Source organism: Coregonus clupeaformis, chromosome 20 (genome assembly GCF_020615455.1).
Source record: "Coregonus clupeaformis isolate EN_2021a chromosome 20, ASM2061545v1, whole genome shotgun sequence".
NCBI classification, from domain to species: Eukaryota; Metazoa; Chordata; class Actinopteri; order Salmoniformes; family Salmonidae; genus Coregonus; species Coregonus clupeaformis.
The window spans coordinates 29,969,976-30,114,154 of NC_059211.1; the positions used below are offsets into that span (position 1 = coordinate 29,969,976).

At 42.7% G+C, this 144,179-nt stretch overlaps 5 protein-coding genes and 1 pseudogene across 15 annotated transcripts; 4 read left to right on the top strand and 2 right to left on the bottom strand.

Annotated features, from left to right (window-relative positions):
• The first annotated feature begins 532 nt into the window (after positions 1-532).
• On the top strand, positions 533-21,844 carry LOC121532798 (protein shisa-like-2A). The gene is made up of 3 exons (XM_041838590.2): positions 533-1,057; positions 11,482-11,618; positions 21,564-21,844. The coding sequence occupies exons 1-3, from the start codon at positions 876-878 to the stop codon at positions 21,755-21,757; spliced, it is 513 nt and encodes a 170-aa protein (XP_041694524.1). The 5' UTR covers positions 533-875; the 3' UTR covers positions 21,758-21,844.
• Positions 21,845-41,740: 19,896 nt separating this feature from the next.
• Positions 41,741-45,759, bottom strand: gpx7 (glutathione peroxidase 7). Its single transcript, XM_041840149.2, has 3 exons — positions 45,542-45,759; positions 43,402-43,663; positions 41,741-42,127 (listed from the first exon to the last, which is right to left on the bottom strand). The coding sequence occupies exons 1-3, from the start codon at positions 45,668-45,670 to the stop codon at positions 41,964-41,966; spliced, it is 555 nt and encodes a 184-aa protein (XP_041696083.1). The 5' UTR covers positions 45,671-45,759; the 3' UTR covers positions 41,741-41,963.
• A 5,300-nt stretch (positions 45,760-51,059) lies between these two features.
• tut4 (terminal uridylyl transferase 4) lies at positions 51,060-76,469 on the top strand. 10 transcript variants are annotated; one of them, XM_041840154.2, is made up of 30 exons: positions 51,359-51,470; positions 52,017-52,043; positions 52,210-52,709; positions 52,920-53,092; positions 54,895-55,023; positions 55,333-55,510; positions 56,477-56,565; positions 57,903-57,954; positions 58,330-58,399; positions 58,672-58,798; positions 59,137-59,256; positions 59,446-59,634; positions 60,002-60,176; positions 61,287-61,849; positions 62,006-62,156; positions 62,351-62,437; positions 62,557-62,660; positions 62,781-62,838; positions 62,971-63,074; positions 63,267-63,470; positions 63,629-63,706; positions 63,884-64,061; positions 64,146-64,193; positions 64,407-64,489; positions 64,699-64,835; positions 65,123-65,277; positions 66,408-66,505; positions 66,684-67,293; positions 67,642-67,818; positions 75,896-76,469. In XM_041840154.2, the coding sequence occupies exons 3-30, from the start codon at positions 52,298-52,300 to the stop codon at positions 75,982-75,984; spliced, it is 4,638 nt and encodes a 1,545-aa protein (XP_041696088.2). In that variant the 5' UTR covers positions 51,359-51,470; positions 52,017-52,043; positions 52,210-52,297; the 3' UTR covers positions 75,985-76,469. The 10 variants fall into 10 exon arrangements, with proteins under 10 accessions (XP_041696086.2, XP_041696089.2, XP_041696088.2 ...); XM_041840152.2 differs by lacking the exons at positions 51,359-51,470; positions 52,017-52,043 and adding an exon at positions 51,060-51,190; XM_041840155.2 differs by lacking the exons at positions 51,359-51,470; positions 52,017-52,043 and adding an exon at positions 51,255-51,352.
• A 4,393-nt stretch (positions 76,470-80,862) lies between these two features.
• Positions 80,863-97,831, top strand: LOC121532956 (annotated as a pseudogene).
• Positions 97,832-102,332: 4,501 nt separating this feature from the next.
• LOC121533857 lies at positions 102,333-104,716 on the top strand. 2 transcript variants are annotated; one of them, XM_041840161.1, is made up of 5 exons: positions 102,333-102,421; positions 102,603-102,769; positions 102,914-103,167; positions 103,326-103,493; positions 104,462-104,716. In XM_041840161.1, exons 2-5 carry the CDS (start codon positions 102,608-102,610, stop codon positions 104,589-104,591), a joined length of 714 nt encoding a protein of 237 aa, XP_041696095.1. In that variant the 5' UTR covers positions 102,333-102,421; positions 102,603-102,607; the 3' UTR covers positions 104,592-104,716. The 2 variants fall into 2 exon arrangements, with proteins under 2 accessions (XP_041696095.1, XP_041696096.1); XM_041840162.1 differs by having other exon boundaries at positions 102,603-102,739.
• A 1,187-nt stretch (positions 104,717-105,903) lies between these two features.
• LOC121532957 (uncharacterized protein C1orf87) lies at positions 105,904-110,378 on the bottom strand. Its single transcript, XM_041838735.1, has 3 exons — positions 110,162-110,378; positions 109,380-109,511; positions 105,904-106,206 (listed from the first exon to the last, which is right to left on the bottom strand). The coding sequence occupies exons 1-3, from the start codon at positions 110,264-110,266 to the stop codon at positions 105,904-105,906; spliced, it is 540 nt and encodes a 179-aa protein (XP_041694669.1). The 5' UTR covers positions 110,267-110,378.
• Between the last annotated feature and the right edge of the window lie 33,801 nt (positions 110,379-144,179).

Here is a 144,179-nt window from a genome sequence, read left to right on the forward strand (position 1 = left end):
TAACAACATGACCTGCACCAAAGTCAAATTAGCATATAACGTCAGGCCAACGAGACAGTGTACATGTTCTATAATTCTCCGGTAGAATGTAAAGCTTTTATTTCATCACACTCACAAACCTAAGCTAAATCTTTGGTTGTGTAGTACACTACCATACTCACTCTGTTTAGCACATGGCCTCACATGTGAATTCTTAAAGAGATGGGTGAGGCTAAGGCTTAAGAGGGGGTTTTGTGCTTGATACTGTAGGCCTATCCTACTATCAGAGAAACACAGGAGCACCATTCAACATCCCACTAATCACACACCAAAGAAATCCATGGTAATATATGCTTTAAGTAGCAAAAAGCAATTAAAGTGTTTCTATTTCCAATAGATTGTAACCATTAACAAGCCAACTAGTGGGCGAAACTGACAATAAACTCACGCATCCTGGTGAACGGGACGTGGATGCAAATGAAGCCAATTCTGAACAGACGCACACGAGCGCGCGCACACACACAGACACACACAGAGAGAGAGGTATAGCGTTTTCTTTGGAGATTGCGTTGAAGTGGGGGGAGAGAGAGAGAGAGAGAGAGAGAGAGAGAGAGAGAGGTATAGCGTTTTCTTTGGAGATTGCGTTGAAGTGGGGGGAGAGAGAGAGAGAGAGAGAGAGAGAGAGAGAGAGAGAGAGAGAGAGAGAGAGAGAGAGAGAGAGAGAGAGAGAGAGAGAGAGGTGGGCTCAGTAATGGGGACTTACTTAAATACCTTGCAAGTTAACCAGCAAGACACAGAGCACTCAGCTGTTTGGATTGACAATAATATAGATGGATTGAAACTTCAACTGATCTAACAAATTGTCTGGTTGGCGTGTTCGCGTGTTTGAGGTCAGCATGAGCGCGGACTGCACGAGCTACTACAACGCAGAGAAAGTGCTCGTAAACGAGTTCACGTGCCCTAAACCGGACAGCGATGCACGAGCGCTTTTCTGTTGCGGCTTCAATGACATGAAATACTGTTGTGATGACCCCAACAGTTTTTTCCCATATGAGTATGGATACATGTGGTGGTTGAGGTAAGAAGAAGAATGTAACTATGCTAATGTATAGGGAATGCACATGACACTTTGCACTGCACTCTTTATTTTATACAGTGAATCCCTCTCTAGCAACTCCCAAATGTTATAGGTGTAGTGGTGTATTGGTGTATTGATGAAAATGTGTATTGGTGTATTGGTGAAAAGCAACTACAATCCTAGAAGCCATGCATCAATGTCTCCATCATGATCAACACATCACAGGAAGGTGCTTGTTGTATTATGTGAACCTATAAGTGAAAATGAATGCTGTCATGTCACAACATTAACATATTCATATAAAACAAATCTAATGATGATGCAGCCAGTGGATTTGAGAATGAGAACACACTCATTTACAGCGACCTGTGCAGTATTGCAGTTGAGGAGAGGTGAAGACTTCAATAAGTAAATTAGTAGGAGCTGTGGATAATTAGGTGCTCTTCATATTATGAGGAACCAGATCTGAGTGTCTACAAAAATGCATTGAAATATCAGAGAATAGCCTACCGGAGTCAAAGTGCTAAACTTGAAGGGAATTTCGTGTATGGGTCTTTCTTTATTGAATTTCAACTTTATGTCACAAATAGGTCTGCAAAATGCATTGACATATGAAATTGGTGTTCCAGTGACAGTAACGTTCCATAAACACTTTCCATTAACACTTAATTTGACTTTTAGCCAGTGATACAAAAGCTATTTATTTTAATTTTAATTTAATTTTATTTAACCTTTATTTAACCAGGTAAGCCAGTTGAGAACAAGTTCTCATTTACAACTGCGACTTGGCCAATATAAAGCAGTGCGATTAAAAACAACAACACAGAGTTACAGTGAGGGAAAAAAGTATTTGATCCCCTACTGATTTTGTAAGTTTGCCCACTGACAAAGACATGATCAGTCTATAATTTTAATGGTATGTTTATTTGAACAGTGAGAGACAGAATAACAACAACAAAATCCAGAAAAACGCATGTCAAAAATCTTATACATTAATTTGCATTTTAATGAGGGAAATAAGTATTTGACCCCTCTGCAAAACATGACTTAGTACTTGGTGGCAAAACCCTTGTTGGCAATCACAGAGGTCAGACGTTTCTTGTAGTTGGCCACCAGGTTTGCACACATCTCAGGAGGGATTTTGTCCCACTCCTCTTTGCAGATCTTCTCTAAGTCATTAAGGTTTCGAGGCTGACGTTTGGCAACTCGAACCTTCAGCTCCCTCCACAGATTTTCTATGGGATTAACGTCTGGAGACTGGCTAGGCCACTCCAGGACCTTAATATGCTTCTTCTTGAACCACTCCTTTGTTGCCTTAGCCGTGTGTTTTGGGTCATTGTCATGCTGGAATACCCATCCACAACCCATTTTCAATGCCCTGGCTGAGGGAAAGAGGTTCTCACCCAAGATTTGACGGTACATGGCCCCGTCCATCGTCCCTTTGATGCGGTGAAGTTGTCCTGTCACCTTAGCAGAAAAACACCCCCAAAGCATAATGTTTCCACCTCCATGTTTGACGGTGGGGATTGTGTTCTTGGGGTCATAGGCAGCATTCCTCCTCCTCCAAACACGGCGAGTTGAGTTGATGCCAAAGACCTCGATTTTGGTCTCATCTGACCACAACACTTTCACCCAGTTCTCCTCTGAATCATTCAGATGTTCATTGGCAAACTTCAGACGGGCCTGTATATGTGCTTTCTTGAGCAGGTGGACCTTGCCGGCGCTGCAGGATTTCAGTTCTTCACGGCATAATGTGTTACCAATTGTTTTCTTGGTGACTATGGTCCCAGCTGCCTTGAGATCATTGACAAGATCCTCCCGTGTAGTTCTGGGCTGATTCCTCACCGTTCTCATGATCATTGCAACTCCACGAGGTGAGATCTTGCATGGAGCCCCAGGCTGAGGGAGATTGACAGTTATTTTGTGTTTCTTCCATTTGCGAATAATCGCACCAACTGTTGTCATCTTCTCACCAAGCTGCTTGGTGATGGTCTTGTAGCCCATTCCAGCCTTGTGTAGGTCTACAATCTTGTCCCTGACATCCTAGGAGAGCTCTTTAGTCTTGGCCATGAGGGAGAGTTTGGAATCTGATTGATTGATTGCTTCTGTGGACAGGTGTCTTTTATACAGGTAACAAGCTGAGATTAGGAGCACTCCCTTTAAGAGTGTGCTCCTAATCTCAGCTCGTTACCTGTATAAAAGACATCTGGGAGCCAGAAATCTTTCTGATTGAGAGGGGGTCAAATACTTATTTCCCTCATTAAAATGGAAATCAATTTATAACATTTTTGACATGCGTTTTTCTGGATTTTTTGGTTGTTATTCTGTCTCTCACTGTTCAAATAAACCTACCATTAAAATTATAGACTGATCATTTCTTTGTCAGTGGGCAAACATACAAAATCAGCAGGGGATCAAATACTTTTTTCCCTCACTGTACATATGGGGTTAAACAAAACGTAAAGTCAAAAAATACAACAGAAAATATATATACAGTGTGTGCAAATGTAGCAAGTTATGGAGGTAAGGCAATAAATAGGCTATAGTGCAAAATAATTACAATTAGTATTAACACTGGAATGATAAATATGCAAGAGATTATGTGCAAATAGAGATACTGGGGTGCAAATGAGCAAAATAAATAACAAGATAGGGATGAGGTAGTTGGGTGGGCTAATTTCAGATGGGCTGTGTACAGGTGCAGTGATCGGTAAGGTGCTCTGACAACTGATGCTTAAAGTTAGTGAGGGAGATAAGAGTCTCCAGCTTCAGAGATTTTTGCAATTCGTTCCAGTCATTGGCAGCAGAGAACTGGAAGGAATGGCGGCCAAAGGAGGTGTTGGCTTTGGGGATGACCAGTGAGATATACCTGCTGGAGCGCATACTACGGGTGGGTGTTGCTATGGTGACCAATGAGCTAAGATAAGGCTGGGATTTGCCTAGCAGTGATTTATAGATGGCCTGGAGCCAGTGGGTTTGACGACGAACATGTAATGAGGACCAGCCAACAAGAGCGTACAGGTCACAGTGGTGGGTAGTGTATGGGGCTTTGGAGACAAAACGGATGGCACTGTGATAGACTACATCCAATTTGCTGAGTAGAGTGTTGGAGGCTATTTTGTAAATGACATCGCCAAAGTCAAGGATCGGTAGGATAGTTAGTTTTACGAGGGCATGTTTGGCAGCATGAGTGAAGGAGGCTTTGTTGCGAAATAGGAAGCCGATTCTGGATTTAACTTTGGATTGGAGATTCTTAATGTGAGTCTGGAAGGAGAGTTTACAGTCTAACCAGACACCTAGGTATTTGTAGTTGTCCACACACTCTAGGTCAGACCCGTCGAGAGTAGTGATTCTAGTCGGGTGGGCGGGTGCCAGCAGCGTTCGATTGAAGAGCATGCATTTAGTTTTACTAGTGTTTAAAAGCAGTTGGAGGCTACTGAAGGAGTGTTGTATGGCATTGAAGCTCGTTTGGAGGTTTGTTAACACAGTGTCCAATGAAGGGCCAGATGTATACAAAATGGTGTCGTCTGCGTAGAGGTGGATCTGAGAGTCACCAGCAGCAAGAGCGACATCATTGATATACACAGAGAAAAGAGTCGGCCCAAGAATTGAACCCTGTGGCACCCCATAGAGACTGCCATAGGTCCAGACAACAGGCCCTCCGATTTGACACATTGAACTCTATCTGAGAAGTAGTTGGTGAACCAGGCGAGGCAGTCATTTGAGAAACCAAGGCTATTTAGTCTGCCAATTAGAATGCAGTGGTTGACAGAGTCGAAAGCCTTGGCCAGGTCGATGAAGACGGCTGCACAGTACTGTCTATTATCGATCGCGGTTATAATATCGTTTAGGACCTTGAGCGTGGCTGAAGTGCACCTATGACCAGCTCGGAAACCGGATTGCATAGCGAAGAAGGTACGGTGGGATTCGAAATGGTCGGTGATCTGTTTGTTAACTTGGCTTTCAAAAACTTTCGAAAGGCAGGGCAGGATGGATATAGGTCTGTAACAGTTTGGATCTAGAGTGTCACCCCCTTTGAAGAGGGGGATGACCGCGGCAGCTTTCCAATCTCTGGGGATCTCAGACGTTACGAAAGAGAGGTTGAACAGGCTAGTAATAGGGGTTGCGACAATTTCGGTGGCTAGTTTTAGAAAGAAAGGGTCCAGATTGTCTAGCCCAGCTGATTTGTAGGGGACCAGATTGTGCAGCTCTTTCAGAACATCAGCTGTCTGAATTTGTGTGAAGGAGAAGCGGGAGGGGGGGGGGCATGGGCAAGTTGCAGCGGAGGGTGCAGAGCTGGTGGCCGGGGTAGTGGTAGCCAGGTGGAACGCATGGCCAGCTGTAGAAAAATGCTTGTTGAAATTCTCGATTATTGTAGATTTATCGATGGTGATAGTGTTTCCTAGCCTCAGTGCAGTGGGCAGCTGGGAGGAAGTGCTCTTATTCTCCATGGACTTTACAGTGTCCCAAAACTTTTTGGAGTTAGTGCTACAGGATGCACATTTCTGTTTGAAAAAGTTAGCCTTTGCTTTCCTAACTGCTTGTGTATATTGGTTCCTAACTTCCCTGAAAAGTTGCATATCGCGGGGGCTATTTGATGCATAACGCCACAGGATGTTTTTGTGCTGGTCAAGGGCAGTCAAGTCTGAGGAGAACCAGGGGCTATATCTGTTCTTAGTTCTGTATTTTTTGAATGGGGCATTATTTAAGATTGAGAGGGAATTACTTTTAAAGAATAACCAGGCATCCTCTACTGACGGAATGAGATCTATATCCATCCAGGATACCTGGGCCAGGTCAATTAGGAAGTCCTGCTCGCTAAAGTGTTTTAGGGAGCGTTTGACAGTGATGAGGGGTGGTCGTTTGACCGCGGACCCGTTACGGACGCAGGCAATAAGGCAGTGATCGCTGAGATCCTGGTTGAAGACAGCGGAGGTGTATTTAGAGGGTAAGTTAGTCAGGATGATATCTATGAGGGTACCCATGTTTATGGATTTAGGGTTGTACCTGGTAGGTTCGTTGATAATTTGTGTGAGATTGAGGGCATCTAGTTTGGATTGTAGGATGGCCGGGGTGTTAAGCATATCCCAATTTAGGTCACCAAGCAGTACGAACTCTGAGGATAAATGGGGGGCAATCAATTCACATATGGTGTCCAGGGCACAGCTGGGGGCTGAGGGGGGTCTGTAGCAAGCGGCAACAGTGAGAGACTTATTTCTGGAAAGGTGGATTTTTAGAAGTAGAAGCTCAAACTGTTTGGGCACAGACCTGGATAGTATGATAGAGCTCTGCAGGCTATCTCTACAGTAAATTGCAACTCCACCCCCTTTGGCAGTTCTATCTAGACGGAAAATGTTATAGCTGGGGATGGACATTTCAGAATTTTTGGTGGCCTTCCTAAGCCAGGATTCAGACACTGCTAGAACATCAGGGTTGGCGGAGTGTGCTAACGCAGTGAATAGCTCAAACTTAGGAAGGGGACTTCTGATATTAACATGCAAGAAACCAAGGCTTTTACGGTTACAGAAGTCAACAAATGATAGCACCTGGGGAGTAGGAGTGATACTGGGGGCTGCAGGGCCTGGGTTAGTCTCTACATCACCAGAGGAACAGAGGAGGACTAGAATAAGGATACGGCTAAAGGCTTTAAGAACTGGTCTTCTAGTGCGTTGGGTACAGAGAATAAAGGGGGCACATTTCCGGGCGTTGTAGAAAAGATTCAGGGCATTATGTACAGACAAGGATATGGAAGGATAAGAGTACAGTGGAGGTAAACCTAAGCGTTGGGTAACAATGAAAGAGATAGCATCACTGGAGGCACCGATTGAGTCGGTCTCCACGTGTATGGGGGGTGGGACAAAGGAGCTATCTAAGGCAGGTTTAGCTGGGCTGGGGGATCTACAGTGAAATAGTACAATAAGAAATAACCGAAACAGCAATAAGCAAACCATATTGACATGGGAGAGAGGCATAAAGCAATCACAGTTGTAATTTGAGAGAGCTAAGACAACAGCTGGTAATGGCGACACAGTTTGGGCTGAGGCTAAACATAAACAGGATGCGGTACCGTAAAAAGGAACAGTCCAGCAGGCATCAGCTGTATAGCTGAGTTATCATAAGGTCCGGTGAACAGCAATAGGATAGTTCGGAGGTAGTTCGGGGGCTGCTAAAGCACTAGCGAGCAAGAGGCCACGGCTAGCGTGTGCTAGCGGGCCGGGGCTAGCAGATGGAATCTTCGTGGTCGACGTCGTAACGGGAAGCCTGTTGTAACCACATCAGACGATTTCGTCGGCAGACCAGTCGTGTTGGATCGGCGGGGCTCCGTGTCAACACTAGGTGGTCCCGTCCGGTTGACAGAGAGGTAGATAGCCGGGAGATGGGCCTGGCTCAAAGCTAGCTCAGGCTGATTAGCCAAACCACAACGGCAATTTTGTTGCAGCTAGCTGGTAGCGATGAATCCGGTGTTAAAGGTCCAGTGATTCAGTGATTCCGGCAGAAAAACCGAGTCATTCAGAAGCTGTCAGAAACTGTACTACTGTACAGTACAGTCGTGGTCAAAAGTTTTGAGAATGACACAAATACTAATTTTCACAAAGTCTGCTGCCTCAGTTTTGATGATGGCAATTTGCCATGAAAATGAACTTAATCCAAAAAAACATTTCCACTGCATTTCAGCCCTGCCACAAAAGGACCAGCTGCATCATGTCAGTGATTCTCTCGTTAACACAGGTGAGAGTGTTGACGAGGACAAGGCTGGAGATCACTCTGTCATGCTGATTGGGTTAGAATAACAGGCTGACAGCTTTAAAAGGAGGGTGGTGCTTGAAATCATTGTTCTTCCTCTGTTAACCATGGTTACCTGCAAGGAAACACGTGCCATCATCATTGCTTTGCACAAAAAGGGCTTCACAGGCAAGGATATTGCTGCTAGTAAGATTGCACCTAAATCAACCATCAAGAACTTCAAGGAAAGAGGTTCAATTGTTGTGAAGAAGGCATCAGGGTGCCCAAGAAAGTCCAGCAAGCACCATGACCGTCTCCTAAAGTTGATTCAGCTGTGGGATCGGGGCACCACCAGTGCAGAGCTTGCTCAGGAATGGCAGCAGGCAGGTGTGAGTGCATCTGCACGCACAGTGAGGTGAAGACTTTTGGAGGATGGCCTGGTGTCAAGAAGGGCAGCAAAGCCACTTCTCTCCAGGAAAAACATCAGGGACAGACTGATATTCTGCAAAAGGTACAGGGATTGGACTGCTGAGGACTGGGGTAAAGTCATTTTCTCTGATGAATCCCCTTTCCGATTGTTTGGGGCATCCGGAAAACACCTTGTCCGGAGAAGACAAGGTGAGCGCTATCATCAGTCCTGTGTCATGCCAACAGTAAAGCATCCTGAGACCATTCATGTGTGGGGTTGCTTCTCAGCCAAGGGAGGGGGCTCACTCACAATTTTGCCTAAGAACACAGCCATGAATAAAGAATGGTACCAACACATCCTCCGAGAGCAACTTCTCCCAATCATCCAAGAACTGTTTGGTGACGACCAATGCCTTTTCCAGGATGATGGAGCACCTTGCCATAAGGGGAACAAAACATCGACATTTTGGGTCCATGGCCAGGAAACTCCACAGACCTTAATCCCATTGAGAACTTGTGGTCGATCCTCAAGAGGCGGGTGGACAAACAAAAACTCAAAAATTCTGACAAACTCCAAGAATTGATTATGCAACAATGGGATGCCATCAGTCAGGATGTGGCCCAGAAGTTAATTGACAGCATGCCAGGGCGGATTACAGAGGTCTTGATTTAACAGTCTAAAAATGAATGTAGCAACTGCGGATTGCCCCTTTAATGCATTATTCAGTTATTCAGTTATACAGGCCTTTTAACATTTCCATGGAGTCAGTCCTTCAAACCACCCAACGTTATGGGAGGGGGTTCCGTTTTCTCCTTTCAAATACAGTAGTACTGTGTAGTGTTTGTGATATTGTGCAGTAGCTGTCTTACAATCTCTTTCATTCACACGGTAACAAAATGCCTGGCTATCCTGTAGTGTTTGTGATATTGTATAGTTGTAGCTCAATCGGTTTAATAAAAAGGATACGAGGCTCCCAGCGAGGCTCCCTGTGAGCTGCTTTAAGACAACCACCAATGTGGAAGGTTCCTGTCAACAGCATATCCTCTCTAGTTCTATAAATAGATAACAAGGGCAACCTGTGGAGAAAAAAAGTCATTTTGAAAGTGCTTCCTGTGGACCTGTGGAGAAAGAGAGTCATCTTGAAAGGGATTCCTGTGGGCCTGTGGTGAAAGAAAGTAATCTTGAAAGGGCTTTCTGTGGACATAATCGATACAACATTATCACCACCAAGCTATGAGGATCCCACAGTGAATGACTGATCATAGAGAGATCATATGAATAGAAGTGAAAGAAGTCATTACAGAACTGAACATAAAGGTTTATGATTTTAATCCCATGGCAGAGAGCAAAGAGTGACGCAGGTGTTCATAAGTGTTCCTTTGGTGCCTTTTTTAAGAACAGGAAGTTGAAAATTATACATTAGGCTTAAGTTAGACTTTAGTATGGGTTTGTATGTGTGTGTGTGTGTGTGTGTGTGTGTGTGTGTGTGTGTGTGTGTGTGTGTGTGTGTGTGTGTGTGTGTGCCAAACACATCACATAGATCTCAAAATAATCTGTCGCTGATCCTAATACATTTTCGTAAAGCTGCTCTGTGTCGCCTTCAGACTCATTCATCAGTATTCTAAAGTTGTGGCACTGGAATCTTGTGGCAACAGTGATCTGTCTTCATAAACCACTATAGGCTCTTCAGAATGCATATTAAATGCATTTGTAATTGATTGATAATATTCGCCCTGACTAGGCACTGATAAAGGCTAACTATTCCCTCCACTCTCTTGTGCTTCAAGTTTTAGGTGAGACTTGATTGATTTAACAGTCAATTGGTTTGATTGAAGTAGTTTTCTTAGGTGCTTTGCCTTTTGGGTAAAAAGACTAAGAAATCTCTCATTCTGATTGGGAATGAAAACACCAGATAGTTTGGTATAATTTCAAATACAAATGAAAATACTTTGAGGCTGTCACGACTTCCTCCGAGGCTGCCTCCTCTCCTTGTTCGGGCAGGCTTCGGAGTTCGTCACCGGCCTTCTAGCCACTGCCGCTCCTCATCTCATCATTCCATTTGTTTTGTCTTGTTTATTACACACACCTGGTTCATATCCCCTCATCAGTACCTGTATAAGTATTCCCTCTGCCCCCTTGTCTTTGTGTGTGATTGTTTATTGTGGAGGATAGCGAAGCTCGGTGGAGCGCTGTGTATTTTGTATCGCCGGGTTATTTCCCCGTGTGCCTTGTATTTTCCAGTGCGCCTGTTTTGCGCACTGGAGTGTTTTTAACGCATTACTGCGTAACTCTGTGTTTCAGAATGTAGTGTCTAAAGGTCTATTGATTTAGCTGACATTTGCAAATGGTGTAATAGATGAACTTTACTCTGCTTTGCTGAAGCATTTGGAAAAACATTGCTACATAGGCTTCTTGGAATAGAGGACATTTGGAGATATGTGGGAAAGCCGGGGATTGGTCTGTCAAAAACCACCCATCTTATGTTACATAGGATAAATACCATGTTTTGAACAAAGGACGGGGAGAAACAACATATTAACAGATTGGGACGTTGTTCTCCAGATATCTGCAGATGTCTGTAAATTGACGCTGGAATACTTTGAAATAATAAACCTTTATAATCAAAGTACAGTGTAAGCGGACTTCTTATCATCACAGCATAATTAGCAACATATTTTGAGACACCACACAGAATAAATCCTGTTATTCTGTGATTTACCCTCCTGTGCCTGACTCCTTCTAAATCACCTCATCACAGAGGCAGTGATTGTAGATATCATAAAATAGTTTTTTCATCAAAGGACTTCTCTTCTCATTTCAGTGGAATGCTTGTGTCAGCAATGCATACAGTGGAAGAATTTCATTTGAATTTGATGATCTGTTCATTTCCTGAAGTTGAACATTGTCTAAGCGGGAATTATGTTTTGCCTTTGATCACACTCAACAGTTAGTCTCTCAGCTACTGCTGCACAACTTCTAAAACGTATGATAACATTTTCAAACATCAATAGAAATGTTTATATCTTTGAAAGTGAATAGAAGAACTTAAATCTCTTCTATTCTTCCTCTCCTATTCTCTCTTTCATTCGTCTGCTGTACTTTATATTCCCCTTTCTCTTTAATTCATTCCATGAAATTCTCCCTCTCTCTTTCTCTCTCTCTCTCTCCCTCTGTCTCTGTTTTTCTCTTTCTCTCTCCCTCCCTCCCTCTGTCTCTCTCTCTCTCTCTCTGTCTGTCTGTCTCTCTTCTTTCTCTCTCTCTCTGTCTCTCTTTCTGTCTCTCTCTCTGACAGTCTGGGAGCGCTGGTTGGCCTGTCCATAGCAGCTGTGGTCCTGCTAGCCTTCATCATCACGATCTGTGTCCTGTGCTATCTGTTCATCGCAACCAAACCCAGAGGCCTGGACAACGGCCTGCCCCTCAGAGCACCAGGTATGTCACCAACAGTGTGACCCGCTATTACAAGGCAAGGGTCGTATTCACTAGGCACCAAACAGAAGAAAACTGACTAAAACAGGGAGGGACTACCTGGACTTAATAAGAACAGCTTGTTTTTGTTTTCTGTTAAAAAACGTTTTGCTACGTTGTGCCCCAATGAATACCACTCATGCCATAATCGCTCAATGCCACAGGAGCCTATAGAAACCGCCATATTATCATATGTTGAGTTGAAGGATGATGACAATAAAACATCATTTTATTTGAAGTGCGTTTATCCCACCCTCAAGGTGTTGCAATGCTACAGTACATGATGGAAACAGAAGATATGAACAGAAGTGAAGCTCACCTCTATGGAAATAATTTTAATTTTAAATGCCAGAAGGGCTTGGGGCATTTGTCTTCTGTGGTTCCAGTAGCACTCAGATTCAGATCGGAATGACTTCTGGTGTATAGGATGGAGTAAGATGCCCATTCCTTAGTAGGAACAAATAACATTGAAAAGGGGGGCTGATTATGAATGCTCTAGCAAAGGGCTCCTACAGATACCAAGGCTGTACTTACAGTTTTTCTCAATTGCTAAAACACTAAACCCTATTGTCTGAACCAAATGCTCAGTTGCCTGAACCCACTGATTGAATCAATCACTCTTTTGGCAAAACCATAAGCACTTTTCACCTGTTTAGACATAACTTGCCAACACATTTTCATTGTGATGCACCCGTGCTGCATAATGGTGAGCACAGGTGACAAAAGTCAAACACAATTAGAGCACAGGTGTCACCACTTGAACACAACAACTCAAAATTGATCACACTTGTGGCTAATGATGTGAGGGAACATATACAGTAAGCCAGTTCAGAGAGCACTGGTTTGTGAGGCCCTACAATGGATAGAAATCTGAGAGGAAGAGTTCGTGTGAGAGGAGGTCGAGGTGGTCGAGTTGGTTAGCGAAGACAAAGAACAGTAATATCTGATGAAATCAGAGCTACTGTGATTGACCATGTTCTTGTCCATGGTATGAGCATGAGGGAGGCTGGACAAAGGGTACAACCAAACATCAGTAGATTCACTGTGTCCACCATAATCCGAAGATTTAGAGAAGAGAACAGGTAATTACCTTTTTTGACATTATAGTACAGTATGTAAATGTTGACAGCAATTACTGTATGACATACTATATACTGTACCACAGTATACTGTAAGTAAATATATGTTTCAGTACATCACTGTACCAATGTACTGTAGTATTGTAATGGAGGGTTGGTCTAACTGTTTGTAGGCCTAGTATTCCATGTATATTTTTTTGTAACTCCATGTTCTCTTTTTGTAGAATTGAAAGACTGCCACATGGGGGTGGGAGGACAGGTATGTTCTCCCCACACCAAGAGACCCTAATTGTTGATATGGTCCGTGAGAACAATGCCATTAAACTGAGCGAAATTCAGCAGAAGATCATTGAGGACCATTTACATTTTGAGGGTATCAACAGTGTCAGCCTCTCTACTGTTGATCGTGTCCTCAAGCGCAACAGACTGCGCATGAAACAGCTATACAGAGTGCCCTTTGATCGCAACTCAGACAGAGTCAAAGAGCAAAGATTCCAGTATGTACAGGTTGGCATATATCCAGACACATTCAATGTTGATTACTCTAAGTAGTGATTTACTGTAGTGGCCTAAATCACTTTTTCCGTATCACTTACAAAACTATCTATTTCTACAGAGGGTTTTTCAACTGGATGCAATGGAAAGACCCCATCAATACATCTACATGGATGAAGCTGGGTTTAATCTCACCAAAAGGAGAAGGAGAGGCCGAATGTGATTGGCCATCGGGCCATTGTTGGTGTTCCTGGGCAGCGTGGTGGCAATGTCACATTATGTGCTGCCATCAGCAATCATGGGGTTGTCCACCATCATGCCAACCTGGGGCCCTACAACACTCACCAGCTCCTCATTTTCCTCAATCACATGTGAGATGCTTTGTTAGGGGCAGCAGGATGAGCATCCCATCTATGTTGTTGTTTGGGACAATGTGAGTTTTCACAGAGCCCTCCAGGTTAGAGAGAGTGGTACAATATGAACCAAGGTTTTATCAATCTTTGCCTTCCACCGTACTCCCCTTTCCTAAACCCCATTGAGGAATTATTCTCCTCATGGCGGTGGAAGGTATATGAACGCCAACCTTACACCAGGGTAAATCTCCTGCAAGCCATGGGACTTGCCTGTGGTGACATAGGTGTGGAGGCATGCCAAGCCTGGATACGGCATGCCAGGGGTTTTTCCCCCGTTGCCTGGCCAGGCAAAATGTGGCCTGTGATGTGGATGAAGTCCTGTGGCCTGACCCAGTACGGAGACATGATGCTGTGGCTGAGTAATGCACTTATTTGTATATTTTTGTACTTTATTTTTACATGGGCTTACTGTACACAAGTGGCAAACGCATATGATTTCTGTTTGTTTTTACAAGTGCTAAATGCACAGGTTTTTTTGTTTTGCAACATGCATTTAGCCTACAGTGAACAATAAACATGTATTTCTCCAGCTTCATGTCCTGAGCATTGTGTTTTCTATTTTTCTACGTAGTGTTTAGTGACTGTTCAGTAGTGTTTTTAATTTTGATTGACTCAGGGCACGATTTGACAACATAGTTCAGTTTTGAGCACAGATTGAACTGTTTTGAGGTGAAAGTTTGGTTTTGCAAGAAGAGTCTGAGGTTTTGTGAATGTAGCTTGAAAATTGGGTTTTGTGTTCACAGTTAAGAGAAAAGGAGAGCAGCTTTCAAGAAATGTGTCTTAGCAATCGAGAAAAACTGTAATATAGGTAGCCTTCTGACAATAAAAGTGCAGAGAGAGAGAGAGAGAGAGAGAGAGAGAGAGAGAGAGAGAGAGAGAGAGAGAGAGAGAGAGAGAGAGAGAGAGAGAGAGAGAGAGAGAGAGAGAGAGAGAGAGAGAGAGAGAGAGAGAGAGAGAGAGAGAGAGAGAGAGAGAGAGTGTGTGTCCTGTGAGTGTGCATAGAGATACAAAAGAAATACAAGGGTAAACTTAGATAGTCCGTGTAGCCATTTTGTTAGCTATTTAGCAATCTTATGGCTTGGAGATTGAATCTGTTCAGGAGACTGTTGGTGTCAGACTTGATGCACCGGTACCGCTTGCCGGGCGGAAGCAGAGAGAACAGTCTATGGCTTGGCTGTCTGGAGTCTTTAAAAAGTTTCCGGCCCATCCTTTCACACCGCCTGATATAGAGGTCCTGGATGGCAGGGAGCTCGGCCCCAGTGATGTCCTTGGCTGTCCGCACCACCCTCTGTAGCACTATGCGATCGGGGTGGTGCTGTTGCCATACCAAGCAGTGATGCAGCCAGTCAAAATGCTCTCAATGGTGCAGCTGTATAACTTTTTGAGGATTTAAGGGGCCATGCCAATCCTTTTCAACCTCCTGAGGGGGAAGAGGCGCTGTCACGCCTTCTTAACGACTGTGTGTGTGGACCATTTTAAGTCCTTAGTGATTTGGACACAGAGGAACTTGAAGCTCTCGACCCGCTCCACTGCAACCCCATCAATGTGAATGGGGGCGTGCTCACCCCCCTGTTTTCTTTAGTCCACGATCAGCTCTTTGGTCTTACTGACGTTGAGGGAGAGGTTGTTGTCATGGCACCACACTGCCAGGTCACTGACCTCCTCCCTATAGTCTGTCTCATTATCGCCGGGGATCAGGCCTACCACCGTCGTGTCGTCAGCAAACTTAATGATGGTGTTGGAGTCGTGCGTGGCCAAAAGTTGTGGGTGAACAGAGAGTAGAGGAGGTGACTAAGCACACACCCCTGTGGGGCCCCCGTGTAGAGGGTCCGCATTGCGGAGGTGATGTTGCCTATCCTCACCACCTGGGGTCGGCCCATCAGGAAGTCCAGGGTCCATTTGCAGAGGGAGGTGTTCAGTCCCAGGGTCCTAAACTAGGTGACAAGCTTGGAGGGGACAATGGTGTTGAACGCTGTGCTGTAGTCAATGAACAGCATTTTCACATAGGTATTCCTGTTATCTAGGTGGGTGAGGGCAGTGTGGAGTGCAATTGAGATTGCGTCGTCTCTGGATCTGTTGGGGTGGTATGCAAATTGGAGTGGGTCTAGGGTGTCTGGGATGATGGAGTTGATGTGTGATATAACCAGCCTTTCAAAGCACTTCATGATTACAGATGTGAGTGCTACAGGGCGGTAGTCATTGTGGCATGAAGCCTTAGAGTTCTTGGGAACAGGAACGATGTTGGTCAGCTTAAGACATGTTGGGATTACAGACTGGGACAAGGAGAGGTTGAAAATGACCGTGAACATGCCTGCCAGCTGTTCTGCTCATGCTCTGAGAACGCACCCTGGAATGCTATCCGGCCCCACAGCCTTTTGAGTGTTGACCTGATTAAAGATCTTACTAAAGTCGGCCTTGGAGAACGAGATCACCCAGTCCTCTGGGTCGATGGTGGCCCTCACACACGGCACGGTGTTGTTATTGTCGAAGCGTGCATAAAATGCATTGAGTTCGTCTGGTAAAGAGGCATCGTTGGGCAGATCACGGTTGGGTCTTTCTTTATAATCTGTAATGGACTGTAGCCGCTGTCACATGCGGCGGGTGTCGGAACCTGTGTAATATGATTCCACCTTATTCCTATATTGTCCTTTTGCTCGTTTGATGACTCTGTGGAGGTCGTAGTGGGACTTCTTGTACATGTTCCTGTCCTCAGCCGTTGCCTCAGGGTTGTCTGCGAAACCCCTGTGTGCGGTAGCCCTGTCCTTTAGTTTGGCAACAATCTCTGTGTTAATCCAGGGCTTTTGATTGGGCAAGCAGCAAACCTTCACTGTTGGGACAACATCGCTGATGCATTTCTTAATGAAGCCGATGACAGAGATGGTTAGCTCGTCGATATTATCGGCAGAGTCTCTGAACATATTCCAGTCAGTGCTAGCAAAGCAGGCCTGTAGCATACTTTCTGATTCTGATGACCAATTCTCAATGGAGCAAGTCACGGGTACTTCCTGTTTGAGCTTCTGCTTGTAAACTGGAAACAGGAGTACAGAGTCATTATCTAATTTGCCAAATGGGGGACGTGGGAGTAGGGCTGTGGCGGTCATGAAATTCTGTCAGCCGGTGATTGTCAAGCAAATAACTGCCGGTCTCACGGTAATTTACCGTTAATTAGCATAAACACGTTTAGCATCACCTGGCTGCCATGCATAGCCTACAAGCCACTGATGCAGACCTTTGGAACATCTACATTTAAAAAAGTATAATAAATCCATTTAATAGAGCCTACACCATCACAATAAATCCATTATTTATTTTAGACAGGTCTAAAGAAACATGATATGAAGAAAATGTAGTCTATTTCAGAAGAACAGAATAGCATACTCTGAGTTGTCCTTATGTTAGGCCCTGATATGGCTATGGCATATGGCTGTGGGCTACACTGGTTAATTTAGCAGACAAGATTTGCTTAGAATTCCGTGGCATTGTTTTTTTTATTATTTTATAGTATGAAGAATACAACTGAACATAAACATTAATAAAATAGAAAGGATATTTACTCCAAACGATTTAAAAGGATGTGCGCACATGCGGCTATTCTGTGTTGAGCGGTAAACAAAGAAACTGGTCCTCTTATATGCTTAATTTAGAGTTATTTATGCAACTTTAGTTGTGATACAAACGTTGGGCTGTATGTTTTGATTTTTAATACATTCCAAGGCTGCATGATGGCACTCTAATGATGATTTGAAAAAAGTTGCAAGCTGCAAACACTTCATCAGTCTCTCATTCACAATTTGACAAGCACTTGATAATATTCTCACCAGGCCTCGAATTTCCCAGTGGCATCCCCCTTTCGTGGCCGTAATGCCCCCTAAAAGATCCATGCCTTTTGCAGCCAAAGTGGCCGTTGTGCCCTTGGCCTGAATATAATAGGCTAATTATAATTCCCTTCTCCTGGCTGCCGGCTGCCGTGCTCCGAAGCACCTCTCACTCACATGGCTTGCTCAGATGTAGCAAATGCCCGTCACATGAATGGGTCCTTCTCACAGGTAGTTCAGCTAAGAAGTAGGCTACAAGTGAGTGAAGATAGACACATCAGGGAAGCAACTGCGCGCGTCCCTCTTATCAAATTCCGAGGCGCATATTGAAGATGTTAGAACTGTCCACATTTAGCCTATTTTTCGTCAGCCAACAAGATGAGTAGGCCTAACGAACAGCAAAAGCACTAGCCTATGTCAATCTACTATCCCCCATAGTACAAAAGTTGACCTATTCTATTGGTCAACTTGTCCTTCTGTGCAATAAATAAATATTCCAAACATACTCTGGGACAGTTGTGGGATGCAATAGATTCCAAATTAATACAATCACTCGCATCAAAAAACGTTGATAGTTTAGCTTAAAATGTTGATGAACTATTATGCTATTTTTTCACATTATAAGCGCAGCAATGTGCACACGGCAGTAGGCTATAAGCGCAAATGTTCCAAAGTGCAATAAATTAGCGGGAAAACACTGTTCTCGAAAGTGACTGCAAATGCGATTATGCATGTAATGCTTTATTATAAAGGTGCATTTTTATGGTGAAAATTATCTTCCCCAAACTTGAAATGCCAGTATACCAGTTCGGCTCTACACCGGTTATAAAGCAGATTAATGTGCTTAATTTTAAGAAGTTATATGGCCACTTTAGTTATGATACAAACCTTATCAAAACATATAGGCTTATGGGCTAGGATACATGAAGTGTGCGGCTATGATTTGAAAAAGGCGCAAAAAAAAGGTATGAGCTGTTTCTTGCCTTAATGCACTAGCTGGGCATCATTCACAAGTGATAATATATCATTCACAAGTGATAGGCTAATATTGTCACCCTTCAGACTATTCTTAATTTAATATTGTCTTTACATATACTAAATAATAGATATGTGTGACATTAGTTTTGATTTAGAATGGACCATATTATGCACCTGTCTCGGAACAGGGGCATGGGAAAAAAATACATGTAATCTCTGCACTAAAATAGCAAATGGAGGACGCTTTTCCCATGGTTCATTTTCATGCCAGCCAGGTAGGCTATACTCCTGTTGTAAAGCGAAGCAACGTGCTTAATATTAGGAAAGTTGATAAATAAATATAGTAGGCCTAGCCTATACAAAGCTGATGGGATCCTCCTCTTTTTAAAAGAGGCCATCAAAACTCTGCTTTCTCACGCAATTGCATAGCCTATAGAAATGTTGCGCAACATGAGCTTATGGGCTCTCATGAAGTGTTTGATTTAGATTTGGATTTATTTGCATTTCAAGCAGTAAAATTTGATTTAAAAAACAGATAGAAATACACCTTATGGAACAGCGGTGACTGTGAAGCAACACAAACATAGGCACACACAATAAAATAGCAGTATACACACACTTACACATTGATTTTGTGTTGTAGATATGTGGTAGTGGAGTAGGGGCCTGAGGGCACACACTTAGTGTGTTGTGAAATATGTTGTGAATGTATTGTAATGTTTTAAAAATTGCATAACTGCCTTAATTTTGCTGGACCCCAAGAAGATTAGCTGCTGCCTTGACAAAATACAAATACAAATGTCAGAGTGATTAGAGTGACAATAGAGTGCTGAGTACCAGGCAGTTAGCAAGTTTGGTAGGCTATTAATGACCATTTGCAGCATCAGAGCTTGGAGAAGCATAATTACCATGACTAAACGGTCACACGGTATATTTTACTGCTGTCATGACTCGTAACTGCCGGTGTGGCAGTAATACGGTCACCATAACAGTGCTACACGGGAGGGCCTGTATGCTTGCTTGTGGGTAGAGTAACAGTGGTCTAGGACTTTATCGCCTCTAGTGGCGAAGAAGACATGTTGATGGAAGTTGGGCATCGCGTGTCTTAATGACGTGGAATTAAAATCACCGGCAACAAGGAAATCAGCCTCCGGGTGCAAGTCTACCTTCTTGTTTATAGCCTCATACAGTTCGTTAAGTGCCAGCTTGCTATATTTATTGTCCTGAGGTGAAATGTGTACAACAGTCACAATAACAGCTGAAAACTCCCTCGAGAAGTAGAAGGGTCGGTATTTGACCATCAGGTGAACAATGGGTCGAGACTTCCACTGCGCTCGAGTAAGCACACCATTTGTTGTTGATGAAGAGGCAAACCTCTCCCCCTCTTGATTTCCCTGTCTCCACTGTCCTTTCCGCTCGGTTAATAGAAGATCCATTGAGTTGGATAACCATGGAGGAAGCCTGCAGGAAGCCAGAAAGCGTCCGTTAATAGATAAATTCACAGTTAATTTCTTCTCACACCGGCTGAGATAATTATCTGTGTTTGTGTTTGCGTTTGTGTGCGCTTGCGCATGCGTGTGTGCGTGGTTGCCTCCACATGAGAGAACCCACTACCTTCCTTCACCCAACATTCTGCCTGAGTTACTTAATGAGTCTAAAGCCCATGGTACACGGGCAAGGATCCTTCTAATCCTTCTCTTTTTCGAAAAATATTTTCTATGGCCTTGAACATGTCTTGGGAAAAGTATTCAAATGCTGACTTTTCACATTTTGTAGCCTTGGAGCTTTCAATTTGCGCAGCACATTCAAAACATGACCCTGTATAAAGCGTACATTCTCATTTGTTTTTATTTCTCATGTGTTTGTATTTTATCTTATTTTCTTACCTTTGATATACTGCATTGTTGGGAAAGAGCTTGCTAGTAAGCATTTCACTGTACTGTTTACACCTGCTGTATCCTGTTCACGTGACAAATAAACTCTGATTTTGATATTTTTTATATGCATGAACTGAACTGGGTGAATACTTTTTCAAACTGTGTGTGTGTGTGTATGTTTGTGTGCGTCTGTTTGTGTGCCAGCCAGGCCAGCGTAATAACAAAATATACCCCATGCTGCCATGCTGAGAAAAACAATGAATGCTGCTTTGCCCTTGATATTTGATGAGGAATCAGAAGAAAAAACAACCAATCCACAGTGGACTGGACTACTGATGTTAATCCTCTGTGATCAGTTTCAAAGTGGGGGATGGAACTGAGCTGATATTGAAAGGGACGGCTGTCTGCTCGTAATTGTAATGTAGATTAATGCGGAATTCAGAGTGCCTTTCGTTAACTACACAACTCTACTCTCAAAATGAAAGCTTCATTAAACAAAAACAAAATGTAGGTCTGAAAATCTAAAGTCTGTAGCATTCTCAAAGTAAGGACTCAGGGTAGTCATTTTCATATGAAAGGCACTCTCACTCACTAACATTCACTCTCAATATGCACCGTTTGACCAGTCGAGCAATGCCAACCAATAACTCCCATTGTGATCGCCTTTGTCAGATTGATAAAGGGAACAGAATCCATCAGCTAACTGTCTACAGAGATCATGGAGTTTTAGGTTTTTATAGTGAAAAGAAAGGCTATAGAATTAGAATTCAATTAGATGTTGGACAAGCTTGTAGGAGTCGATTATTTGTCACTCAGTGTAATCAGTTTGTGTGAATGTGGAAGTAGACTGATTCATTTTACAAGATGGTATTTTTGTCCCTAATAACAATAGCGAAAGATTTTTCCTATGACATGTCAAATAGATTTTTATACAGTCTCTATCTAGCATTCCTCCTTGTCCTTTCCACTTGAGATTTCAGTTGGTCATTCAATTGTATGCTTTCCAGCATGGCTACTCAGAAACCATATTTCTTATGAATAAGTTGCTACTGGTTCTGGAGTATAAGGAAAATAACTAACTCTCAATATCAGTCAGCAGATATTTATAACAATTTAGAGCGGGGACCCATAGAGAGAAAAGCTCTCCATCTCAAAGCAATGTATTGCATGATTCTTCATCAGACACACCTGAGGGGATACTTACTTTAAATAAATACAAAATTGAACAAATGCGAAAACATTGTATTTCCAGGTGCTGAACCCAGTCCGCGAGAGGGGCCGAGTCAGAGTCACCCCAGCAGCGCCCCTACGGGTCCCCAAGGGTTTAAGAAGCACTTCCTGAGTGGTAAACTGGACTGTGACAACCAGCCTCCAGACCCAGACCGCCTCTTCCAGAGGTGCTTCATGGCCACAGTCACCACCATCAACGTGGAGGGGTCCTCATAGACTGGCCTAGGCCCCTCAAGCCAGTATAGACGGAGGAGAGGAATAGAGGATGGCTGTGTGAGAGGAGGAGAAGATAGGAGCCTCAAACCAGACTGACACTGCATCTACTACCAGGACTCTCTCTCTCTCTTTTTCTCTCTTTCTCTCTCTTTTTCTCTTTCTCTCTCTTTTTGTCCCCACTTTAAAGGTCCAATGCAGCCGTTTTTATCTCAATATCAAATCATTTCTGGGTAATAATTAAGTATCTTACTGTGATTGTTTTCAATTAAAATGGTCAAAAATAAACAAAAATAGCTTCTTAGCAAAGAGCAATTTCCCAAGCAAGAATTTTGCTAGGACTGTCTGGGAGTGGTCTGAGTGGGGAGGGGAACACTTAAAACTAGCTGTCATTGGCAGAGAGAATTTGAATTATCTTTCTTATTGGTCTGTTAACTAATTTACTGGTGATGTCACCAGGCAGGCCAAAACTCCATCACACCAAAACAGGCTAACATTTCAGGCGGTAAAGGAAGGGAGGGAGGGGAGGGTAAAAGAAGGGAGGGAGGGGGGGTAAAAGAAGGGAGGGAGGGGGGGGTAAAGAAGGGAGGGAGGGGGGGGTAAATGAAGGGAGGGAGGGTAAAGGAAGGTTAGATTAGATTTGATGACATTTGTAACTTGATTTGCCTGGAAGCTAAAATATTGAATCTGTATTTGCATAATCCAAGATGTCAGTATTGTACCTCCAAGACACTTCATTATAGGCCATGAGATTGGTTAATTTGACAGATTTCTGCTGCATATCATGAGTATTAATTGTTTTGTCGAAATGATGCAGTATGCGTCATCATCGTTTCATATGCCTATATTTCTCTGTGTGGGTTGACACAAACATATGGAAATTCAAACATGCTATGAATAACTCTGCATTGTGGTAATGTCATAACATCATGCCTGCAAAATATTATTAATCCACAAAACAAAGGGAAAAAACATTGAACAAACAGAAATAAGTGGTATCATGTGCCTAAGCTGTTTTACAGACAATGATGGGCCCCTAGCTGCAATCAGTTTTTGCAAAGGAGGTATTGGTTGGTCTGTTTTGTACATGAAATGTTTGTCAACATAATGTGTTTGTCTCAATCTTTGACTGATTTAAACAATGTGTGCTACTGTGAGGTTTTCATGTATTTTTCAAAGTGCCAAATGACATTTTTTAATACTCTTGCCTTTTTATCAGGCAGATAACGATAGCAGGTTGTGTATCATGCACACAAAAACCTGTAGGGTTTATATGAAGAGAACTGAAATGTCTGAATCAGCTGTGGATTGACTTTGTACATAATGGTTGTCAATGATGTCGCTGTTTACAAATGCCAGATGTGTGCTTTTGTCTGGTGAGGTATTGAGAATCCTTATTTTATGTTGTGGTTTGTTTAAATACAACAGGGTTGCTTCATGTTATGGGCAGCTTCAGTAAAACTCAATGTTTCATCTGCCACCATAATGAATTCAATATTTTCCAAATAGTGAAAAGGCTACCACTATGTAAGAATTAACATTTTAACCCTGCCGAATGCACTGTTTACTGATGGTAGTAGGCCTTCATGCAATTACATTATTATTATTATTACTATTACTATTATTATTATTATTATTATTATTATTATATATTTATATTAATATGATTTATTATTATTACATATTATTATTTATTTTTATTAAATAATTATTATACATTAACGTCAGGAGCAAAGGAGCACACTAAACAACGTTGAAATGACTGTAGTAATTGAAAATGCATTAAAGCAATTTTTGTTCTATAAAATGTTTGCTTTAACATTCATACTTAAGGTATCAGAAGAGTATGATCAAGACAATAATATCCTCTCTGCCTCCCTCCCTCCCTCCCTTCCTCTCTCTCCCCCCCGCCTCTCTCTGTTTCTTCTCTCTCTCTCTCCCTTTCTTTCTCTCTGTCTCTGTTTATTTCTCTCTCTCTTTTTTTTTTTTTTTTTCATTTAGCAGATGCTCTTATCCAGAGCGATTTACAGGAGCAATTAGGATTAAGTGCCTAGCTCAAGGGCACATCGGCAGATTTTTCACCTAGTCAGCTCTGGGATTAGAACCAGCGACCTTTCGGTTACTGGCACAACGCGCTTAACCACTAAGCTACCTGCTTTTCTTGTTGCAACAGGTCACAAATCTTGCTGCTGTGGTGGTACACTGGTATTTCACCTAATAGATATGGGAATTTATCAATATTAGATTTGTTTTCAAAAAAAATTGTTTGTCTGTGTAATCTGAGGGAAATATGTGTTTCTGATATGGTCATACAGCTGGCAGGAGGTTAGGAAGTGCAGCTCGGTTTCCACCTCATTTTGTGGGCAGTGGGCACATAGCCTGTCTTCTCTTGAGAGCCAGGTCTGCCGATGGCAGCCTCTCTCAATAGCAAGGCCATGCTCAGTGAGTCTGTATATAGTCAAAGCTTTGCTTAATTTTGGGTCAGTCACAGTGGTCAGGTATTCTGTGGTCAGGTGTACTCTCTGTTTAGGGCCAAATAACATTTCAATTTGCTCTGTGTTTTGGTTGATTCTATCCAGTGTGTCAAATAGTTATCTTTTTGCTTTCTCATAATTTGGTTGGGTCTAAATGAACCAGCTCTCTCTCTCTCTCTCTCTCTCTCTCTCTCTCGCACTCTCTCTCTCTCTCTCTCTCGCGCACTCTCTCTCTCTCTCTCTCTCTCTCTCTCTCTCTCTCTCTCTCTCTCTCTCTCTCTCTCTCTCTCTCTCAATTCAATTCAATTCAAAGGGCTTTATTGGCATGGGAAACATTCAGTTGAAGTCGGAGGTTTACATACACTTAGGTTGGAGTCATTAAAACTCGTTTTTCAACCACTCCACACATTTCTTGTTAATAAACTATAGTTTTGGCAAGTTGGTTAGGACATCTACTTTGTGCATGACACAAGTCATTTTTCCAACAATTGTTTACAGACAGATTATTTCACTTATAATTCACTCTATCACAATTCCAGTGGGTCAGAAGTTTACATACACTAAGTTGACTGTGCCTTTAAACAGCTTGTAAAATTCCAGAAAATGATGTCATGGCTTTAGAAGCTTCTGATAGGCTAATTGACATAATTTGAGTCAATTAGAGGTGTACCTGTGGATGTATTTCAAGGCCTACCTTCAAACTCAGTGCCTCTTTACTTGATATCATGGGAAAATCAAAAGACCTCAGAAAAAAATTATAGACCTCCACAAGTCTGGCTCATCCTTGGGAGCAATTTCCAACGCCTGAAGGTACCACGTTCATCTGTACAAACAATAGTACGCAAGTATAAACACCATGGGACCACGCAGCCATCATACCGCTCAGGAAGGAGACGCGTTCTGTCTCCTAGAGATGAACGTACTTTGGTGCAAAAAGTGCAAATCAATCCCAGAACAACAGCAAAGGACCTTGTGAAGATTCTGGAGGAAACAGGTACAAAAGTATCTATATCCACAGTAAAACTTGAGTCCTATATCGACATAACCTGAAAGGCCACTCAGCAAGGAAGAAGCCACTGCTCCAAAACCGCCATAAAAAAGCAAGTCTACGGTTTGCAACTGCACATGAGGACAAAGATTGTACTTTCTGGAGAAATGTCCTCTGGTCTGATGAAACAAAAATAGAACTGTTTGGCCATAATGACCATCGTCATGTTTGGAGGAAAAAGGGGTTGGCTTGCAAGCCAAAGAACACCATCCCAACCGTGAAGCACGGGGGTGGCAGCATAATGCTGTGGGGGTGCTTTGCTGCAGGAGGGACTGGTGCACTTCACAAAATAGATGGCATCATGAGGAAGGAAAATTATGTGGATATATTGAAGCAACATCTCAAGACATCAGTCAGGAAGTTAAAGCTTGGTCGCAAATGGGTCTTCCAAATGGACAATGACCCCAAGCATACTTCCAAAGTTGTGGCAAAATGGCTTAAGGACAACAAATTCAAGGTATTGGAGTGGCCATCACAAAGCCCTGACCTCAATCCTATAGAAAATGTGTGGGCAGAACTGAAAAAGTGTGTGCGTGCAAGGAGGCCTACAAACCTGACTCAGTTACACCAGCTCTGTCAGGAGGAATGGGCCAAAATTCACCCAACTTATTGTGGGAAGCTTGTGGAAGGCTACCCGAAACATTTGACCTAAGTTAAACAATTTAAAGGCAATGCTACCAAATACTAATTGAGTGTATGTAAACTTCTGACCCACTGGGAATGCGATGAAAGAAATAAAAGCTGAAATAAATATTTATATTATTCTGACATTTCACATTCTTAAAATAAAGCGGTGATCCTAACTGACCTTAGGGAATTTTTACTAGGATTAAATGTCAGGAATTGTGAAAAACTGAGTTTAAATGTATTTGGCTAAGGTGTACTGTATGTAAACTTTCGACTTCAACTGTATGTTTACATTGCGAAAGCAAGTGAAATAGATAATAAACAAAAGTGAAATAAACAATAAAAAATGAACAGTAAACATTACACTCACAAGTTTCAAAGGAATAGACACATTTCAAATTTCACATTATGTCTATGTACAGTGTTACAGTCTCTCTCTCCTTACACACACCAGGGGAGATGGTGTTCAGAAAAATGGGTGGAACTAAGAAAACGGACCAGGGAAGGAGGCAGTGGCAGGTAGCCTAGAAGTTAAGCGCGTTGGGCCAGTAACTGAAAGAAAACGGACCAGGGAAGGAGGCAGTGGCAGGTAGCCTAGAAGTTAAGCGCGTTGGGCCAGTAACTGAAAGAAAACGGACCAGGGAAGGAGGCAGTGGCAGGTAGCCTAGAAGTTAAGCGCGTTGGGCCAGTAACTGAAAGAAAACGGACCAGGGAAGGAGGCAGTGGCAGGTAGCCTAGAAGTTAAGCGCGTTGGGCCAGTAACTGAAAGATTGCTGGTTTGAATCCTTGATATTAACGAGTGTCTTGTCCGGGACAAGTAAAACACATTTTTGGACAAGAACAATATAGATTTAAGTTAAAAAATCACAATATCAAACAATTCCTCCAATCAGAATTGGATCAGAGAGGCCAACATTGGAATAATATTAAAATCTATTTTTAATGTACAGAAATAAAAAAGCCTAAATGTCAAAGTGTAGGCGACATGCAGGCTACATACAGCCTCATGTCCAAACCGATGCTTACATGAGGGAGGTGCCAGAAAATGTAGCCAAACTTTAATTACACTTTTAATTACATAAATATAGGATAAGCTAAACACCAGTCATGTTTGACAAAATATAATAAAGGATCTTTAACATTAATGTCTAAAGGCTTGATTCTGTCGACATACTCGAGGCACGGTTCGTTCAGATCATATGGTCACAAGACCGGAGAGTGAAGGACAGTACCTGCCCTGTTGCGCACAGCACATCACCCACCTTGAATCTGAGAGGAGGTGTCAGCATTTTGAAACTATTTAACCATAAACGTAATTGTTTACCTGGACGTTTTATGTAATTTCAAGAAGCATGTCTTACCTTGTTTCAAAGTAGCCTAGCCTAGCCAAAATACGACCATAGAAATGTTGAGGGAATTATTTTATAAACACTTAATATGCCATTGAAACCAGCATTTTTCTCATGTTCTATTGGTTTTCCAATCAACGTTATTTGATTGACCAGCAGCCAAAGACACAATCCTAGTCATAGTAACCCATGCTAGTTGATTCATCATGATCATTTGATCATTTGATTTCTAACGGATGTTTTCATCTCTGTCAAGTGAAACTGTTGGCACGTGCGCTGCGGTTTTGAGAATGGGTGTTTTCCCTCTAATTGTATTTTGGAACATTCCCGGGTAGCCTACAGCCATGTGCGCGTTGGTGAGTTTATAATATGAAGAAATACAACATTTGAAGTTAAACGGTCTGTTGCATCAGGCTCATTGCTTTTTTCTAAAAAAAATTATATGCAATGGTTGTATGATTTTAGATTTGTCATCCCAGAACTGTCCCAGAGTCTGTTTTGAACAATGTACATATTTGTTATCATCCCAGGGATGCCAGTTGACATACATTTGGTCATGGCTAGAAGGGATCCAGCTTTTGTGAAATGAATGTCAAAAGTTGAAATGTTTTGCATTCAAGCTAATCCTAACCCGAACACTTTTCCTAACCTTTACTTAATTATCTTAACCTGATACATTAATTATCCTAACCTGCTGTGTAAGTTCTCCTAACCTGCTATGAAAAGTCAAATCTGACATGAATTTGACAAAAGCTGGATCCTTCTAGCCATGACCCATACATTTCGAGCAATTGGAGGGAATTATTTTATTAAGACTACCAATGGTGGCCAACCATCCTCCAGGAGAGCCTTAAAGGAGCTGTGTTGTATTTGAGAAGGGCTTGAAAATGCAAAGAAGCCAATAGGCAGAGTGTAGCCTCCATTTTTGTCTGAATCTGTATGGTAAAAAAGATAGTAATGCTTTTTATTTTGTAAAGTGGTTCCTTGCATCATACAATGATGTAAGAATGGTGTAGAAAATCAGTCCTACTTGTCTGAAGGACAAGTGGCTTAAAAAGTCAAGCCCTGCCCGAGCCGACTAGGTAAAAAAATCTGTCGATGTGCCCTTGATTCCTTGAGCAAGGCACTTAACCCTAATTGTTCCTGTAAGTCGCTCTTGATAAGAGTGTCTACTGAATGACTAAAATGTAAATGTAGAAAGCAATCTAAGTTTAAAACTGCCACCTGTCAAAGCGCCTCTTCTGAAAAGTACTATGGTTTTAGACCTCTTTCACCTTACCCTCAGGAAGGGAAGAGTGCATGGACTAATAGTCCTGATTCACAAGGAGAGTCCCTTTTATCATACAGTGCATTTGGAAAGTATTCAGACCACCTTGCGTTACAGCCTTATTCTAAAATTGATTAAATAAAAATAATTCATCACCAATCTACACACAATACCCCTTAATGATAAAGCGAAAACAGGTTTTATAGAAATCTTAGCAAATGTATAAAAAAACTAAAACAGAAAAACCTGATTTACATAAATATTCAGACCCTTTGCTATGAGACTCGAAATTGAGCTCAGGTGCATCCTGTTTCCATTGATCATCCTTGAGATGTTTCTACAACTTGATTGGAGTCCACCTGTGGTAAATTCAATTGATTGGACATGATTTGGAGAGGCACACACCTGTCTATATAAGGTCCCACAGTTGACAGTGCATGTCAGAGCACAAACCAAGCCATGAGGTCGAAGGAATTGTCCGTAGAGCTCAGAGACAGGATTGTGTCGAGGCACATATCTGGGAAATGTACCAACAAAATGTCTGCAGCATTGAAGGTCCCCAAGAACACAGTGGCCTTCATCATTCTTAAATGGAAGAAGCTTGGAACCACCAAGACTCTTCCTAGTGCAGGCCGCCCGGCCAAACTGAGCAATCAGGGGAGAAGGGCCTTGGTCAGGGAGGTGGCCAAGAACCCAAACGTCACTCTGACAGAGCTCCAGAGTTCCTCTGTGGAGATTGGAGAAACCTCCAGAAGTACAACCATCTCTGCAGCACTCCACCAATCAGGCCTTTGTGGTAGAGTGGCCAGACGGAAGCCACTCCTCAGTAAGGCACATTAAATTCCGCTAGGAGTTTTCCAAAAGGCACCTAAAGATTCTCAGACCATGAAAAACCAGGTCCTCTGGTCTGATGAAACCAAGATTGAACTCTTTGGCCTGAATGCCAAGAGTCACGTCTGGAGGAAACCTGGCACCATCCCTATGGTGGTGGCAGCATCATGCTGTAGGAATGTTTTTCAGCGATAGGGACTGGGAGACTAGTCAGGATCGAGGGAAAGATGAATGAAGCAAAGTACAGAGAGATCCTTGATGAAAACACGCTCCAGAGCGCTCAGGTCTTCAGACTGGGTTGAAGGTTCACCTTCCAACAGGACAACGACCCTAAGCACACAGCCAAGACAACGCAGGAGTGACTTCGGGACAAGTCTCTGAATGTCCTTGAGTGGCTCAGCCAGAGCCCGGTCTTAAACCTGATAAAACATATCTGGAGAGACCTGAAAATACCTGTGCAGCGACGCTCCCCATCCAACCTGACAGAGCTTGAGAAGATCCGTAGAGAAGAATGGGAGAAACTCCCCAAATACAGGTGTGCCAAGCTTGAAGTGTCATACCCAAAGGTGCTTCAACAAAGTACTGAGTAAAGGGTCTAAATACTTTCTAAAAACCTGTTTTTGCTTTGTCATTATGGGGTATTGTGTGTAGATTGATGAGGGGAAAAACGATTTAATCCATTTTAGAATAAGGCTGTAACATAACAAAATGTGGATAAAGTCAAGGTGTCTGAATGCACTGTATCTACAGTAGCGCAGATAGATTCAGTTCACATACTGTATGCAGGCGGACAAGGGGTGAGTCAGCCCAATGATGGGATGGATTGCCAGACTGTCCTCTCCTCTCTGGGTGCAGCGGGTTCATACACTCAGGCTTACCGGTAGATAGGCTTCGATCTGTTGAGGTTCTGAGAAGCGGCTATGTCTGTCCGTGCTTTCTGTGAGAGAACTCACAGCCTACCCACTGAGCACAGACGTCAGTTGAACATCTAGTTTTAATTTACATTTGGTTTAGTTGTCAACTAATGTGAATTTAAAAACAAAAATCACCATGTCATTGGATTTAGGTAAAAAGTTGGGTGAAAAAAGGACGAAAGTCCCTTACATTGATGACTTTTTGCTAATCTAATCAGTTTTCCACGTTGATTCAATGTCATCACATTGATTTTTTGGGATGAAATGACGTGTAAACAGCGTTGATTCAAGCAGTTTTTGCCCATTGGGTATAGTCTATTGCTGCTGCTGTTAGAATGTCACGACTTCCGCTGAGGCTGCCTCCCCTCCTTGTTCGGGCAGGTTTCGGTGTTCGTCGTCACCGGCTTACTAGCTGCTGCCGATTCATTTATCATCACTCCACTTGTCTTGTCTAATTAATCACACACACCTGGTCCTTATCCCAAATGTGTCATTGTATAAGTGTTCCCACTGCTTCCTTGTCTGTGTGGGTGATTGTTTGTTGTGAGCTGTGTGTAGCTCGGTTGAGCTACCCTTACCTTGTTGTTGCCAGGGTAGTATTTTTCCCCTGTGCCTGAGTGTTGTTGTCGCATGCTTGCGCAACTGTTTATCGACGGAATAAACTCTTTGGATGCGTATTACTCTCCTGCGCCTGACTCCTTCTATCACACGCATCACAGAATCACCCACCAACTATGGTGTCAGCGGGAGAAGAGCGCATGCCTGGAGTCGTGGCACGGGTCCAGGAGCACTCCACGATGCTGGCCAGCTTGGGGGCAGCGATGAATCGGGTTCTTCAGGTCGTCCAACGCCTGGAGAGGACCAGACCCGATCTGTCGAGACCAGCTGGCCAATCGGAAACCAGCCACCTACACCCCAGCACCAGGAGGGATCCAGATATCCCGACCACTGGCGTTTGAGGGGACAGCGGCGCTGTGCCAGGTATTCCTCCTCCAATTGGAGCTTTACTTCGCCAGCATCAGGCCGGCACCATCGGAGCGGGAGAAGGTGTCCGTCCTCGTTTCCTGCCTCTGTGGGAAAGCCCTGGAGTGGGCCAACGCGGTGTGGAACGAGGGAGGAGCCGCGTTGGAGGACTACAGGGAGTTCACTCGCCTCTTTCGGGCGGTATTCGACCTCCCGCCCGAGGGTCGAGAGGCGGGTGAGCGACTGGTCCACCTGAGGCAGGGGACGAAGACCGCGCAGGACTTCACGTTGGAGTTCTGGACGCTGGCAGCAAGGTCCGGGTGGAACGAGCGGGCCCTGATCGACCATTTCCGGTGCCATCTGCGGGAGGACGTCCGACGGGAGCTAGACTGCCAGGACACCATGTTGTCCTTCGATAAACTGGTGGACAACCTGCTGGCAGCTAGAGGACGTCCTGGAAGGGGTCTGCCCGTTTCCACCCCGGACCTCCACCCCGGACCTTCCACACGTCGTAGTCAACGTTCTTTTGGGCCTGGAGGCGGCAGGCAGGGCACTCTCGCATCACCCCAGGTATCGAACACCCACACTTGTTCAGAGCCCTCTGCTGCGCACTGTAAAATACTTGTCTCCTTTCCTGAGCACATGGATGTTCCCCAGTGTAAGGCGCTAGTCGATTCAGGCGCAGCTGGGAACTTTATGGACAGGGCATTCGCACACCGTATAGGCATTCCATTGATTCCCCTATCCATTCCACGCCCCATCAGAGCACTTGATAGTCGACCAGTAGGGTCCGGGTTGGTTAAGGAAGTTAATGCACCAGTCACCATGATTACCCAGGAGAATCATTGTGAGCAGGTTACTTTTTCCATTATTGAGTCTCCTGCGTTCCCTGTGGTATTAGGTATCCCTTGACTAGCACTCCACAACCCCACCTTTTCATGGCCGCAGAAGGTTCTCATGGGCTGGTCACGAGAGTGTCAGGGTAGGTGTCTAGGTGTTTCCGTTGGTGCAACCACGGTGGAAAGTCCAGACAGTACCTCCACTGTGCGCATTCCCCCTGAATACCTAGATCTGGTGCAATCATTCTCTAAAATGCAGGCTACTAAATTACCACCTCATCGGGCGGGGGATTGCGCGATAAACCTCCGGGTAGACGCTGTACCTCTCAGGAGTCATATACAGTGAGGGAAAAAGTATTTGATCCCCTGCTGATTTTGTACGTTTGCCCACTGACAAAGAAATGATCAGTCTATAATTTTAATGGTAGGTTTATTTGAACAGTGAGAGACAGAATAACAACAACAAAATCCTGAAAAACGCATGTCAAAAATGTTATAAATTGATTTGCATTTTAATGAGGGAAATAAGTATTTGACCCCCTCTCAATCAGAAAGATTACTGGCTCCTAGGTGTATTTTATACAGGTAACGAGCTGAGATTAGGAGCACACTCTTAAAGGGAGTGCTCCTAATCTCAGCTTGTTAGCTGTATAAAAGACACCTGTCCACAGAAGCAATCAATCAATCAGATTCCAAACTCTCCACCATGGCCAAGACCAAAGAGCTCTCCAAGGATGTCAGGGACAAGATTGTAGACCTACACAAGGCTGGAATGGGCTACAAGACCATCACCAAGCAGCTTGGTGAGAAGGTGACAACAGTTGGTGTGATTATTCGCAAATGGAAGAAACACAAAATAACTGTCAATTTCCCTCTGCCTGGGGCTCCATGCAAGATCTCACCTCGTGGAGTTGCAATGATCATGAGAACAGTGAGTAGTCAGCCCAGGAGGACCTACACAGGAGGATCTTGTCAATGATCTCAAGGCAGCTGGGACCATAGTCACCAAGAAAACAATTGGTAACACATTACGCCGTGAAGGACTGAAATCCTGCAGTGCCCGCAAGGTCCCCCTGCTCAAGAAAGCACATATTCAGGCCCGTCTGAAGTTTGCCAATGAACATCTGAATGATTCAGAGGAGAACTGGGTGAAAGTGTTGTGGTCAGATGAGACCAAAATCGAGCTCTTTGGCATCAACTCAACTCGCCGTGTTTGGAGGAGGAGGAATGCTGCCTATGACCCCAAGAACACCATCCCCACCGTCAAACATGGAGGTGGAAACATTATGCTTTGGGGGTGTTTTTCTGCTAAGGGGGCAGGACAACTTCACCGCATCAAAGTGACGATGGACGGGCCATGTACCATCAATCTTGGGTGAGAACCTCCTTCCCTCAGCCAGGGCATTGAAAATGGGTCGTGGATGGGTATTCCAGCATGACAATGACCCAAAACACACGGCCAAGGTAACAAAGGAGTGGCTCAAGAAGAAGCACATTAAGGTCCTGGAGTGGCCTAGCCAGTCTCCAGACCTTAATCCCATAGACAATCTGTGGAGGGAGCTGAAGGTTCGAGTTGCCAAACGTCAGGCTCGAAACCTTAATGACTTGGAGAAGATCTGCAAAGAGGAGTGGGACAAAATCCCTCCTGAGATGTGTGCAAAGCTGGTGGCCAACTACAAGAAACGTCTGACCTCTGTGATTGCCAACAAGGGTTTTGCCACCAAGTACTAAGTCATGCTTTGCAGAGGGGTCAAATACTTATTTCCCTCATTAAAATGCAAATCAATTTATAACATTTTTTACATGCGTTTTTCTGGATTTTTTTGTTGTTATTCTGTCTCTCACTTCAAATAAACCTACCATTAAAATTATAGACTGATCATGTCTTTGTCAGTGGGCAAACGTACACAATCAGCAGGGGATCAAATACTTTTTTCCCTCACTGTATACCCCCGTTTCACAGGCTGAAACGGTGGCTATGGAAACATATGTCACCGAGTCCCTGCGCCAGGGGTATATACGTCCCTCCACTTCACCCGCCTCCTCAAGTTTCTTTATCTCCTCAGGCCGGTGGTAGCTGGTCCACTCCAGGAGTCTGAGGTGCGGGAGGTCCCTCCACCTCCTCTGGACATCGAGGGGGCCCCGGCATACTCGATCCATTCCATCCAGGATTCGAGGAGTCGGGTGGGGGGCCTTCAGTACCTCGTGGAGTGGGAGGGGTACGATCTGGAGGAACAGTGCTGGGTCCCGGTGAGGGATATCCTCGATCCCTCCATGTTACGGGATTTCCACCGTCGCCATCCGGCTTGCCCTGCTCGGCGTCCTCCTGGCCGTCCCCGATGCCGGGGTTGGCGCGCTGCTGGAGCCGCGCGTCAAGGGTGGGGTACTGTCACGACTTCCGCCGAGGCTGCCTCCCCTCCTTGTTCGGGCAGGTTTCGCCGTTCGCCGTCACCGGCTTACTAGCTGCTGCCGATCCATTTATCATCACTCCACTTGTCTTGTCTAATTAATCACACACACCTGGTCCTTATTCCCAATTAGTCATTGTATAAGTGTTTCCTCTGCTTCCTTGTCTGTGTGGGTGATTGTTTGTTGGTTGAGCTACCCTTACCTTGTTGTTGCCAGGGTAGTATTTTTCCCCTGTGCCTGAGTGTTGTTGTCGCATGCTTGCGCAACTGTTTATTGCCAGAATAAACTCTTTGGATGCGTATTACTCTCCTGCGCCTGACTCCTTCTATCACACGCATCACATAGAAGCATGGGGTTGGAGGGACAGATAGTCATGCACACGTCAAACCAACACTAAAGCAGGAAAAGGCTTATTTTGGTGTAATTACTGTATGATTCCTTACAGAGATATGTGTGTTACAATCTGTCATTTAAAAGTGTTAAATCCTGGTAAAGAGGTTTATAACCAAATTAATGTAGTAACCAAAAGAGCACAGACAAGAGTTATATACAATGGCTTCTCTGTCATCTGACTGAATTATGTTGTGTCTGAAAGATAAAGACTAAATTATTCATTGTTAATGTGGATTAAATCTCTTTATCAGTTTATACTTCTAAATTAGAAGATATATTTTTGCACTCAGGTATATTGAAAGCCAATCAATGCCTTCTACAGATTTGAGCCAGTTTCCTACAGCAGGGAAAATAATCCTGCAGCAACAGGAAATGTGAATTATTATGTGGATTAAATGTAATGGATTTGTTTTGTAGAGGTTGATACATTTTCCTATAGGGCGAATCAAGTCTGACATTTTAAAGTGAAAATTACAAACTTTAGAAGCATTTTTACATTAAAAGTTTGCATTTCCTGATGTGCAGGAAAATTCACACCACTTCAAGCAAGCCCATAATGGACCCTTGATGATTGATGATGTCCTTAGTGTGGATGAGCTTGAAGTTTGATGATGTCCTTAGTGTGGATGAGCTTGATGTTTGATGATGTCCTTAGTGTGGATGAGTAATACGAATGCTCACTTGTGTTTGCTAAATAACATACAGTACAGTAGCATACAGGAGTGTTTTTGTTAGACCCTCTACTTTTATTGTTAGTTGATAGTGAAACATTTCCCTTGGAGTCTTTTAAACAGTATTTTCAACATCACCTATAAGGGAGAATGTGATACAAATACATAACAGTTAACCTTCGCAAACGGCTTGTCATAACAGAACCTCCACTCTTAATGTTCTCCTGTCCATCACTAGGCTACACTGAGCATTGTGTTGACAGCAAGCGTGGGAGGCAGAGGCATACACAATATATACAGTATGTTGCTTACATGTTTAATGTACGCACAACACAAGATACCCTAGTAGAGTTAGCGTATCTCTAAATGGCAATTAAATAGTCATGAAACTGGGATGCAACTGTCATAAGAGAATGGTAGGTTACCCGCCCTCTCTCTCGGTTTCTCTCTTTCTCTCTCTCTTTCTCTCTCTCTCTCTCTCTCTCTGTCTCTCTCCCTCTCTCCCTCTTTCTCTCTCCTTCTTTTGTATATTCAGGTAGGTTGTAATGGCAACATTTCATTAAACACACCCACACAAGCTTGATCTTTCCCTGCCACGAACACCCTGCTGGGAGTATGTTACTAACCATAATGAGCCACTGGCCATCTTGTAGTCTCACAGGAGAACACACAGGGAATACAAAGTGGGCTTTAGTACACTGAACAAAAATATAAACTCAACATGCAACAATTTCAAAGATTTTACTGATTTACAGTTCATATAAGTAAATCAGTCAATTGAAATAAATAAATTAGGCCCTAATCTATGTATTTCATATTTGCCTCATGCAGTGCAACACATCTCCTTCACATAGAGTTGATCAGGCTGTTGATTGTGGCCTGTGGAATGTTGTCCCACTCTTCTTCAATGGCTGTGCGAAGTTGCTGGATATTGGCGGGAACTGGAACACGCTGTCGTACATGTTGATCCAGAGCATCCCAGACATGCTCAATGGGTGACATGTCTGGTGAGTATGCAGACCATGGAAGAACCGGGACATTTTCAGCTTCCAGGAAATGTGTAATGTGTACAGATCCTTGCGACATGGGGCCGTGCATTATCATGCTCATGAGGTGATGGCAGTGGATGAATAGCATGACAAAATGTCCCCAGTTGGTGGGGACCTCTGGTGCCGAGAGAAGGAGGGCCGCGGAAATCGACTCTAGTGGGTTTTAACTTTTATAACCCTTGGGCATGTATAGTGTATGTGTCTCAAATGGCACCCTTTTCCGTAGCGCACTTTAATGACACCCTACTCCCTATATAGTGCATTCATTTGGACCAAAGCTATGGAACGTACCCAGTGTATGTACCCTATACCCATAACAATCAATTTACACAGAATGCAATTTAAATGTAACACTATTTTGGTGGGTATTAAAATAAATAACCTTCACAGGCACAAAAGAGAATGCTACCTCTAACCTGTTCCATTTTTACATCGCACATCTCTTTATTTATCCCCATCTCCCTAACAACCCCTACTCTCTTTCTCCCCAGCTCTCTTTCTCCCCCCCTCTCTCTCGCTCTCTTTCCTCATATCCATTTGTTTGCATTGCTCATTGTGCTGCTGTTCTTCTTTACGTACGAGGCAGGTATAAGGAGTAATGAATTTCACTGGGAATACAAGCACACTCTAGGCCAACACATACAGTGCATTCGGAAAGTATTCAGACCCCTTGACTTTTTCCACATTTTGTTACGTTACAGCCTTATTCTAAAATGGATTAAATAGCTTTTTCCCCTCATCAATCTACAAACAATAGCCCATAATGACAAATCAAAAACAGGTTTTTAGATTTTTTTGCAAATGTATTAAATATCAAATTTACATAAGTATTCAGACCCTTTACTCAGTACTTAGTTGAAGCACCTTTGGCAGCGATTACAGCCTCGAGTCTTCTTGGGTATGACGCTACAAGCGTGGCACACCTGTATTTGGGGAGTTTCTCTCATTCTTCTCTGCAGATCCTCTCAAGATCTGTCAGGTTAGATGGGGAGCATCGCTGGACAGCTATTTTCAGGTCTCTCCAGAGATGTTCGATCGGGTTCAAGTCCGGGCTCTGGCTGGGCCACTCAAGGACATTCAGAGACTTGTCCCGAAGCCACTCCTGCGTTGTCTTGGCTGTGTGCTTAGGGTCGTTGTCCTGTTGGAAGGTGAACCTTCGCCCCGGTCTGAGCGCTCTGGAGCAGGCTTTCATCAAGGATCTCTCTGTACTTTGCTCTGTTCATCTTTCCCTCAATCCTAACTAGTCTCCCAGTCCCTGCCACTGAAAAACATGCCCACAGCATGATGCTGCCACCACCATGCTTCACCATAGGGATGGTGCCAGGTTTCCTCCAGACGTGACGCTTGGCATTCCTATGGGTGGTCCTCTGTAGCTCAATTGGTAGAGCATGGCACTTGTAACGCCAGAGTAGTGGGTTCGATCCCCGGGACCACCCATACATAAAAATGTATGCACGCATGACTGTAAGTCGCTTTGGATAAAAGCGTCTGCTAAATGGCATATTATTCAGGCCAAAGAGTTCAATCTTGGTTTCATCAGACCAAATAATCTTGTTTCTCATGGTCTGAGAGTCTTTAGGTGCCTTTTGGCAAACTCCAAGCGGGCGGTCATGTGTCTTTTACTGAGGAGTGGCTTCCGTCTGGCCACTCCACCATAATGGCCTGATTGGTGGATTGCTGCAGAGATGGTTGTCTGATTGGCGTTTGTAGTCCAAGACCTAAGACATCGGATGAGGAACTCACTGAGACTCAGCCAGACTTGTCTGAACTATCAGCTAAAATGTAATTTTCTATGGACAGACAGGAAATTAGATATTGGGGGCTATTCATGCAACCTTTCTGCCGTGTTAAGTTTAATTAAGTTTACCTCTGGTTTTTGAAAGCCACATTTCTTACCTCAGCTCAGTCTGAGGGTGGAAGCACCGTGTCCAAGGCTTCCAGAGTTCTCAAGCACTAGTTCAGCAAGCACTGGAAATACAGTATGATACACATGCTACATGCTACATGTATGACAAATTACTGTAAGGTTCTCAACTATCTCCTGATTCCCTCACACATACAGTACATAAACAATCAATTTATGGTGATAGATTGCATTATGTCACATATACATGTATATGCACTTACTGTAAGCTTTCATTCCAATATTATACGTGTATTTTCTATTTAATTACATTGGAATTCAGTAGTAACATCGTTTCTGCATAGGTATTCTGCAATCTCCTAAGAATACCTGTTCAGTATTCTACAATCTCCTAAGAAGACCTGTTCAGTATTCTACAATCTCCTAAGAAGACCTGTTCAGTATTCTACAATCTCCTAAGAAGACCTGTTCAGTATTCTACAATCTCCTAAGAAGACCTGTTCAGTATTCTGCAATCTCCTAAGAAGACCTGTTCAGTATTCTGCAATCTCCTAAGAAGACCTGTTCAGTATTCTACAATCTCCTAAGAAGACCTGTTCAGTATTCTACAATCTCCTAAGAAGACCTGTTCAGTATTCTACAATCTCCTAAGAAGACCTGTTCAGTATGATTAATTGGTGTTACTGTATCTGATCCTAAAGTATATTTTATGGATTTTGTGAAAAGGTTATGTAACTACATTTTATAAACTATGTAACAACATTTAAAAAATGTGTATTTACGTTTCTTCTTGTAGGCCACCAGAGAGGGTTCTATCAGTTTCTGTGGGAGTTCTCCAAACATTCAATATTTTCTCCAACTGTCAAGTTCAAGAACAAATCAGGTAAATCCTACATTTTTATAAATGTTGTTAGAAGTTTCAACAGCTCTGATTCCATTTATTCCTATAGGGAACACAAACCGCTATATCGTTTAGCAGTTGCTTGAACAACATCAAAACCTCAGATATGTAAAAAAAAAATGTGCCTTGGAATTTGGGTTACATTGACTTTCACAGCCTAGGTGCTTCTTAACTTGCACAGTGGGTATCGATGAGAATTGAAAAATGTAATCGAAATGCCTCACAAAGACAGAAACTAGAGGTGGATTGAAACATTGTTTGCTCTCAAATCGGTGTTGTATAATGACATGCATATGAAGATCTGTGTTGTATAATGTCATGCATATTAATGATACTTTTATATTTCTGCTCTGAAGTCTACACATAAACAGAAAACTAAAAGCGAGCACCCTGCTGCCTTTTCTCTCTGTGTTAAAAACGTGCAGTCGACACACAACAGGGTTCTTTCTGATATTCTAGCCTACTGCACATGGGGTCTGATGATGACAAGTCAAAAAAGTTATTAGTCAATATAAAAATGTAGCTTTTGGTGTTTAAATGTGTTTAATTCAGTATTTAAACTCAGAGCAAGGTCATAGGGGAACACTACAAAGTAGGTTCAAGGAGTTAGGCAGCTAAATTGTCTTAACTTTTAATTATTTTGAAAGATAAACTTGAAATGGGCATGGTCTAATTGATTCAACAAACGAAAAGACATCTAAGTTTAACTTTTTTATTGAACCATAAAATCTAGTTATTTCTGGTTGCTTATCAAAGTTAGCTGACTAACTAATTTATTCTGCTTTGTAGTATACCCTTAGGGGTGTGTCATGACAGTCTCAAAGGTCCTACGGTATGACAGTCTCAAAGGTCCTACAGTATGACAGTCTCAAAGGTCCTACAGTATGACAGTCTCAAAGGTCCTACAGTATGACAGTCTCAAAGGTCCTACGGTATGACAGTCTCAAAGGTCCTACAGTATGACAGTCTCAAAGGTCCTACAGTATGACAGTCTCAAAGGTCCTACAGTATGACAGTCTCAAAGGTCCTACAGTATGACAGTCTCAAAGGTCCTACAGTATGACAGTCTCAAAGGTCCTACAGTATGACAGTCTCAAAGGTCCTACAGTATGACAGTCTCAAAGGTCCTACAGTATGACAGTCTCAAAGGTCCTACAGTATGACAGTCTCAAAGGTCCTACAGTATGACAGTCTCAAAGGTCCTACAGTATGACAGTCTCAAAGGTCCTACAGTATGACAGTCTCAAAGGTCCTACAGTATACGTCCCCGGCCCTCATTCATCTGAATGGACTAATTGACAGGCCCTTGTGGTAAATCTGTTCCTGATAGGGACATGAAAGGGACGGTAATTATGTCAGTGGTGGAGATCCGAGGCCTATGACTCATTCCCACTTTCGTGCTGTTCAATGGAACAGAGCTCTGAATGCATGGTTTGTTGGTAAAACATTCCAGGTTGTTATTACATTTGAATTAGATACTGCTGACAATGCAGTGTCAGCCAAACTGGTCTTCTCCGAAATCAATAGCCCTATTTTGTACCAAGGTAATCAACCGAAATCTTCCAAGGATAAAACCACTTTGCTGAACAGAGGTATGACACCCTGTATCATATAACACACGTTCAGTACAGGTAATAGGGGAAGGCTGCTAAAACAATTAAAAAATGTATTTTCATTCTCCAAAGATATGGTTTCAAATTAGATGAAAGCAAAGCCGTGGTAAGAAAGGTGTGATATGACAACAAGGTAAATAACTAACACAAAGGTACAAAGCACAGTGTTAACTTTGAAAACATCAGTGTGAAAGGCTGTTATCTAAAAAGGAATGTGAGTATATTCCTTACAGGCACAGACAGTCAAAAACAAACAAATCTTATTTGAGAAAAACTTTCATGCAAAAGTCATGTTTGACCTAAATTCAACTCCTACACATTTTCCGTGTAGATCTTTATGGACATTTTCTAGTTGTTGATGAAAGCATTCATGCCACTTTGTAAAAGTGCATTTATTAATGTGCACACATGAAAGGGCAATCCAATCCAATACAAATAACCTCTCAACAGCACAACAATACGCTCTGACTACTGATGAGAGGGTTTTTCTCATTCAGATGAAGTGCTTCCAAAAGAGGATATCAGTATGCTGAATGCAGTCATATAGGTGGTTTCATAAAAGTTAATATGGGCACAGATATAGGATCTTAATTTGATCACCCCTGTTGCAGGAGGACATTTTAAACTTGTAGTGTATTTGAGGTTTAAAAATGCTTCTGAAGTTTGTAATTTCACATTTGAAATTTCAGACTTGATTTTCCCTTACGAAAAATGTATCAACCCCTACAAAAATGCCCATTAATGATAATCCACATAATAATTCACATTTCCTGTTGCTGCAGGATTATTTTCCTGCTGTAGCAAACTGGCTCAAATTAAGATCCTACATCTGTACAATACAAAATGTACACTATGGAGTGTGTGGTGGTGCTTGAAGTGTGTGGTGGTGCTTGGAGTGTATTTTTTTAACGCTCTGGGTGTTTTTGTAGCAGACAGGGGAATTCAATCACATAGGATACTCCTGAATAGATTGTCAGATGGGTCTTGAGGTGTTGAGTTAAAGTTCCTCTTTCTTCTTGAGGATGATATTTCGTACCATTTCAGCTATTTTAGGTCGGAGTTCTTTGACAGAGACACTGGGCCCCCAGGCATCCACGACATTCCCATCTGTATCGATGAGGTACTTCCAGAAGTTCCAGTCAGGCTCTTTTCCTGACTTCTCTGTAAAGAATCAAAAGAGAAAACAAAATGTTGTGCCAATTCCATAAAACATAAATATTAACTGCGTGTTAATATAGCATGACTACAAATAGAAGGCCACATTACCAAGCCATGTTTCAACACCTCATTGTTGCTATTTAAAAAATGCATTGAATAAAATATCTAGACATAGTACCCTTAAAGGTGAGTAGAAGATTGCGATCATCATTCCTTCCTTTCTCCTCCAGCCTTTCAATCCATCAGGATTTAACAGAGCGCAGTAAAAATGTAATTTACCTCTTTTTCTCCTTCTCTTTGATATTTCCTGATGTTTGAATCACCTACAATCTGAGGGTCAGTTTGTGAAAAACGTGCAGCCTGCCAGTAGCCTGCCATTTTATCTCACGCTGGGGGACCCAACATGCCAGTCAAACCCATAATAAACCACACACACACTCTGACCTGGCCTAGGCTTGCTAATGAGACCACAAAGACGGTCACTGTCTGCCCATGTCAGTCAGGGGTTATAGACTTGTTGTTCACGGTTCAAGCTATCCAAGAAAAAGTTGGATTATGCATCCTCCACCCATAGCCGTATACACTGAGTGTACAAAACTTTAAGAACACCTGCTCTTTCCATGACATACACTGACCAGGTGAATCCAGGTGAAAGCTATGATCCCTTATTGATGTCACTTGTTAAATCCACTTCAATCAGTGTAGATGAAGGGGAGGAGACAGGTTAAAGAAGCATTTTAAAGCCTTGAGACCATTGAGACATGGATTGTGTATGTGTGCCATTCAGAGGGTGAATGGGCAAGACAAAAGATTTAAGTGCCTTTGAACGGGGTCTGGTAGTAGGTGCCAGGCGCACCAGTTTGTGTCAAGAACTGCAATGCTGCTGGGTTTTTCACGCTCAACAGTTTCCCGTGTGTATCAAGAATGGCCCACCACCCAAAGGACATCCAGTCAACTTGACACAGACACCTTGTTAAGATAATTAGGTGGCCACTTACATTTGTCCTATTTCACACATGAATATCCCACGTCCCCCTGAGAGTGGGGTCAGAGCCAGGGATCAGCAATTAGTGACAGCGACTCTGGAGCAATTAGGGTTAAGTGCCTTGCTCAAGGGCACATCGGCATATTTGTCACCTAGTCGGCTTCGGTTACTGGCCCTATGCTCCTAACCGCTAGGCTACCTGCCTCCAAAACATGTACATGTCTACAGTATATGTCTATATGTATATGTGTATATGCCTCTGCCCCCATCCATCCCTCATCTGTTCACTCACCCACAAGGTACTTGTAGGCATTGTTGGCCCCGGTGCCCACCACAGCAATCTTGCTGAAGAGGGGGAAGGAGACTCCGTAGACACGCCGGACAAAGGCGTCAATGTCCTTGTCGCTGCCAGGCTCCTGCTGGCCAAACTGGTTGCAGGGGAAGGCCAGGACGTTGAAGTGGGACGGCCCAAAGTCCCTCTGCAGCTGCTGCAGGTCCGTGTAGTGATCCTGGGTGAAGCCACAGTCACTGGCCACATTCACCACCAGGGACACCTGCAGGCAACAATACAACTAAAAATATAAATGTTGTACTGATGAAAACCGTTATCAACAACATGAAAATAACCAGTAGCCTTTCATTAAATTCCCCTGCCTGAGTGCTATTTCCAGTGCTTGACTGAAATAGGTACCGGTACTCATTTTGGGTTCTGGTACTGCTTATATTTAGGTGCGGGAGCTCCACAATACTTTTGAGCTAATATTCTATAAGAGGAACAGGAGCTCAAGCAGTAGAACATTTGAGGTGCCAGTACTCAGCTCCAGTGAGCTCCTGCCCAAGTCAAGCACTGGCTATTTCTATGTGATGATTTGTTGGCTATGGGACCAGATGAAACATTTGGTAAGGGCACAGGGGTTATTCCATAAAATAGTTTTACCCTTTTATCCTTCTTGCTCTGTATGTAGGGACTACCACAGAGCTACAAGGCTATGAACTGAGTGGGCATGGTTTCAAGGAAAACAAGACCAAAGATTTGGAGGTGAATGTAAGTGATGAGGAGTCTCTGAGCAGTCTGAATAGTAGAGGTTCAGGCCAGATAGTAATGGAGGTGATAGTGAAAGAAGCCCTGGAAAATGGTCAATACCTGCCCTCTGACTATCACTACCCTGTTTACAGAGAACACAGGCTCTCATGTCAACAAACAACATCCTTTATTATAGTTGATCTTTTCATGTTCAAAGATTTCACAGATAAATCTATTTAATTCCCAGTGTATGCTTCTGCCCAGCCTCCATTCCAGCCCTGTCTTTCAGTATACATTGTTGCAATAATTTTTGGTCAAGTATTTTTTTTTTTATATCCATTAAAATATTTTATCAATTCTGGGCCAATGGCGTGGTTTTAGTATTGAACAGATGCAGTGACTTTTTGATCAAACATTAGGTAGATTACATTACATATGATTTGGTATGGAAAAATGTTTTTGCCTGCACTACAGATGGCTATATTGGTCCACTAATACAGGACTAGTAAAGGCCCAGTGCACTACTTTTGTGAAAAAATCTTTGTTTAAAAAAAAATATATATATATTTTAGTCATTTCGCAGACGCTCTAATCCAGAGCTATTTACAGTAGTGAGTGCATTCACTTTCGTACTGGTCCCCCGTGGGACTCGAACCCACAACTCTGGCATCGCAAGCGCCATGCTCTACCAACTGAGCTACACGGAACTGTTTCCTTATTTATTTTTAATTGAGATTTTACGATTTTCTATATCCCTTCTATAAAACTGTGTTGCTGTCTAATACTGACCTCTAGTGTCAATACGACGGAACTACACATAGTAAGGAGAGAAATAGGACAGATGTGGGAATGCCTCTTTCTCCTGTATCACTTTAAAATCTGTTCAGATTTTGCAGCCTGCAGATGGTCTATAGAATGTGTACTGTTATATGGTTACACCCAATGAAAAAAGTTGACAATTAATAAATACAAGTTTTAAATATGTATTCAAATTAAAACATCAAGGTGGCCCAGATGTGGTAACATCTTAAATTATCACTGACTACAGAAGGGAATTTCTCTTTTGTAAGGCAAAGGAAATAATCTCCTTATGCAGGTTACATTATAGCCAGTAATACACAACCAGACATAACAGTTGGGTCAAACTATCTAGTGGCCTATAAAACAATTTAGTATTCTAAGCAACGTTGGAGTCCAGCAGCAGTTGCCACGTATACAGATGATAGACACAAAGAATGCAAAGCTCATCATAAATTTGGTCTTAAAGTTAGCATTTTATTCATATGAGTAAGATGCTATTGTTATAAAACATGCAAATAACATGCATGCCTTATGAAAGGAAATTCCGCAGCATGCATTCACCGGTACACAAATGGCAGATTTGCATAGGCTCGAGTTTCAAACTTACCGAACCCCTGTATTTTTCCAAAGAGACTAATCTCCCTCTGCTATTAACAACTTTGAAAGTGTACAAATCTTTCTGTTTGGCCTCATTTAGACTGAATAAGATAAATAGCAATGTGAGGACGGAAAGCATGTCTTCTTATTTATCGATTCACAGCGTAGGCTGTCTACTGTAGAAGCTTCTGTGCGCTGAACTTCTTCTTCTTCTTCTTCTGCTTCTGCTTCTTCTTCTTCTTCTTCTTCTTCTTCTTCTTCTTCTTCAAAGTTTTATGGCAGACTACACCTTTTGGTGTATTGCCGCCACCTACTGTACCGGGTATTGAAAAAAAGATATATTCCATTGAATATATATATACAATAAATACATTTTTAAAAAATCATCCCACTCCTTCAGTCACAGTTCTAATCACATCCCTAAACAGGCTCAGGTGCCTGTGAGCACGGAGCATTCATCGACAGGATTCCTTGTAATGCCTCTGCTGTAAAATATCTAAGTCCCAAAAACCGCTCAGCCGCACTCCCAATGATGCCTATTTTCTCCGATTTCCTTTCTGTTTGCGCTGTGCGTTTGCTAAACAATGCAATAAACGCTACAAAGTCCACCTTCCGAACATACAACATGTCAGGATCCCTCTGTTGACAAGGAATATTATCTGGTGTTTCTACTCCTACTACCAATATTTATTCAACTTCACTCCTTTCTACCACTCTTCTCACCGCCTCCGAGTAGAAGACATGATGCGTGAGCGGAAAAAAAATTTTCCGCCTCCTTCTTGATTTTCCCAGTCACAACATCCGAGGATTCCAATTTCAACCAATGGTAATTCCTGAGTCTGATTGACAAACGGTCTACAGTTTCAGTGTTTTGAGAAGGACCTTTATTTATAGCCAGCCAGTGGAGTTAAATTTCCACCAATACATGTTATAATGATGACACTATAAAAAGTGCACACAATTCAACAGCACAGCTTGTCTAGAGAAGATATCACACTTCACTTACTGTAGCCTACATATTTCCTCTAACATCATTGGATAGGCCTACATCCCCCTGCATGATACATTGTAGCTAGTACACATCTCTGTTGATAGGCCTTCGATAGTCTTGGTTTTTGATTAGATTTTTTTTGATGATCGGAGATAAATCATGCATTATGTTTATTTCCATTGTGGGCATTATTAAAGTACACAACAAAACATTTTATGTGCAAAATTAACACAGAGCTATATTTGTATTAATTTGTTCACAAAGATACAATTCTCTCTGATTGTCATTTTAAGTAACAGTAAAACTTAAATGGACAACAGACCAGTGCTGCACTCAATGACTGTATGCCTATATATGAAGGCTGCACTTAAAGGCGCTTCATGGTCAATCCGACGTCTGCATTGGCCGTGCAGCATTTACAGAGATAAGGCCTCTGCATTCATACTTCTTGGGCTTTACGGAGCAGCGCAGAGCTGTTGTGAAGGAAGTTGTCAATGAAATTTGTGTTTATACAGGACCTCCCGCCCCCACCTACCGTCAACCAAATTTGGGAGGAGTTCAGTGATGCGGTACAGAGCTCAATTTGGCCTCTGCGTGCGTCACACCCTCCATACGGCGTCTCCGACAGCATTTTCAGATCAATTCGGAATTTGCTCGTCAATACCTCTTCAACGGAATGTGCCAAAATAATAGAAATGACACATTCTGATAATCATATTCTGAATCAGCTGACGATAGTGAACAAGTTACACCCAATGATGTATATAAACCCTGGATTGCTGATGTTATGTATTGGCCATTGAAATGCTTTGACGCCACCAGTCGGCGATATTGGCATAGGAATAAATGGAATTCTACAGTATTTCAATTAAATGTTTCAAGGACAAATTACATGTATTTAAGTATTTGTTGTTGTTGTTGTAGTGGGGACAGTAACATTAGTAATCTCAAAAAAGTATACTTTAAGGAAAATGTTTTTACATATTTTTAATTTTTAATTTGTATGTTTAGCTCACATAATATAATTTAAAAGTATGCATTAAGGTGTCTGTAATATAATACATGTGGCAAAAACGAATGTAGACATTAATAAATGCATTTCTATAGCTTCCAAAATATGTTTTACACTGGTGGGGGAGTGCCAAGGTGGAGGCACGGTGGCTTCAACACAGCGCCCCCTATCGGTCATCTAGTGTCTATATAAATCATTGGTTACACCCCTTGTTATTCCAGCCTGTGTTTTTCCAATTCGGTGTCATATTCACTTTTTGGAGGCGAAATGTAGCTAAACCCTTGCTCCGAGGGTTAAGGGACGTCTTAAAAATGCAACGCCTACTATTGCATGTTAATGAATTAGTGAAAAATGTAAATAGCTTCTTAACCATATGCCATAGAGATCTCACACCAATTTGTGATTGTTCAGAGACCTTCCCTCTAACCCACTGCAATTAGTTTGACTTGTTTTGACTTGATCTATTTATTTTAATTCACTTTACATAAAACTACTTCCAAAAAATATGAATTGCTTTCACCCCATATAACAGGTGTTGGCAACCTTGGTCCTGGAGTGCCACAGGCACTTCATGTTTTTGATTTAACGGACCTGGAAGACCAGGTGTGTTGAATTTAGGCAATCACTGAACTGATCAATTAGCCTAGTTGGAACAAAATCCTGCAGTACCTGCGGCACTCCAGGAACAGGGTTGCCTACCCCTGCCATATGACTTGAGCGAATATAACCAACTGTTATTGGTTCAGGGACCTCTTCCCTCCAATCAATGGCAATTACCTTTGTATTTTTTTACTTTGGCGATTTTCAATTAATTGAAATTGACTTGACATAAAAAAAATACTTCCTTAAAACTTCCAATCATTTCCACCCCATAATACTTTCATAATACAACCAACTGTTATTGGTTCAGGGACCTAATCAATTTAAATTGACTTTGCATAAAACATACTACCTTAAAGCCGGAAACCACAGACTGAAATTACAGTTTTGCATCTACATATCAATTTTGAGATTTGTTGGTATTTTGGCCCATAACAAAATTCAAAAACTTTATGAAAATGTATTTTTTCTTTAGTTTATCATACTGCCATCATCAACATTTGTATGAATTTTAACCACTTTAAAATGGACATACATCAATCATTTCAAAGCTCACTACATTGAATTACACATCATTTCAAAGTCCATTTCATGGAGAATGTTACAAACTGGACTACATAACTTACTTTGAAGAGATAAATAGGCTTTTGGCGTTTGGTAGTCTTAATTCAGTGTACTTGTCTTTAATTATATCCTTAGATATATTTTCCAGACTTGCCCAGAGGGAATTGTTGATATGTTGTCATTTTCTGATTCTAAATAACATTTTATTTGGAAAAATGTGCCAAAAATGCATTTTAAGTACATGTCTTTAGTATTTTACAGATAGAAAGATGGAACAAGTATTTATCCACAATCTGATCTGGACAAGTCTGGTCCTGGTGTGTCTTAACAAAATACAATTTATATATTTTTAGGCTGACTTTGTCCAGTGTCCAGAAAAATGAATTTGCGTGGTATGTAAATATGTGCATATTTAATGAGATATCGCCTAATTTACATATTTCATTACATATTTTCAGAAAAATGTTGATGCAGAAAAGTGTTTTGTTTGTGTCTACGTTCAACTGGTAAAAATTGAATGTGATATGATTAAGAGAGAAAAAAATCCCTATTAGGGTCTGGTGCCTGTAGCTAAGTAGGGTTGGTCCTGAATGGGAGACCATATTCTGCTGAAAGTGGTGTTGGAGGGCCAGTAGGAGGCACTCTTTCCTCTGGTCTAAGGAGATCTCAATGCCCCAGGGCAGTGATTGGGGACATTGCCCTGTGTAGGGTGCTGTCTTTTGGATGGGAAGTTAAACAGTGACTCTCTGTGGTCACTAAAGAGCCCATGACACTTATTGTAAGAGTAGGGTCGTTAACCCCGGTGTCCTAGCTACATTTCCAATCTGGACCTCATACCATCATGGCCACCTAATCATCCCCAGCTTCCAAATGGTTCATTCCTCTCCCTTGTAACTATTCCCCAGGTTGTTGCTGTAAATGAGAATGTGGTCTCAGTCAACTTAACTGGAACTGGGTTAAAAAAAACTAAAAGGACCTCATCCCTCCATTCAATGGCAATTAGGGTGAATCCCACCAAATATGGTGAAGAGTGGAAGCCATGTGGTCGGCAGTGGGAGCGTATGGAGCGAGATGGAACTGGGCCGCCATTCTGCTGATTTTCTCATCGAAGAAAAGCCTAATCTCAATACAGTTTTCTGTTCCCAAAACTAAAATCTGTTACGAACAGAGTGCACAACATTTTGTAGACGTGGCCTTTTGCCACCTCCTTGCTTGTTCTGCCCACTAAGGAAAGAGATCCAGTTCATAGGGACCCTCTGTACTTAGGTTAGGCATGGCTCTGGTTCTTGTAGTACTGTTATCCTGTTTAATTTACATGTATTACATTTCTGTCTTCTGTAACCTCTTTCGACATCTATCCAACATATTAGCCAACACATGATACATTTCTGAAATCCTCAAGATGATAATATAACAAAAAAGTGTGAATTTAATTGTCATTGCGGTATAATTGGGACTATGATAATGATGTCCCAATTTATCTAGCCTGCTGTCCCAGTTTACCAAATGTGAACTGAAAATAGGGTTTTGGCTGTGTACACAAATGTGTGTGTCATGCATCCTGCGGGGCGGCAGGTAGCTTAGTGGTTAAGAGCGTTGTGCCAGTAACCGAAAGGTCACTGGTTCTAATCCCCGAGCCGACGAGGTGAAAAATCTGTCGATGTGCCCTTGAGCAAGGCACTTAACCCTAATTGCTCATGTAAGTCGCTCTGGATAAGAGCGTCTGCTAAATGACTAAACATAAATATGATATCAACATTTGTTATTTTTGTGTGATTAGGAAACATCTTGAGCATTTCAGAAATGTATCAGGTGTTGGGCTAATATAATATGTTGGATAGATGTCGAAAGAGGTTACAGAAGACGGAAAAGCAAAAAGTGTCTCTCTTTTTCTGAATTCACCCTACTTTTGTATTTTTTGGCTTTGGCTATTTTCTATCAATAAGACTTTCATGAATACAACCCACTGTTAATGGTTCAGAGACCCCATCCCTCCAAATACTTTTGTATTTTTGGGCACTTTTCTATCAATTTAAACTGACTTTACATTAAAAATACTTCATTAAAACTTCAATAGCTTCCACCCCATAATGCTTTAATGAACACAACCAGATAGGAAGAGGCAGAGGCCAATTCCACGGGAAATCTGTCTCCCTCCAGCAGATGGCATTTCCCCCCCGTTTTTTCGCCCACCAACAAGATGTTTTTGTATGGAGGTTAATGAATGTCGAGAATGGTCAACAAAAAAACGAATGACTTATTTGCTACGTGAGGTTTATTTGATCGAATAGAAGTTTCGTAATGCTTAGGTTGTTATGAGTGTACTGATACAAGTAGGACACGTGACATCCCGGCAACTTTGAGAAAAAACACTTTATTTCGGAGTTGTCTCGAGATGGCTATAGATATTAATGGGATGAGGCTGGTAGCATAGCATCTCTCTCCATGGAATACAGGCGGTTGACGAAAACCCTCAACGAATATTCAAAAAGGTATTAAAATAATGAGATGTATCCACCAATCCAAAGAAAGGATAGGGGGAGCAAGACAGCCCGCCGTGCCGCTTTGTGGACAACGACTCCCATTGTTAGGGCGGAGAGACAGGTTTCTTGTCAGTATATCCATAATCTTTGATACAACTACCTTCAATAAAGGTACCCACAATGCCCTATGCAGGAATTAACATGGCGTCTATGGTGCTGTTTTGATCATACCTCAGTGGTTTTGATCCGTGAATGAGAAAAACGAAATACTGAGCATGAAGATGAAGAGGTTAGACGTATTTTAGAGCTAAAATCTGCATAAAACAGTAAGACATTTTTCAATGTTCTGGCGCTTTTGTCGTGCGTCAGTTTTATAGGGTCGGGTGGCTAGTCAAACAATTGTCTGTAAAAAGGTTTCCAGCCGCTAGCGGATAGATGGCTAGTTTGCTAGCTAACTAGCCATTTATCAGGTGTTTATGAGATGGCTAGCTAGCTACCGTTAACAAATACAAACATTTATCAGCTAGCTAGCAAGTCTGCACGTTATTTATTTGTCTCTAGCTGTTATTTTAAATGTCACTTGCCCTGTTTGTTTGCATCTGCAGGGTGTCTCGCTACGCGAGAAGGCCCTTTCAGGATGTTGTGGGTTGGTTTCGTTTCATAACAAACAAGTCCTTCAGCCTTGGTTTTTCTCAGCTAGTCAACTAGCCACTCTCTTCGTTACATCGAAATAATTTATATTTGCAATAAACATAAGTTATATTACAACCCTGTTCTGCACTGGTCCAACTACTGTAACCCACATAACTAACTAGGATGTACTTGTTTTGATCAGGCCTTTGCTTTGGAACTTTATTGCAAGGTAAATGTTTTGCCATTGGCTACTTGCTCAGTTCTTCATAGCAGGTGCTGAATTAGTTCAATATGCTATGATTTGATAGTTTTAAGTATATATGTATAGTTTAGGCTATTGTTCTTTTAAGATCAATGTAGGTAATGCAAAAAATTAATGACTTTCATCTCTTCAGGTTTTCATTGGACTAGCTGCCTCCCCATCATCAATACAGAGTAGTTGTTAGTTTTCAGCCCGGGTGAGGGATAAGACTGGATTGAGGCATGGAGGAATCAAAAAGCCCCCTAAAATTAGTTAAGCCCTCTCGCAATGAGGCCAGGGGAGCCACAGCGCCATCCTCCACCAGCTCCAAGCCCCTGAAAGAGGCTCCAGTGACACCAAGAGAGGGGCCTGGCCCCAAGCCTGCCACTGCCTGCCGGAGCAAGGAGAACATCACCACAGCCAGGGAGGACCATAAGGACCAAGGCAGTAACCGTGGGACAGAAAGAGCCTCCACAGCCAGCCCTCAGGACCCAGGGAGGGGGAAGCCTCGCAGGCTGACTGGGAGGACCAGCTCTGGGGAGAGGGGGAAGGTGGGACTGGGAGGCCAGCAGCAGGCTGGGCAGGGGGGTGACGCTAGGCCCATGCTGGCTACAGGCAGGAGCCCAGCTGGTAGAGGGAGAGACACAGGAGCAGGTACGGTGGCCACCTCATCTGAGGAAGTCCTTACTGCACAGACCAAGATCCCCAAGATGGGGCCATTGAAGGATGGCTGCTACAATATGTCTATGTTAGAGACCTCTTGCTGTTTTTTTGTCATATAAACTCTTCTTCTTGGTCAAAACATTTGTTTCCTACATGCTGACTATATCTAAGTGAAGACTTGGTCTGTCTGTGTGTTTGCAGGTGAGAAGGCCGGTGCTGTGGTGGAGACAGGGCAGCCTTTTGTGGAGGTCAACGTGGTGGGGTCAGGGGTCAATGATGAGGGTCAGGGGAGGAACATGACCTCTGAGCAGAAGCTGGGTCTCAGACAGGCTGAGGATCGCCTCTACAGAGACTACATACACAGACTGGTCAAGGTGAGGCGATAAAATAACTTACGTTTGTTTATCAGTTGTCTGTATGTACAGTGCCTTCAGAAAGTATTCACACCCCTTAACTTTTTCCACATTTTGTTACAAATTGGGATTGAAATGGATTGAATTGCCTTTTTTTTTGTCAACGATATACACAAAATACTCTGTCAAAGTGGAAGAAATATTCAAATATTTTTTTTAAGATAAATAAAACGCTAATATATCTTCATTAGATAAGTATTCAACCCCCTGAGTCAGTACATGTTACAATCACCTTTGGCAGCGATTAAAGCTGTGAGGTTTTTTGGGTAAGTCTCTAAGAGCTTCACAGACCTGGATTGTTTAAACTCTTCAATCTCTGTCAAGTTGGTTGTTGATCATTGCTAGACAGCCATTTAAGTCTTGCAATAGATTTTCAAGCAGATTTCATTCAAAACTGTAACTAGGCCACTCATGAACATTCAATGTCGTCTTTGTAAGCTAAGCAACTCCAGTATATTTGGCCTTGAGTTTTCGGTTATTGTCCTGCTGAAAGGTGAATTTGTCTCCTAGTTCCTGTTGGAAAGCAGACTGAACAAGGTTTTCCTCTAGGATTTTGCCTGTGCTTAACTCTATTCCATTTATTTGTATTCTAAAAAAAACTCTGTAGTCCTTGCAGATGACAGGCTTATCCATAACATGATGTAGCCACCACAATGCTTGAAAATATGAAGAGTGGTACTCAGTGATGTGTTGTTGTGTTGGATTTGCCCCGAACATAATGCTTTGTATTCAGGACAAAATGTTCATTTATTTTGGCAATTTTTTTTGCAGTATTACTTTAGTGCCATGCAGACTTCCTTATTTTCTCTCTGTCAATATTGTGGAGTAACTACAATGTTGTTGACCCATCCTCAGTTTTCTCCTAAAATCACCATTGGCCTCATGGTGAAGTCCCTGAACGGTTTCCTTCCTCTCCGGCAACTGAGTTAGGAAGGACGCCTGTATCTTTGTCGTGACTGGGTTTATTCATACGCCATCCAAAGCGTAATTAATAACTTCAACATGGTCAAAGGGATATTCTGTGTCTGATTTTTTTTATATGTATCCTTCTACCAATAGGTGCCCTTCTTTGCGAGGCATTGGAAAACCTCCTGGGTTTTTGTGGTTAAATCTGTGCTTGAAATTCACTACTTGACTGAGGGACTTTTCAGATAATTGTACGTGTGGGGTACATTCGAAAATCACGTTAACCACTATTGCACACAGTCCATGCAACTCATGTGACTTGTTAAACAAAATGTTGCTCCTGAATGTATTTATGCTTGCCATAACAAAGCGGTTGAATACTTATTCAGTCAAGACATTTCAGCTTTGAATTGTTGTATTAATTTGTAAACAGTTCTTAAAAGAAAATCCACTTTGACATTGTGGGGTATTGTGTGTAGATCAGTGGCACAAGATCTAAATTTAGTCTATTTTAACGCAACAAAATGTGGAAAAAGTCAAGGTGTGAATGCTTCCTGAAGGCACTGCATTGTCTGTATCAGTTGACTGGAATTTATGGACACAATTTCACATTTTAAGGCAACTTCTTAGGTCAGATGTTTTATCAACTTGTTGTTTGTTGCTGAGAACCCTCCACCAGGCAAAATAATAACAATGTTAATAGTCAACAGTTCAACACATTGCTGTGGGGTGGAGGGGGTGTGCAAACGAGTTGTAAAATGTCTGTCATTTGCATGTGTACAGTGAGGGGCAGGGCACGATCAGCAACTGGTCTCTCACATGTAATTGGTTTCACTAATTTCTCTCTGTCTCTACAGCCGTCTCCAGAGTACCCTAACTTCCAGTACCTATGCAAGCTGTGTTCAATACACATAGAGAACGTACAGGGGGCACACAAACACATCAAGGAAAAGAGACACAAGAAGAACATCATGGTGAGAGAAAAAGTTAGCAACTTTTATTTATTTTGTCATAATTGTCATGTTCTCCAACAACAACTGATGTGTACTGTAACTTGAAAGGGAATCCATCTTTGTTATTTTAGAAGTGGAAATGGTTAATTAAGGTGAACCTTATTGGTGTGTGTATCTGTATACATTCTTCCTATTTTGCTGCTTCCTAAGCCTACGTCGGCCATTTTGTATCTCCCCCAAACTCCAAATTCTGTCCACATTCTCTCCAGTGGATTAGACAGGGCCGTTAAAGGGGATCTGGATTCACCCTGCCTTTGTCCCTCTCCCCTGTGCTGTGTTCAGGAGAAGCAGGAGGAGAATGAGCTGCGTGCACTGCCTGCCCCCTCCCCAGCCCAGCTCAGAGCCGTGGATGCAGCCGTCCTTCAGGTCGCCCAACAACACGGCATCTCTGACCAGGACTTCCTGCTGCGACAGGAAGTGGTCACCAGGATGGAGATCATCATCCAGCAGCACCTCGCAGGTAACCAAGTATTCCTATCCTCTTGTCTCCTTCCTGTCATCTAGACTGTTGATCTGCCATGTCTGGATGGTTGAAATCAGTATCTTATTGTAAGTATAGGCTGAGTGGCAAAGGTTCCCAGGTTGGCAATAAACAAATAAAATGCAATAGTAGTGAAATGGTATGAATAGAACCCTGTTTTAATGAATGGTATGAATAGAATACGGTTTAATGAATGGTATGAATAGAACACTGTTTAATGAATGAAATCCTGTTTAATGAATGAAATCCTGTTTAATGAATGAAATCCTGTTTAATGAATGAAATCCTGTTTAATGAATAGAATCCTGTTTAATGAATGGTATGAATAGAACCCTGTTTAATGAATATAATCCTGTTTAATGAATGGTATGAATAGAATACTGTTTAATGAATGGTATGAATAGAACACTGTTTAATGAATGAAATCCTGTTTAATGAATGAAATCCTGTTTAATGAATGAAATCCTGTTTAATGAATGAAATCCTGTTTAATGAATGAAATCCTGTTTAATGAATGAAATCCTGTTTAATGAATGGTATGAATAGAACCCTGTTTAATGAATGGAATGAATAGAATACTGTTTAATGAATGGTATGAATAGAACACTGTTTAATGAATGAAATCCTGTTTAATGAATGAAATCCTGTTTAATGAATGAAATCCTGTTTAATGAATAGAATCCTGTTTAATGAATGGTATGAATAGAACCCTGTGTAATGAATGGAATGAATAGAATCCTGTTTAATGAATGGAATGAATAGAATCCTGTTTAATGAATGGAATGAATAGAATCCTGTTTAATGAATGGAATGAATAGAATCCTGTTTAATGAATGGAATGAATAGAACCCTGTTTAATGAATGGAATGAATAGAACCCTGTTTAATGAATGGAATGAATAGAACCCTGTTTAATGAATGGCTTTTGTTGGTGTTTCTTTTCCAGTTTGCTCCCTCCGCCTCTACGGCTCCTGTCTCACCCGATTTGCCTTCAAGACAAGTGACATCAATATTGACGTCACCTACCCCTCCACTGTAAGTCTTGTCTGTTTCCTAACAACCCACTAATGCAAGTTATATACACACAGTGTCCAGTTTTAGGTACACCACCACGTTCACGTAAATGGTTAGCTCCTACAGACAGTGAGTCACAGGGCCGTGGCTTGCTATATAAAGCAGGCAGACTGGCATCCAGTTACTGTTCGATTGAACGTTAGTGGGCAAAACAAGTGACCTAAGCAACCTTTGAATGTGATATGGTCGTCAGTGTCAGGCGCGCTGGTTCCAGTATCTCAGAAATGTCCGGCCTCCTGGGCTTTTCACGCACAGCAGTGTCTAGGGTTTACTGATAATGGTGCGACAAACAAACAACATCCAGTCAGCGGCAGTCCTGTGGGTGAAAAAAGCTTGTTGATGAGATGTCAAAGGAGAATCGTGCAAAGTAACAGGCGGGCCACAAACAGGCAAATAACGGCGCAGTACAACAGTGGTGTGCAGAACGGCATCTCGGAACGCACAACTCGTCGGTCCTTGTCAGGGATGGGCTATTGCAGCAGACAAACACACCGGGTTCCACTCCTATCGGCTAAAAACAAGAAGAAGCGGCTCCAGAGGGCATGCCATCACCAGCACTGGACAATTGAGTGGAGAAACATTGCCTGGTCCGACTAATCCCGGGTCCTGTTGCGTCATGCTGATGGCAGTCAGGATTTGGTGTAAGCAGCATGAGTCCATGGCCCCATCCTGTCTGGTGTCAATGGTACAGGCTGGTGGCAGTGCTGTAACGGTGTGGGGAATGTTTTCCTGACACACGTTAGGTCCCTTGATACCAATTGAGCAACGTTTCAATGGCCCAAAGAATTCAGGCTGGTCTGGAAGCAAAGGGCGGTCCGACCCGGTACTAGATGGGTGTACCTAATATACTGGCCACTGAGTGTAAATGCAAAGTGGGTGCAAATCAAATTATTGTTAGATCAGTGGTAATCAACGTAGGCAAACAGGAAGGAGGCCTTGGTTTGCATCATCACCTTATTGTCAGTCTGTATCAGATGATCTCTGATCGCTTTCACCTTGATTGTCTTGGATAGGATTTAACTGATTGGGTATGTTTATCAGTTGGAGGGATCCAAGAACCTGTGAATGATTGGACTCCTAAACAGGACACTAAAACAGGACTCAAATCAACAGTGGACTGAATATGATGTGCCTCCACTTCTGCTAGCTCTTTGGGGTCTAGGCTGGGGTCACTGTAAAAGCACTTTGACTGCTGCTGATGTATAAACGGCTTTATGAAGACATTTGATTGAATTTAATATGATAAATGTTGATGCCTTGACTCTTACTAATAAATGTCATGTTGTTTTTGTCTCCAGATGACCCAACCAGATGTGCTGATACAAGTACTGGAAATCCTGAAGAACAGCGGTGAGTGTTAAACAGCCCTACACACACACACACACACACACAGTGTAGAGAGAGACTGTAAATTCAGCATAAGAAGGATTGTGTTGTGGCACTAGACAGTCAGTGAGCTCTTGATTCCAGGCCAGGGCCGAGCTGTACTGAGTTCTGTGTTAAAATGGAGAGCCCATATTAACCTCCAATGAAGAATGTTGGTATGAGAAAATACAATTAATAGAAATCCGAACTAATCCACAGTAGTTTTAATACAACCCCCTTGGTAAATTTGATTAAACAATATTTTTCAGGAGTTAAACTATGTGAATTGGGGAGGCGGCCAGGAGATAATTTTGTTGGGTTTGGGAGCAGTCAAAGAATGTTGACCTTTTGTTTTTCCAGCTCAATTTTCTGAGGTGGAGTCTGACTTTCACGCCAAAGTTCCGGTAGTGTTTTGCAGAGATGTCAACAGGTCAGTGGAAGGTCAATTCTATTGCTTTCTATGTGCTCTACTGTTATCCTTTTACAACCTACTACTTTTTTAAATATCCTCTGACTTAGTGGTTCCTGGGTGTTTTATTTATTTATTCCTGGGCACAGCATAGCAAAACATTTGGCAACAAAATAAAAATGATAGTTTCTTATTAGACAAGTTCAGGTAGCCCCTCTCTGCTTCAGTCTGTTTTCTTCCGTTTGGTGCCTAATGAATACAACCCTGATCAGTGTTGTTGTATCTCTCCACAGTGGGTTGATGTGCAAAGTGAGTGCAGGTAATGACGTGGCCTGCCTCACCACCAACCACCTGGCTGCCCTAGCTAGACTGGAACCCAGACTGGTGCCTCTGGTCCTGGCCTTCCGCCTCTGGGCTAAGGTAAGGCTGGTCTGGGTAAAATTGTATTTTATGGATAACAGCGTATTATATAAATTGCATCTGTCTAGTTGACGCTAGTGCTTTTAGTTGGAATAGCAAATGTAACTAAATGTTTTGGCCTTTGCTGACTAAACCTAAACCTGTCCATACCAATGTTTTTTTCAGCATTTGTGAGTAGAGTAAAATGTGTGTGGATTTCATTGTAAATGATATGGTTGCTTAGCATATTGTAGCTTTAGTGGTTTTGATGACGCCAACAGCCCCTGACCAGAGAGAATGTGTTCTTAATGATGTTACCAGATTTAAATAAAGACTATATTGTGTGTGTGTCCCTCTAGTTGTGCCATATTGACTGCCAGGCAGAAGGGGGCATCCCATCCTACTCCTTCTCCCTCATGGTCATCTTCTTCCTCCAACAACGCAGGGAGCCCATCCTTCCTGTCTACTTCGGCTACTGGGTAGGTGACACCACAGAAAGGTTGATATTTTATTAAACTAGTCCCCACTATCGCTGCACACATTTGTATTGAGTCATTTTCTTTCAGGTCATAATATTTTGCTCGCTTTTGTTGAAGATGTTTTTACTGTGCTTGTTGCCATTGTTGTTAATGCTGTTTATAACTTTGTTTGTATGTGGTTGATTTCAGATCGAAGGCTTTGATGTGAAGGCTGTGGATGAGTACCATCTGACGGGGATAGAGATGGATATATTTGTTGGGTGGGAGCACCGACCCCCCAGTACAGAGGGAGGGGGGGGCGGCAGGGGAGAGAACGGAGGGAAGGCCAAGCCTGAGCAGAAGAAACCTGCTGTGAAGAAGCAGCATGCAGAGGGAATGGTGAGTACTCTTGACAAGGCTTTTTTTCTAGTTCAAATAAACTTTTTACATTCTATAACTGATTTGACTGTGCATTGTAATATGTTTTCTAGTCTGCAGTGCTAAAAGCAGAGTTCTTCAAAGGACTTCTGCGTGTATCCTCTTTTCTCAGAAGTGTTACAAAGCATTGTATTGGTGTGCTAGCTAGAAGGATTACTCACCATATTTCTTACACCAGTCCATTTCCTTTTATATCCATGCCACCTATGGCGTTCAAGGTTCAGAGTGCCTCTGTTCTTCTTCTTTGTGGCTAATGTCCATGTAGCCTTATGAACTAAGCCTATGTCCCATCTGACTCTGAATCTGTTCTCGCTCTGTTCCCTCTCAGACGCGCCTGGCCCTGGACCTGGGTAAGGGGGTGTCCCTGGGCCAGCTGTGGCTGGAGCTGCTTCGGTTCTACACTCTGGAGTTCGCCCTGGAGGAACGCATCATCAGCATCCGCCTCAAAGAGCTCCTCTCCAGAGAGATGAAGAACTGGCCCCGACGAAGGCTGGCCATCGAGGGTAAGACTGAAGGAGAGAGACCACTAAACAGACAGGCTGGCCATCGAGGGTAAGCGGGAGAGAGACCACTAAACAGACAGGCTGGCCATCGAGGGTAAGCGGGAGAGAGACCACTAAACAGACAGGCTGGCCATCGAGGGTAAGCGGGAGAGAGACCACTAAACAGACAGGCTGGCCATCGAGGGTAAGCGGGAGAGAGACCACTAAACAGACAGGCTGGCCATCGAGGGTAAGCGGGAGAGAGACCACTAAACAGACAGGCTGGCCATCGAGGGTAAGCGGGAGATAGACCACTAAACAGACAGGCTGGGGAGGGAGAGAGACCACTAAACAGACAGGCTGGCCATCGAGGGTAAGCGGGAGAGAGACCACTAAACAGACAGGCTGGCCATCGAGGGTAAGCGGGAGAGAGACCACTAAACAGACAGGCTGGCCATCAAGGGTAAGTGAGAGGGAGAGAGACCACTAAACAGGGTATTCAGAGATGAAACATTCAGAATGTTGCAGATAGAAATGTAATGAATAGAGCTGACATGATCCCCCATAGAAATAAGAATGAATAGAACGGGCGTCCCCATTCAAGTCAATGATGGCATAATAGGTGGACCATCGAGCATTGTGAGTGTACCCATCAATTTGTGCTGTGATTTGTTGATTCAACTCAAATGTCATTACAAAAAAAGACAGCATTGCATGAGCCACAGCAGTTAACATAATTTGAATTAACATTCTACATTACTATGGAAATGATTGCATCACAATACCAGACAGCCATTGTGAGTGTTCCTGTGAGTTTACCAGTTAAATGGCCAGGGTTAGAGCTTCCAAGCCCGTTCTATTCATTCTTATTTCTATGTGATCCCCCCAACTCAAAATGGCAGACAATCAGGTTTGTTCTATAGAAAATGTTTTTATGTGACTAGCTCCCCTCGTTTTTGTTACCTATCTTGTCCTTTCTACATGTTTCCCTCAATGAGCCTGCTGACTTACTAGGTGTGAATAGGTTAGTTATGTGGTGGAAAGGTCAGATTGGTTAGTTCTTTTAGTGAGTTTCTACACACCACTGCACTACCACCTTTAAAGTTATCTTCCTCCATTTCCTCTTCTCAGATCCGTTTGCCCTAAAGAGGAATGTTGCCCGCAGCCTAAACAGTCAGATGGTCTTTGAGTACGTCCAGGAGCGCTTCCGTACCACCTACAAATACTTTGCCTGCCCGCAGAGCAAGGACAGGGACACAGGAGGGCGCCAGAGAGGCAAGAAGACGTGCAAACATGGCGACATGAAACCGGAGAAAGGAGACAGAAAGGGAGGAGAAGAGGTGGCTGAGAAGAGTGGAGGTGGAGAGCGCAATGGGAAGGAAGGGAACAGTCAGAGCTCTGAGACAGGACAGAAGGAGGATGATGAGGCTGAAAGTGATGAAGAGGACAGAGCAGAGAGGGCATTAAACGCTGGCCTTATGGACTTGGTCCTCAGTGAGGGGGACAGTTCTACAGATGGGGCTGGAGCTGAGCCTGGCGCTACCCTGGAGCATTCCTCTGCCTCCCCCTCGCCCCAGAACGGCCTGCTGGACAGTGATGAAGAGGAGGATAAGCATGTGTCAGAGAAGCAGGGACATATTTCACCAGAGGACCTGCATTATATATTTGACAGGATGATCTTCACAGGAGGAAAGGTACCTGTACAAAATGCTTTTTTGATTGTTTTGAATTGGATAATGAAAATTCTAGACTTGCTTTGACAGAGGTTTTTAGTATAAGTTCCAGAATTAAGTTCACAGGCTTTGCTTTCCAACAGGTCAGTCATCTTTATTTAATTATCTCCCCTGCAGCCTCCTACGGTCGTGTGTAGCATCTGTAAGAGAGATGGCCATCTGAAGGACGATTGTCCTGAGGACTTCAAGAAGATCGAGCTCAAACCGCTGCCTCCCATGACTGACCGCTTCAGAGACATCCTGGATGGCCTTTGTAGACTCTGCTACCGTAAGTCATCTGCTGATTAACATTATTCTGCCATCTTGGAAGGAGTTTGTTTGAGTGATTTTGTCCAAACATATCTTCTATATTATGGAGCTAAGACATGTCTTGAACACTACACTGGTAAAACCTGTATATAGACTTCACATGGGAATACTCAAGCACGCTAAATATAATTTTTCTGATGTCTGTGTTTGTAGATGAGCTGTCCCCCTCTCTTGGAGAGCAGCAGAAGAGAGAACAGATCATGGGTAGTCTGGAGAGGTTTATACGAAAGGAATACAATGGTACCTACAGATGACTAAATTGCATATGTAACAGCAGTGCACAGGAATATGGAACTTACAATACTGTGTAGTACCACCTCAGTATGGTATTATACATCTTCTATGATATCATCCTACAGACAAGGCCCAGCTGTGTTTGTTTGGTTCCTCCAAGAATGGCTTTGGTTTCCGTGACAGCGACCTGGACATCTGCATGACCTTGGAGGGCCACGACACCGGAGAGGTACGTGGACTCACTGTGACTGGTGGACATTTTGACATTTTAATTTGAAACTCTTTCCTGCAGTTATTTGTCTCCCCAGTCATTCTGATATGTATATCTGTCTACCCCTCTACTCAACAGAAGTTGAACTGCAAAGAGATAATTGAAGACCTAGCCAAGGTGCTGAAGAGAAACACAGGTAAGAGAGCACATTACATTGACTCCTTTCAGGATGCATGGTTTGACTGCTTGTTATGAGTACAGACAGTCATATTTTGTGACTTGGTGATTGCTTGTTTGGTGATTGATTACCTGTGTTTTCCTCTGTCAGGTCTGAGGAACATCCTGCCTATTACAACAGCCAAAGTGCCTATTGTGAAGTTTGAACACAGACAGAGTGGACTGGAGGCAGATATCAGCCTCTACAATACTCTTGTGAGTAAACTGAGATCATTTGCAATCACAAAGTGTACTTAACATTACTGATCGCCATAACAAGGACTGGTAAGGGACAGAGAACTATCATTGGGTAACATGTATTTTGTAAGTCAAGCTAAGTTGCTGTTGTCAGTGTAATTGTGTACTAGCCGTCTGTATGGATTCATTGGCATCTGTCCTCTCTTCCAGGCTCAACACAACACCAGAATGCTGGCTACCTACGCTGCTGTAGACCCTCGCGTGCAGTTCCTGGGATACACCATGAAGGTGTTTGCAAAGCGCTGTGACATAGGTGACGCGTCCAGAGGAAGTCTGTCGTCCTACGCCTACATCCTCATGGTGTTATACTTCCTGCAGCAGAGACAGCCCCCCATCATCCCTGTTCTCCAAGAGGTACTGTTCACTTACCCTCTGTTAACCCTTTTAACAAGCACATCCTGTTCTAGCCTGTCTGTAGGGATGTAGCTGACACCAACAGAACCCGCTGAAAGTCTTTGTAAAAGCAATTTGAAAAGCTTTAGGAAATAACCCAATTTCGACCTGTTCCTTAGATCTTTGACGGACACACTGTACCACAGAGGATGGTGGATGGTTGGAATGCCTTCTTCTGTGATGACCTTGAGGAACTGGTGAGTTGTTAAGTCATCAACGCAACTGAATGTAACAAATCCTACACACGTCTGCCTCTCCTGAATGATGACCTTGAATAAGCTTGTTGTTTTGCTTACTAGTCATTGTAGTCAAAAGCATTCTCTAAAAGAGTTCTGAAGATGATAAAGCTCACTGTCCCTTGTCCACCCTCGTAGCGTCGTCGTCTGCCAGAGCTGCAGCAGAACCGTGAGTCTGTGGGGGAGCTGTGGCTGGGCCTGCTCAGGTTCTACACCGAGGAGTTTGACTTTAAGGAGCACGTCATTAGCATCCGCCAGAGGAAACGACTCACCACCTTCGAGAAGCAGTGGACCTCAAAGTGCATTGCTATCGAAGGTAGTGAAACTATCCTACTCACTCACATGGTTGTGATGATGAAGGGACCGATTGATCACCGATTTACTTTTGTTTGTTCCTTAGATCCCTTTGACTTGAATCACAATCTTGGTGCTGGAGTTTCTCGCAAAAGTAAGTGAACTATGTCTCCTAAGTAGGGTTGCAAAATTTCAGGAACTTTCAATGAATCCTCCACCAAGGATTTCTGGAAAATCACAGAATTTATTGAAAGTTATCCTTATCAGGCCAAGTATGTAATCTACATCAGTACTTTAGTGATTATGGTCTGTGCTCTCTGTAGTATTTCAGTGATCCCCAACACATCCCTTCTCTGTGTCTCCTCAGTGACTAACTTCATCATGAAGGCCTTTATCAACGGCAGGAAGCTGTTTGGTACTCCCTTCTACCCCCAGCCTGGCTTGGAGGCGGTATGGCACACACTATATATAGGGCTGTATTCAGAGTGCTGATATAAGATCATTTTTGCCCTTTAAATGTTCATGAACAAGAGGGGGACCTGATCCAAGATCTGCACTCTGAGACACAGTGTAAATATAGGCATTGTTGCCCTGGCTGTACAGACACTGTCTATAGAAGACCTGTTCTCATCTCTAACATTGTTTCTTCTGTGGTGCAGTACTACTTCTTTGACTCCAAGGTGCTAACGGACGGGGAGCTGGCACCTAATGACAGGTGCTGTCGGGTCTGTGGCAAGATCGGCCATTACATGAAGGACTGCCCCAAGAGACGCAGGTACACTGGGAGAGAATATCAGTGAGTTTTTTCGGAACTAGTGTGTGTGTGTTTAGCAGACCTGGTTTCAAATACTATTTGAAATATTTCAAGTACTTTGAGCTTTTGCTTTAGCTTTCCTGGCCAGGTGGGAGGAGTTTGCACTTTTGATACTTTTTTTTCTATTGGTTCTGTTGCAAGACAAGCTCAATCAAGCACAGATGCAGTATTTGAAATGATTTATAATAGTCTTTGAACCTAGGTCAAGTGGTGGCTGCATGTTTGAGTGCGCTAATCCTCTGCTTGTGTGTGTGTGTTTGTCCGAACAGGGGGATGAGGAAGAAGGAGAAGGAGGAGGATGTGAAGGAGGGAGACGAACATGAGCCGCGGGAGCGTCGCTGTTTCCAGTGTGGTGACATAGGTCATGTACGGAGGGACTGCCAAGAGTACCGTCATCTTAGACAGAGAGCTGCAGGGGGACCAGGTACGCACACACACACACACCTGATCTGGAAATGGAACTGGGAGGGACCTACCTGAATTTGTCGAATAGAAACTCCTGTTTCCGTTGGCAAAACATTTTCCATTTGGAGTAAACTGTTTCCGTTGTAAAAGGTTTTGCAACTGTTTGCTACAGTCTTCTTCTAATAATTACACCTCTGGGGTGAATTCATTACGGAAACAGTTTACCATTTGAGAACCAAACGGAAGCAAACAGAGCAAAACAAGAGTTTCTATTGGACAAATTCAGGTAGGAATGTAACGATTCACCGATACGCATCGGTCCCCAATTCAAATGTTTAAGATACAAGTGCATCGGTCCACGGACCCCAAACCGATCCAAATGTAGCATGCATCGGTCGGATGTAATTTAGTTTATCTATGTGCTGGTTTAACTTACTTTTATTCCGGTTTTGGAGACACAACTGGCTATATGTCTACCTGCTGAACGAGGCTTACACTAGATTTTATTTTGATTGTTCAGGTTCACCATCAGCAATATTTTTGGTAGTTTTGCTTTAAACAATCAGTGTATATGGTAATTTTTTTATACACAGGGTAAAGTTCATTATTTCATAACGAGGACAGCAATCACTTTTGCGAGGCACACTGCATGGCCGAAACTAGAGGAGAAGGGAAGATCAATCTGTAAAAACGGTCAAAACCATTTGATTTTGAGATGGGGGTGAAATCCAAAGTTGTGCTATATATTCATTGGCTATGTCATAGCTAATTTGTAAACGATAAATATTGATACATTAAAAGCTCAAACATTAATCTGCAAAAATAACAAACTCAGACAGATCCAGCTCTGAGAGTCCCAGCTCATGAGCTCCAGCAGCAGCTTTTTATTTAGAATGGAAAATGAATGTGTTTATGCAACAAATGTTAGTGTATCAGATCGTATTACGTTGAATCGCATCGATTCGTTCTCTAATCAAACCGAATGGCACCGAATCGTTTCAAACTAAAACGTATCGTATCGGAGCCCATGTACAGGATCTAATTGTTGATTTTAAAGCCCTGTATTTTGTCATGACTACTACTGCCCAGCAGAGGGCAGCAGTGGCTCATTGACTGAGTGATGTGATAGTTTGCTTCCATTTCCTCCAGTTCCCCACATGGTGCAAGCCATGGTGAGCTCCCAGTCCATCCCCATCCCCCAGCCTCCACAGGACCGCCCCGGACGCACCAGACAACCCTCTGAATGTGTGAGTATAACAGGGCGTTGTCTGTCTCTCCCTTAGCCTCCCTAACCATGTTCAAACATGCTGCAGCTAGCTTCTTCATGTATCAGTACAGACCTGTATGTATAGTGATGCCTTTTTAATTGATTTCTCTTTTTCCCTTCCTGTCTTTCCCGCTACATCCTTACCCTGCCCCCCCCAGTCTGATTCCCACCATACTCCGCCCTATTCCCCCCAGCCCAACCCGTTCTCCCAGGGTTCCAGCCAATCCTCCAGCTCCCCCCAATCCTCCTCCAAGACCTCCGCTGGAGGGGGACCCCCCAAGCAGCCCCAACACCCCCAGGTTCCCCTCTCTCTCTTCGGCTTCCCTCCCTCCCACCCGGGCCAGTACCACCACTCTGCAGCTCTCACTGCTCTGGGACTGCTGCCGTCCCACCACAACCAACACCAGCACCAGTCACATCAGTCCCAGGGGCACCAGGCCCATCACCAACACCACCACCCCTCCAACTCCTGGCCCATCCACGGCCCCATCCTCCAGACTTCCAGCGGCCCTGGAGGGCCCTCCCCGCCCGGCCTCAAATTCCCTCCGCGCCAGGCCCCTGGGCCAGGGAACGGGAACACAGGGCCAGGGGGATCTTCGGGGGGTGGCAGCCCTAGCCCTATGAACCTAAATGACCCCAGCATCATCTTCGCCCAGCCGGCGGGGAGGCCCATGGGCCTGGGAGGAGGGCGGGGACGGGACGGGCACTGGCACAACCACCTGGCACAACAGGGGGCATTGGTGGCTAATGGCACTGTGGGCAAGTCAGGTACACACTGGGTGGCACTGTCTCTGTCTGTCTGTCTCTGCTAGTTGTCGGAACAGTCAGCCTTTGTCTGACTAACTGGTCAGATTCTGTCCTTGTCTTTAGCAGTAACTGTCTGTTTCCTTGTTAACGGTGCTGATTGTGTGGTCAGGTAAGAGACACTGGTGGTTTTGGGCTACACACTTAATTCACTGTGCACTTAAACTGGTGCTGGGACAGAAGGATGATATCAAATTATTGTGGTTGGCTGAGTAGTTCCTTGTTTCAATTTTCCAACGATATTTTGTTGACCAAATGTAATGCTCTCCCTCCATCCATCCAACCATTCCTCCCTCCTCCCTCTCCCTGCAGACCCAGGCTACAAGACCCAGTTCGGGGGTGTGAGCCAGCAGGGTTCTAGGACCTGGGAGCACAGCAATGCGGCCCACTACTCCCTGTCCCCGTCCTGGCCTTACCGCATGCCACAGAACTTCATCCAGCAGGGCAACGGGGGTTACCCACAACCCGGCAAGCCCTTCATGTCCCAAGGTAAGAGGCTCGGAGAGAGAGAGATGCGGATTAGAGTTATTCACAGTTTCAACGGTAATTAGGCTTCTCCAAGCTCTGATGCTGCTGATGGTCATTAGTAGCCTACCAAACTTGTTAACTGCCTGGTACTCAGCACTCTATTGTCCCTCTAATCACTCTGACATCAATGCAAATGTTTTCGAAAATCTAATCAAACACTTCATGAGAGCCAATGAGCTCATGTTGCGCAACATTTCTATAGGCTATACAATTGCGTAAGAAAACGGAGTGATGGCCTCTACTGAAAAGAGGAGGATCAGCTTTCTATAGGCTAGGCCTACTATATTTATTTACAAACTTTCCTAATATTAAGCACATTGCTTCTCTTTACAACAGGAGTATAGCCTACCTGGCTGGCATGAAAATAAACCACAGGGAAAAGCGTCCTCCATTTGCTATTTAAGTGCATAGATTACATGTATTCTTTCCGGCTGCCCCTGTTTCGATACAGGTGCATGATAATGGTCCCTTTTAAATCAAAAATGTAAACATATAGGCCAATGTTTTGTAGAACAACTAAAGTTACATTAATATCTCTAAATTAAGCATATAGGAGTACCTATTTCTTTGTCAACTGCTCAACACAGAATAGCCGGATGTGCGCACTCCATCAAATCGTTTGGAGAAAATAGAAAAATGGTATTCTTCATACTATAAAATAATGCCACGGAATTCAAAGCAAATCTTGTCTGCTAAATGAACTAGTGTAGCCCACAGCCATTTTTGCATAGCCAGATCAGGACCTAACATAATCTGTTCTTTTGAAATAGACTACATTTTCTTAATATCATGCTTCTTTAGACCTGTCTAAAATAAATAATGGATTTATTGTGAAGGTGTAGGCTATATTACATGGATTTATTAGACTTTTTAAAATGTAGATGTTTGGAAGTCAGGAGATGCAAAATGTGTTTGTTAATTAACGGTCAATTACCGTGAGACCGACAGTTATTTGTTTGACAATCACCGGCTGACGAAATTTCGTGACCGCCACAGCCCTAGGTGTGGTATGCCTATTAAGTTTAGGTACTGCAGGCCTATGAAGGTGAACTTGAGTTGAGGAAGAATGTTTTATGCCTACCAGAGTTAGTCCTTTTAATCTAACAATATAATGCTTATCTTTATAAAATATATTCTGATCAAAAATTTACGAATTAGGCAACTGCGTCTGCTATATATATATATATATATATATATATATATATATATATATATATATATATATATATATATATATATATATATATATATATATATATATATATATACAAACACACAGTGGGGAGAACAAGTATTTGATACACTGCCGATTTTGCAGGTTTTCCTACATACAAAGCATGTAGAGGTCTGTCATTTTTATCATAGGTACACTTCAACTTTGAGAGACGGAATCTAAAACAAAAATCCAGAAAATCACATTGTATGATTTTTGAGTAATTTATTTGCATTTTATTGCATGACATAAGTATTTGATAAAGCAGAACTTAATACACTGCTCAAAAAAATAAAGGGAACACTTAAACAACACATCCTAGATCTGAATGAATGAAATAATCTTATTAAATTATTTTTTCTTTACATAGTTGAATGTGCTGACAACAAAATCACACACAAATTATCAATGGAAATCAAATTTATCAACCCATGGAGGTCTGGATTTGGAGTCACCCTCAAAATTAAAGTGGAAAACCACACTACAGGCTGATCCAACTTTGATGTAATGTCCTTAAAAAAAAGTCAAAATGAGGCTCAGTTCTGTGTGTGTGGCCTCCACGTGCCTGTATGACCTCCCTACAACGCCTGGGCATGCTCCTGATGAGGTGGCGGATGGTCTCCTGAGGGATCTCCTCCCAGACCTGGACTAAAGCATCCGCCAACTCCTGGACAGTCTGTGTTGCAACGTGGCGTTGGTGGATGGAGCGAGACATGATGTCCCAGATGTGCTCAATTGGATTCAGGTCTGGGGAACGGGCGGGCCAGTCCATAGCATCAATGCCTTCCTCTTGCAGGAACTGCTGACACACTCCAGCCACATGAGGTCTAGCATTGTCTTGCATAAGGAGGAACCCAGGGCCAACCGCACCAGCATATGGTCTCACAAGGAGTCTGAGGATCTCATCTCGGTACCTAATGGCAGTCAGGCTACCTCTGGCGAGCACATGGAGGGCTGTGCGGCCCCCCAAAGAAATGCCACCCCACACCATGACTGACCCACCGCCAAACCGGTCATGCTGGAGGATGTTGCAGGCAGCAGAACGTTTTCCACGGCGTCTCCAGACTCTGTCACATGTGCTCAGTGTGAACCTGCTTTCATCTGTGAAGAGCACAGGGCGCCAGTGGTTCTCTGGCAAATGCCAAATGTCCTGCACGGTGTTGGGCTGTAAGCAGAACCCCCACCTGTGGACGTCGGGCCCTCATACCACCCTCATGGAGTCTGTTTCTGACCGTTTGAGCAGACACATGCACATTTGTGGCCTGCTGGAGGTGATTTTGCAGGGCTCTGGCAGTGCTCCTCCTGCTCCTCCTTGCACAAAGGCGGAGGTAGCGGCCCTGCTGCTGGGTTGTTGCCCTCCTACGGCCTCCTCCACGTCTCCTGATGTCCTGGTAGCGCCTCCATGCTCTGGACACTACGCTGACAGACACAGCAAACCTTCTTGCCACAGCTCGCATTGATGTGCCATCCTGGATGAGCTGCACTACCTGAGCCACTTGTGTGGGTTGTAGACTCCGTCTCACGCTACCACTAGAGTGAAAGCACCGCCAGCATTCAAAAGTGACCAAAACATCAGCCAGGAAGCATAGGAACTGAGAAGTGGTCTGTGGTCACCACCTACAGAACCACTTCTTTATTGAGGGTGTCTTGCTAATTGCCTATAATTTCCACCTGTTGTCTATTCCATTTGCACAACAGCATGTGAAATGTATTGTCAATCAGTGTTGCTTCCTAAGTGGACAGTTTGATTTCACAGAAGTGTGATTGACTTGGAGTTACATTGTGTTGTTTAAGTGTTCCCTTAATTTTTTTGAGCAGTGTATTTGGTACAGAAACCTTTGTTTGCAAATACAGAGATCATACGTTTCCAATAGGTCTTGACCAGGTTTGCACACACTACAGCAGGGATTTTGGCCCACTCCTCCATACAGACCTTCTCCAGATCCTTCAGGTTTCGGGGCTGTCGCTGGGCGATACAGACTTTCAGCTCCCTCCAAAGATTTTCTATTGGGTTCAGGTCTGGAGACTGGCTAGGCCACTCCAGGACCTTGAGATGCTTCTTACGGAGCCACTCCTTAGTTGCCCTGGCTGTGTGTTTTGGGTCGTTGTCATGCTGGAAGACCCAACCACGACCCATCTTCAATGCTCTTACTGAGGGAAGGAGGTTGTTGGCCAAGATCTCGCGATACATGGCCCCATCCATCCTCCCCCTCAATACGGTGCAGTCGTCCTGTCCCCTTTGCAGAAAAGCATCCCCAAAGAATTATGTTTCCACCTCCATGCTTCACGGTTGGGATGGTGTTCTTGGGGGTTGTACTCATCCTTCTTCTTCCTCCAAACACGGCGAGTGGAGTTTAGACCAAAAATCTCTATTTTTGTCTCATCAGACCACATGACCTTCTCCCATTCCTCCTCTGGATCATCCAGATGGTCATTGGCAAACTTCAGACGGGCCTGGACATGCGCTGGCTTGAGCAGGGGGACCTTGCGTGCGCTGCAGGATTTTAATCCATGACGGCGTAGTGTGTTACTAATGGGTTTCTTTGAGACTGTGGTTCCAGCTCTCTTCAGGTCATTGACCAGGTCCTGCCGTGTAGTTCTGGGCTGATCCCTCACCTTCCTCATGATCATTGATGCCCCACGAGGTGAGATCTTGCATGGAGCCCCAGACCGAGGGTGATTGACCGTCATCTTGAACTTTTTCCATTTTCTAATAATTGCGCCAACAGTTGTTGCCTTCTCACCAAGCTGCTTGCCTATTGTCTTGTAGCCCATCCCAGCCTTGTGCAGGTCTACAATTTTATCCCTGATGTCCTTACACTGCTCTCTGGTCTTGGCCATTGTGGAGAGGTTGGAGTCTGTTTGATTGAGTGTGTGGACAGGTGTCTTTTATACAGGTAACAAGTTCAAACGGGTGCAGTTAATACAGGTAATGAGTGGAGAACAGGAGGGCTTCTTAAAGAAAAACTAACAGGTCTGTGAGAGCTGGAATTCTTACTGGTTGGTAGGTGATCAAATACTTGTCATGCAATAAAATGCAAATTAATTACTTAAAAATCATACAATGTGATTTTCTGTTTTAGATTCCGTCTCTCACAGTTGATGTGTACCTATGATAAAAATTACAGACCTCTACATGCTTTGTAAGTAGGAAAACCTGCAAAATAGGCAGTGTATCAAATACTTGTTCTCCCCTCTGTATATATATCTCTATCTCTCTCTCTGACAAGGATTTAAAAAATGTCTGTCGGGAACATAGCGCCGGCATACCGGTCTCTCTAGAGCTAGGCCTAAGCTTGTCTCTTTTAATATGTATTTGTAAAATATTAATAAAATACAGTGGACGCCTAGGCCTATAGGCTTGCAATGCCCTGATGCATTTATCGCTCAAATCTCTGACAGCTGAACCGTGAGGTAAACAACTTTTATGGGCCTCCCGAGTAGCGCGCAGCGGTCTAAGGCACTACATCGCAGTGTTAGAGGCATCACTTCAGATCCGGGTTCGATCCCGGGCTGTGTCGCAGCTGGCAGCGACCGAGAGACCCATGAAGCGGCGCACAATTTGCCCAATGTCGTCCGGGTTAGGGGAGGGTTTGGCCGGCTGGGATGTCCTTGTCCCATCACGCTCTAGCGACTCCTTGTGGCGGCCTGCACGCTGACTTCGGTCGCCAGCTGTGCGGTGTTTCCTCCGACACATTGGTGCGGCTGGTTTCCGGGTTAAGCGGGCAGTGTTTCAAGAAGCAGTGCGGCTTGGCGGTTGTATTTCAGAGGACGCATGGGTTGCAGTGATGGGACAAGACTGTAACTACCAATTGGATATCACAAAATTGGGGAGAAAAAGGAGTAAAAAGTACCCCCCAAAAAAAAAAAAAAAAATATATATAGTATATATACATGCATACATACACAATGAGATGCATTTAGAACACCACCTACTCATTCAAGGGGTTTTCTTTATTTGTACTATTTTCTACATTGTAGAATAATAGTGAAGACATCAAAACTATGAAATAACACATGGAATCATGTAGTAACCAAAAAAGTGTTAAACAAATCAAAATATGTTTTATATTAGAGATTCTTCAAATAGCCACCCTTTGCCTTGATGACAATTTACACACTCTTGGCATTCTCTCAACCAGCTTCATGAGGTAGTCACCTGGAATGCATTTCAATTAAACAGGTGTGCCTTCTTTAAAAGTTAATTTGTGGAATGTATTTCCTTCTTAATGTATTTGAGCCAATCAGTTGTGTTGTGACAAGGTAGGGGGTGTACAGAAGATAGCCCTATTTGGTAACTTTGAAAGTTTCTTCAAGTGCAGTCACAAAACCATCAAGCGCTATGATGAAACTGGCTCTCATGAGGACCGCCACAGGAATGGAAGACCCAGAGTTACCTCTGCTGCAGAGGATAAGTTCGTTATTTACCAGTCTCAGAAATTGCAGCCCATATAAATGCTTCACAGAGTTCAAGTAACAGACACATCTCAACATCAACTGTTCAGAGGAGACTGTGTGAATCAGGCCTGCATGGTCAAATTGCTGCAAAGAAACCACTACAAAAGGACACCAATAATAAGAAGAGACTTGCTTGGGCCAAGAAACACGACCAGTGGAAATGTGTCCTTTGGTCTGGAGTCCAAATAGGATTTTTTGGGTTCCAACTGCCATGTGTTTGTGAGAGGCAGTGTAGGTGAACGGATGATCTCCGCATGTGTAGTTCCCACCGTAAAGCATGGAGGTGGTGTTATGGTGTGGGGGTGCTTTGCTGGTGACACTGTGTCTGTGATTTATTTAGAATTCAAGGCACACTTAACCAGCATGGCTACCACAGCATTCTGCAGCGATACGCCATCCCATCTAGTTTGGGCTTAGTGGGACTATCATTTGTTTTTCAACAGGACAATGACCCAACACACCTCCAGGCTGTGTAAGCCAAGGAGTTACCAAGTGTTACCAAGGAGAGTGATGGAGTGCTGCATCGGATGACCTGGCCTCCACAATCCCCCGACCTCAACCAAATTGAGATGAGTTGGACCGCAGTGTGAAGGAAAAGCAGCCAACAAGTGCTCAGCATATGTGGGAACTCCTTCAAGACTTTTGGAAAAGCATTCCAGGTGAAGCTGGTTGAGAGAATGCCAAGAGTGTGCAAAGCTGTCATCAAGGCAAAGGGGAGCTACTTTGAAGACTCTCAAATATAAAATGTTTTGATTTGTTTAATACTTTGGTTACTACATGATTCCATATGTGTTATTTCATAGTTTTGATGTCTTCACTATTATTCTACAATGTGAAAATAAAGAAAAACCATTTGAATGAGTAGGTGTTCTAAAACTTTTCACCAGTTGTATGCGTGTGTGTGTGTATGTATATACACTACCGTTCAAGTTTGGGGTCACTTAGAAATGTCCTTGTATTCGAAAGAAAAGCATTTTTTTTTTGTCCATTTTAAAATAACATCAAATTGATCAGAAATACAGTGTAGACATTGTTAATGTTGTAAATGGCTATTGTAGCTGGTCCTCAACTGGCAGCTTCATTAAATAGTACCCGCAAAACACCAGTCTCAACGTTAACAGTGAAGATGCGACTCCGGGATGCTGACCTTCTAGGCAGAGTTGCAAAGAAAAAGTCCAGTGTTCTTTTTCTCATCTTAATCTTTTATTTTTATTGGCCAGTCTGAGATATGGCTTTTTCTTTGCAACTCTGCCTACAAGGTCAGCATCCCGGAGTCACATCTTCACTGTTGACGTTGAGACTGGTGTTTTGCGGGTACTATTTAATGAAGCTGCCAGTTTAGGACCTGTGAGGCGTCTGTTTCTCAAACTAGACACTAATGTATTTGTCCTCTTGCTCAGTTGTGCACCGGGGCCTCCCACTCCTCTTTCTATTCTGGTTAGAGACAGTTTAAGTATGAAAATGTATGCACTCACTAACTGTAAGTCGCTCTGGATAAGAGCGTCTGCTAAATGACTAAAATGTAAGATGTAATCGAACCCACAATTGCTGATGCTCCAGATACTCAACTAGTCTCAAGAAGGCCAGTTTTATTGCTTCTTTAATCAGCACAACAGTGTTCAGCTGTGCTAACATAATTGCAAAAGGGTTTTCTAATGATCAATTAGCCTTTTAAAATGATAAACTTGGATTGGCAAACACAACGTGCCATTGGAACACAGGACTGATGCTTGCTGATAATGGGCCTCTGTACGCCTATGTAGATATTCCATTAAAAATCAGCCATTTCCAGCTACAATAGCCATTTACAACATTAACAATGTCTACACTGTATTTCTGATCAATTTGATGTTATTTTAATAGACAAAACATTTGCTTTTCTTTCGAAAAAAATGACATTTTGTAAGTGACCCCAAACTTTTGAATGGTGGTGTGTGTGTGTGTGTGTGTGTGTGTGTGTGTGTATTTATTAGGAAAGTATAGTCCATTGTTTTGAATATGCTACACGTCAAAACACAACTAATAGTTTTTTGTAATTTGTTGTAGGCAGTTTTTAAAGACACTTAACTGTAGTTCATTTGGGCAATATTGCTTGTTTATTGCATATCTGGTGGGGTGGGAAAGCCACCGATCCATTTCGGAACGGCTCCAACTTTCAGACCAGAGAAGACCTCTAATACGGATACGGGCAGGAGATGCGTTCTGCTAGGACATGTACTGCAGACTCTTAGGATGCCACCTCTCATTTAGTATCATTTGTAGTACTTCATTGATTGGTCTAATCTAAATAATTCTCCCCTTCGATCTTACAAAAATGCCCCTACAGTAGTTAACTTTACTTCCTTCTTTGTCTTGGCCTCACCCCAGGTTCTGTGGTGCACCCCAATCAGCATTACCCGCTCCTCCCCCACGGACGACATCACGTCAACCTCAACTACATCCAGCAGAAGAAATGAACTCTGAACTCTGCTCCCATAGCATCTTAATTCAATTAGGCTTTATGGTCCTTCACCATGATAAAACTAAAACTATATAATCTAACTTTGCATCATCTGGTCACAAGACTTTTTAAAATGAATTTTATCATTTTTTTGTACAGTTTTTACGTGTTTTTTTTTGTCTCATTACATTGATTTGTGATACAAATGTCAAATATTTTAATACCCCCATTTCTGAAGGGGTCCAAAAAGTGTTTTTATTTTGTGTAAAGTAAGGAGGTAAAAATTATCCTTTATTTTTATTAGCTGTGTTCCTACTTTGCTTGCTTAAGGATAAAAGCTTTGAATAGACATTTGTTAAAACAAAAAACTACATTTTAACATGCCCACCCCTATCAGATAATTATGTAGTGCCAAAAAGACCTATAGTAAGGGTGGAAAAAAAATAAAAAAAATAAGACAAAAACACAAAAATCCATACAAATAAATAAAGTTAAAGCAAATCAACAACAATTTGTTTTTGGTGACATTATTTGTTGGCTGCAGACACTTTCGGATGGTTTCCTAGACAGATTAAGTCTATTCCTGGACTAAAAGCATTTCCAATAGAGATTCTTAATTTGTGTTCAGGAAACGGCCCCTTTATTTTTTTGTTTTTGAATTGCCATGCCCCTGATATTGCCTGTTCAGGACCGCAAACTACGGCCACTCTACATACAATACAGTACAAGATCAATACACAATTTATGATGGATGAGTTTTATGATTTTACTCATAAGTACAAATGTTTACAATCAGCTTTAGTAGTAATTGACAGAACTGCAGCTGCTCTACTACTATAACATGAGTACAATCAGCAGGACACTGGACTCTATCGACTTTTTGAAACTGGGTGGTTCGAGCCCTGAATGCTGATTGGCTGACAGCTGTGGTACAGTGGGGAAAAAAAGTATTTAGTCAGCCACCAATTGTGCAAGTTCCCCCACTTAAAAAGATGAGAGGCCTGTAATTTATCATAGGTACACGTCAACTATGACAGACAAAATGAGAAAACAAATTCCAGAAAATCACGTAGGATTTTTAATGAATTTATTTGCAAATTATGGTGGAAAATAAGTATTTGGTCAATAACAAAAGTTTCTCAATACTTTGTTATATACCCTTTGTTGGCAATGACACAGGTCAAACGTTTTCTGTAAGTCTTCACAAGGTTTCCACACACTGTTGCTGGTGTTTTGGCCCATTCCTCCATGCAGATCTCCTCTAGAGCAGTGATGTTTTGGGGCTGTCGCTGGGCAACACGGACTTTCAACTCCCTCCAAAGATTTTCTATGGGGTTGAGATCTGGAGACTGGCTAGGCCACTCCAGGACCTTGAAATGCTTCTTACGAAGCCACTCCTTCGTTGCCCGGGCGGTGTGTTTGGGATCATTGTCATGCTGAAAGACCCAGCCACGTTTAATCTTCAATGCCCTTGCTGATGGAAGGAGGTTTTCACTCAAAATCTCACGATACATGGCCCCATTCTTTCCTTTACACGGATCAGTCGTCCTGGTCCCTTTGCAGAAAAACAGCCCCAAAGCATGATGTTTCCACCCCCATGCTTCACAGTAGGTATGGTGTTCTTTGGATGCAACTCAGCATTCTTTGTCCTCCAAACACGACGAGTTGAGTTTTTACCAAAAAGTTCTATTTTGGTTTCATCTGACCATATGACATTCTCCCAATCCTCTTCTGGATCATCCAAATGCACTCTAGCAAACTTCAGACGGGCCTGGGCATGTACTGGCTTAAGCAGGGGGACACGTCTGGCACTGCAGGATTTGAGTCCCTGGCGGCGTAGTGTGTTACTGATGGTAGGCTTTGTTACTTTGGTCCCAGCTCTCTGCAGGTCATTCACTAGGTCCCCCCGTGTGGTTCTGGGATTTTTGCTCACCGTTCTTGTGATCATTTTGACCCCACAGGGTGAGATCTTGCGTGGAGCCCCAGATCGAGGGAGATTATCAGTGGTCTTGTATGTCTTCCATTTCCTAATAATTGCTCCCACAGTTGATTTCTTCAAACCAAGCTGCTTACCTATTGCAGATTCAGTCTTCCCAGCCTGGTGCAGGTCTACAATTTTGTTTCTGGTGTCCTTTGACAGCTCTTTGGTCTTGGCCATAGTGGAGTTTGGAGTGTGACTGTTTGAGGTTGTGGACAGGTGTCTTTTATACTGATAACAAGTTCAAACAGGTGCCATTAATACAGGTAACGAGTGGAGGACAGAGGAGCCTCTTAAAGAAGAAGTAACAGGTCTGTGAGAGCCAGAAATCTTGCTTGTTTGTAGGTGACCAAATACTATTTTCCACCATAATTTGCAAATAAATTCATTAAAAATCCTACAATGTGATTTTCTGGATTTTCTTTTCTCAATTTGTCTGTCATAGTTGACGTGTACCTATGATGAAAATTACAGGCCTCTCATCTTTTTAAGTGGGAGAACTTGCACAATTGGTGGCTGACTAAATACTTTTTTTCCCCCACTGTATATCAGACCGTATATCACGGGTATGACTAAACCATTTATTTTCACTGATCTAATTATTTTGGTAACAAGTTTTATAATAGCAGTAAGGCACCTCAGCGCTAAGGGCTCCGCGTTGCATCGTGCCTAAGAACAGCCCTTAGCCGTGGTATATTGGCCATATACCACACCTCCTCGGGCCTTATTGCGCAAGTATAGCATACAAGGTCACTGTATTATTATTATTATTATTATTATTATTATTATTCATATTGTTTGTTGATAGTAAACTTTACTTTGGTTTACAGATTTCTGTTATTACGTAATGGTAGAGGTTGTGTCACCAAAGTGAACCTTTTCCTAAAAAAGCCCCTGCGGTGTATTTACTCGGAACCAAACAGACCTTAACGCCAGAGGGATTAGTTAAACTTTTCCAATAAGAAACTCTTGTTTTTGTTGCACAACTTTTTGCTATGGTTTGCCATGTTGTGCACTAATGAATACAGCCCTGGCATGTGTTTTTCTCTCGGGTCAATGGAAGGAGCTGTCACACCAGTCTAGCGGTATAAACAAGCTGTTTAGTAGTGACTTTACTAGTGGAAACCCTCTGAACTGCGCTTGGGATCTCCCTCCTTTGCCCAGCCCAGAGCCCTTGTATTGAAAGGAAGGCTGTAGCGGTAGTCTATACAGTCAGCTAGGACTTCTATTAGCCTCAGGTAAACCAGAATGGGAGATAAAAGGAAGGACCCAGGTAGAAGTTAAAGAATGTACAGTGAGGGAAAAAAGTATTTGATCCCCTGCTGATTTTGTACGTTTGCCCACTGACAAAGAAATGATCAGTCTATAATTTTAATGGTAGGTTTATTTGAACAGTGAGAGACAGAATAACAACAAAAAAATCCAGAAAATGCGTGTCAAAAATTTTATGAATTGATTTGCATTTTAATGAGGGAAATAAGTATTTGACCCCCTCTCAATCAGAAAGATTTCTGGCTCCCAGGTGTCTTTTATACAGGTAACAAGCTGAGATTAGGAGCACACTCTTAAAGGGAGCAATCAATCAGATTCCAAACTCTCCACCATGGCCAGGAACAAAGAGCTCTCCAAGGATGTCAGGGACAAGATTGTAGACCTACACAAGGCTGGAATGGGCTACAAGACCATCGCCAAGCAGCTTGGTGAGAAGGTGACAACAGTTGGTGCGATTATTCGCAAATGGAAGAAACACAAAAGACTGTCAATCTCCCTCGGCCTGGGCCTCCATGCAAGATCTCACCTTGTGGAGTTGCAATGATCATGAGAACGGTGAGGAATCAGCCCAGAACTACACTGGAGGATCTTGTCAATGATCTCAAGGCAGCTGGGACCATAGTCACCAAGAAAACAATTGGTAACACACTACGCCGTGAAGGACTGAAATCCTGCAGCGCCCGCAATGTCCCCCTGCTCAAGAAAGCACATATACAGGCCCGTCTGAAGTTTGCCAATGAACATCTGAATGATTCAGAGGTGAAAGTGTTGTGGGCAGATGAGACCAAAATCGAGCTCTTTGGTATCAACTCAACTCGCCGTGTTTGGAGGAGGAGGAATGCTGCCTATGACCCCAAGAACTCCATCCCCACCGTCAAACATGGAGGTGGAAACATTATGCTTTGGGGGTGTTTTTCTGCTAAGGGGACAGGACAACTTCACCGCATCAAAGGGACGATGGACGGGGCCATGTACCGTCAAATCTTGGGTGAGAACCTCCTTCCCTCAGCCAGGGCATTGAAAATGGGTCGTGGATGGGTATTCCAGCATGACAATGACCCAAAACACACGGCCTAGGCAACAAAGGAGTGGCTCAAGAAGAAGCACATTAAGGTCCTGGAGTGGCCTAGCCAGTCTCCAGACCTTAATCCCATAGATAATCTGTGGAGGGAGCTGAAGGTTCGAGTTGCCAAACGTCAGGCTCGAAACCTTAATGACTTGGAGAAGATCTGCAAAGAGGAGTGGGACAAAATCCCTTCTGAGATGTGTGCAAACCTGGTGGCCAACTACAAGAAACGTCTGACCTCTGTGATCGCCAACAAGGGTTTTGCCACCAAGTACTAAGTCATGTTTTGCAGAGGGGTCAAATACTTATTTCCCTCATTAAAATGCAAATAAATGTATAACACTTTTTACATGCGTTTTTCTGGATTTTTGTTGTTGTTACTCTCTCTCACTGTTCAAATGAACCTACCATTAAAATTATAGACTGATCATTTCTTTGTCAGTGGGTAAACGTACAAAATCAGCAGGGGATCAAATACTTTTTCCCCTCACTGTAAGCTTATGAACAGGTGGACTGAATTAAATACGATAACTAAGCTGCTAAAACTGAAAGTGTAGGTAATGCAATACTACACCGGCATGGAGATTGTTGCGATGTTGCTGAACTGGAGTGCAGTGGGCCCAACCCTGCTGTTTGGCCTGCTCTTCCTGGTATTCTATGAGGCGTACAGTTACCTCTTCCCCGGGAACAGGGTCCCTCCGGGCCCTACACCCTGGACCTCTGGTGGGGAACATGCCCCAGCTACTGACCAAACCTGCTCAAACTATGGCTGAGGTGAGTCTGGCTCTGCTTTGATTACTGTATGTACCAGTAATCCTAGTACGGGTAACGTAAGTGGTTCAATAGAATTTGTGAAGCATTCTTGCAAGAGGGGAAATGAAAACTAAGGGGGAAATTCAGACCCCAGCTAAGCATGCGTGAATCTTTATTCCCTTTTTATTCATTGTTCTTCCTACGTGTATTCTGACCTTGAACTTAATCATGGGGAAATGCCAGTGACCGCAAAGTACACGTGGGGTGGAGATCAAAGAAATGGAAGTGTGGCGGAGGTGCCTACATATACACTCTATTCTGACAACTTAATTCCCTAATAATTCCACCAACTTGACATGCAAAGAAACCATGGATAAGGTTGATGAAACCTGCGGGTTCCAAATGGAAAAAGCTCATTTTTTTGTTGTTTATAGAAACAACAGCATTTTCCATGCATTAATTTTATAAATTGCTAAGCACTATTGATAAGAGCTAAGTAAAGTAGTAATATGTTTGGATAAGGGGATTGTATAGGCTAAACGAAAATTGTTTTAGCTCTATTTTACCTTATGATCACTGGAAATGAATGTGAAACCAGTTATATGGCAGGAAACTGAAAAGCATAACATGAAATGTAGGACTATTTATGTCCCTTTCCCACAGTATGAAATACTGTGCCGTTATCGCTTTCCTTCAGTTTGTAGGCTGTAGCCTATGTTAAATATTATTAGCCACTATCAGTAGCGAACTGAAATAATAACCACCTATATTTAACTGCCAATTTAGTGTTCGCTCCCTTTCCCACATGTGTATTCCATTGTTTGATTTAGCCTACATTTATTTATTTCCTCTGTAAACGCTGTCATGTCCTTGTGGCTGAGGGTCAAGTAATAGTGGATACAAATACAAATTGTTGTCAAAATGAATCGGACATGTAGGCTTATTAAATCATTATAGAGCTTAAACCATTATTTTAAACTTGGAACTTGCAATCACACAGTTCCACAAGCAGTGTGGGCAATTAAGGTATATTTATTATATCATACCATTGTATTAGAATTATATTGTAGGCTACACTACGCGCCTCCATAAGGTAAGTCTGTATACCAACTACTATGAAGTGTGTAGGAAAGACGTACATTTCCTAAGTCTGAATCGGCCCCTATGTGAATTCAAACTGACATTGGGTATTCTGCATGCAGTCGAAGTATGCAGTACATAGGCACTATGCAATGAAACTAGCATGTGCAATTTAGGCAGCAGAGCCAAACATGGCCATACTGCTTAAATTAAACTTGCTATATTGCATAGTACTTATGTACTGCAATGCATACTTCGGGACCCAATGTCAGTTTGAATGCACTGTGGGATATTTACACGAGTATAATACACATTTGTACATGTGTGAAATAGGACATATACAGTGGGGGAAAAAAGTATTTAGTCAGCCACCAATTGTGCAAGTTCTCCCACTTAAAAAGATGAGGCCTGTAATTTTCATCATAGGTACACTTCTACTATGACAGACAAATTGAGAAAATAAAATCCAGAAAATCACATTGTAGGATTTGTTATGAATTTATTTGCAAATTATGGTGGAAAATAAGTATTTGGTCACCTACAAACAAGCAAGATTTCTGGCTCTCACAGACCTGTAACTTCTTCTTTAAGAGGCTCCTCTGTCCTCCACTCGTTACCTGTATTAATGGCACCTGTTTGAACTTGTTATCAGTATAAAAGACACCTGTCCACAACCTCAAACAGTCACACTCCAAACTCCACTATGGCCAAGACCAAAGAGCTGTCAAAGGACACCAGAAACAAAATTGTAGACCTGCACCAGGCTGGGAAGACTGAATCTGCAATAGGTAAGCAGCTTGGTTTGAAGAAATCAACTGTGGGAGCAATTATTAGGAAATGGAAGACATACAAGACCACTGATAATCTCCCTCGATCTGGGACTCCACGCAAGATTTCACCCCGTGGGGTCAAAATGATCACAAGAACGGTGAGCAAAAATCCCAGAACCACACGGGGGGACCTAGTGAATGACCTGCAGAGAGCTGGGACCAAAGTAACAAAGCCTACCATCAGTAACACACTACGCCGCTAGTGCCAGACGTGTCCCCCTGCTTAAGCCAGTACATGTCCAGGCCCGTCTGAAGTTTGCTAGAGTGCATTTGGATGATCCAGAAGAGGATTGGGAGAATGTCAGATGAAACCAAAATAGAACGCGTCTCCTTCCTGAGCGGTATGACGGCTGCGTGGTCCCATGGTTTTTATACTTGCATACTATTGTTTGTACATATGAACGTGGTACCTTCAGGCCTATGGAAATTGCTCCCAAGGATGAACCAGACTTGTGGAGGTCTACCATTTTTTTTTTTTTTAGGTCTTTTGATTTTCCCATGATGTCAAGCAAGGAGGCACTGAGTTTGAAGGTAGGCCTTGAAATAAATCCACAGGTACACCTCCAATTGACTCAAATGATGTCAATTAGCCTATCAGAAGCTTCTAAAGCCATGACATCATTTTCTGGAATTTTCCAAGCTGTTTAAAGGCACAGTCAACTAAGTTTATGTAAACTTCTGACCCACTGGAATTGTGATACAGTGAAATAATCTGTCTGTAAACAATTGTTGGAAAAATTACTTGTCATGTACAAAGTAGATGTCCTAACCGACTTGCCAAAACTATAGTTTAAGAAGAAATGTGTGGAGTGGTTGAAAAACGAGTTTTAATGACTCCAACCTAAGTGTATGTAAACTTCCAACTTCAACTGTATATAGTGTTAAAAAGGGAAAATATTTGTTTTGGATATTTTCAAAATACTTTCAATATTATTCATTTCCAGGTAGGCTCTATGCCTGGAAATGCCCTTGTCCAGAGCAAATGATCACAATTTCAAAGTCTCCAAAAAAGTGTTTAAAATTCTAGAAACTGGCAATAATGGATATTAACTGAAATTATTATATGTAGCCCTCTGCGACTTTAAATAATATTTCTCAAAACTGTGATTTATAAAAGATGTGTATGGAGATTTGGTCAACTCTGTCAGATTTGTCTAAAATCCTAAATGAATCAGGAATGAGCAGGGTCAGCTATACCATAAGGACCCCTTATTAATTTCCTCATTACATGTAGTGCAACAAGACCACTCATGGTCTGTAAAGTTCTCTGTTTTTGATAGATTTAAACAATATTGGAATCGCCATGGTCACGACCATAAACTGTCAACTCCATCTGCCTGATAGATTAAGATATATTTGAACCAAAATTCATTTTCTGTTACATATTTAATTAGCTTTTAGTCATAAAGCAACTGACGAAAAACTAAATTGATAATGTGTATACCACTTGAATGAAGAAATGTTTTCCATATTTTACAAATGTTTGTATTTAAAGTTTTTTAGAGGCAGAAATGTATTTTGAGTATCTGTCAACTCCATCAGTGGCTTGTCAACTCCACTGATGGACTCAATATTGTTTTGTAAATATTCTGAATAAATATTTTAATCACTGTTCTGCAACATGCTTAAACAATTGAAGTATTTGCTGTGCTAGACCTAAGGGATAATGTTTGCTTTAAATCTAGAAAAACATAACAAAATGCTAATGAAATGAGCCCTGGAACATGTCATAGTGCTATAAAAAAAAAGAAGTTTGGAGATTTGTATTACATAGATTATTCAGATAATGCTACAATTAAACAATCAAGGCCTTTAAACACTTGTTGGACAATCATTGTAAAAATGAAATGCCTTTTATGGTGTCTCACGGAGTTGACATAAATCCAGTTAGCTGCATTTTATGAGTAAAATAAGAATAATTTGTTTGTTCCTTCACATGGTGTGATGGCTGATACTTTGGTCTATCAAAATATATTTCAAATTTTGTTAATTTTAAGTCAAATATTTGTGTAAAAAAAGTTGGACTTTGCGGGGTGGCTGGGTACAAAACTGCACTATGCCACTGACCCACCAAATTATGCATTTATTATTAATTAAATGGGTTTAAGTCAAGTGAGTTTGACTTTCTGCAATTTCCTAGCTAATATAGACGAAGGACCTGTTTCTCAGACACAGATTAAGCCTAGTCCTGGACTAAAAGACAAACTTAATGGAGAATCTCCTTTGAAAGTCATTTTTAGTCCAGGATTACGGTTAATTTGTGTGTGGGGGAAACCGCCCCAAAGAGTGTTATTATTATTATTATTATTATTATTATTATTATTAAAGGGAAAATTCACTCAAACACTATTTTGGAATAGTTTTTCATTAGTCCACAACTTTTGACCTGGGGCAATAGGGCTATGGTCAAAAGTAGAGCACTTGTGATGCAGACGTTTGCATCATCATGATGATGTGGCAAGTGACACTTTGCTTCTTGAAAATCCAGTATCTTGAAAATGTGACTGCTGACATGCAAAACATTTTGGGACTGTATCAACAGTGGACTAATGAAAAAATTATATATTTTTGAGTGGAGTATTCCTTTAACAGCTGGAAGCTGTCTATAGTGCTGAACACGCTCCTCGTCACCAAGGTGGCTCTGGTCCGGAATGGAGCCGTGTTTTCAGGGAGGCCATCTATGCCTGTTCTGGACTGGATCATCAACGGAGGAGGTCAGTGACATGATCACATCTCTGCATACTAAATGACACCCTTTTCCCTATATAGTGCACTACTTTTAAGCAGAGCCATTTGGAACGCACATCCATCTGGACAATCACATTACATTTTATATAGCCTCTGCTTTCAGGTGTGCGTCGTCATATTATCCCCTTTCTCTTGAGGTGTACACTCATTCACTACTTCCCACAAATCGAAAAGCATTGGATTGGTAGAGGCATGGGCTACCAGTCATTTTCTTTCAAATCAGTGAGTGAAGGGAAGCGTACACTGGGGAGGAATGAGAGATAATAAGGACATAGCCCAGGCTTCCTCATGAAGGATGGTAACCTGAGACTGCATTTCATGAGGCTGGAATTCAATCAAACATGCACTGCAGATACTGTATACCCCACTGTTGCTGTGCCAAAATAAAGCATATTTGAGATACTACTATAATTATTTCTGCAATATTTGCCACCAGGTGCAATAAAGCACATATTTTCCTTTTCATTAATCAAAGATTGTTGCTGTGCTTGAACGGCTGGTTTTGATTGGGTCTCTAGTCCTCAAGTGCTAGGATGGATGTAAAGCGTTGACAAGTCACGAAGTCTGTATCACAAGGGCTCTACCATAGCCCTATTGACCCTGGTCAGAAGTTGTGCACTACATAGCGAATAGGGTGCCAGCTGGACAGACTCTATATGATTAATTTTGCCACTCAGGAATTTTGTCTAGTTTGAATCAGCAGAGGAAGTTTGCCTCTCACACTCTGAAGGCCTTCAGCCTGGGCAAGAAATCTCTGTAGCAGTGGGTCACAGATGAGGCCCACTACCTTATACAGGTGCTACAGAAGGAGGGAGGTAAGGAGTTTGTTTGGCAGGACTGCCCCAAAAAGTCATCCTGATTGCACCGTTTTCTATTGGCTTATTGGAAACGTGTTAGTGGCATATTATATCTGCTGTGGTGTGATGGAAGCTGACCAACTGCCTAAAGTTTCACTGTCTGATCTGTGGTGGTTGTTTATCATGAAGAGAATCCATTCGACCCATAATGCCGTGTCCAACATCTGCTCTGTGGTGTTCGGAGACCGCTATGAGTACGAGGAGAAGCGTTTCCAAAACCTGGACATCCTCAATGAAAACATATTTCTGACTGGATCTGCTCTCGGCCAGGTACAAGTACAGAATGAAATACAACATTTGAATGGTTGCATTTGAATGGTTGCATTTAGACTTGAATTGAGCTCTGACCAAAATGTCTGCCATTCTAGAGTTATGAAGGTTCATGACATGGGCCACTCTAGTAATGTATCACTATGGGAGTACCACACTCCTACTCTAGATGTGGAGAGGCAATAGGTGAAAAATTACCATATTAGTAACAGGAACTTTTAACAGCTAATGAGATTCAAAATAAGATTATCGCATCCGGTGTACCGTATTTGATGTTTTTTCAGGTAGTTTCTGAGTATTCTTTCAAAATATTTGGCTTGATAATCTTATTTACTTCAATCTGTTCCCGTTTATCAAACATTTCCCGGGGCCTCACCAGAGGGTCCAGAGGAATGCGTCAGAGCTTAAAGGCTTCATATCGGAGGTGGCCGGGCAGCACTGGAAGACCCTGGACAGGTACAACCTCTGAGACTTCATAGACGCTTACCTGGTAGAGATTGAGAGAGTAAGTGACCCATAGAAGATGAAGAGAAGCTAAGTAACGAATAGGTCTCTCCGAACACCATCTTATAAAATGCTTGTTTTTTTCCTATAAACTGTAAATCTGTGAATAGAAGGCTCTGGAGGTCATTCTTAAAGCGACAGTCTGGAATAAATAAAAAACAACAGAACAATTGAGTGAAGTGTTTTTTTTTATTTTGAACCCTGGCTGATTTAGCTATTATCAAACATGGAAACCACAGTGACAATACATTTCTGTTCACTTCATGTTTCAATTGTCTGTCGTCATAAATTGGATGTCATATCAATCACTATTCCTTGACCAGCAGGAGTCGAGTCCGGACTCAACATTCTTTGAGGAGAACATTGTGTTGTCGTTGGCTGATCTCTTCCTGGCCGGGACCGACACCACCATCAGATGGGGACTCATCTACATGATGGAGCACCCATACATTCAAGGTACGTGTGTGTGTGTGAGAGAGAGATTAGAAGTGCGGTTATTAATGTAGGGAATAAGGTGCCATTTCAGACTCGGTCCTACTGTCCTTTTATTGCCTCGCTAAAAATCCCTGAGCAATGTCATAAGGAGATTGTTTGTTCGTTGGGGTTCGACCACACCCCCTCCCTGGACAACAGGGCAGCCCTGCCCTATGTCTATGCCACAGTCCATGAGGTCCAGAGGGTGGGTAACATCGTTCCACTAGGGGTGGTTCATGCTGCCACCCAGCTCAGTGGCTTCCACCCGCCCAAGGTGAAGGATGATTGGTTGATTTTATTTATTGTGCAAAATATATAAATGTGGATCCCCATTAGCTGATGCCTTACATTACAAATATTGATTGATGTTTACTGTCCTACAAGATCATTATTTTCACAGCTCACACATACGCATACCACATAGAAACACAGCAGGGAATAAACAACCGTAAACAATAGTAGTATTATACAATTAATTACTGTAGGGTTGGCTTTTACTTATTTGCAATAGTTAGTCCTGAATTCAGGCTATTTGATACCAGTGTCCTACTACTGTACTGTGAAAGAGTACCAACTTTGACTAAAACTATTTTTCTTGGAAGGGGATGAATGTCTGTCAACATGACTGCGATCCTGATGGACAAAGACCACTGGAAGTACCCAGATACCTTCAACTCTGCTAACTTTCTGGATGAGGAGGGCCAGTTCTGCAAACAAGATTCCTTCCTGACTTTCTCTCTGGGTGAGTCTCTCTTCTCATTGGCCCAAATTATCTTTGTTGTTTGGAGAGAACAATATGGCCTTATAGAGAATATTGTGTTATACTGTATCTATGTACACTACCAGTCAAAAGTTTGGACACAACTACTCATTCAAGGGTTTTTCTTTTCTTTTTACTATTTTTTTTACATTGTAGAAAACTATGAAATAACACACATGGAATCATGTAGTAACCAAAGAAGTGTTAAACAAATCAAAACATATTTTATATTTGAGTCTTCAAAGTAGCCACCCTTTGCCTTGATGACAGCTTGGCACACTCTTGGCATTCTCTTAACCAGCTTCATGAGGTAGTCACCTGGAATGCATTTCAATTAACAGGTGTACCTTCTTAAAAGTTAATTTGTGGAATTTATTTCCTTCTTAATGCGTTTGAGCCAATCAGTTGTGTTGTGATAAGGTAGGGGGGGTATACAGAAGATAGCCCTATTTGGTAAAAGACCAAGTCCTTATTATGGCATGAACACCTCAAATAAGCAAACAGTCCATCATTACTTTAAGACATGAAGGTCAGTCAGTACGGAAAATGTCAAGAATTTTGAAAGTTTCTTCAAGTGCAGTCGCAAACACCATCAAGCGCTATGATGAAACTGGCTCTCATGAGGACCGCCACAGGAATGGAAGACCCAGAGTTACCTCTGCTGCAGAGGATAAGTTCGTTATTTACCAGCCTCAGAAATTGCAGCCCAAATAAATGCTTCACAGAGTTCAAGTAACAGACACATCCCAACATCAACTGTTCAGAGGGTACTGTGTGAATCAGGCCTTCATGGTCGAATTGTTGCAAAGAAACCACTACTAAAGGACACCAATAATAATAATAAGAGACTTGCTTGGGCCAAGAAACACGAGAAATTGACATTAGACCGGTGGCAATGTGTCCTTTGGTGTTTTGGTTCCAACCGCCGTGTCTTTGTGAGATGCGGTGTGGGTGAACGGATGATCTCCGCATGTGTAGTTCCCACAGTAAAGCATGGAGGAGGTGGTGTTATGGTGTGGGGGTGCTTTGCTGACGAAACTGTCAGTGACACTTAACCAGCATGGCTACCACAGCATTCTGCAGCGATACGCCATCCCATCTTGTTTGGGCTTAGTGGGACTATCATTTGTTTTTCAACAGGACAATGACCCAACACACCTCCAGGCTGTGTAAGGGCTATTTTACCAAGAAGAAGAGTGATGGAGTGCTGCATCAGATGACCTGGCCTCCACAATCCGCCGACCTCAACCAAATTGAGATGGTTTGGGATTAATTGGACCGCAGAGTGAAGGAAAAGCAGCCAACAAGTGCTCAGCATGTATGGGAACTCCTTCAAGACTGTTGGAAAAGCATTCCAGGTGAAGCTGGTTGAGAGAATGCCAAGAGTGTGCAAAGCTGTCATCAAGCAAAGGGTGGCTATTTGAAGAATCTCAAAAATAAAATATATTTTGTTTAGTTTAGCACTTTTTTGGTTACTACATGATTCCATATGTGTTATTTCATAGTTTTCATGTCTTCACTATTATTCTACAATGTAGAAAATCTTAAAAATAAAGAAAAACCCTTGAATGAGTAGGTGTGTCCAAAGTTTTGACTGGTAATGTACATACAGTGCATTCGGAAAGTATTCAGACCGCTTTACATTTTCCAAATTTTGTTACGTTACAGCCTTATTCTAAAATGGATGAAATTGTTTTCTTCTCTCATCAATCTACACACAATACCCCATAATGACAAAGCAAAAACAGGTTTTTCAAAATTTTTGCAAATGCAAAACCCCCCCGGAAATATCAAATTTACATAAGTATTCAGACCCTTTACTCAGTACTTTGTTGAGGCACCTTTGGCATCGATTACAGCCTCGAGTCATCTTGGGTATGACGCTACAAGCTTGGCACACATGTATTTGGGGAGTTTCTCCCATTCTTCTCTGCATATACAGTGAGGGGAAAAAGTATTTGATCCCCTGCTGATTTTGTTCGTTTGGCCACTGACAAAGACATGATCAGTCTATAATTTTAATGGTAGGTTTATTTGAACAGTGAGAGACAGAATAACAACAAAAAAATCCTGAAAAAAATGCATGTCAAAAATTTTATAAATTGATTTGCATTTTAATGAGGGAAATAAGTATTTGACCCCTCTGCAAAACATGACTTAGTACTTGGTGGCAAAACCCTTGTTGGCAATCACAGAGGTCAGACGTTTCTTGTAGTTGGCCACCAGGTTTGCACACATCTCAGGAGGGATTTTGTTCCACTCCTCTTTGCAGATCTTCTCCAAGTCATTAAGGTTTCGAGGCTGATGTTTGGCAACTCGAACCTTCAGTTCCCTCCACAGATTTTCTATGGGATTAAGGTCTGGAGACTGGCTAGGCCACTCCAGGACCTTAATGTGTTTCTTCTTGAGCCACTCCTTTGTTGCCTTGGCCGTGTGTTTTGGGTCATTGTCATGCTGGAATACCCATCCACGACCCATTTTCAATGCCCTGGCTGAGGGAAGGAGGTTCTCACCCAAGATTTGACGGTACATGGCCCCGTCCATCGTCCCTTTGATGCGGTGAAGTTGTCCTGTCCCCTTAGCAGAAAAACACCCCCAAAGCATAATGTTTCCACCTCCATGTTTGACGGTGGAGATGGTGTTCTTGGGGTCATAGGCAGCATTCCTCCTCCTCCAAAAACAGCGAGTTGAGTTGATGCCAAAGAACTCGATTTGGTCTCATCTGACCACAACACTTTCACCCTATTCTCCTCTGAATCATTCAGATGTTAATTGGCGAACTTCAGACGGCCCTGTATATGTGCTTTCTTGAGCAGGGGGACCTTGCGGGCGCTGCAGGATTTCAGTCCTTCACGGCGTAGTGTGTTACCAATTGTTTTCTTGGTGACTATGGTCCCAGCTGCCTTGAGATCATTGACAAGTCCTCCCGTGTAGTTCTGGGCTGATTCCTCACCGTTCTCATGATCATTGCAACTCCACGAGGTGAGATCTTGCATGGAGCCCCAGGCCGAGGGAGATTGACAGTTATTTGCGAATAATCGCTCCAACTGTTGTCACCTTCTCACCAAGCTGTTGGCGATGGTCTTGTAGCCCATTCCAGCCTTGTGTAGGTCTAAAATCTTGTCCCTGACATCCTTGGAGAGCTCTTTAGTCTTGGCCATGAGGGAGAGTTTGGAATCTGATTGATTGATTGCTTCTGTGGACAGGTGTCTTTTATACAGGTAACAAGCTGAGATTAGGAGCACTCCCTTTAAGAGTGTGCTCCTAATCTCAGCTCGTTACCTGTATAAAAGACACCTGGGAGCCAGAAATCTTTCTGATTGAGAGGGGGTCAAATACTTATTTCTCTCATTAAAATGCAAATCAATTTATAACATTTTTGACGTGTTTTTCTGGATTTTTTTTTTGTTATTCTGTCTCTCACTGTTCAAATAAACCTACAATTAAAATGATAGACTGATATCAGTGGGCAAACCTACAAAATCAGCTGGGGATCAAATACTTTTTTCCCTCACTGTACTCCTCAAGCTCTGTCAGGTTGGATGGGGAGCGTTGCTGCACATCTATTTTCAGGTCTCTCCAGAGATGTTCGATCGGGTTCAAGTCCGGGCTACGGCTGGGCCACTCAAGGACATTCAGTGACTTGTCCCGAAGCCACTCCTGTGTTGTCTTGGCTGTGTGCTTAGGGTTGTTGTCCTGTTGGAAGGTGAACCTTCACCCCAGTCTGAAGACCTGAGCGCTCTGGAGCAGGTTTTCATCAAGAATCTCTCTGTACTTTGCTCTGTTCATCTTTCCCTCGATCCTGACTAGTCTCCCAGTCCCTGCTGCTGAAAAACATCCTCACATCATGATGCTGCCACCACCATGCTTCACCGTAGGGATGGTGCCAGGTTTCCTCCAGATGTGACGCTGGCATTCAGGCCATAGAGTTCAATCTTGGTTTCATCAGACCAGAGAATCTTGGTCTGAGAGTCTTTAGGTGCCTTTTGGCAAACTCCAAGTGGGCTGTCATGTGTATTTTACGGAGGAGTGGCTTCTTGTGGCCACTCTACCATAAAGGCCTGATTGGTGGAGTGCTGCAGAGATGGTTGTCCTTCTGGAAGGTTCTCCTATCTCCACAGAGGAACTCTAGAGCTCTATCAGAGTGACCATTGGGTTCTTGGTCACCTCCCTGTCCAAGGCCCTTCTCCCCTGATTGCTCAGTTTGGCCAGGCGGCCAGCTCTAAGAAGAGTCTTGGTGGTTCTAAACTTCTTCCAGTTAAGAATGATGGAGGCCACTGTGTTCTTGGTGACCTTCAATTTTGCAGACATTTTTTGGGAACCCTTCCCCAGATCTGTGCCTCGACACAATCCTGTCTCGGAGCTCTACGGACAATTCCTTCCACCTCATGGCTTGGTTTTTGCACATGTTGCTTGATTGGACATGCACTGTCAACTGTGGGACCTTATATAGACAGGTGTGTGCCTTTCCAAATCATGTCCAATCAGTTGAATTTACCACAGGTGGACTCCAATTAAGTTGTACAAACATCTCATGGATGATCAATGGAATCAGGATGCACCTGAGCTCAATTTCGAGTCTCATAGCAAAGGGTCTGAATAATTATCTAAATAAGGTATTTCTGTTTTTTGTTTGTAATACATTTGCTAAAATGTCTAAACCTGTTTTTGCTTTGTCATTATGTGGTATTGTATGTAGATTGATGAGGAAAATAACGAATTTAATCCATTTTAGAATAAGGCTGTAACGTAACAAAATGTGGATAAAGTCAAGGGGTCTGAATACTTTCCGAATGCACTGTATGTGTGTGCATCAAGGTATGTTCTTGTGTGTTGAAACTGTGTTTGTGTCAGTGGATGTTTGTCTCTGATCTTTGAGTGTTTTGTGGTTAGTTCCTCCTCGGAACACACATCCTACAGTTGAAGTCAGAAGTTTACATACACCAAGGTTGGAGTCATTAAAACTCGTTTTTCAATCACTCCACACATTTCTTGTTAACAAACTATGGTTTTGGCAAGTCGGTTAGGACATCTACTTTGTGCATGACACAAGTAATTTTTCCAACAATTGTTTACAGACAGATTATTTCACTTATAATTCACAGTATCACAATTCCAGTGGGTCAGAAGTTTACATACACTAAGTTGACTGTGCCTTTTAAACAGCTTGGAAAATTCCAGAAAATGATGTCATGGCTTTAGAAGCTTCTGATAGTCTAATTGACATCATTTGAGTCAATTGGAGGTGTACCTGTGGATGTATTTCAAGGCCTACCTTCAAACTCAGTGCCTCTTTGCTTGACATCATGGGAAAATCAAAAGAAATCAGCCAAGACCTCAGAAAAAAAATTGTAGACCTCCACAAGTCTGGTTCATCCTTGGGAGCAATTTCCAACGCCTGAAGGTACCACGTTCATCTGTACAAACAATAGTACGCAAGTATAAACACCATGGGACCACGCAGCCGTCATACCGCTCAGGAAGGAGTTGCGTTCTGTCTCCTAGAGATGAACGTACTTTGGTGCGAAAAGTGCAAATCAATCCCAGAACAACAGCAAAAGGACCTTGTGAACATGCTGGAGGAAACGGGTACAAAAATATCTATATCCACAGTAAAACAAGTCCTATATCAACATAACCTGAAAGGCCACTCAGCAAGGAAGAAGCCACTGCTCCAAAACCGCCATAAAAAAGATAGACTACTGTTTGCAACTGCACATGGGGACAAAGATCATACTTTTTGGAGAAATGTCCTCTGGTCTGATGAAACAAAAATAGAACTGTTTGGCCATAATGACCATCGTTATATTTGGAGGAAAAAGGTGGTTGCTTGCAAGCCGAAGAACACCATCCCAACCGTGAAACACGGGGGTGGCAGCATCATGCTGTGGGGGTGCTTTGCTGCAGGAGGGACTGGTGCACTTCACAAAATAGATGGCTTCATGGGGAAGGAAAATAATGTGGATATATTGAAGCAACATCTCAAGACATCAGTCAGGAAGTTAAAGCTTGGTCGCAAATGGGTCTTCCAAATGGACAATGACTCCAAGCATACATCCAAAGTTGTGGCAAAATGGCTTAAGGACAACAAAGTCAAGGTATTGGAGTGGCCATCACAAAGCCCTGACCTCAGTCCTATAGAAAATGTGTGGGCAGAACTGAAAAACTGTGTGCGAGCAAGGAGGCCTACAAACCTGACTCAGTTACACCAGCTCTGTTGGGAGGAGTGGGCCAAAATTCACCCAACTTATTGTGGGAAGCTTGTGGAAGGCTACCCGAAACGTTTGACCCAAGTTAAACAATTTAAAGGCAATGCTACCAAATACTAATTGAGTGTAGGTAAACTTCTGACCCACTGGAAATATGATGAAAGAAATAAAAGCTGAAATAAATCATTCCCTACTATTATTCTGACATTTCACATTCTTAAAATAAAGTGGTGATCCTAAATATCCTAAGACAGGGAATTTTTACTAGGATTAAATGTCAGGAATTGTGAAAAACTGAGTTTAAATGTATTTGGCTAATGTGTATGTAAACTTCCGACTTCAACTGTAGTTCCACCTGACGAAGACTTCTGTGATGTCGGAACATTGTTTGTAATCATGTTGCAGGAATGAAAAGCTCTAGGTAGCAGCAATATTCTGTGTGTGAGCCGCTAATGTCTCTACCTAGTTCCTCATCTCTACAGCATATTGCCTTGCTCCCTCCAAGTTTGGGGTCATTTCAGGAAGTAAACTGAAATTCAAATGTTTTTCACTGAGTAGCATTGAGGAAAATTTGAATTTCAGTTTACTTCCTCAATTGACCGAATTGAAAAGGAATTGACCCCAACCCTGATTTTGACTGGCTCCCTCTCTTCTGCATGCCCGTGGGTGTGTGTGGGGGAGCCGCTGGTCAGGACGGAGCTGTTTGTGTTCTTCACCTCCCTGCTACAGTGCCTGCGTTTCTCCTGGCCCCCCAACATGTCTCCCCAGGACACAGAGGGCATCTTCAACCTGATCCACAAACCCTTCACCATTCTCTGTCATAGCCGAGGCACCAAACACTGAGACCAGGGGCCGTATGTATCAAGCATCTGTATCAAAACACAACCTGAGTTTCATAAGCACTATGTGAAATAATTGACATGTTTTATCTGAGACTTAAATTCTTTATTTGAAGCTAGCTTTTTTATATTGTTGCATTATTTCATTAAAGTTATCCTTGCTTACTATAGGTCAATCAAGGCCAAGATCGTTTACCAATGAGTGAATAATATGATGAAACTAAGGGGCCTGTTTAGTCTTAACACCAAATGCTAGGGCAGCAGGGTGAATAGAGGAATTACACTTTGATCTCCTCAAAACATGCTGTGTTAACGACTAATTATCAAAGGGATCTTCATGACTAATGTGATGTTGAAGTGAAGAGGAAATTCAGCAACTCTTGGACTGTGTCTATGAGCCACAATGTGTTGGTTTGAACCATAGACACATTTCTATCAACTGCCACTGTCTTCCAAGAGCTGCAGAACGTTCTCTTCACTTCAGTTTGCTCCTTAATTAATGCCCCTTGGTTGGAGAGCGTGGTAGTGACCGTATTCCTTGCCCTTTGACAAATGATTTTGACAGTTTGATACCTGTCTTGGGTAACTGCTACAGCTTGCCATGTGATGAGTAATCATGTTAAAACAGAGTAGACTAGAGGGAGAGGAGCTAAAGGTGAATGGGTGTGGAGACAGACTCTGTGAGCACTGTATGTTTTTGAAAAAAATGGTATCTACCTTCAGTGAAGCCGCTTAACATTTTAAATTACATTGTCATCTAACAGACTCCCATCCAGAGCGACCCACAGAAGCAACCAGGGTCAACGCCCTGCTCAAGGGCACGTCGAAAAGATCTCCCACATTGTCAAAAACGGGGACCCGAACCAGCAACCTATCAGCCACCGGCCCAAGCTCCCAACCGCCAGGCCACCAGCCCTCCAAGATCCCCTCCACAGTTCCCCGAGAGCTTCCTTTCAACCATCTGAGACTTACGAATTATAATAAATAATAAAATAATTCCCCAATCCCCTGTCCCCCAATGCAGCAACAACCAACAAAAGAGAAAAACAAAGGAAACAGAAAACAACAATTCAAAAGACATCAAGGACAACTGAATTATTGTACTGTATGCACTGTCTGTTAGAGGTTGTGTGGGAAGGTAAGATGACAACAGTGTTGGAGAGGTAGTGGGTGTGTTAGTGTACAGTGCTGTTGATTGGATGTGACCTTGTGCACACTAAGCTTTTACCAAGAACTTAACATGAGAGAATAGACTTTGCCCCTACAGTTTGAGGCAAAAAAAGCATGTTACATGTTTTTCAATGTTTTATTTAAATGTTTAGAAAACTGTCATTATTAATTGGTAACAAAGTATGTAGCCTATCACTCTATCAAAAATAAAGTAATTACCTGAGAAATATAATCCAAATGACACTGTACAACAATGATTGGTTGATGTACTGTTCTAGGTTTACTTGACTAAAATCTGTCATAATTAATAAATTGGGTACAACGTATGTACACTATGTAATACTGTATCTGTTTCTTCAGACATGTACACTTTAAAGTGAAATCTTGTTTGCCATGCTGTATCATAAATATAAAATCATTGAATGAATGGTATTGCCACTGTCTGTTTTACCTGACCCACCCGGAACGTTAAGTTAATAATCATTTAGTTTAAAGTGAACGTTTTAAAAAAGCATCTAACTGGTCCTTTCAATCTGTAATTCACAGGTGTGTGCTTTCTTGGTAGGAATGTGTGATTGTTTGTATCCCGTCTTGTGGGACATCTCATTGTCTTGTATGTAGACTTCCCTAATGCTTTTCCCTGATATCGTTATGGACAGTGTACATTTGAGGTTCTTCCATTGTCTTGGTTTTGATTGGAATCTTGAAATCTGTCTCTTTGCGGCCGCCTTGGTCCCTGCTTGGCATAGGTCGAGAAGGCTAGCGACAACCAGCATCAGTCCCACCTCCACCATGGCCTAGTGCTGGGAGCACCAGTGTCTGTACCCCGATCCCCTGAAGACTCACCACATCTGGGAGGGAGGCCAAGAGGTACCTGGTGGAGGGGTAGGCCTCAAGTACCTCAGGGTGCAGGAGGAGAGAGCAGGCCTGTCTCATACGGGATAGGGGTATCCCCTCTGGGTGCTGGCTCATCAGGTAACGCAGGCTTCTCTTCAGTCTGGTCAGGTAACTGTTCTGGGCAGTAGTAGGGGCTGCTGGTCTAGCACAAGTCCTCACTTTAAGAAGAGAAGATAACAAAATCTTATTCGGTTGCACTCTGGCGCTATCCTCTCATTGTTGAAATGTAGGCTAATTAAGGATAGTTAAAAATGTACTGGGTGGGAGGTCTGCTCAAACTCAATGTGTCATAAAAAAAATTCACACCCCCCTCCCCAACATTACAAATATTTTCACGTCTCTCCCCTTGTACTGTAAAATAAATAGCACAACCTCCCCCCTAATAGAATTAACGCAATAATGTTTAGGACCACAAATAAGTGTAGTGACTGTGTTTATAAACGTGGATGTCGACTACCACTTCAGCATGCTTTTATCGCACAGTCGATGCCACACAGGGCTAAGGGCCAGAAGGTTGAGGGTTCGCCGAGCACCATGGACGAGTCACTCTCCCTGCCTGTTTCATTACGCTACGATAAGAGCCGGCTGCAGATACTTACCAGGTTTCCATCTAAACATTTCATGAGGATTAATTACATGACGCATGAAAAAAAGTCAACTGGGCTGATGAAACGGGAAATGCAGGTACAATTTTATAAATGCCGACAGACAATTTGTTCATTCGACATGGTGGGACATTTTTGTCTGTAAAATGTACTATGCGAAAAATGGCGGTGGAAATGCCTTTATGTGCAAATATTGATATAGTGACCATATCGAAATAAACTTGGGAGTCACGCAATGATATGTTGCGTGGTCCTCCCACTACTACTCGGGAAAGCATGCAGTTGATTAGGGAACAGATTAAATAAATTATGATATACTTCACAGGGTAGTGAGTGTGGAAGGTGATGAGCTTGATGCTCCTTTCCAATCAATATCGAGGGTCTTATTCTGGTGACCTGATGATCGATGCTTAGCTGCCGTTTGACAAATAAAAATAATATTGCTGTTATCCATAATAATACGCACATTCGCTATATAACGCAACAGTTTTTGTGACAAAACCATCAGTAAAGTTGAAAATGTGATGGAAACCCATTTGACTTGTATTTTTCATTCGGTAGTTGGGAATTTAACTGCAGAAGTTATTATTTAGTTGAATTTTGTTGTATTTGATTCCCTTTTTCGCCCCAATTTTGTGATATCCAATTGCGATCCAATTATGATCTTGTCTCAACGCTGCAACTCCCCAACGGGCTCCGGAGAGGCGAAGGTCGAGTCATGCGTCCTCCTAAACATGACCCGCCAAACAGCGCTTCTTAATTCTCGCCCGCTTAACACGGAAGCAAGCCGCACCAATGTGTCGGATGAAACACCATTCAACTTATGACCGAAGTCAGCATGCCGGTGCCGGCCCGCCACAAGGAGCGCAGAAGTTATTTTTATGTGCACTAGGTCATAACGCACAGCCTATTATCCACAATTATTCTGTTTGATGGAAACACATCTCCGGTAGGAAAATGCCTATATTGTTTTATGCAGATTTTAGAATATTCACATGAAAATCTGTAAATTGTAGAAAATAATTATAGGTAGGATAATTGCAATAGTGGTGCATGGGTAAAATCACCAGGGAAGCCAAACCGGGGGAAGCCATATTACAACCTATGTATTGTGATAATTGTGTTGTTTTCTCCATAACCTGTTAGTTCATATGCCTTGCCACTGTGACATATACTATAGGCCTAAGGCCGAGACAATAAGAAGACACAGTGGCAGAATAAATTCAACCACACCTTTGTTGCATCACAAAACCGGAGAGCAACATCTGTCTGGTGGAGTCCACAAAGCATATTGCATGTAACAAACACTTACATGGCCAACAGCATGGTCAATCAAGTTAATGTTTCCAACATTTTCGGACTACTAAACAACTATTGATTTATAACACTGAAGAGTTACCGCAAGTCGCAAAGGAAATAGGAGCTGCTTCCACTATTCCAGCACCATTTCAACATCATCAAATCACCTATGCTTAGTCTAATACAATGATAACAAAGATACCAAAAACAATTTAGTCCAGTCAAAGTAAGCTAAATATCATGTGGCTGTCCAGGGTACTAATTTATGTGTGTGTGTGTGTGTGGGTAAGTAGAAAAATAGAAATGCCAATGCCATCCTCCTCTCTTTCATGTTACTCAAACGGTCTATGAATACACGCTTTTAGTTTTTTTTGTGCTAGGCTATCTGGCTAAAATGCTTGCTCGCTAACCTAACTTCCTTTCATGGGCAACGATGCGCCAGCTAGTTAACATTAGCCTACTAGCTACATATAGCTACATGTTGAACTTCCATCCTCTCAGGCCAGGGGCACAATGTATGAATTTATGGTTGGATCAGAATCGCTGTTATAATCATTGGCCAGTACGGAGAATTAAGTAAAACCACAAGTCCAAACCCCTATCTCCATCCATGGCTAATTTAGGGCCGATATTTAGGGCCGATTTTAGCAAGCTAGCTAGCCACCGGAGGACGACGACAACACAATGAGATGCAACAATTCAAGTTTCTTTCTGTCAATGACATTTGGCTTCTGATGTGATGTGATTGGTCTGAAGCCAAATCCAAACTGGCTTCCCTTGACACTTTTTTTTGGTGCGACAGGACCATTCACAGTTGAGCTCACTCAGTTTAGCTCAACGCTGATTGGCTATTTATTTTTATTTTTTATCAAGGGAGGCCAAATGCTCGCTGGCTTCCATCGCTTTGATGCTTTCTCCAGTGAGATACATTCAGCCTCTTGCGAATTGAAGGAAATGTATGAAACACAGGGAGATGAAAGATAAACAAACATATATATTTTGTTTTTGGTCAACATTTTTGAGAAGCCTGGCTTCCCATGGCATCCATGAATACAAGCCACTGGATAATTGTATTGTCCCTAAACAAGATCAATAGGGGAGCCTTTTGAGCTGCTTGTCTCATTTCTTCACTGTTCTTTCATGCGCAATTATGCACCTGGCCTCCACTGCCTATTAGCTATTCATATTTGTTCTAGTGGATTCATATTGAACATTTATGCAGCTTTGAATGCTTTTTATGTGTGGCATGATTGCTAGTAGTTAGCCTACTGCAGATCTGGAGAAACGATCCACCTTACCACTATTGTCACGATGAATGGTGGATAGAGGGCAGGATAGACGGTTAGACTGGTAGACTATATTGAACTGTGGTATAGTAAAAGTTAGCGCGTGGAAAACCGTAGTGCATATGGGAAATACCAAAACACCTTGATATAGGGGAGGCGCATTCAAGCAGACGAGGAAAGTTGGCAAGGATGGAAGAAATGTTATAGTAAAACCTGCAAAAGTGTGAATGTAAACCAGGGGAAAACGCACTACCCTCCCCTGTGCCCAATAAAGAAAAGACGCAACCCTCCCCAAAGCAAAAAAGTAAGTTCGACAACCCTCTCCTATTTGAGGTTGGGTTGTCATATAATGGCCTTACAGCATACAGTACCCAAACTCATGATTTTAAAAAGTAAGCTCACCTTTGTTAGATTGTGTTTGAAGGGCGTCTCTATAGCTCTTGATTACTGGTCTATGGTGGTTCTCTTCCCCCATCATCTGTCTTTGCTGCTAGATACTTCAACAATGAATATCTGTTGTAGTACAACAATGTAGCTATGTTCAATGATGTTCAAAACACAGGCGTTTACGGCTACTGTAGTACAACAATGTAGTTATGTTCAATGATGTTCAAACCTCAGGCGTTTACGGCTACTGTAGTACAACAATGTAGCTATGTTCAATGATGTTCAAAACACAGGCGTTTACGGCTACTGTAGTACAACAATGTAGTTATGTTCAATGATGTTCAAACCTCAGGCGTTTACGGCTACTGTAGTACAACAATGTAGTTATGTTCAATGATGTTCAAATCTCAGGCGTTTACGGCTACTGTAGTACAACAATGTAGTTATGTTCAATGATCAAATCTCAGGCGTTTACGGCTACTGTAGTACAACAATGTAGTTATGTTCAATGATGTTCAAATCTCAGGCGTTTACGGCTATCCTGCTGTCACTAGGCAGACAACATTACAGGCATTGGCTCTCGAGCACTGGCTCATTCTTCTTTTGCTATTTATTAAAGTTATATATTTAAATGCTGCAACATATAAAACAAGAATCAACAAGTACTAATACTTAGCGTAATTGTAGAATAAAGTTTACCAAACAGTTTTCCAGTTGCTCTGCTCAAGTCGATATTTTACTTTCGGTTTCACAGAAATGAAACAATCTAATACTTCCTTGTTGTCCATCCCTTCATGGGAGTGGTTTATTCACATTCTTAACAGCAATAAACCTTCTCAGAAAGATAGTATGATTTCAAGCAGTCGGCTAGCCTAGGTTTTAAATGTCTCTGCGTAAATCCATACAAATGGTTTAGTTTGCAAAATTGTTGTCTTCCCATCTCGTAACTGGAAGTGCCGCTGTCCAATGCTAGCTAGTGCTGAAATCGACGGTACCGCCAAACTCCGTGTGTTTGCGCTTGAACCCATAGAAATAGAATGAACCAGCCATCCGAGGTTCTAATTCCACAAATCTAGCGTTTTTCGTCTTACCTCTGAATTCTAGAGCACAATGTTTGGAAAATCACAACAACAAAAACATCAGGCACAGTTTTATTTCAAGATAGCAAGGTGAGTGGACAAAAGATAAGACACTACTCATAACACCTTAATTTCTACTTCATTTTCTCCGTTTTTACTCCAAATAATCCTGACATTGATGCACAGAATTCCACATAGAATCGGAATAATTTAATAGGATCATTGTATTGATGCCACTATATTGACCACACTTTGGACCTATTCTATCCAGATACAATGCTTCGGTGGGCCCAGTGGTGTGTGCTGAATCTGGTGAGACTGATGCTGTGGCTGTTAGCCCTGGCTGTACTGACTGTCCTGCTAGCCCCTGCCCTGCGGTGGAGCCTGACTGGGGGAGACCCAGAGGAGGTGTTGACCAAAAGCCTATTTTGTTCTAGAGTATGTCCCAAATGTCCTCTTCTGTCTGTAAAACCCTGATGAAGGCTACACGCTGAAACAAATGTTTTTTTCATAACAAATAATACTTTTTCAATCAACTTCCATTGTCCTCCATGAGTGGCTGAAAAATCCTATTCTCTTTAGGTGTGGACCGGGTGGCAGGAGGGTCTGTCTCTGCTCACCCTGATCATATCCACCCTGCCTGGGATGGCCGTCCTGGCAGTAATCTCTCTGTACCGGGCCAACAGGACGGGTCTGGTTAGGACCATGACGGGTCACATCAGAGAGCGGTGGGTAGAGTGGACTGGGAGGCTGAACTCATACCTATGGGACATTGAGGATATGCTGGAACAGGAGCAGTGCACACCTATTGGAGTGGGTTGCAGCACCAAGAGCAGGTAGGCTATAGCAGTCTTATGGAAGGCCTGTCGGTGCACTATTATTTATATTTTTACGAAACTGGAACACAGTAATTTGCAATTGGATGCACAGTTCACGAATAAAGTCTAAATTTGTTGTTGTTGTTGTATAAATAATGACGAATGTCTTTGGGCAGACGGGAGTTGGACCACCTGGATATGCTTCACAGAGTGGACAAAGGACACCTTGATGACCAGGACGAGATGGTCCAGCGTTTCCTAGACAACGGCATGAAGTTCCGTGGCTACCGCAACTACCTGATGGACACCATGAAGAACTGTGAGGCCCTGGTGAAGAAATGCAGGTGAGATACAAAAAGAGACAGTCAAAGTATTACACAACTTGATCGCATTGCCTGCAGAATAAATGTTTCTAGACCTGTCCAGTCTTCATTGCAACCATAGCCACTATCTTTCAGCTAGTATTAGTACAGCGTCTCATATAAGGTTGCAAAGCTACCGGTAATTTACCAAAGTTACCGGAATCTTTAGTAATTTTGGTAATTAACAGAAAATATATGGCAATCTGTGGTAACTTTGGTAATTTATACTTGGATAACTGTAAAAAATTTATTCATATATAGTATCCATTTTTTATATCTGTGTCCATATTGTCCATGAGTTTCTAGTAAATAGACCATATGTTTTAAGAGAAAATAGCCTAATTCATGAAAAAAATATCTAATCAACAATGGCATTATTTTCAATTAACTCTGTAACTCTTCCAACTATTGACTTTTTTCACAACTGCCACCAGTTTGACATCAAAACATTGACAACAAAATATATTGACATAGTAAAATAAATAAAGGTTGTCAAACAAAAATATAAAATATATTTAATGTTGAAACCCTCATGTTAAACACCAATGGTATTAACTAAGTTGATGGTTTATATTTAAGATAATGTTTTACAGCTTTGTCATTACATTTCTATTTTAAAATGATCTTATTCAATTATTTCATAAATTTTACATGTGATAAGGGCAGAGATAATTACAGACACCTGTGATAATCTAAAGTAACCAAAAGGGCCACTTAATGTCTAGTGATAGATTACATAAAATCCTTAAGAGATACCAACATTCTGGTAGTTTACTGGTAAACTTAGAAAGTTTCCAGTAATATACCCTCCCTTTGCAACCCTAGTCTCGTAACTCACCCGTCTGTCTGTCTGTCTGTCTGTCTGTCTGTCTGTCTGTCTGTCTGTCTGTCTGTCTGTCTGTCTGTCTGTCTGTCTGTCTGTCTGTCTGTCTGTCTGTCTGTCCCCTCAGTGCCAGTGTGACAGAGGAGCAGCCTGAGGGAGACCCAGCTCTGCTGGAGCAGTTGAACCTAGTCGCACACATCCTCCAGCAGGAACAGAAGAACCTGGACATACAGATACGCAACTGGACCTGGGACTGATCTGGTACCGATGGGCATTGGGTTGATGCTTCAGTTATTTTCAAGCCCTTTAACTAAATGGATTGACTAGTCTGATGTGATTCACAGCTAGAGCACCAAATGATTAATACAGTAATGAACTGGAAGTATTAGAGTGAAAGTGTATAGAGATTTATTACCTGCCCATATTTTGCTTTCTAAACAAGACCCCCATTACATAGTAACTACTTCAAAGATAATGCCGATATTTACTTACAGACAGAAACCTACAAAGTCTGCAACACACAACACACACCACACCACACACATATTACAAGTCCTCGCCAACACCTTTATCACAGTTCCTTTAGGTACTGTAGGGCTGTGTCCAGGTGGACTTTGCCCTGTCTTCTCCCTCCATGACCATGGGTGACCTCACTGATCCTCAGGGGACTCAGGTTCAGGTTGAAGATGTGGTTGTAGTTCTGAATCAGACGTCTGGCTTTGTCCTGGTCTATGTAACCTGAAATGGCAAACAGATTCCCCATTCTGTCACATACTGGTAGTGTAGTTCATTAGTGCTGATGGTCTCTTTGAAATGAATGTTTACTGTACTTGAAATAATATCCCCAATTCACTTAGATAAGAAAATCAATATTTATCATCAGAATTATATCAGTGATTATAATTTATTGTTTGAATTTAGTACATGTAACTGCAAGTTATGTTATGATAGTTCCTTATATTTCAGCCACTTATGAATTTTGACCTATCAACTTTTTTAAACCGTACCAGTGTTCTTGGTGTCACACATGTGCATGGCTCTCTCCATTCTCTGGAACCTTTGGAGCCATCTTTCTGTTTCCATGGGATCCACAGAAGCTGGCGGGGGCTCACTGCAACCCCTGGGGACTCCTGATGTGTGTGACACATGCCCAGACACTGCCTGTCAAAATATCAACAAAGACTTTCAACAAGATTTAGAGAAGAGAACTATAGAGATGCAAGGGCTGACAGTTTATATGTACCGGTATTTCTATAGAGGAGAAGAGATGAGAAGAGAAGAGAATATAAAACCTTAATGTCATCTTGTAGCTCCTTGGGTAACACAACACCACGGAGGAATTGTAGAAGGTCTTTGTAATGCACCTAAAGTATGAGAACAATGTAATGCAATAGATACTAAAGCCTCAGGCTCTCATAGAGTTGCACTGATGTGAATTAAATACAACATTTTATAGTTTATAATCAACTTATTTTACTGTGGGCCTTCTGCTTGCCACTACCTTGAATGCCATGCTGCAGTAATGCTTGAAGTGGTGAACCACAAGTATTTCCTATAAATAACAAGACCTTAAATAAACTCCTTTGTGATGTTTAATTTCAACCCTACCTGATCTGGGTGGTCAGCATCACAGAACGTTAGGAGGAGCTGACGGAATGTTGGTAACTTCAGTGGAACCTCGTGTCTTAGAAACGCCTGAGTGATCTGTGATTGGCTGATGGTCCCTTTGAGGGCAGGGTCAAGTGCAACAACTTCCTCCTGAATGGTCCTCAGGGGTGAAGAAGCCTGCCAGTCAGCCAGCTGCTCACTGATGGCCAATGAGAGACAGTCTTCCTGTTCTTCCTCTGGTAGATCTCTGTATGAGGATGTGGGCTACATAGAAATATATTTATATTGAATGATTCTACTTCTATGGTGGGTATTTTGGTATTTTATAGGATCCCCATTAGCTGTTGCAAAAGCAGCAGCTACTCTTCCTGGGATCCACACAAAACATGAAACATGACATCATTTTTTAAAGGCACATGTAGCCTACATATCAATACATACACACAAACTATCTAGGTCAAATAGGGATAAGGTGTTGTGCCGTGAGGTGTTGCTTTATCTGCTTTTTGAAACCAGGTTTGCTGTTTATTTGAGCAATATGAGATGGAACGGAGTTCCATGCAATAATGGCTCTATATAGTAGTGTACGTTTCTTGAATTTGTTTTGGATTTGGGGACTGTGAAAAGACCTCTGGTGGCATGTCTGGTGGGGTAAGTGTGTGTGTGTCAGAGACGTGCCGCTCTGTTTTGGGCCAGCTGCAGCTTAACTAGGTCTTTCCTTGCAGCACTGGACCACACGACTGGACAATAATCAAGATTAGACAAAACTAGAGCCTGCAGAACTTGCTTTTTGGAGTGTGGTGTCAAAAAAGCAGTGCATCTCTTTATTACGGACAGACCTCTCCCCATCTTTACAACCATTAATCTATATGTTTTAACCATGATAGTTTACAATCTAAGGTAACGCCAAGTAATTTAGTCTCCTCAACTTGTTCAACAGCCACACCATTCATTACCAGATTCAGCTGAGGTCTAGAACTAGGGAATGATTTGTACCAAATACAATGCTCTTAGTTTTAGAGATGTTCAGGACCAGTTTATTAGTGGCCACCCATTCCAGAACAGACTGCAACTCTTTGTTAAGGGTTTCGGTGACTTCATTAGCTGTGGTTGCTGATGCTTATATGGTTGAATCATCAGCATACATGGACACACATGCTTTGTTTAATACCAGTGGCAGGTCATTGGTAAAAATAGAATAGAGTAGAGGGCCTAGAGAGCTGCCCTGTGGTACACCACACTTTACATGTTTGACATTAGAGAAGCTTCCATTAAATAAAACTCTTTGAGTTCTATTAGATAGATAGCTCAGAAACCATGATATGGCACAGGTTGAAAAGCCATAACACATACGTTTTTTCAACAACAGGTTATGGTCAATAATATCAAAGGCTGCACTGAAATCTAACAGTACAGCTCCCACAATCTTATTATTATCAATATCTTTCAACCAATCATCAGTCATTTGTGTCAGTGCAGTACATGTTGAGTGCCCTTCCCTATAAGCATGTTGAAAGTCTGTTGTTTATTTGTTTACAGAGAAATAGCATTGTATTTGGTCAAACACAATTTTTTCCAAATGTTTGCTAAGAGCTGGCAGCAAGCCTATAGGTCTACTGTTAGAACCAGTAAAGGCCGCTTTACCATTCTTGGGTAGCAGAACGACTTTGGCTTCCCTCCAGTCCTGACAAAGACTTTCCTCTAGGCTCAGATTAAAGATATGACAGATAGGAGTGGCTATAGAGTCAGCTACCATCCTCAGTAGCCTTCCATCTAAGTTGTCAATGGCAGGAGGTTTATCATTATTGATCGATAACAATAATTTTTCCACCTCTCCCACACTAACTTTACAAAAATCAAAGTTGCAATGCTTTTCTTTCATTATTTGTTTTTTTCTGCATGAATACGATGGCTCACTGTTCATTGTTGGCATTTCCTGCCTAAGTTTGCCCTCTTTGCCAATGAAGTAATCATTAAAATAATTGGCAACATCAAATGGTTTTCTGATGAATAAGCCATCTGATTCGATGAAAGATGGAGTTGAATTTGTCTTTCTACTCATAATTTCATTTAAAAGTACTCCAAAGTTTTTTTTCCATCATTCTTTATATCATTGATCTTGGCTTCATAATACAGTTTCTTCTTCTTTTTGTTGAGTTTAGTCACATAATTTTTCCATTTGCAGTAAGTCAACCAGTCAGATGTGCAGCCAGACTTATTAGCCACTCCTTTTGCCCCATCTCTTTCAACCATACAGTTTTTAAATTCCTCATCAATCCATGGAGCCTTAACAGTTCTAACAGTCAGTTTCCTAACAGGTGCATGTTTATCAATAATTGGAAGAAGCAATTTCATAAATTCATCAAGTGCAGCATCTGGATGCTCCTTATTAATCACATCAGACCAACAAATATTTTTTACATCATCCACATATGAGTCACAGCAAAATCTTTTGGATGATCTCTTATACACTATTTTAAGCCCAGCTGTTTTGGAACTTTGGCTTTCCTGGATATAGCCACTATATTGTGATCACTGCATCCAATGGGTACAGATACAGCTTTAGAACAAAGTTCTAAAGTACTAGTAAAAATGTGATCGATACATGTGGATGATCTTGTTCCTGTAGTGTTTGTAAACACCCTGGTAGGTTGATTAATAACCTGAACCAGATTACAGGCACTGGTGACAGTAAGAAGCTTCCTCTTGAGTGGACAGTTTGATGAAAACCAGTCAATATTCAGGTCCCCAAGAAAGTAGACCTCTCTGTTTACATCACATACATTATCAAGCATTTCACACATATTATTTAAATACTGACTGTTCGCACTTGGTGGCCTATAGCAACACCCCAAAAGAAAAGGTTTTAGATGTGGCAAGTGAACCTGCAACCACACCACTTCAATTTCACTTGATATAAGATCTTCTCTAAGCATTACATGGATATGACTCTGAATATATACAGCAACACCTCCCCCATAAGCATTTCTGTCTCTTCTATAGATGTTATATTCTTGTATTGCTACTGCTGTATCATCAAATTAATTATCTAAGTGAGTCTTAGAAATCAGAATAAGCCCTCATTGAGCTCCACACCAGTAGGATGTGATAATTAAGGTGTCAGTAGAAATAACACAATGCCATACAATCCCGTGTAGCTCAGTTGGTAGAGCATGGCGCTTTGCAACGCCAGGGTTGTGGGTTCGATTCCCACGGGGGACCAGTATGAAAATGTATGCACTCACTTAACTGTAAGTCGCTCTGGATAAGAGCGTCTGCTAAATGACTAAAATGTAATGTAAAATAAAGCATGGGTATCATCTGTTTTATGTATGAAAGTGGTGATCACTGCAGGACACACTGTGCAGACCACATTTTGTTTGAGTAAAATAAAAGTTAAATCAAGTGATCACAGTTAGGCTATAGCTAGGACAAACCTTCTCCTCCTCAGATGCCCTTGCTGCTGTTCCTGCTCTGAGTTCAGTTCTTGTGACAGCTGGGTTCCTCTGATGGATGTAGGACAGGGAACGGTCACCAGAGGGAGCTGTCACACACAGTCTGGTTGGGGCCTGTCAAGTGAACCCAACACTTAGTGTTTTGAGCTTTCCACTAGAAAGATACAGCTCAATGTGCAAAATGTACTGTATACATCAATGAAATCCCTTAACCATAGGGTTCATGTCACCTTTGTCTATCCATCTTGAAATATACTACTCACACAATGTCATATTTTCACATTTATTTTTATTTTTATTGGACATATAAGAGGGCAGATACCATTTTTGAAAACATGTACAATTATATATTTTTCTAAGCTACATGATAATAAAATGCAAACTTAATAACATAACTTAATAACATAAGTATAACCACTATATTATGGTTGTACTCCTGAGTGGCGCAGTGGTCTAAGGCACTGCATCGCAGTGCAAACTGTGCCACTAGAGAGCCTGGTTCGAATCCAGGCTCTGTCGCAGCCGGCCGCGACCGGGAGACTCATGGGCGGCGCACAATTGGCCCAGCGTCGTCCAGGGTAGGGGAGGGAATGGCCGGCAGGGATGTAGCTCAGTTGATAGAGCATGGCGTTTGCAACGCCAGGGTTGTGGGTTCGATTCCCACGGGGGGCCAGTATAAAAAAAATATGTATTCACTAACTGTAAGTCGCTCTGGATAAGAGCGTCTGCTAAATGACTAAAATGTAAAAATGTTCAGGGTTTACCTTGTTGAGCGCAGCCTGAAGAGCTGACCCCACACCCCCCTCAGCCTCAGCTTGTCTGTGTGATCTGGCCACTATAGAGTTCTGTTTGTCTGGTGGTTCCTTCATCACATTATCCACAACGTCCAGAGGAATAGCTGCTCCTTTCTCCCTAGTGCACAGTTAAATAAATATGCAACGTGATCCAGTTAAGTCACAGCAAGTGTAAGATGTGGTATTTTGAAGCAGAATTACCATTGAGACTTTACTGCTACTTTAATTGAGATTTCCGTTCCTCACAAGAATGTAAAGTAAAGTATTTATTAATTATATTGTATAGTATTGTATGTTTTTCTATTCTATTCCATTCAGTTCTATTCTATTTTCAGTTATTCCATTCCATCCATTCCATTCTTTTCTATTCTAAGAACACAGCTTGATCTTTGATCGACCTGATTCATCTCACTTGTCTGGCTCTTCTGTGATGAAATACTTGACCTGTTTGCTGCCTATGATCTTGACAACTAGTCTGGGGACTGCTATAGTTCCAGAGGTATTTCTCAGGGCCATGATACAGGTAATGTGATATGTAGCGATCCCCTAGAGAGAGATGGAGGGAGAGGAAAACAGCACAGATTCAATTGGTCAGGATACAGAGCAGAAGAAGGCAGTTAAGGTTTCACAAGAATTCTTCCCGGAAAATTGTAAATTAAATCATTTTACTGTGTGTCCATTGTTCTGAGTAGTAGGATTATTTAACCACCTCTCTTCTACAGAGCAATGTGAAAGATTTTTGGCTATGTTCCATATTGGACACAGGTCTATGCCTCAGAGCCAGCCACTACATATCACAGAGTAAAGAGTTTTACTCACATGAGCAATTAGTCCTTACAAGTCCACACCTTGTAGGCTATAGGTTAACCTTTGAAAGTCACCATGTAGGTTATTTCACCATGAGCTAAGTCCACCATCTCAATCAATCATCAGGTGCTAATGTACTGTACTGTGAAACCCTCTGTGTGAAGGGTGAAGCTAGGTAAACGTCTGGCTTCTGTGCTGTGTATGTTCTTTCTGCACCTTGGTTACCTGCCTCACCCCACCTCTCCCCTGAGCTGCGAGCAGAGTAGCAACATAGGCCCAGTGCTCAGCAGGCTCATAATCATTATGGAAAATGAAAACAAGCCTTTCTTATTGGACAACTTTCTTGTTGGACAGACAGTACCTAAGCATTTCAGCCCGTTTTACTTTTCTTGTTTCGTGCCTAATGAATACGACCCAGAGGAATGTGTGTGTGTGTGTTTGTGTGTCAGATGACTAGCTGGCCTGGCTTGGAGTTATTTAAGCGTACATACTTTGGTGATTTAGGGCAGTGTGTTTTTATTGACTCTGCCTATGTCAGGGCAAAATGATAAAACCATTCGGCTAAAGCATGGGGACGGGGAAAGAGAGCGCAAGATGAACTTGTGGCTCAAAGTCAAATCAACAGGACTGAATGGAGAGAGAGATTACTAAATTTTAAGAGCCATTGCTAATCAGTTAAAATTAATCATTAAATTAAGTGGTGGTGTATTGTCTTGAATCCCATAGAACTTCCATTGGCTTGAACACACCTGTTGAACATAATCTTTTGAGTTTTGTTATGTTAATGTTAATGTTATGTGATAAACAAAAGTTTGTCTTTGTGTATTTGTTTGATTGGAAACAACTGAGTGTGCTGTCCCCATTCTAAAGCCCATTTCAAAGCCCATTCTAGCTTTACCAAAAAGGGAAATCTGTCCTACTACTTGAGCCAGACTAACTGTAAATTCATTAAATCATCATTAATTGGAATGGGTTTCTAATTAAATGTGTGTCCATGATAAGGAAATAGGCCTACCTCTTGATAAGAGGCCTGGATAGAGATAAAGATGGAGCCTAATTGCCTTAATTACTTTATATTCCTTATGGAAAACAGTCTGAATCATTCAAGTTCTTATAACATTGTAATCTTTTGATTGAGTCATTGAGTAAAGCACATACTTTTTTTAGCCATATCTGGCATTTGCCTAGATACACTATACATGGACATGTACAGTACCAGTCAAAAGTTTGGACACACCTACTCATTCAAGGGTTTTTCTTTATTTTTACTATTTTCTACATTGTAGAATAATAGTGAAGACATCAAAACTATGAAATAACACATATGGAATCATGTAGTAACCAAAAAAGTGTTAAACAAATCAAAATATATTTTATATTTGAGATTCTTCAAATAGCCACCCTTTGCCTTGATGACAGCTTTGCACACTCTTGGCATTCTCTCAACCAGCTTCATGAGGTAGTCACCTGGAATGCATTTCAATTAACAGGTGTGCCTTGTTAAAAGTTAATTTGTGGAATTTCTTTCCTTAATGCGTTTGAGCCAATCAGTTGTGTTGTGACAAGGTATTGTTGGTATACAGAAGATAGCCCTATTTGGTAAAAGACCAAGTCCATATTATGGCAAGAACAGCTCAAATAAGCAAAGAGAAACGACAGTCCATCATTACTTTAAGACATGAAGACATGAAGGTCAGTCAATCCGGAAAATTTCAAGAACATTCAAGGAGCTTCATGAAATGGGTTTCCATGGCTGAGCAGCCACACACAAGCCTAAGATCACCATGCACAATGCCGAGCGTCGGCTATAGTGGTGTAAAGGTCGCCACCATCGGACTCTTGAGCAGTGGAAACACGTTCTCTGGAGTGATGAATCACGCTTCACCATCTGGCAGTCCAACAGACGAATCTGGGTTTGGCGGATGCCAGGAGAACGCTACCTGCCCCAATGCATAGTGCCAACTGTAAAGTTTGGTGAAGGAGGAATAATGTTCTGGGTCTGTTTTTCATGGTTCGGGCTAGGCCCCTTAGTTCCAGTGAAGGGAAATCTTAACGCTACAGCATACAATGACATTCTAGACTATTCTGTGCTTCCAACTTTGTGGCAACAGTTTGGGGAAGGCCCTTTCCTGTTTCAGCATGACAATGCCCCCGTGCACAAAGCGAGGTCCATACAGAAATGTGTAGACTGAGATCGGTGTTTGGACTGAGATCGGTGTTGAGATCGGTGTTTAAGAACTTGACTGACCTGCACAGAGCCATGATCTCAACCCCATCGAACATCTTTGGTGATGAATTGCAGGCCTAATCGCCCAACATCAGTGCCCGACCTCACTAATGCTCTTGTGGCTGAATGGAAGCAAGCCCCTGCAGCAATGTTCCAACATCTAGTGGAACGCCTTCCCAGAAGAGTGGAGGCTGTTATAACAGCAAAGGGGGGACCAACTCCATATTAATGCCCATGATTTTGGAATGAGATGTTCGACGAGCAGGTGTCCACATACTTTTGGTCATGTAGTGTATATAGCCAGTGGGACATTGCCTGCCTGCTTTGCCTGCCTTTTGTGCTGTTCCCTTGAAGAGAGTGGGGGCCTAGGATACACACTTCTCAATAAAGTCTACTACCCCACTGAGGTCTCCCACTCTGTTTGATGTGCAGGAATTAAACCGTGAACCCACGGTAATGACTGTGGAAATGACTCCTCATTCTTCAGTGCATTGTCAGTCTCTACACGCCCCCGTCCCCCTTTAAACGTCCTAATACGATTGAAGTGTGAAAGTCAAATGGTAAATCCCTGATCTTAATGATCAAACGAGCACTCACAAAAAGGCTGAGCAGGTGTATGCGTGCGGTGCGGTTCGGAAAAGGGAAGAGAGAGTCAGGGGATATCGGACACCAGTTAATTAAGGGCCCGATTACAGACGGCAGAATCCTCAAAGCTACATCTGGGTAGGTGTGGGTAAAGCGTGAAATCACTACCCAAACTGAAAAAGGCAGTCGACGTGAAGTGTTCAACCGCAGACTACTTGAGGAAAAGAGGAAAGACTTGAGGCAAGATGATGCTTTAATCCACTCACTCTCCTACATGCAGCCATGAACTAACATTTTCTCTGTTTACAAACCAAAATATTTCATTTACATTTTTAGCAGACGCTCTTATCCAGAGCGACTTACAGTTAGTGAGTGCATACATTTTCATACTGGCCCCCCGTGGGAAACGAACCCACAACCCTGGCATTGCAAGCGCCATGCTCTACCAACTGAGCTACCCATAACTAAAATATCATGTAGTTGCATTAGATGTTACAATACCATGTATGTCACGTAGTCATCTCCAGATAAAAAACAACTTTACAGATACCTTGAGGGACCATTAAATCAAACCTAGTAGGTAAGATCAAACAGTAATGTGACATATAACTGTAGACCAAAACCATCAACTAAAATGACCTACCGTTATAAGTAAAACGCATAAATGACAGTGTTTAACTATATTTAATGATACTGGATTTGATTGAACTGTGGATCCAATGTAGGGTTGGACATGCATGTGGTAATGAATCAAAAACTGAAGCAACTTGATAAAACAATTCTAGGTAGACATATAGTATGTTCAGCAGGAGACACTGCACTAGACAGGAAGGAAGGATGTTATGACAGGAGACACTGCACTAGACAGGAAGGAAGGATGTTATGACAGGAGACACTGCACTAGACAGGAAGGAATGATGTTATGACAGGAGACACTGCACTAGACAGGAAGGAAGGATGTTATGACAGGAGACACTGCACTAGACAGGAAGGAAGGATGTTATGACAGGAGACACTGCACTAGACAGGAAGGAATGATGTTATGACAGGAGACACTGCACTAGACAGGAAGGAATGATGTTATGACAGGAGACACTGCACTAGACAGGAAGGAATGATGTTATGACAGGAGACACTGCACTAGACAGGAAGGAAGGATGTTATGACAGGAGAGTCACTGAGCCATGACTTCATAAAGTTAACTGAAAGTAGATGGTGTTTTGACATTCTGCTGACTTCTATAATCTCATACCAAATTGTAGATTTTTAAAGACCATTATTCCCTCATTCTTGTTGACATGTGATCCTGAAGGAACAGCCTTGTTTTATCATATGGAGTTCAAATTGTGCCCCCAAAAAGTGTCTAAGTGAACGATAAGACAATGATGACATGGGGTTGTGAATGATACAAAGTACACTGTAAAACTTTTCTGTCATTTCAACAGTAAAACACTGTAGGATGCACAGTATAATACCATACATGTGTCTTACAGCATTCATGCTGTAGATTGCACTGCATTATGGGTAAAATGCTGAAAAATATTCTTATTAACTGTAATTCGGAAGCCTCCTGTAAAAAATTACTTGAACATACTATTTCTTTACAGTAATAGCTTATGCCTTTCAAGCGCCAACCTCATGCTGTCAGGTGAGACACAAGCTCAGACTGTTTTAGTAACTATCTTCTTGAAGCCGCTGTGAAATGGAAGAATATCTTCAGCAGCTGCTGGGTAGGTACCTTGACTTGTTTATAAGTATATTGATTGCTAGCCAATGTTGAATTACTGCATGTTTCCTTTCCATGCTGAAATTGACAAAAGCCATTTCGGATATCTAGCTGTGCGACCTAGAAAAACATCACCCAGAGAATAATGATTGTGATTATAGGTTGTATTGCAGCCCATGAGTGCCATAGAAATACACTGAGCACAGATTCGTGACCGTTATGTTTCCACCATTACTACAGAGAAAATGGCTTGTTTCTAGCAGTTCAAAAGATGACCCATATTTTTGGGGATTTATGGGCCGCATCTTACACATAAACCACGTTGTGGGCCGTACTCGCGAGCTGCTAAAGCCGATGTGAATGACCAGTGCATCATGTTGTAATGAGGTGCCTGCCAACCAGTGTCGGCGGTGGAAGTTAGCAACGTGGCACATTTTTTCCCTCCCAGGATGATACAGTATTTCAAGTAGGATAGCAGCCTACACAAGAAATAACTAATATTGGGAGCCATCTAGATGTCACCGTGATATATTTTACTCAATGGGGAGAGCATAGATGGCTAAAACACCGGGACAGTGTCCTCCTTAGCTGTCACTTGGCTCTCATCTGGCTACAGAAGTCATCATTTTGGAGGCCAGGATTGTCCATATAGCCTGTCCCACATAGCCGCGGGAAGTAGGGGTGCTGAGGGTGCTGCAGCAGCCCCTGAAAAATCAGAATCATAAAAATAAAAAAATATTCACAAATATAATGCACTGGGCCTTTAATAGTCCTGTATTAGCGGACCAATATAGCCGTCTGCAGCGCGGGCAAAGCGTTTTTCCAGCACCACCACCCCCAAACTGCTTCCTGCGGCTATGCTCTCCCACTATCCATTTGTTTAATTTAAACAACATTGTTCCATAATCATACAGTATTAGCTAAACCTGTTCACTTTACCAGTAGTATGCAAACATTTGGTGGCACAGCTAGAAAGGAACATGTTGTGAGTCTGGTAAAATAATCTGTGATATTGTGTAGCCTATAGCAATGTTGTATTAGTTAGCTAGGGTTTGAAGTAGGTGTATCTAGCTGTCTTATTTGTATTTGTTCAATGCCTCAATTGATTTCATAAACTATAATGGATATATGTTGTAGGTTCGAATCAACCCAAGATGATGAATCCTGAAGAAGTGCATGACAAGGTGGCACAGAGGAAGCCAGCTGTTTGTTCTCAATCCCTACCTTGCCCCATTCTTCCAAGAGCTCACTAAGTTTGAATGAAGACCTCTAGTGAGGTAAGTACACATACACACACACACAACATCAGCTTAATATGTCCCTTGTCCCCCTGTCTTTTTACCTCCACAGTAACAGCCCTGGTACTGTCTCTCATTCTATTCTTTCTTTTTCTATGCTTGTCCTAGGCGTGAGAAGAGCTGACCAATCAGAACTGAGGAGGATTGTTACGGAGCCCCATAAGGAACACCTGATGCTGTGCTGACTTCTCTCTCCTGTATGCTCTGGGCCCTAACTGTCCTGTTGTGTGTTTCACCGCCTCTGGACCCCCTTACCCCAAACAGAGTTGCCCCTGATCATAGATCGGGCTGCATCACAACCTGGTCCAGCAACTCCACCACTGCAGACCGCAAGGCACTTCAGAGGGTGATACTTGCAGCCGAACGCACCATTGGGTGCACACTGCTTGCCTTCCAGGACACCTACAACACCAGGTGTCACAGGAAGGCCAATAAGATCATCAGGGACCCCAGCCACCCGAGCCATGGCCTGTTCTCCCTGTTTCAATTACTCAGGACAGCACAGGAGCATTATGGCAGAAAACTGGAAGACTGGCCAATAATTTCTACCCCCAGACCATCAGGCTGCTGAATAGCCACCACTAGTCGGCTGCCTGCTTTTTATTGTTTTATTTCAATTGGTCCCCACACCCCCTCAATGGTAATTTAATCTGACTGCTGCTCCCCCTATGGTCAATGTCCACACCAATGGACATTTATTTATTCATCACTGCTACAGTTGTTACTATGTATACAGTGAGGGAAAAACATATTTGATCCCCTGCTGATTTTGTATGTTTGCCCACTGACAAAGAAATGATCAGTCTATAATTTTAATGGTAGGTTTATTTGAACAGTGAGAGACAGAATAACAACAAAAAAATCCAGAAAAACGCATGTAAAAAATGTTATAAATTGATTTGCATTTTAATGAGGGAAATACTGTAAGTATTTGACCACTCTGCAAAACATGACTTAGTACTTTATGGCAAAACCCTTGTTGGCAATCACAGAGGTCAGACGTTTCTTGTAGTTGGCCACCAGGTTTGCACACATCTCAGGAGGGATTTTGTCCCACTCGTCTTTGCAGATCTTCTCCAAGTCATTAAGGTTTCGAGCCTGACGTTTGGCAACTCGAACCTTCAGCTCCCTCCACAGATTTTCTATGGGATTAAGGTCTGGAGACTGGCTAGGCCACTCCAGGACCTTAATTTGCTTCTTCTTGAGCCACTTGTTTGTTGCCTTGGCCGTGTGTTTGGGTCATTGTCATGCTGGAATACCCATCCACGACCCATTTTCAATGCCCTGGCTGAGGGAAGGAGGTTCTCACCCAAGATTTGACGGTACATGGCGCCGTCCATCGTCCCTTTGATGCGGTTAAGTTGTCCTGTCCCCTTAGCAGAAAAACACCCCCAAAGCATAATGTTTCCAACTCCATGTTTGACGGTGGGGATGGTGTTCTTGGGGTAATAGGCAGCATTCCTCTTCCTCCAAACACGGCGAGTTGAGTTGATGCCAAAGAGCTCGATTTTGGTCTCATCTGACCACAACACTTTCACCCAGTTCTCCTCTGAATCATTCAGATGTTCATTGCAAACTTCAGACGGGCCAGTATATGTGCTTTCTTGAGCAGGGGGACCTTGCGGGCGCTGCAGGATTTCAGTCCTTCACGGCGTAGTGTGTTACCAATTGTTTTCTTTGTGACTATGGTCCCAGCTGCCTTGAGATCATTGACAAGATCCTCCCGTGTAGTTCTGGGCTGATTCCTCACCGTTCTCATGATCATTGCAACTCCACGAGGTGAGATCTTGCATGGAGCCCCAGGCCGAGGGAGATTGACGGTTATTTTGTGTTTCTTCCATTTGCAAATAATCGCACCAACTGTTGTCACCTTCTCACCAAGCTGCTTGGCGATGGTCTTGTAGCCCATTCCAGCCTTGTGTAGGTCTAAAATCTTGTCCCTGACATCCTTGGAGAGCTCTTTGGTCTTGGCCATGGTGGAGAGTTTGGAATCTGATTGATTGCTTCTGTGGACAGGTGTCTTTTATACAGGTAACAAGCTGAGATTAGGAGCACTCCCTTTAAGAGTGTGCTCCTAATCTCAGCTCGTTACCTGTATAAAAGACACCTGGGAGCCAGAAATCTTTCTGATTGAGAGGGGGTCAAATACTTATTTCCCTCATTAAAATGCAAATCAATTCATAACATTTTTGACATGCGTTTTTCTGGATTTTTTTGTTGTTATTCTGTCTCTCACAGTTCAAATAAACCTACCATTAAAATTATAGACTGATCATTTCTTTGTCAGTGGGCAAACGTACAAAATCAGCAGGGGATCAAATACTTTTTTCCCTCACTGTATATAGTACTATTTCTATAGTTTTTATTATGTATATAGTACTATTTCTACAGTTGTTATTATGTATATAGTACTATTTCTACAGTTGTTGTTATGTATATAGTACTATTTCTACAGTTGTTATTATGTATATAGTACTATTTCTACAGTTGTTATTATGTATATAGTACTATTTCTACAGTTGTTATGTATATAGTACTATTTCTACAGTTGTTACTATGTATATAGTACTATTTCTACAGTTGTTATTATGTATATAGTACTATTTCTACAGTTGTTATTATGTATATAGTACTATTTCTACAGTTGTTATTATGTATATAGTACTATTTCTACAGTTGTTACTATGTATATAGTACTATTTATACAGTTGTTATTATGTATATAGTACTATTTCTACAGTTGTTACTATGTATATAGTACTATTTCTACAGTTGTTGTTATGTATATAGTACTATTTATACAGGTGTTACTATGTATATAGTACTATTTATACAGTTGTTATTATGTATATAGTACTATTTATACAGTTGTTATTATGTATATAGTACTATTTCTACAGTTGTTACTATGTATATAGTACTATTTCTATTTTTCTTATTACCATTCTCATTGTTTTATTTCACTTAGTCCTGCATGTTGGAGCTCGGAGCTCTGAATCTGAAAATCTAAGATTGAACCCAATCCCAATTTTAACTCTGTCTCCCTCTCTCTCGTTGTCTCTCTCTCCCCCACAGCCCACACACATGCACACAATATAGTTTACATAAGTGTTGTAATGATTATCTTATTTGGTTACATACACTATATATACAAACGTATGTGGACACCCCTTCAAATTAGTGGATTCGGCTATTTCAGCCACACCCGTTGCTGACAGGTGTATAAAATGAGCACACAGACATGCAATCTCCATAGAGAAACATTGGCAGTAGAATGGCCTTACTGAAGAGCTCAGTGACTTTCAACGTGGCACCGTTATAGGATGCTGCCTTTGCAACAAGTCAGTTTGTCAAATTTCAGCCCTACTAGAGCTGCCCCGGTCAACTTCAAGTGCTGTTATTGTGAAGTGGAAATGTCTAGGAGCAACAACGGCTCAGCCGCAAAGTGGTAGCCCACACAAGCTCACAGAACGGGATCGTCTGTCCTCGGTTGCAAAACTCACTACCGAGTTCCAAACTGCCTCTAGAAGCAACATCAGCACAATAACTGTTCTTCAAGCGCTTTATGAAATGGGTTGCCACCATTGGACTCTGGAGCAGTGGAAACACGTTCTCTGGAGTGATGAATCATGCTTCACCATCTGGCAGTCCAACGGACTATTCTGGGTTTGGTGGATGCCAGGAGAACGCTACCTGCCCGAATGCATAGTGCCAACTGTAAAGTTTGGTGGAGGAGGAATAATGGTCTGGGGATGTTTTCATGGTTCGGGTTAGGCCCCTTACTTCCAGTGAAGGGAAATCTTAACGCTACAGCATACAATGACATTCTAGACAATTCTGTGCTTCCAATTTTGTGGCAACAGTTTGTGGAAGGCCCTTTCCTGTTTCAGCATGACAATGCCCCCGTGCAGAAAGCGAGGTCCATACAGAAATGGTTTGTCGAGATCGGTGTGTAAGAACTTGACTGACCTGCACAGAGCCCTGACCTCAACCCCATCAAACACCTTTGGGTATGAATTGGAACGCCGACTGCGAGCCAGGCCTAATCGCCCAACATCAGTGCCCGACCTCACTAATGCTCTTGTGGCTGAATGGAAGCAAGTCCCCGCAGCAATGGAAAGCCTTCCCAACATCTAGTGGAAAGCCTTCCCAGAAGAGTGGAGGCTGTTATAGCAGCAAAAGGGGGGGGACCAACTCCATATTAATGCCTATGATTTTGGAATGAGATGTTCGACGAGCAGGTGACCACATACTTTTGGTCATGTAGTGTATGTGTTCACTTTTGTTACTTCTATTATCAATTTGAATAAATACATTTTGCTTTACAGTACTATTTTCCTTATTGTTAAACATTACAGCGTCTCTGTAAATTTACAGCAAGGATGCTGTAATATGTCTTTACAGTAAGGAAAATAGTGCTGTAAAACATATTACAGCATCTCTGCTGTAAAGCAAAATTACAGTATTAAGTTGGCAACTGTGGTGCCAGTATAATGCTGTAAATTTACAGGGAAAAGATTTACAGTGTAGTAGACACTTTTTCGGCACAAATGGAACTAACAAGGCTGCTTATCCATGGTCTGCCCTGCTAATCAATTAGAACCTCTGTACACACACCCGTTTGACATAGATGAGGCTCGAGAAAATCAAAGCTCATTACAAAAACAATACCTCCGTGCTGTCTGTCCAGTGTCTAGTCATACATTAGTCAGATCTATTCAACAGGCCCTGGTTTGTAATGTGGCTTTGATTTCTTTGGCCTCATTTATGCGGCTGGCCGACGGGAAGTGTGTGCGTGCGTGGGTGTGTTTGTGTGTGTGTGTGTGCATGCACCGTGTGTGTGTGTCTGTGTATGTGTGCTCTTCTGTGCGTGTGTGTTTGTGTGTTTGTGTGCACACAGGCCCTAATTGATTAGCAGGCCAATTAAACACAGGAGATAGATGGGGCCTGGCTGGCGATGGAGCAGAGGAGGAGGGTGACAGAATCACAGCTCCTTTTCTCTCCTTCTGAGTGAGAGGACCTAAATCGGATTTGCCGTGGACAGTTAACGTCAATCTAAACATGCACCCAGAAACCATCTCAATCTAAACATGCACCCAGAAACCATCTCAATCTAAACATGCACCCAGAAGCCATCTCAATCTAAACATGCACCCAGAAACCATCTCAATCTAAACATGCACCCAGAAACCATCTCAATCTAAACATGCACCCAGAAGCCAGCTCAAGCCAGCTCAATCTAAACATTCACCAAGAAGCCAGCTCAATCTAAACATGCACCCAGAAGCCAGCTCAATCCTAACATGCACCCAGAAGCCAGCTCAATCCAAACATGCACCCAGAAGCCAGCTCAATCCAAACATGCACCCAGAAGCCAGCTCAATCCAAACATGCACCCAGAAGCCAACTCAATCTAAACATGCACCCAGAAGCCAGCTCAATCTAAACATGCACCCAGAAGCCAGCTCAATCTAAACATGCACCAAGAAGCCAGCTCAATCCAAACATGCACCCAGAAGCCAGCTCAATCTAAACAGGCAACCAGAAGCCAGCTCAATCTAAACAGGCAACCAGAAGCCAGCTCAATCTAAACAGGCAACCAGAAGCCAGCTCAATCTAAACATGCACCCAGAAGCCAGCTCAATCTAAACATGCACCCAGAATCCAGCTCAATCCTAACATGCACCCAGAAGCCAGCTCAATCCAAACATGCACCCAGAAGCCAGCTCAATCTAAACAGGCAACCAGAAGCCAGCTCAATCTAAACATGCACCCAGAAGCCAGCTCAATCCAAACATGCACCCAGAAGCCAGCTCAATCTAAACATGCAACCAGAAGCCAGCTCAATCTAAACAGGCACCCAGAAGCCAGCTCAATCCAAACATGCACCCAGAAGCCAGCTCAATCTAAACAGGCAACCAGAAGCCAGCTCAATCTAAACATGCACCCAGAAGCCAGCTCAATCCTAACATGCACCCAGAAGCCAGCTCAATCTAAACATGCACCCAGAAGCCAGCTCAATCCTAACATGCACCCAGAAGCCAGCTCAATCTAAACATGCACCCAGAAGCCAGCTCAATCTAAACATGCACCCAGAAGCCAGCTCAATCTAAACATGCACCCGTAAACCAGCTCAATCTAAACGTGCACCCAGAAGCCAGCTAAATCTAAACGTGCACCCAGAAGCCAGCTCAATCTAAACGTGCACCCAGAAGCCAGCTCAATCTAAACGTGCACCCAGAAGCCAGCTCAATCTAAACGTGCACCCAGAAGCCAGCTCAATCTAAACGTGCACCCAGAAGCCAGCTCAATCTAAACGTGCACCCAGAAGCCAGCTCAATCTAAACGTGCACCCAGAAGCCAGCTGAATCCCTCAGCCAAGATAAAGCAGACAAATCTCACAGAGCAGGAAACCAAGGTGGAAATCAAAAAATGGTCAGAGCTAGGGACAGACTCCTTTTTAATGTGTGTGTGTGTGTGTGCACACTGCTGTGTGTAGTGTCTGTCTACTGGGAGAGACAGAAAGGATGAACGAGGAGATAAATGTAATAGTGATTAATTTATATTTTAATGGTTATCTTTCTATCGTTAACCTACGTCGCTGTGCAAATGATGCGTCTGTTGGATTAAACAATGGGCTCTGAACATGGCAGGTAGTACATCTCCTGACTGGCTGTGGAGGAAGACACATTGATCAAAGCTTCACGTCCAGACCAAACACTCCTGGGTGAGCACGCACGCACGCGCACGCGCACGCGCACGCGCACACGCACACGCACACGCACACGCACACGCACACACACACACACACACACACACGCACACGCACACACACACACACACACACACACACACACACGCACACACACACACACACACACACACACACACACACGCACACGCACACACACACCTGCTGAGCTCCAGGTGATCCATCAGCAGTCCCAGGCCAGTCTGGTTCAGAGAGCATCGTCATTTAACATTTTTATAAATGCCTTCTGCCCAAATGTAAATGATGAGACATTTAAATGTCCTTCACGGAGGCTTAAACCTTTTTCATATGGGCCTCTTCAGGACAAAATGGACATTTCAAAGATGACCGTTCAGATGAAAATAAATCTGGTGGGTTTAATTGTGGCTACAGTAGCCTAATTGAAGCCATTATTTGCAAGCATTTGTCACCTTAGGAAAATAGACCATGCTCATTGTATATTACCATTGTTTGTGTGCACTCTTTTAAATACATTCTAAGTGAATCTAGGACAATACAATTAAAGTTGTTTACAAGACATATATCATCGTAGCTAACTCTTGATAATGAACCCTTTTGGCACTGCAGTGTTTGAATATTAAATTCAAGGTGTTTGCGGTTGGACATCGTGCCTCCGAGGGAGCACCAACCTACCTGGCTGTACTGTAGCTGGTGGCAGTATCATTATTCAGAGAACATTGTGTGTAACCTTCACAAATGGCAGCTATCATCCATTTACAATCTCAGGCCCGAAAGGGGGAACGTCCAGAGCAGCTCGACTTGAGCCATTTTAGTGGAACAGAACTGTTGGAGTCACTGAGGCATACAGCGAGCCGCCATCTTGTTAAAGGTCATCTGAAAAAAAAAAATCAACCCATTTTACTTCAAACTATACTGAACAAAAATATGAACGCAACATGCAGCAATTTAAAAGATTTGACTGAGTTACAGTTCATATAAGAAAATCACTCAATTGAAATATATTCATTAGACCCTAATCTATGGATTTCACATGACTGTGAATAAAGATATGCATCTGTTGGTCACAGATACCTTAAAAAAAAGTAGGGGCGTGGATCAGAAAACCAGTCAGTATCTGGTGTGACCACCATTTGCCTCATGCAGTGCAACACATCTCCTTAATATAGAGTGGATCAGGCTGTTGATTGTGGCCTGTGGAATGTTGTCCCACTCCTCTTCAATGGCTGTGCGAAGTTGCTGGATATTGGCGGGAACTGGAACACACTGTCGTACACGTCGATCCAGAGCATCCCAAACACACTCAATGGGTGACGTGTCTGGTGAGTATGCAGGCCATGTAGGAACTGGGCCATATTCAGCTTCAGATCCTTGCGACATGGGGCTGTGCATTATCATGCTGAAACATGAGGTGATGGCGATGGATGAATGGCACGACAATTGGCCTCAGGATCTCGTCACGGTATCTCTGTGCATTCAAATTGCCATAGATAAAATTCAGTTGTGTTCGTTGTCCGTAGCTTATGCCTGCCCATACCATAACCCCACCGCTACCATAGGGCACTCTGTTCACAAAATGACATCAGCAAACCGCTCGCCACACCATACACGCTGTCTGCCATCTGCCCGGTACAGTTGAAACCGGGATTCATCCGTGAATTGCACACTTCTCCAGCGTGCCAGTGGCCATCGAAGGTGAGCATTTGCCCACTGAATTCGGTTTTACGACGCTGAACTGCAGTCAGGTCAAGACCCTGGTGAGGACGACGAGCACGAGGATGAGCTTCCCTGAGATGGTTTCTGACAGTTTTACAGAAATAAACCCACAGTTTCATCAGCTGTCCGGGTGGCTGGTCTCAGGCGATCCCGCAGGTGAAGAAGCCAGATGTGGAGGTCCTGGGCTGGCGTGGTTACACGTGGTGTGTGGTTGTGAGGTCGGTTGGGGAGGCGGCTTATGATAGAGAAATTAACATTAATTTATCTGGCAACTGTGCTGGTGGACATTCCGGCAGTCAGCATGCCAATTGCATGCTCCCTCAAAACTCTGAGTTAGAGCGGCCTTTTATTGTCCCCAGCACAAGGTGCACCTGTGTAATGATCATGCTGTTTAATCAGCTTCTTGATATGCCACACCTGTCAGGTGGATGGATTATCTTGGCAAAGGAGAAATGCTCACTAACAGGGAAGTAAACAAATTTGCGCTCAAAATTTGAGAGAAATAAGCTTTTTATGAGTATGGAAAATGTCTGGGATCTTTTATTTTAGCTCATGAAACATGGGACCAACACTTTACATGTTGCGTTTAGATTTTTATTCAGTATATTTCAACATGGAACATATTTCAATATTTCAGTTCAAAGCTCAGTTTTAAACATTTATCACCTATACTCAAATGGGAGAACTTCAAATTTCTGTTACAGAAGTAGAATCATAATTTGATCACCCTGTTGCAGGAGAACTTTCCTGCAGGAGATTGAAAGCTTGTCATGTATTTGAGGTTTAAAAGGCTTCTGAAGTTTGTCATTTCACATTTGAAATTTCAGACTTGATTTTCTCTTACGAAAAATGTATCTACCCCTACAAAAATGTCTATGAATTATAATCCACATAATAATTCACATGTGCTGTTGCTGCAGGATTATTTTCCTGCTGTAGAAAACTGGCTCAAATTAACTGTCTGTGTATTTAGCCTGTGGAATACTGAAAAACACGGACGCCCAGTTTATTTAAAAATGTATTATCTATACTCATGTGGAGAAAATCTTACGGTACCCTGTGTGAATCTGTGTGAATTATAGTACCCTGAATAAAACGACATTGATTTGACTGTGTGTGTATTCAGCCGATGAACTGAATACCAATTTGGGGATGCATCCCAAATATCACCCTACTCCTTATTGGCCCTGGTCAAAAGTAGTGCACTATAAAGGGAATAGTGTGCACTTTGGGAGACAGACTGGGACAGTAAATCAGGTTTGTCAGTCAGCAGGCTGCCGTGGCAACCATGTCTCTCTATTAAGAGGATGTCAGATGCCATGAGAGAGTCCGCCCTTCAGTGAGCCCTGTCCTGGCGTGGTGCAGGAGGAGCACACACACACACACACACACACACACACACACACACACACACACACACACACACACACACACACACACACACACACACACACACACACACACACACACACACACACGCGCAGCTCGACATCACCACTCCACACACCTGTGTTAAAATGCAAATGTATTTTTCCTGACCCTACTGCAGTGGACAGGGAGGGACTGTAGCGTTCAAAGTAACCTGCTTTTTCTGCTTCACACAGACAGACAGAAAGACAGGCAACCAGATAACATCAACAGCAGCACAGAGCAGAGCGGCAGCCAGCATTAAAACATCTTATCCCTGCTTGCTTGACTAAATCTCGACCCATGACTGTGAGTTCTAATAGAGAATGGATGTCCATCTCGTGAGACATTTTATGCCACAGATACCATTAATAAATAAAATAACATAGTGCCAATAAAATCTGGTGAAATATCTGTCTTCAAAGGACCAGAGATGATGCAGAATGAACATTCCATACAGAGTAGATATAATAGCGAATTTGTCAAGCAGTCCTTCAGATGAAGGGACATGTAGCAGTCTCGTTGGCTTGCTGAGCGCGACAGCAGGAGCAGCCACCTACCATGCAGGAAGAAGAAGAGAGGTGAGGACTTCAGCATCGCAGTGCTTTGAAGAAGTTACTGCAGCAGTTTAGTCTGTACCTTCAGAAAGATTACCATTACACAACAGTACAGCAGTTTAGTCTGTACCTTCAGAAAGATTAGGATTACATAACAGTACAGCAGTTTAGTCTGTACCTTCAGAAAGATTACCATTACACAACAACAGCCTGAGAAGATTGCCCCCCAGAGAGAGCCAAATATAATAGATGTGTGAGTCTAACACTTTAGGAGTCCACTGGGGACGGTACAACAAAGATTACCCTGAAAGAAGTGTGAACATGACATAGATGAGTTATTCAAGAGGAATGAAGAAGTGAATGCAGTTCGAAATACAATTCAAATTATTGCTATTCACAGAGCATTTCAAATTTGTCTTTAAGCAAGTGTCCATTTGATGCACATGCTGATTTCTATTTGGGGGATGCCAGGTATCCATATGCCAGATACAGTACCCACTATTTCTGAAACCCAGATATTGGACAGACTTATATCATCTCCTTGTGCCTTCCTGATGTGTTGACGTTTCAATGGAGCCCAGATCCTTAATTATCCCACTCAAGGCCTTGATTAAAAGTCAGCTTGCCTCTGCCAAGTAGCTGACATGAAAACACTCTGCTTTGTGTCCGCATACAAGGTTATTATTAACTGACTGACCGGTTGGCAGGCAGTCTTGCAACAAAACACAATAAAAAATTATTGCTGCACGCTTACCCTGTGTATTCTGCTGGAGTCCAGAGCAATGTGACTGAACTGCCACCACACTGTGGCGAGCCATACTGCTAGCAGGCAGGAGGAGAAGCGTATGTGTGTGTGTGCATGCGTGACTATTTGCATGTGTGTGTGTGTACGTGAGTGCCTACGTGCGCACGCGTGTTTGTGTGAGGTTAATAAGGACATCTCCCCTTTCCTCTCCCAGGGAGACAGCTCCTTTCCTCTCCCAGGGAGACAGCTCCTTTCATCTCCCAGGGAGACAGCTCCTTTCCTCTCCCAGGGAGTCAGCTCCTTTCATCTCCCAGGGAGACAGCTCCTTTCCTCTCCCAGGGAGACAGCTCCTTTCATCTCCCAGGGAGACAGCTCCTTTCCTCTCCCAGGGAGACAGCTCCTTTCCTCTCCCAGGAAGACAGCTCCTTTCCTCTCCCAGGGAGACAGCTCCTTTCCTCTCCCAGGGAGACTGCTCCTTTCCTCTCCCATGGAGACTGCTCCTTTCCTCTCCCAGGGAGACAGCTCCTTTCCTCTCCCAGGGAGACAGCTCCTTTCCTCTCCCAGGGAGACAGCTCCTTTCCTCTCCCAGGGAGACAGCTCCTTTCCTCTCCCAGGGAGTCAGCTCCTTTCCTCTCCCAGGGAGACAGCTCCTTTCCTCTCCCAGGGAGACAGCTCCTTTCCTCTCCCAGGGAGACAGCTCCTTTCCTCTCCCAGGGAGACAGCTCCTTTCCTCTCCCAGGGAGTCAGCTCCTTTCCTCTCCCAGGGAGACAGCTCCTTTCCTCTCCCAGGGAGACAGCTCCTTTCCTCTCCCAGGGAGACCGCTCCGCCACACAGCCAACGAGGAAGCCTCAAGCATGTCCCTGCCACATGCGGTACAGTAATATTTTAGAATGTGATTTCCACACTTAGTATGCTGTTGTCATCTGGCTTTTATTGTTTATTGTTATTAGTATTTATTATGTATTATTATTATTATTTATTTTGTATTATTATTATTATTATTATTATGTATTATTATTATTTATTATTATTATGTATTATTTATTATTTATCATTAGTAGTATTCTATCAAGTCAATGAGGCGTGAGATGTCCAGATGCCCTGTCCCTATCTATCCTTGTTCCCTATATAGTGCACTACTTTGGACCAGAGCCCATAGGGCTTTGCTCAAAAGTAGTGCACTATATAGGGAATGGGGTGCTATTTGGGATGCTACCTAGCTCAGTCTTGTCAGTGGGTAGTGCATCATCCATCCAGTATCAGTCCACTCAACCGTTCAGTCAGTGATCTGTTAGTGTCTTGTTTTTATTAATGGGATTGTTGAATTTAAATGTGGATTAATATACTCTTGCTATGATCTCCATTATCAGTGTGTGACCTAATGATTAGTCCCTGGACTGTAGTCAATATCAGACCACCACTGTCATACGTCTGTATAGACATGTTTTATACAGTATATTGGGACACACTGTATAAGCTACAGTTTGTACTCACACACACATGCAAAAACACATGCTCGCAGGCACGCACACACCCATGCACGTCATCATCAATTTGAATAATGCATGCTTGTTATAGTAGCTGCTACACCAAAAGCTAAATAGTTCACTCAAACCCAGTCACATTCTCTCTAACACTTTGATATAATTAATTTGTCCAGCAAAAAAACCAACACATGCTCACCCTTCCTTCCTTCCTTCCTTCCTTCCTTCCTTCCTTCCTTCCTTCCTTCCTTCCTTCCTTCCTTCCTTCCTTCCTTCCTTCCTTCCTTCCTTCCTTCCTTCCTTCCTTCCTTCCTTCCTTCCTTCCTTCCTTCCTTCCTTCCTTCCTTCCTTCCTTCCTTCCTTCCTTCCTTCCTTCCTTCCTTCCTTCCTTCCTTCCTTCCATCCTTCCTTCCTTCCTTCCTTCCTTCCTTCCTTCCTTCCTTCCTTCCTTCCTTCCTTCCCTCCTTCCCTTCCTTCCCTTCCTACCCTTCCTTCCCTTCCCTTCCTTCCTTCCTTCCTTCCTTCCTTCCTTCCTTCCTTCCTTCCTTCCTTCCTACCTACCTTTCTTCCCTCCCTCCCCTCCTCCTTCCCTTCCCTTCCCTCCCTCCCTCCCTCCCTCCCTCCCTCCCTCCCTCCCTTCACTCCCTCCCTCCCTCCCTCCCTCCCCTCAGACATCTTTGTCCTGGTACTTGTAAGGATGTAAGGAGACTGTGAGGCTCACATCAGTGGGGAGATGACTCAGAGTCAGACAAGTACATGCACATTCTCTCTCTCTCTTTCTCTCTATTTTTACTATTTTCTACATTGTAGAATAATAGTACAGACATCAAAACTATAAAATAACACATATGGAATCATGTAGTAACCATCAAATGACTGCCTCGCCTGGTTCACCAACTACTTCTCAGATAGAGTTCAGTGTGTCAAATCGGAGGGCCTGTTGTCTGGACCTATGGCAGTCTCTATGGGGGTGCCACAGGGTTCAATTCTTGGGCCGACACTTTTCTCCGTGTATATCAATGATGTCGCTCTTGCTGCTGGTGACTCTCAGATCCACCTCTACGCAGACGACACCATTTTGTATACATCTGGCCCTTCATTGGACACTGTGTTAACAAACCTCCAAACGAGCTTCAATGCCATACAACAATCCTTCAGTAGCCTCCAACTGCTCTTAAACACTAGTAAAACTAAATGCATGCTTTTCAATCGAACGCTGCTGGCACCCGCCCACCCGACTAGAATCACCACTCTCGACGGGTCTGACCTAGAGTATGTGGACAACTACAAATACCTAGGTGTCTGGTTAGACTGTAAACTCAACTTCCAGACTCACATAAAGAATCTCCAATCCAAAGTTAAATCTAGAATCGGCTTCCTATTTCGCAACAAAGCCTCCTTCACTCATGCTGCCAAACATGCCCTCGTAAAACTGACTATCCTACCGATCCTTGACTTCGGCGATGTCATTTACAAAATAGCCTCCAACACTCTACTCAGCAAATTGGATGTAGTCTATCACAGTGCCATCCGTTTTGTCTCCAAAGCCCCATACACTACCCACCACTGTGACCTGTACGCTCTTGTTGGCTGGTCCTCACTACATGTTCGTCGTCAAACCCACTGGCTCCAGGCCATCTATAAATCACTGCTAGGCAAATCCCGCCTTATCTTAGCTCATTGGTCACCATAGCAGCACCCACCCGTAGTCTGCGCTCCAGCAGGTATATCTCACTGGTCATTCCCAAAGCCAACACCTCCTTTGGCCGCCATTCCTTCCAGTTCTCTGCTGCCAATGACTGGAACGAATTGCAAAAAATCTCTGAAGCTGGAAACTCTTATCTCCCTCAATAACTTTAAGCATCAGTTGTCAGAGCACCTTACCGATCACTGCACCTGTACACAGCCCATCTGAAATTAGCCCACCCAACTACCTCATCCCTATATTGTTATTTATTTTGCTCTTTTGCACCCCAGTATCTCTATTTGCACATAATCTCTTGCACATCTAGCATTCCAGTGTTAATGCTATTGTAATTATTCTGCACTATAGCCTATTTATTGCCTTACCTCCATAACTTGCTACATTTGCACACACTGTATATATATTTTCTGTTGTATTTCTGACTTTATGTTTTTTACCCCATATGTAACTCTGTGTTGTTTTTATTGCACTACTTTGCTTTATCTTGGCCAGGTCGCAGTTGTAAATGAGAACCTGTTCTCAACTGGCTTACCTGGTTAAATAAAGGTGAAATAAAAAAAAATAAAAAAATAAAAAGTGTTAAACAAATTAAAATATATTTTATGTTTGAGATTCTTCAAAGTAGCCACCCTTTGCTTTGATGACAACTTTGCACACTCTTGGCATACTCTCAACCAGCTTCATGAGGTATTCACCTGGAATGCATTTAAATTAAAAGTTAATTTGTGGAATTTCTTTCCTTCTTAATGCGTTTGAGCCAATCAGTTGTGTTGTGACAAGGTAGTGGTGGTATACAGAAGATAGCCCTATTTGGTAAAAGACCAAGTCCATATTATAGCAAGAACAGCTCAAATAAGCATAGAGAAACGACAGTCCATCATTACTTTAAGACATGAAGGTCAGTCAATACTGAACATTTCAAGAACTTTGAAAGTTTCATCAATTGCAGTCGCAAAAACCATCAAGCGCTATGATGAAACTGGCTCTCATGAGGACCTCCACAGGAATGGAAGACCCAGAGTTACCTCTGCTGCAGAGGATAAGTTCATTAGAGTTACCAGCCTCAGAAATTGCAGCCCAAATAAATGCTTCACAGAGTTCAAGTAACAGACACATCTCAACATCAACTGTTCAGAGAATACTGTATGAATCAGGCCTTTATGGTTGAATTGCTGCAAAGAAACCACTACTATAGGACACCAATACGAAGAAGAGACTCGCTTTGGCCAAGAAACACGAGAAATTGACATTAGACCGGTGGAAATGTGTCCTTTGGTCTGGAGTCCAAATTGGAGATTTTTGGTTCCAACTGCTGTGTCTTTGTGAGACGCGGTGTTGGTGAACGGATGATCTCCACATGTGTAGTTCCCACCGTAAAGCATGGAGGAGGAGGTGTTATGGTGTGGGGGTGCTTTGCTGGTGACACTGTCTGTGATATATTTTGAATTCAAGGCACACCAGCAAGGCTACCACAGCATTCTGCAGCGATACACCATCCCATCTGGTTTGGGCTTAGTGGGACTATCATTTGTTTTTCAACAGGACAATGACCCAACACACCTCCAGGCTGGCCTCCACAATCCCCTGACCTCAACCATATTGAGACAGTTTGGGATGAGTCGGACCGCAGAGTGAAGGAAAAGCAGCCAACAAGTGCTCAGCATATGTGGGAACTCCTTCAAGACTGTTTGAAAAGCATTCCAGGTGAAGCTGGTTGAGAGAATGCCAAGAGTGTGCAAAGCTGTCATCAAGGCAAAGGGTGGCTATTTGAAGAATCTCAAATATAAAATATATTTTGATTTGTTTAACACTTTTTTGGTTATTACATGATTCAATGTGTTATTTCATAGTTTTGATGTCTTCACTATTATTCTACAATGTAGAAAATAGTAAAAAAATAAAGAAAAACACTTGAATGAGTAGGTGTTCTAAAACATTTGACTGGTAGTGTATGTGTGTGTGATCTGAATGGCTGTGTGTGGGAGTGAGTGTGTGATCTCTGATGATGAGCTAATGATGCCTGTATTTCACAGAGCTGAGTCTCGTCTGCTGAACAGGGTCACCGGGTCGCCACACACCTGACTCCTCCTAAATGGCACTGTCGGGAAGAGACTGATTGGTCTACCTAGTGTGTGTGTGTGTGTGTGTGTATGTTTGTGTGTGTGTGTGTGTGTGTGTGTGTGCCTGCGTGCCTGCATGCTAGTGTGTGTGTGAGCCTAACATTTAGTTACTCTCCATTGTGAGGTGAGGGGGATGACATTTTACCTTTATAATATAATATAATAACTTTATGTTGTATTTACACAGTAGCCTATTAAAATGTATGTTTAGCAATGGAACCTACAGCGGCTGCTGTTGAAAGCCCTGGATACGTTTTGTAATCCTGTGCTAGCCTTGCACTGGTGTGAGATGTGGCTAAGAGCCAAGCTTGTGTTGTAATTACATGAGGCGTTATCCAGCCTCTGTGTATGGTATGGGAGTCCCCATGGTTTCACCTGTTACTCCCCTGGTAGTACAACAGGCCTCTTCATTCATGTCTGCACGGGAAATACCATCATCAATATCAGAATAATTGATTAATGCTAATATCACGCCATTGCCTTGTCCTGGTCTCTTTGTTATTATACATACAATATCAAGAATCTGTGGCTGAAGCTGTTGTGATGCCTATACTTTGTCATCCATGGGATGGGGGAGAAAGGGGGAGAGAGATGGGAGAGAGATGGGAGAGAGAAGGAAATTGAAACCACTATCTCTGGAAAAGGGGGCATTTTAAGGTCTTGTCTTGTCGGAGAGAGATAGGGGCTGTGTCCCAAATGGCACCCTATTCCTTATATAATGAATTACTTTTGTCCAGGGCCCATAGTGCACTATGTAGAGAATAGGGTGCTATTTGAGATGCAGCAGAGGGTCGGCGGCCGCCCTGCCAAAACCCTGATTGGTCAGGCTGGCTCCATCACTCCTGATATCCCTCCTCACTCCTTACCCCACCAGCCTCTCTCCCACCTTCCTATACCCACCAGCCTCCCTCTCTTTCAAACAAAAAGAGATTCACAGGAGAGATAACATGGGAGTTTGCGCTCTGAAACAAACACAGATCTAGTCATTTCCTCCCTGCGTATTTCCCTCTGTCATCTATCTGAGAGTGTGGAGCTGACATTAGCAAGATCTCTAACAGATCTGGGACCAGGCTAGATTGATATACAGTGAGGGAAAAAAGTATTTGATCCCCTGCTGATTTTGTACGTTTTCCTACTGACAAAGAAATGATCAGTCTATAATTTTAATGGTAGGTTTATTTGAACAGTGAGAGACAGAGTAACAACAACAAAATCCAGAAAAATGCATGTAATTTTTTTTACAATTTGCATTTTAATTAGGGAAATAAGTATTTGACCCCCTCTCAATCAGAAAGATTTCTGGCTCCCAGGTGTCTTTTATACAGGTAACGAGCTGAGATTAGGAGCACACTCTTAAAGGGAGTGCTCCTAATCTCAGCTTGTTACCTGTATAAAAGACACCTGTCCACAGAAGCAATCAATCAATCAGATTCCAAACTCTCCACCATGGCCAAGACCAAAGAGCTTTCCAAGGATGTCAGGGACAAGATTGTAGACCTACACAAGGCTGGAATGGGCTACAAGACCATCACCAAGCAGCTTGGTGAGAAGGTGTCAACAGTTGGTGCGATTATTCGCAAATGGAAGAAACACAAAAGAACTGTCAATCTCCCTCGGCCAGGGGATCCATGCAAGATCTCACCTTGTGGAGTTGCAATGATCATGAGAACGGTGAGGAATCAGCCCAGAACTACACGGGAGGATCTTGTCAATGATCTCAAGGCAGCTGGGACCATAGTCACCAAGAAAACAATTGGTAACACACTACGCCGTGAAGGACTGAAATCCTGCAGCACCCGCAAGGTCCCCCTGCTCAAGAAAGCACATATACAGGGCCGTCTGAAGTTTGCTAATGAACATCTGAATGATTCAGAGGAGAACTGGGTGAAAGTGTTGTGGTCAGATGAGACCAAAATCGAGCTCTTTGGCATCAACTCAACTCGCCATGTTTGGAGGAGGAGGAATGCTGCCTATGACCCCAAGAACACCATCCCCACCGTCAAACATGGAGGTGGAAACATTATGCTTTGGGGGTGTTTTTCTGCTAAGGGGACAGGACAACTTCACCGCATCAAAGGGGACGATGGACGGGGCCATGTACCATCAAATCTTGGTGAGAACCTCCTTCCCTCAGCCAGGGCATTGAAAATGGGTCGTGGATGGGTATTCCAGCATGACAATGACCCAAAACACACGGCCAAGTCAACAAAGGAGTGGCTCAAGAAGAAGCACATTAAGGTCCTGGATTGGCCTAGCCAGTCTCCAGACCTAATCCCATAGAAAATCTGTGGAGGGAGCTGAAGGTTCGAGTTGCCAAACGTCAGCCTCGAAACCTTAATGACTTGGAGAAGATCTGCAAAGAGGAGTGGAACAAAATCCCTCCTGAGATGTGTGCAAACTTGGTGGCCAACTACAAGAAACATCTGACCTCTGTGATTGCCAACAAGGGTTTTGCCACCAAGTACTAAGTCATGTTTTACAGAGGGGTCAAATACTTATTTCCCTCATTAAAATGCAAATCAATTTATAACATTGTTGACATGCGTTTTTCTGGAATTTTTTGTTGTTATTCTGTCTCTCACTGTTCAAATAAACCTACCATTAAAATTATAGACTGATCATGTCGTTGTCAGTGGGCAAACGTACAAAATCAGCAGGGGATCAAATACTTTTTTCCCTCACTGTATGTTTATGCTATGAATTGATAGTATGTGGAACATGCATTCTTTGTTAAACTTTGATAGGTTTCAAGTAAAGTGTGCAATGGACAGGACATTATAGATTTAGGTAACCTCCAAAAGTCTGGGTTTCCTGGAAGCTTGTCCCATCATAAAATCAAGGACATGAAGGCCCTGAGTCTTAAAAGTGAGTTATGGGTTCCAAACAATGCACAGCTTGCCTCCTCACAACACCCTCCACCACAAATCGTCTTTATAGTGTGCTATGCTCTCCATACGGCAGAGAGACAGAGGGGGACAGAGAGAGAGAGAGAGAGAGAGAGAGAGAGAGAGAGAGGGAGAGGGAGAGGGAGAGGGGCAGAGAGACGCGGAGAGAGACGGAGAGAGACGGAGAGGGACGGAGCGGGACGGAGAGGGAAAGAGAGGGAAAGAGAGGGACAGAGAGAGGCAGAGACACAGAGAGGCAGAGAGGCTTAGAGGCAGAGAGACCTAGAGGCAGAGAGACCGAGAGGCAGAGAGACTGAGGGGCACAAAGTGAGGGAGCTAATTAAACAGACTGTCCTGCAAACACTGATTCAGGAAAATGATTTTACAGAACAAGAACTATCGTGGAACATTCCAGGCAGCTTTGCTGGATAACAGGTTTGTTTGAATAGCCCCCTCATGTGTCTAGGATAGTGAGGTTTGCTGGATGACACATTTACATTTTAGTCATTTAGCAGACGCTCTTATCCAGAGCGACTAACAGTTAGTGAGTGCATACATTTTTCATATTGGCCCCCGTGGGAATTGAACCCACAACCCTAGCGTTGCAAGCGCCATGCTCTACCAACTGAGCTACAGGGGACCTTTGTTTGAATAGTATCAGAGAGGAGGGGTAGTCGTGACTCAAGCGGTCGTGACAGCCGGGTAGAGAGAGAGCCGAGGAGAACAACATCCCTTTCTAGGAATTTCTGCCTCTGAGTCTGACCTGAGCACCCATAGATTTACCCCTACTGGCCAGCTGGCTTCAGCATACAGTACTTTACTTTACAGAAGTCATTTTCTTTTAACTGTAGAAGGTCTCCACACCGACCGAGTACAGATCCTCTCTGTCCTTTCCCTTTCAATAGTCACACTCCATCTTTGTTCCCAACTGGACTGGATTTAATGGCATATTCATCATGATCAGATCAATCAGTTTTATCATGGTTTTCACAGTGCATGATAACTTCTGGCCTACAGCTGCATATATAAAGAAAGAAGAGCTGTTTTTTTTAGGTTTTTTAATTACTTAGATTTTATAATGTAAAGGCTGCAGACAATGACTCAACATTTTTCCATCCTCTCTCTGTCATGGTAATAGATTTTGATTGTGTGTGCAGGACGCTCCTCCCCACCTCTCTCTCTCTCTCTCTCTCTCTCTCTCTCTCTCTCTCTCTCTCTCTCTCTCTCTCTCTCTCTCTCTCTCTCTCTCTCTCTCTCTCTCTCTCTCTCTCTCTCTCTCTCTCTCTCTCTCTCTCTCTCTCTCTCTCTCTCTCTCTCTCTCTCTCTCTCTCTCTCTGAGATGGACATGTAAGGTTAAGTTAGAGTGAGTTACCATGACCTTCCAATCAGTCTCAGCTGATAGTGATGTCACAGGCACACTGATCAATACCACATTAATGCATTCCCCTTGTGCTCCTTCTTTCTCGCTCTCTCTCCCCAGCACCACACACACACACGCACACACGCACGCACATACGCACACACGCACACCTCCAAGGGTACTTGTGTTTTTCCGGTCTCTCTCTGTCCTGCTCAGCTAAATCATTTCATTTCTTTAGTCACTGCAGTCATGAATCATTAAACACTTGATCGGTTCTTTGCTTGATCTACTTTAAGAGAACTAAAAAAGTAGGAACTTCCCCAAACACACAGTTATTGAATAGATGTAATTAATAGTTACAGTGGGGGAAAAAAGTATTTAGTCAGCCACCAATAGTGCAAGTTCTCCCACTTAAAAAGATGAGAGAGGCCTGTAATTTTCATCATAGATACACGTCAACTATGACAGACAAATTGAGATTTTTTTTCTCCAGAAAATCACATTGTAGGATTTTTAATGAATTTATTTGCAAATTATGGTGGAAAATAAGTATTTGGTCACCTACAAACAAGCAAGATTTCTGGCTCTCACAGACCTGTAACTTCTTCTTTAAGAGGCTCCTCTGTCCTCCACTCATTACCTGTATTAATGGCACCTGTTTGAACTTGTTATCAGTATAAAATACACATGTCCACAACCTCAAACAGTCACACTCCAAACTCCACTATGGCCAAGACCAAAGAGCTGTCAAAGGACACCAGAAACAAAATTGTAGACCTGCACCAGGCTGGGAAGACTGAATCTGCAATAGGTAAGCAGCTTGGTTTGAAGACATCAACTGTGGGAGCAATTATTAGGAAATGGAAGACATACAAGACCACTGATAATCTCCCTCGATCTGGGGCTCCACGCAAGATCTCACCCTGTGCGGTCAAAATGATCACAAGAACGGTGAGCAAAAATCCCAGAACAACACGGGGGGAACTAGTGAATGACCTGCAGAGAGCTGGGACCAAAGTAACAAAGCCTACCATCAGTAACACACTACGCCGCCAGGGGACTCAAATCCTGCAGTGCAAGACGTGTCCCCTGCTTAAGCCAGTACATGTCCAGGCCCGTCTGAAGTTTGCTAGAGTGCATTTGGATGATCCAGAAGAGGATTGGGGAGAATGTCATATGGTCAGATGAAACCAAAATAGAACTTTTGGTAAAAACTCAACTCATCGTGTTTGGAGGACAAAGAATGCTGAGTTGCATCCAAAGAACACCATACCTACTGTGAAGCATGGGGGTGGAAACATCATGCTTTGGGGCTGTTTTTCTGCACAGGGACCAGGACGACTGATCCGTGTAAAGGAAAGAATGAATGGGGCCATGTATCGTGAGATTTTGAGTGAAAACCTCCTTCCATCAGCAAGGGCATTGAAGATGAAACGTGGCTGGGTCTTTCAGCATGACAATGATCCCAAACACACCGCCCGGGCAACGAAGGAGTGGCTTCGTAAGAAGCATTTCAAGGTCCTGGAGTGGCCTAGCCAGTCTCCAGATCTCAACCCCATAGAAAATCTTTGGAGGGAGTTGAAAGTCTGTGTTGCTAGCGACAGCCCCAAAACATCACTGCTCTAGAGGAGATCTGCATGGAGGAATGGGCCAAAATACCAGCAACGGTGTGTGAAAACCTTGTGAAGACTTACAGAAAATGTTTCACCTGTGTCATTGCCAACAAAGGGTATATAACAAAGTATTGAGAAACTTTTGTTATTGACCAAATACTTATTTTCCACCATAATTTGCAAATAAATTCATAAAAAGTCCTACAATGTGATTTTCTGGATTTTTTTTCTCATTTTGTCTGTCATAGTTGACATGTACCTATGATGAAAATTACAGGCCTCTCTCATCTTTTTAAGTGGGAGAACTTGCACAATTGGTGGCTGACTAAATACTTTTTTTTCCCCACTGTAAAGGCATGACAACTTAAATGTCAAACAACTATCCTAGGGATTGTCTTGTTTGCTTTAGATAGAAAAAGTCCTTAAACTCTAATAAAACAATGTTCTACATTAGGGTTATTCAACTCTTACCCTACGAGTTCCAGAGCCTGCTGGTTTTCTGTTCTACCTGATAATTAATTGCACCCACCTGGTGTTCCAGGTCGAAATCAGTCCCTGATTAGAGGGGAACAATTTAAAAAATGTGGAACTGGCTTCGAGGTCCAGAGTTAAGTTTGAGGGTTCTACAGATTAACATTTGCCCTTTCCTCTAATGATAGTGAATAAAATGTAGTTTGGAAAATCTACATTCCTTTCATCAGATTTCTCTGAAGGTAAACACAACTGAAATAGTTTAAGTGAAGCCAGTTCAGAAGGGAAACCCCTGTTTGGCTCTGCTATTGTTCCTGTCAGGGGGATGGGTACATCTATACCTCGCTCACTGCATGTAGTTCATTATTATGGTAATAATTGAGCATTGCTCTGGAGGTGAGCTCCCCTGAAGGAGCAGAGCCTAACTTAAAGACCAAATGTATTCTAATCTATTTTATAAATGGTTAACGAATATGTGGGTTTCCTGTCTGAAATACTACTGAAGAAAATACGTATTTTACTAGCGTTGTACTGTATTTGTACAATCATGTTAAATATGTTAGAGGAGCATTTTCCGTTTATTTTTGCTGTTGTCAATCTTCTGGTTTGAGAGAAGATACATTTTGTGTGATCTTCATTCTGCTCTCCATATCGTCAATCACAGACATGATAAAGGGAACCATGATAAATTGAGTTTTTTCCCAGTGAATACCCATTCCAGAGCGTCCTCCTCCCCGTCTTCCCCTGATGAAACACATTTGTTTCTCCGGCTTTTTCTCGTCCTCACACATCCTCTCAGGGAAATTGTATTTTCTCAGCCTGGCCTCCGCGTGTCAGAGTGGCAAAAATCTATTCTATCCCAAATGGCACCCTATTCCCTATATAGTGTACTACTTTTGATCAGGGTCAAAAGTAGTACACTATATAGGGAATAGGGTGCCATTTGGGATGCATATCCATTCTGTGAAATCTCATTATCACGATGGAGAGGATGGCGGAGAGAGACAGGCATCGACAGGGCCAGTATGGACATGACCACACTGTCTCACCCAGGCAGTCAACTAGGCAGATTTCCCTCTTAAGAGTACAGAATATAGATGTTATACTAACATCCCGAGTGGCGCAGTGGTCTATCGCAGTGCTAGCTGTGCCACTAGAGATCCTGGTTCGAATCCAGGCTCTGTCGTAGCCGGCCGTGACCGGGAGACCCATGGGGCGGCGCACAATTGGCCCAGGGTAGGGGAGGAAATGGCCGGCAGGGATGTAGCTCAGTTGGTAGAGCATGGCGTTTGCAACGCCAGGGTTGTGGGTTCGTTTCCCACGGGGGACCAGTATGAAAAAGAAAAAAATAACGTATGCACTCACTAACTGTAAGTCGCTCTGGATAAGAGCGTCTGCTAAATGACGTAAATGTAATACTAAACCGCAGCCATCATGCTGCAACATTAGGCTAGAACAGTGGTATTCAAAGTTGTGGGGTCACCAATAAGAGTACAGATTATTTTATGGGACAATATACAAATGTTATTGAGAAAGATCATTTGAGAGATTAACCTTTAATGAGTTATTTGTTGATTAGATTATTATTATTTTTAACCGATTTTAAAGTAGTGTCATTAGATTTGGGGTGCGGTGGGGTCGCCAAAAATGTGGTCCCCATAATTCTGGCCCGAAAAAAGGGGGTCCCCATAATTCTGGCCCGAAAAAGGGGGTCCCCACTGAAAACGTTTGAATACCACTGGGCTAGAACACAGCAGTGTTTCTCAATCTACGGTCCACATGAGGAAATACTTTGTGCTCTTCTGTGAATAAACAGGGGCATTGGTTGCGCCTCTATGAGCCCTGGTCAAAAGTAAAGCACTACATAGGGAATAGGATGCCATTTGGGACGAAGACATGGATTGCGGTTATTAATTGAGTGGCGTTGGAGGTAATGAGTGATGAAATGAGAACCCCCCCTCCCCCTCCCCCGCCCCACAAGCCGTGATGAACTGTGAAATATGTAGTTAGGGTAAAGATGGGACTCTTATTACTGTTTAATATCTATGGGATGAGGGAGGGGAGAGAGGGAGGGAGAGAGGGAGGGAGAGAGGGAGGGAGGGAGGGAGGGAGGGAGGGAGGGAGGGAGGGAGGGAGGGAGGGAGGGAGGGAGGGAGGGAGGGAGGGAGGGAGGGGAAAACAATTGTCTTATGTATCATGTGTTTAATGTAATACATGGTGAGGATGTTGTCTCTCTATAACACAAATCCAGTTTATTCTCTGTAATGATGCCATCTATAATGTTTGGATGAAGGAAGTATTTATTTAGTAAAACATATTGTGTATATATGACTGTTGTATGAACACACTGTGGGTGTGTCTATGCAGAGTGTATGATGACTGTCACATTCTCTGTGTGCACAAATGTGTGTCTGTCTGTGTGTGTGTGTCTGTATGTGTGTGTGTGTGTGTGTGTGTGTGTGTGTGTGTGTGTGTGTGTGTGTGTGTGTGTGTGTGTGTGTGTGTGTGTGTGTGTGTGTGTGTGTGTGTGTGTGTGTGTGTGTGTGTGCGTGCGCGCTTGTGTCAGTGCAAGTGAGGATACCGGTAATAGAGTGTGCATGCCAAATGGCACCCTATTCAATGTACATTCATTGTACCTGGGCTCTAGTCAAAAGAAGAGGACTATGTAGGGAAGAAGGTTGTGATGAGTGTGATGGAAAGGAGTCAGGCGCAGGAGGGTAATCACCAAATACAGAGTTTATTCCTTCGTAGACACACAAATGCGCTCAAATAGCGATCAACGAAACAGGCACAGGGGAAACTCTCATCCCTGGCAAATACACTGTAACAGATATCCAATAATACTTAGGCACAGGGGAAAATCTACCCTGGCAACAATATGTTACGAGTAGCTACACCGAGCTACACTACTCTCACAAAGAACAATCACCCACAAGGACAAGGGGGCAGAGGAAACATTTATACACAGACTAATTAGGGATAGGAACCAGGTGTGTGTGATTGACAAGACAAGACAAGTGTGATGATGATTGGGGCGGCAGTGGTTAGTAAGCCGGTGACGACGAACGCCGAAGCCTGCCCGAACAAGGAGGGGAGGCAGCCTCGGCCGAAGTCGTGACAAAGGTGTCATTTCAGACACAGCAAGAGTTTGGGCACCCATCAGAGGTTGACGCAGAACCTACTGTATACTCATAGATACTCTTCACATCAGTCGTTTTATAACCAATGATGAGTCAGGACCTCTAGTTCCTGTATTAAATTAAATTAAATACTATTCTCTCACTGTTTAAGTGGTGCCGGCAGTCAGAGGCTGTCTGCTGGTTTGTTCTGCATCCTGTTCTTGTGTTGGGTATAGTGTCATTAAAAAGCCATTGAATACAGATGGTTAATGAGATGGTTACTGCTATCCGGGATCCTTGGGAGGTCCCTACCCTAAACCCTAACCATAACCATAACCCCTACCCTAAACCCTAACCATAACTCTTACCTAACCCTAACCCTAACCTTAATCCTTACTTCAACCATATCTCCCTCTCCCTCTCTCTCTGTCTCTCTCCCTCTGTTTCTCTCTGTCTCTTTCTCTGTCTCTTTCTATAGCTATGTCTGTCTCTCTGTCGCTCTCTCTCTTTCAATCACTATCTCTCTCTCGCCGTCTCCCTCCCTCCTCCTGCACCTAATTCTCTTTCTTACTGTTTTCCTTTTCCCATCTCTCTCCCTCTATCCCTCGCCTCCTCCTCTATCTGATGAGATGTGTTTATAGGAAATGTGGCTGAGCAGAAAGGACATTTTAATTAAGCCAGTTACCCTTCTACATGCTTCTCAAGTAACCAAGGTAATGATGAGGATTGTCTTGTAGCCATAGAATAGCAACATATGACCATAGCCCCAGTTCCAATCCATGTGCCAATAATGCCGTTTAGTAAACTCCAGTCTGTGCTATGGTCAGATTACATAAAATAGAGGTCTTTGGCCAAGCACAACAATGGTGGGTTTGGCCTTCGAAGGAACAATGACATGGCTATAAAAATACATGTTAATGTTGCAGCGTTTTAGAAAGGCCTGGAACTTACCTTTCTGGTACAAATAGTTATAAATTGCTGAGGTGTACTCACTTTTGAGGATGCAAGCTCAATTATATAGTACAAATATTCGTATTCACATATATATATTGTTTCCTATTCAACAAAACTGGGACAATAGGGCTTGAAATTACTGAAATACTTTCTAAATATTGTAACAATCAAATTATAAACAATTTACTATAAGAATTTTACCTTTCTTATAACTGTAAAATAAGTATGATTATACTTAGTGACAGTAAAATATTGGCATTATTTCATATAACTAACGACAGAGACTTTTCTCGTTAACGTCCACTGAGCAGCTCAGAGACAACATTCAAATGTGTGCAGACTCATTACAACTTCAGCTTTGAGCACAAAGCGATTTCGTCCGTCTACGAAAAAGTGGTCTTGTTTCAATTCAACAAAATTATATTAATGATTTATGTTGAGAGCTATAAATCCATCTGAGAACATCACAGCGAGGTGA

Bases quoted from the DNA above. Each gene is read 5' to 3' on its own strand.
- LOC121532798 (XM_041838590.2), top strand. From the start codon at position 876: ATGAGCGCGGACTGCACGAGCTACTACAACGCAGAGAAAGTGCTCGTA. The intron at 1,058-11,481 runs GTAAGAAGAAGA...TCTCTCTGACAG, and splicing joins GGATACATGTGGTGGTTGAG to TCTGGGAGCGCTGGTTGGCC. The intron at 11,619-21,563 runs GTATGTCACCAA...TTGTATTTCCAG, and splicing joins CCTGCCCCTCAGAGCACCAG to GTGCTGAACCCAGTCCGCGA.
- gpx7 (XM_041840149.2), bottom strand. From the start codon at position 45,670: ATGCTTTCCGTCCTCACATTGCTATTTATCTTATTCAGTCTAAATGAG. The intron at 43,664-45,541 runs GTAAGTTTGAAA...TGTTGCCTGCAG, and splicing joins TGGAAAAATACAGGGGTTCG to GTGTCCCTGGTGGTGAATGT. The intron at 42,128-43,401 runs GTGAGTGAACAG...GATTCTTTACAG, and splicing joins TGCCTACAAGTACCTTGTGG to AGAAGTCAGGAAAAGAGCCT.
- tut4 (XM_041840152.2), top strand. From the start codon at position 52,298: ATGGAGGAATCAAAAAGCCCCCTAAAATTAGTTAAGCCCTCTCGCAAT. The intron at 64,836-65,122 runs GTGAGTTTTTTC...TTGTCCGAACAG, and splicing joins TACACTGGGAGAGAATATCA to GGGGATGAGGAAGAAGGAGA. The intron at 66,506-66,683 runs GTGAGTATAACA...TGCCCCCCCCAG, and splicing joins CCAGACAACCCTCTGAATGT to TCTGATTCCCACCATACTCC.
- LOC121533857 (XM_041840161.1), top strand. From the start codon at position 102,608: ATGCTTCGGTGGGCCCAGTGGTGTGTGCTGAATCTGGTGAGACTGATG. The intron at 103,168-103,325 runs GTAGGCTATAGC...GTCTTTGGGCAG, and splicing joins GGTTGCAGCACCAAGAGCAG to ACGGGAGTTGGACCACCTGG. The intron at 103,494-104,461 runs GTGAGATACAAA...CTGTCCCCTCAG, and splicing joins GCCCTGGTGAAGAAATGCAG to TGCCAGTGTGACAGAGGAGC.
- LOC121532957 (XM_041838735.1), bottom strand. From the start codon at position 110,266: ATGAAGGAACCACCAGACAAACAGAACTCTATAGTGGCCAGATCACAC. The intron at 109,512-110,161 runs GTAAACCCTGAA...TTCACTTGACAG, and splicing joins TTCAGGCTGCGCTCAACAAG to GCCCCAACCAGACTGTGTGT. The intron at 106,207-109,379 runs GTTTGTCCTAGC...ATTTCTATGTAG, and splicing joins GGGCATCTGAGGAGGAGAAG to CCCACATCCTCATACAGAGA.